The sequence below is a fragment of the Pelodiscus sinensis genome, chromosome 22 (genome assembly GCF_052426305.1).
Source record: "Pelodiscus sinensis isolate ZL-2025 chromosome 22, ASM5242630v1, whole genome shotgun sequence".
Lineage (NCBI taxonomy): Eukaryota > Metazoa > Chordata > Testudines > Trionychidae > Pelodiscus > Pelodiscus sinensis.
The window spans coordinates 6,690,126-6,807,452 of record NC_143073.1 but is presented as its reverse complement, the minus strand read 5'-3'; the positions used below and the strand labels follow the sequence as shown (position 1 = coordinate 6,807,452).

Sequence of the window (117,327 nt, the reverse complement as noted above, 5' to 3'; positions counted from 1 at the left end):
TAAACCGAGGGAAGTTTTCAGATCAGAGAGGGGGATTTTCCAAGGCAGCAGGCAACTCGCTCCGCAGACTCAACTGATTTTCAATAGGTGCCCAACAGCCCAGAGTGTCTTTGGCACGTCACCTCCAAGGTCACTTGCCACATGTCGGCTTTTCACTTTTCTTTTGCCTTTGACTTTGGTTGAGGCAGATAGTCAGTACTGGGCACTTTCACTTTCTGGTGGGTGCTGCTGAGTTTAGGTTCCCAATATGGCAAGAGGGGGTCGAATTGTCCCGTACATCTAAGGGTCGTCAAGTGCCTTAGAGCTGGAGCCTCAAAGGTGCTTCGGTGCCTAACTCACACACATGTCACTGGGAGTCAGGCACCTAAATATGTCTGAGACGCTGGTCCTTAGGGGTATAGATCTCACTGAAAGGCAATGGGATTTGGGCTCCTGTCACTTAGCTGCTTTTGGAAATTTGACCCCAAGTCCCATTTTCAAAACTGACCTAGGCAAGATTTTCAAAAGGGGCTAGTGAATGGAAGTGGGGAGTGATTTAAGGATGTTACATATCAGTTAATTGACTAGTCGAGTAGTCAATGGAATTTTCATTGACTAGTCGATAGGCATTTCCGCATTCCTCCTTTGAAATGTACAAGAGCCCCCGGAGGGGCTCTTGTACATTTCAAAGGAGGAATGCAGAACCCCCTGTGCAGCCTGGGGCCAGAGGGAAGTCCTGCTGATTCTGGGCTGCACAGGGTGTGCCAGCTTTGAAAGGTACAAGAGTCTGCCTCAGGCTCTTGTGCATTTCAAAGCCACAGCACAGCATGGAGCCTGGGGTCCGCGCGGCGTTGCGGTTTTAAAATGCCACATGGAGCCGGGGTCAGATAGAGGACTAGTCCTTAACATCCTTAGAGCAATTGAGGGGGGCCTGACTTTCTGAGGGTGGGTGTTTGGCGCTTTATGAAGATCGGGGCTGTAAGGTGTCTCACGCTGTCTTTCTCCGCTCCCCCCAACAAGGCACCCAAAATCACCAGTCATGTTTCAAAAATCCCATCCTAAATTGCAGATAAAGCCCCTGAGATTTAGCCTCCTAAGTCCCTTAGTCTCTTTTGAAAATGGAGTTTGAGATTTTTAAAGGTACTTGGGGTGCCTAGATGTCTAATGCCCATGGGTGTGGAGTTAAGACACCTAGCTGCTTTTGAAACTCCCTTTAGGTGCCTAGCAGCACCGTTAGGCACCTAAATACCTTTGAAAATGCAGCCAGTGGCTCCTAAGTCACTTAGGAACTTTTGAAAATGTTACCCTTCATCTAAACCCCAGCTGTGTTCTTTGATGTAAATAGAGCCGCTGCTGGAACTATGCCTTAGACTGGAAGCTCTTTGGGGCAGGGACTTTTTGTTCTGTTTCGCAGCGCCTAGCACCATGGGATTCCAGGCCATGACTGGGACTACTAGGCCCAACCATGGACACAGCATAACAATGGCATCAAGGCTGACCTGAAGGGAGAAAAGGGGGCACAGGGGAACCCCCAAAACATCTGTAACTGAGGTGAAATGGGAAGGGATAGGACCTCAGCAAACATTATGGCTATGTCTAGACTGGCATGATTTTCTGCAAATGCTTTTAATGGAAACGTTTTTCCGTTAAAAGCATTTGCGGAAAAGAGCGTCGAGATTGGCACGGACGCTTTTCCACAAAAGCTCTTTTTGCGGATAAGCGTCCGTGCCAATCTAGACGCGGTTTTGCGCAAGAAACTCCCGATCGCCATTTTCGTGATCGGGGCTTTTTTCCGCAAAACAATACCGTGTTGTCTACACTGGCCCTCTTCTGCAAAAGCATTTGCGCAAGAGGGCTTTTGCCCGAACGGGAGCAGCATAGTATTTCCGCAAAAACACTGACAATCTTACATGAGATCGTCAGTGTTCTTGCGGAAATTCAAGTGGCCAGTGTAGACAGCTGGCAAGCTTTTGTGGAAAAACTTGCCAGTCTAGGGCAGCCCCTGTGGCCCCGTGGAAACTATTGTGAAGTAAGGCCATTGCACAGTTTGGTGCTTGCACCTTTTGCACATTCACACGCTGACGTGTTTCAGTGCTGATTTATGGTATTTACTGTATGGAGTTTACAGAAAGGAAATAAAGTGACTGGACACACGTCTGGCTCCTTGGCCCAGTGTCTCTGTTAACAACAGTGGCCAGGTGGTATTTGCAACGCGCTGGGCCACGGGCAGAAATGATCAGTCTGTGCAAACCAACTCCTTGGAGTCAGAGTCCGGAAAGAAGGCCACAGAAACGGGACTTTTATGATGCCTGGCCACTGGCTACCTCTTCTGAACACTCTGTTACTCCACAAGATCAAAAGTGCAGCACTCAGGCACCCTGGCTCCTCTGTTCCAATCCCACAGCTTAATGCCAATGCATCTTCCCTGCAGTCACCGTCATGGATGAGACCGGCAATTGGTGCAAGTGCTGAGCTGTGTTCATTAGTGTTTGTAAGACAGAAGCCTTAGCTATCAGCTCTGCTCTAAGCTCCGTGCGGCACTGTGTGGTCTGTTTCTGCAGAGGTCATGGTGGGGACGGGGACGGTCAGCTTTGTACAGATCGGTGGTTCTCAAACTTTTTGGCCCGCAGACCTTTCCGCAGACTGCCAGCCAACCACCCGTGATGACAAAATGGGTGCAGGAAGGGGTGGGGATGTGGATCTGGCCAGGAGGCAGGGTGCAGGAGCGGACTACGGGTGGGGAGGGAGGGTGCAGGAGCGCAGTGGGAGGTGGGGTTGAGGTGTCGGCTAGAGATGGGTGCAGGAGGGGGGTGGAGGTGTGGAGTCTGGGCATGAGTGGGGAGGGGGAGCAGCAGCCACTTCCCCACCCCCTTTAGCGAGCTGGATCCAGCCAGCGAGTCTCACCCATGTCCCCTCCCTGCTGTGGGAAGCCGGTGCTGGAGCTCCGTCCTTACGGGGCAAGGGATGAACTGAAGTGCTAGCTCAGACTCCCTGCGGCAGGGGACGGCCAGCCCCAAACCCGCAGCCCACTTGCAAGATGGCCGTGGTCCGCAGACCACACTTTGAGAACCATTGAGAAACATAAGGGCTGTGTCAGACTGCATCCCTTTTCCGTAAAAGGGATGCAAATTAGACACATCGCAATTGCAAATGAAGTGGGGATTTAAATCCCCCCCACTTCATTTGCATAAACATGGCTGCCGCTCTTTTCCGGCTAGGAGCTTTGCTGGAAAAAAGCACCAGACTAGATGCGGATCTTTCGGAAAATAAAGCCTTTTCCAAAAGATCCTTTATTCCTTATTTTAAGAGCCGGTGTGACAGCGCGTTGGGGGTCCCCCGTCTCCTGCACCCCGAAATGGCACAAACAGACTGCACCAGACGGTGGAATAGAGGAAGTTTATTGCCTCTCCAGGATACAGCACAGCACAGATGGAATCTGGTCACAGAGCTGGGCTAGGATGCCTCAGGCCCCCTTGAGATGGGGGAGACTGGGCCCCTAAACTCCAGCCCCTTTCCCTAGGCTGTCTCCTCCATGCTCCCAGCCAGCAACTAACCCACACTCTTCCAGCCCTGCCCCCCAGCCAGGGCAGCATTCCACCTTCCTTTGTTCCTCTCCATGGGGGGGTGTCTGGCCATACCGGTTGAGAGGTCCCTTTGCATAGTGACTCATCCTGTTTTGCTGGGTCGTGGTACCCACGGCAGCCAGTGGGGGTTACCCCAGAGCCAGCAGCATAGAAACCAGCCAGATACCCCCACTACGTCACAGCTGGAAAAAAGCGGCAGCCATGTTTATGCAAATGAAGCGGGGGGGGGGGGATTTAAATCCCCGCTTCATTTCCAATTGTGATGTGTCTAATTTGCATCCCTTTACAGAAAAGGGATGCAGTCTAGACACAGCCAGGTTGTAAGGCTTTAACACTCCCAGAAGAGGGCTTGTTTACTCCACAAAGGCTTTGCTGGCGTACAGCTATGCGCACCAGTTCCCTCCTGGGGATACAGGATAAACGTCCAGCTGGCGCTCTGCTGGACTAGCTTCCCTCCACATTAGCTAACCTCCCCAAAGCATTCTTTGGTCAGCATCATTGTGTCTACACAGGGATAGCTACCGGAACAGCCATGTCACCTGGGGCTGCATGTGGTATTTTTCACACTCCTGGCCATACCAGAAAAATCTGTAGTGCAGCTGAGTGCTTGGGTGGAGAGATTCAAAGCCTGCCCAGATGATTAGCAGAGCGCCCACAGCCGGCAGCCTGTGTTTCTATTGGTGGTGCACATCCACCCATGCCATGGGCATAGGACAAAATGTATTCTGTACATGGATGGAAAAAATTAGAGGGAACATTGGCTCTAGCTACACTACAGCGTATGTCAGCCTAATTTATGTAGCATAAGGGGTGGGTGTAAACCACGCCAAGTAACAAATTATGCTGGCATACGCTCTCGTGTGCACAGTGTTGTGTCAGCGGGACAGCATCTCCTTCTGACAGTTTCTGCTGCCTGAGGAGTAGAGATGCGACCGGTTAACCAGTTAACTGGTAAGCGTCACCCTTGATAGGTGAGTCTTATTGGGCACAATTAATCATTGGGGGGCTGGAGCAGTGCCCCAAGGGCAGGGGGCTGTTTCAGCACCATGGGGCCCACTGCATGTGGGGGGGGGCAGGGGCGGATATAGGGCAGGGCGAACGGGGCGGCTGCCCCAGGTCCCGCGCTTCAGAAAGCCCTGCGCATGCGCCGTGGCAAAGGGGGGGCCCCGCGGAATTATGCTGCCCGGGGTCCCGCAAAACGGTCATCTGCCCCTGGGGAGGGCACTCCAGTCTGGCTGGAACAGCTCCCATCCATGTCATGGGGGGGCCGTTCCAAACTGGAGGGGCTCTACTCCAGCCCCGTTTAATCGGTTAACCATAATGTTTAACCAGTTAACTAATGATACAGGATTTTACATCCCGATCACGGCGGTGATTTTAGTATGCCGGTGGCCTGGAAGAGCTCTCGCTCCCGTTGGCACAGAGCTTTTCACCCTGCCGCGCCGCAGTCACGCAGCTGCACCATCACAGTGCTGCATGAGTAGCCATGGCCTACGCTGGAGATACAGCAGTCTGGGGGTGCAGTTGGAGCAGGGAAACACAGGGCTTGACTACACTTGGAACACCACAGTGGCACATCTGGAGCGCTTCAGTGTAGACAAAAACTACAGCGACAGGAGGCGTTTTCCTGTTGGAGCAGTGAACCTCCCCCCCCCCAATCCCTGAGAGGAGGTAACTAGGTCAATGGAAGATTTTTTTTCTTGCCCTAACACTGTCTACTGCGGGGGCTAGGGCGGTTTCCCTATGCCACTCCGGGAGGGGGGCTTTTTCACATTCCTGAGCGATGGAGCAGGGGGCGACTTAAATTTGTGTGTATAGACCAGGCCTCATTCCTGTGCAGGAAGTGCAATGAGCTATCCCGGGATAAGGCAGCTTTCTACTAGTACAAAGGGGTTGTACTGGGATGATGACAGCAGTGAACAGTTACACCCCTGGGCTGTGTCTAGACTGGCCAGTTTTTCCAGAAAATCAGCCACTTTTCGGGAAAAACTTGCCAGCTGTCCACACTGGCCGCTTGAATTTCCGCAAAAGCACTGACTTCCTACTGTAAGAAATCAGTGCTTCTTGCGGAAATACTATGCTGCTCCCGTTCGGGCAAAGGTCCCTTTTGCGCAAAAGGGCCAGTGTAGACAGCTGAGATTTGTTGTGTGCAAAAAAGCCCCGATCGCGAAAATGGCCATTGGGGCTTTTTTGCTCAAAAGCGCGTCTAGATTGGCCACGGACGCTTTTCCGCAAAAAGTGCTTTTGCGGAAAGGAGTCCGTGCCAATCTAGACGCTCTGTTCCAAAAATGCTTTTAACGGAAAACTTTTCCGTGATAAGCATTTCTGGAAAATCATGCCAGTCTAGACGTAGCCCTGATGTAATGCTATGATCAGCGCCAAAGCTATGTGTACAGGAATGTGTTGGATTGCAAGCACTAGGGCCAAGAGACCTGCCTCTTACTGCACTGGGTACATAATAGACAGCCTTCCTCTCCATGCGGGGGTTTCACTGTTTGCTTCCTGCCCCCCCCTTTACCTCCTGCTCCTCTCATGCTCCCGAAGCTCTTTTTATGGGGTGTCTGCTGTGCCCATGATGTCTTTTGAAGAACCCACTGAGGTCTGGGTTTTTCTCTCTCACCCCCCCCCCCCGCCACCATTCAGGAAACTAATATGCAGGACGCATACAGATGCAGACACTGCTGGGCTCCCCCAAGAACTGCTGCACATCTGCTCCCCCCCCCCCGCCGCAATCCACAACACCTTTCCGGGGCCCCTGAAAACCCACAACGTCCCAGTCCTCCCTCCTGCTCCAAGTCACCCTGGGGCAGGGCATGCACCCTGCCGGTGCAGCAGGCTAAGGGTGCGCTATGCTCCCCCCCCCCCCCCCGGGTGCTGCCCTGCAAACGTGCAACCCGCCCCCACGCCCTGGTGCCATGCACAGCAGCGACTCCACCATGCAACACCCCCCCCCCCCTCCGCAAACCCCGTGTAAGAGCCCTTATACCGGCTCCCAGCCCACCCTCCCTCGGGGTGGGGTGGGGGGGGGGGAGCTCTGCCGGCTGCACCGCGGCTCGCGCCTCTCTGCTGCAGGCTCGCGCCCCCTCAACGACCCCCCCACTTGGCCCCTCCCCCCGTTCGAACGACGCTCGGCAGCCGGGGGAAAGCCACGCCCCCTCCCTCAGCAACAGCTTGTGGGAACCCCCCCCCCAGAAAGACTCACCCCCCCCCCCAGCCTGGGGCCACCCCCCGAGAGATTTTGCTCCCCCATAGCCTGGGGTCTCCCCTCAGCCCCCCCAGAGCCTCTGCCCCCCTGGGGATCCCTAGCACCGAAGCCCCCAGGTATCTGGGGGGCCCCCTCTGCCTGAACCCCCCTGAGTGATATTCTCCCCCCCCCCACTGCTCCCAAGACCTGGGGATCCCCCCAGCCTCCCCACCTGCCTGAGCTCTTTCAGAGCATCTCTGCCCCCCCCCCCCATCTGCTGTGAGATATTTGTGGACCTCCCAGAGCAGCCTGTGGAACAAGGGGGGGTCGCCCCCCTCGCTTGATGATGGGGCTGCTCCCCGGTGCCCTGCTCCTGCTCCTAGCCCTGCAGGGGACCCTAGCCCTGGACCTAGGCCCAGAGGGGCGTGACGAACCCACCGACCAGCCCCAAGCGACCAGCACCGTATCTTCCACCGTGATCAGCGGCACGACCGTCCCGAGAGTCATGGCTACGCTCGTCGACGCCTTGGCTAGGGCCACCATGCCTGAAGTTGGTGGGCACAACCTGGCGGAGGCAAGCCACCACGTGGGCGCCTCGGGCAATGGGGAGGTATACGTTGTCACCACAAGCGACGGTGGAGGGTCTGAGATCACCACCAGCAGCCACAGAGGACATGAAGCCACCACCAGCAACAATGTCCTGGGCAGAACCACAGGCACTGGAGAAGTGATCATGGTGGGAGACCCTCACTACAAGTGGCTGGCGTGGAGCAAGTGGTATTGCAATTGTAAGATGGGCAGCATGTCCCGGGTGCGGGACATCACCTACACGGTGCCTGGCCTGCAGCTGAACCCAGACGACTACAACGCCATGCGCTTCCAGCGCACAGCCTGCAGCTACCGCCACTGCAAGTGCAGCCGCAAGCACCACGAGTGCGACCACGCCACAGTGATCTGCGATGCCCCCAGCCCCTACCTATGTGCTGTCAGGGACATCCGGCGAGCCCGGTATTTCCAGGCGCAGCACTTCTGGAGACGGGTGCGGACGGAACTCAGAGGGCTATGGAAGAGCATCAAAAAGGCCTTCTCCCAGCTCAAGGAGGTGAGGATGGGCGGGTGCTGCTACATGCCCACCAGACAGGTGTGGAATGGAGGGCCATGGACCAGCTATCCAGGCTGCATGGTCTGGGGATGCATGGAAGCGTGGGCAGGATATCCTGGGAAAATGTGCTGGCAGTCTGGGTGTGCACAGCCTCAGAGTCTAGGATAGTGTTTCTTAAACTTTATAAGACCAAGGAACACCAAACAATATTTTTTTTTTTAAAAAGGACTTTTTGTTGAGAAAAAAAAAAAGTCAGGGGAAAAAGGGCTGAGGGGAAGTTATTGAGCAAAAAAAAAAAAAAAAAGGTCACTTGCCCCTTTAAGGGCAGACATTTTGAATTCTGTTGTTCTCCGTTGCACATCTCTGACTGCCTCGCAGTACACCAGTGTGCCGCGGGCATTAGAGAAAGCATCTTTTAATCAACCTACTAAAATATTTCCACCTTTGAGTTTTCCAGTGCAGCCCGTCATCTCTGAATATTTTATATTCTAAGTGTAAATGACCCTACTCCCCCCCAGGGGTCATTAGCACTTCAGCATAGATCTGTAGGAGATAACCCATTAGCTAGTAGCAGTAGGCGACTGTTATGCTCTAGGGCAGTGTTTCTCAACCTTTTTTATGACGTACCCTTTTTCAAGAAACAAACAAACCTATAAGTACCCCCAGTACCTACAGTTTTCAGACACACAATATTTTTTCTACCATTGCAAGGCATTTGTTTAAATAACTTAATCATAGCTGGGCGGCGATGAAATTTTTGGGTGTAAAAAGTACAAAAATAATAAAGCGCTGTAAAACTTAAAACAAAAATTCAGTTTTCTCCCAATTTCAGTTGTGTTGACGTACCCCCCCCCCACTTCTCTCGCGTACCCCTAAGGGTACTCATACCGCTGGTTGAGAAACACTGCTCTAGGGAATTGTCCACTAGAGGGAGGTATGACTTGTTGATCTTGCCAGCATGTTACGCAAGCACTTCCAAGCAAGAGGTGCTGAACCATTGACACAGGAGGTGGGTCTGGCCCATGAAAGCTCATCGCCTAATAAACCATCTTGTTAGTCTCTAAAGTGCTGCATAGTCCTGTCTTTTGTTTCAGCAAGACCAGACTAACATGGCTACAGCTCTATTACTATTCTACAGAATTACTGCGACACACTTAAAATAGAGGGGAAAAGACAAACAAGAATTTGTAGCAGGTCCAATGGTGGGATTCAATCACTTTAACCAGACAGATCACCAGACCTGCTTTTCTAGAATAACTGTCATCACATTCTGTACAAGCAATTGGTGGAATCAATAATCTTGGAGCTGTTAATAGTAATGTGCCAGATTGAAGGGGGTTAATCAGTCTTCAGTTGCCTTACTATTCCTAGTTTTCACCACCAATTATTGAAGCTACTTGTAATGGGTGTACATTTCTGCAAGTTGCATTTCTGAGATGCTACATGGCTGATCCTAAAAGCACTATGCTTTTGTTTAATGGTACTATCAGCATGAATGTTTGCAGGATCAGGGTCTAAATATTTATTTTTAAGTGTATGAATTTGGCCATTACAAAATCTCGGAACAATTTTTTTTTTATTAACACTCTTCAAATTTGCTGCCCTTGGTCATGTATGTCTGTGTTCCACCTCCTGGGCAGTTGTAGGCATGCAAACTTGAAGCTATTTAGGGAGGATATAATCTAATATTGTTATTGTGTAATGTGAAAGGGACACCAGATGGTGTGGATATGACCACACACTTGGGGCTTGATATACATTTACACTGCAGTCCTGCTGGCAACATAAAGGGGCCTTAAAGAAGTGGCATTTACAACCCCTTTAAAGCACATTCACACTACCAGAGGGGTACAAAGAGACCTTAGTTAAATGAGACTCAAGTCTTTCAATATTTTTTATATGAACATGCATCTGTGATGGGCAGAGATGATTTTGTGAATTAAATATTGGTGTCAGGGGTTGGCAAAAGCATAACTTGGTTCTAAAAATAATTAACCATAGATGCACCTATCCTCCAAGAATTTAGTTATGGTCAGGGATGAAACCCCATGCTCCACATGTCCCTAAACATCCATCTGCCACAAGCTGGCATGCAACAGCAAGGAGTGGATCACTCAAAGTTGCCCTCGTCTGTTCATTGTCTCTGAAACATTTGGCACCAGCACTGTCAGAAGACAGGATACTGTGTGTGCTAGATTGGCCACTGGTCTAATCCAGAGTGTCATTCACGTTCTTGTAATCTTATGACCGTAAAACATACAGAGTTTTGTCCTTTAGCACCCTGAGTTAATGCTGGTTGATTTGCTTTCTTCTCTAGGAGCACAGTTGAAGATGAACTCCATATTCAAGGTGAACCAGCTCGTTTCCATTATCAGCAATTGGCAGTAGCATCACTAGTGCCGCCAACGAAATTTATAGTAAATGCTCTTTACAAATCTGTCTCTGCTCCTGTGCTTTTTAAGGAAAGTGTGTTGTTTCTAAAGGAGAGTGTCATTTCAGCCCCTGTTCTGAGGCACCCTTGAACGAGAGAACCTATGATAAGAACATAAGAATGGCCATACTGGGTCAGACCAAAGGTCCATTCAGCCCAATACCCTGTCTGCTGACAGTGGCCAATGCCAGGTGCCCCAGAGGGAGTAAATGGAACAGGTAATGATCAAGCTTTCTCTCTCCTGCCATCCATCTCCACCCTCTGACAAACAGGCTAGGGCCACCATTACTTAACCTAGCCATTAATTGACTTAACCTCCATGAATTTATCTAGTTCTCTTTTAAACCCTGTTATAGTCCTAGCCTTCATTACCTCCTCAGGCAAGGAGTTCCACAGATTGACTATGCACTCTGTGAAGAATAACTTCATTTTGTTTTAAACCTACTGCACATTAATTTCATTTGGTGGCCCTTAGTACTTATATTATGGGAACAAGTAAATAACTTTTCCTTATTCACTTTCTCCACACCATTCATGATTTTATATACCTCTATCATATCCCCCCTTAGTCCCATGATGACATGCAAAGAGGGAAGGTGCTTTCTTCACCCACCAACAGAGAACTCAGATGGCGCAGTGCGTAGGGTCCTAAGCTGGGACTTAGAAGACTAAGTTTCAAATCCCACCCTTGCCATAGATTCCATGTACTTAGTCACATCCCTTAGCCTCTCTGTGTTCCAGTCCCTCAGTTCTACAGGGGGAGGAGGGGTCACCTACCTCCAAGGGTGTTGTGATACATTAAACAGTGTGAGGTGCTCAGATAGTGTAGCTAAGGTGGAACAAAGGTGAACATAGGCACCGCATTTCAAGAAAGATGTGGAGAAATTGGAGGGGGTCCAGAGAAGAGCAACAAGAATGATTAAAGGTCTAGAGAACATGACCTATGAAGGAAGGCTGAAAGAATTGGGTTTGTTTAGTTTAGAGATGATTGAGGGGGGATATGATAGCCGTTTTCAGGTATCTAAAAGGGTGTCATGAGGAGGAGGGAGAAAACTTGCTCATCTTGGCCTGAGGCTAGAACAAGAAGCAATGGGCTTAAACTGCAGCAAGGGAGGCTTAGGTTGGACATCAGGAAGAAGTTCCTAACTGTCAGAGTAGTCAAACACTGGAATAAATTGCCCAGGGAGGTTGTGGAATCCCCATCTCTGGAGATATTTAAGAGTAGGTTAGATAAATGTCTATCAGGGATGGTCTAGACAGTATTTGGTCCTGCCATGAGGGCAGGGCAGGGGACTGGACTCGACGACCTCTCGAGGACCCTTCCAGTTCTATGGTTTTGAAGGAGCCCGTTGTTAGAGATCAAAATTTCCAGCAGGTAATCATGAAAGCACTTTTAGACACAGGTAGCCTGTTCCACTGCCCAAATGAAATTGAATTTGCCTATAATGAACATAACTATTAATAGACTTCTCAACTTTTATAAAACTTTAAAAAGAAAGGATTGTTACTTAAACACAGTGGAGTTACTTGCCAATTGCCCTAACACAAGCACCACCAGCGCAAGTGTTATAGAATCATAGAATAATAGGACTGGAAGGGACCTCGAGAGGTCATCGAGTCCAGCCCCCCGCCCTCAAGGCAGGACCAAGCTCCGTCTACACCATCCCTGACAGATGTCTATCTAACCTGTTCTTAAATATCTCCAGAGAGGGAGATTCCACCACCTCCAATATTTGACCACCCTGACAGTTAGGAATTTTTTCCTAATGTCCAATCTAAACCTCCCCTGCTGCACTTTAAGCCCATTACTCCTTGTCCTGTCCTCAGAAACCAAGAGGGTTGCTTGGTAGGGTTGCTTCTGAGTTTGTGATAACCCCTCTTAAAGGATCAAGGGCCTAATTCAGACTTCACCTGATTTTACTCAAGATTTTAGCTGGCGTAAGCAAGAGTTTAGGGAATCAATTAACTGCATGCAGTTAGGTGAGGAAGAAATCAACTCCAGTAATTCACAGCCAACGGCATTAGATTTTTCAAAGCAGTTTTTAAAAAAAAAGCATTACGTGAGAATATGGACTTTTTGACTGATAAGAACTTTCAAAAATCCAAAAGTGGAAGTGGATGCTAGTATGATAAAGAGGAAAATGTTTACGGCCAAGGAGAAAACAAAATGAGCCAAAGGTTTAGAGGTTATTTTATGGCATTTATAAGGTAGGTAGAGAATCAGATTAAATAAATATGTCTCATGCAACTGCTTTAGGCAGAAAGTCAAGGCAGGAAATGGAGCAGCATGGTGCTGATTCATCATCTTAAGAAATCTCATTCTGTAGCAGCCTAGAAATAAGTTGCATATTTTTAACACTGTGGGCAATTCACTATGGTTGTGTCTACACTGGGCCACTTATTCTGGAAAATCAGCTGCTTTTCCGGAATAAGCTGCGAGCTGTCTACACTGGCCCTTGAATTTCCGGAAAAGCAACAACACTCTACTGTACAAAATCAGCCGCTATTCCGGAAAAGCTACGCTGCTCCCGCTCAGGCATAAGTCCTTATTCCGGAACACTGTTCCGGAAAAGGGCCAGTGTAGACAGCCCAGTAGTCTTTTCCGGAAAAAAGCCCCGATCGCGAAAATGACGATCTGGGCTCTTTTCCGGAAAAGCGCGTCTACATTGGCCACAGATGCTTTTCCGGAAAAAGGGCTTTTCCAGAAAAGCAGCCTGCCAATGTAGACGCTTTTTTCCGGAAATACTTATAACAAAAACTATTCTGTTTTAAGCATTTCTGGAAATCCATGCCAGTGTAGACACAGCCTATTGGAACAAGTCACTTAGGTACAGCTGGGCTGCTACTCTGGGACAGGACTTTGAACCTTTTTGTTGACAGAAATTCTAGTTTTATAGTATTAATGGGTTCCACTATTAAACTAATCCCAGGCAATGACCAGAGGGGTACTCTTCAAGATCTTTATACAGTTTAACCTCAAGAGTTATAAACACCAGAGTTACAAACAGAGCAGTCACCTCATTTGGAACTGGAAGTATGCAATCAGGAAGCAACAGAGAAGCAGCAAATACAGTACTGTATTGTGTTACATGTAAACTACTAAAAATGAGTTTCAAAGCTATATTAAGTCAAATGTTGAGTTGTATTTTTGAAAACACCCGTAACATTTTGTTCGGGTACTACTGTATTTGCTCTGGTCTAGAAGACAACTCTGTTTAGCATTCTCCCTATTATAGCTTTTATTCCTTCTGCGAAGGCTATGACAGCCCTAAGCACAGTCCTTGATTTAATTTAGATTTACCAGACAAATTTGTTTGTGGATCTGTCTGCATTGGGTAAAATGCGGGGAAGCACGATGAATCTTTTATGAATGAGAATGCCACCTTTTTCATACACTTGGGCATCTTATGTTCTGTATAAATATTTCATAGTAGCAACTGAAGATTATGGAACAGAGTTAGAGTTTATTTATAAAGGGTGGGGGGGGGGGTGAGACAGAAGGGCATTTCAACCTTCGACTTCACAAAACAGGACTGTCAATACAAACAGACATCTTTTAATTTTTATTTTCAAACACATACTTTGTAGGAAAAGTTAAGGTGTGTAAAAGAGAAAGAAGGATATTTCTGTACAACTGTTCCACAAACACTCCCCAACCCCCATAAAACCTTTTTGCACAGCAGAACATCATTGTAAATTCTCTACAACAGTGCCTCAGTACAGCAGATATTAGGATAAATACATTTCAGTGTATTTGGATTTATTGTAAGAGGGATCCACCGAATAGCTATTGCTATGGCTTCCCAGTGCTAAACGTCTTTAGTAGAGTGATACCTTTTTATATGCAATGCATTTCTTGGTTTAAAAAAACTATTTCTAGCTACTAACATCAGAATAGCCCAGCTATTCTATCAGAGTGATTGTTTTCAACAGTCCAGCTGTGAAATCCATAGTTTGTGCAGGAGCTAGAATTTTACATCAAAATACTTATTAAAAAAATCAAGTTATTGGAAAACTGAGCCAGATTCTTTTGATAAGTCCTGTGCTTTTTCTTCCTCTGCCAATAGTCAAGCTTTTTAAAATACATGATAGTTCAGCATGTTCATTTGGCAAAGCTTCTGAGCAAATTTCCTCCTCCTTAGCCATCTTGTCATGTTTTGTTTGTGACAAAAAAACAAAACAAAAATCCACACATCCTCCATTACTTGCACACTCCAAAGTTCCGTGGGAATTTGGGGTGTTCTAGTAATGGAGGTCCAGGACCCAGTTCTCCTAAAAAGTGAGAAAGTAAGAGACATTGTCTTTGCCAGAACTGTTCCAGCAAAGGAAGTATGTGGCAGAGCAGCAAAAGCCATCAGACTTCTAGAACATTGGTTGAGATGGTTGGTTGGATTATTTTATCCATAGGAATTGTGGTCTCTGGCTCAAGACCTTCCAGGTCTCTCTCTTGCAATTTCCTCTACTCCTTGGGAAACTCTTGAGGATAAATAAATGCGTAAGTAAAGGATTCCTTGCTGCCTCCTCCTCACATAGGACACAATAACATCATTCTCCGTCATTCTGCACTATGTACAGTCATTTACACCAGAGCAAAGCATACATAGGTCACTGCTGCTCTGTTTGGCAACATTTGTACTCTTGTAAATAAATACACAACATGCAGGACAACAGAGAATCAGGCCCCTCCTGTGTACCCCTCTCATAGCTTCAGGCTTTTAATGCTAAAGCTTGTTCCCAGGGGAAACAATGGACCCCCTCCCCCCTTCCTCCCATTGATTTCAAAGGAGGAGAATGTGGACCTTAAAATGAGCACATTCCATTTGGCCCTTGACTCCAGTAAGAGCATGGTGCTTGTTAACCTCAGTGGGAAATTTGTCTCAATTAAAGACTGTAGAAACATTGGTCATTTGTTTCTCAGTGCAAACAGACATGCATAACATGGTTAGAAAGGTTTTGCATTGTTACTAGGTTCCGGAGAGTTTGGTAGGAAGGGGATAATTTTCAATCAGTGGTGTGCTGGCAGGTCAAACTGGGGTGCAGAATCCAGGTTTGGTTTAAAAACAAGCTTTGATAAACCAAGATTCATGCATAGCTAGAAAATAAAATTGAAAACATTGAAAACAACACACAAAAACCACCACACAAACATTATATTGCCCTGCCATATTTGGGTTGCAAAACACTGCAGCATTCCACTTGTGGTGGTGAACATAAACCTAAAACTGATTACAGATCAAAAGGGGGAACAATGGTCTATTTTCAGTGTGGAGAGAAACATACAAAGTAATCAAGACTGCATAAATAGTGAAACATGAACTGGACTTAAATGTTTTTCCAGTTACAATAATCTAATACAGAAATCCATTTGATGAGGTTTATAATATGATTTAGCCTAACTGAATATTTTTAAAAGCCCACAGAGTGAGATTTGATTTTTATCCATTGGGTATATCTGGAGAGACTTTTGTGGAGTCCACATCAGATCGGCACCTGTGTGATTGAGATCAGGTTGCTCCTAGCATTTAAAGTCTTCTGAAAGTTTGCAAAAAATAGATGTGCATTTTGCAACAAAATTGTATCAGAGGGGTATCAACATTGTGCGTTTCCTACACTGTTGTGTGAAATGCCACTAATTCTAGGCGAGGTTCTGCCTTCATTTCAACTAGTGTAAATCCAGAATTGCCATCAATAGTACTCTGGCTTTATGGAGGCACTCTGAATTTCCACTGAGCTAAGAGAGGAAGGCATGTTCATCTGACTGGAACCTGACTGTAGGAATGCTAGATGGCAAGCAAGATGCTTTTGCATCAGGCTTTCAGAGCCTCAGCTAAATTTTCTTTTATGTAAATTTCTAGCTTTCCAATGTACAAACAGGACTAAAAAAAATAAAAATAAAAAATGCAGAGACTGTCACTGTTCAAACAGACTCCACTTCAGGGCGAACCATCCCCCCAGCACCCCCATTTCGACAAATGTTCCATGGCAACAAATGGGTTTGGCAGTTCGAAAGACACTCTCCCTCAGGCTAGCACAAACATTTTAGTTTTAGGTTTGGGGAAAACTGAATCGGCACCTGCAGTTTGTTTATAAAATACCACAGAAAGCAGCGCGGGGAGGAGGGAAGAAATCAGTGAAAAAGCCTGGACTAGTTTTCTGCAGAAGAATCAATTTATCTTGTGCGTCAGCTTTTGCAGCTTCATCCAGAATATCTTCTGCTTTCAATGCAAACTAGGCCTAAAACCTTTCATAAGCTGGCAAAAGAGAGTCTAGCACATCAAGCAAAAACACCTTTGACTAGAGTGTGCATGTGTATAGCGAAGCCATGATACTCAAAGGGGTGTGGTTGCAATTTACTAACCCACAAGCATGTTGGGACAGCGAAAAAGTGCCTCCGTCAACTGAGAGTTCCTGATCCAGGCTATTTTTCCTAAATTAGGGGCAAATGTAATGCTGATAAAAGGCACCAGACTGTTGGAGAACATCTTCCCCCCCACAGGGACTGCAGCAGGACAAGCTTCCTACAATATGCAGCCAAGCTAGGGTCTTTCACTCTGTTCCAGAGGGGAATCCAATTGTCATAGCGCATCCAAACACAGGCCTAGCCGGAAAGACCATCAGCAGCATGTGTCACTGGGGCAGACACTCACCAAACAGCTGGCAGAATTTGCAGGAGGAGCCTAGAATTTGAGCAGCTCCGTACCAGGATCCTCAAGCCGTCTGGCCCTTCACAAAACAAGGCTGTTGAAAGGAGAGGCTAGCAAGCTCCACAGAACTCGGGTACTCCTCAGGAGTCGTGCTCTCAATCCAAGCCATTTGGTAGACCACCCTGATGCTTTTACTGTTATTCACCACAGCAGCTCTTGTCCATGGTAGCAATAACAGACTACCCTCCTCCTTGACCGGAAGCCTGAAGTACAGCTGTAGCGACACAGAGGCATATCCGATGAGGTGCCACGGATTTCTTTGCTGTTCCAAGATTTAACCCTTCCCCCTTAGGGCAGCTCTCTTCCTTTGGACAGCTATGGACCGAATGCTCTGCCAGCTGACACCTGGGCAGCTCCCAGGAACCGGCTCTCCTGCTCACAGTCATAAATCAAAAGTCATGGCACTGAACTCCACGGGAATCAATCCAGTGAAGAGGTGACTTGGGCAGATTCCCTGTAAGCCGGGGTAAAGGAGAGCACTGCGCCCCATAGACGAAAGGCAAATCATCTGCTTGCTCTTGTGCCAGGGGACTAGAGTCAAGGGTGGATGTAGGGAAGAGATCCAGAGATGAACACTTTGAAGAAAATTTGCAAACTTAGAGCTGCCAAAGCCCTCTTATTCCCCTTGGAATCGTCACAGCCGGCGCCATGTGCCTTACACCTTCTGCCCCCTCAGAGAATAGCTAAGACTATCTCCAGTGACCTTGGGTGTGACCAGTTTCTGCTGGCAGGGTCACACTTCATTCAATCATATCTCAGTATGCTTTCTTTGAAGACCAACACTCCCACCTGGAAGACACCTCAGTCAGAAAGAGGCAGTAACTGCAGTTCTGCAGACATGTTTGTGCGGTGATGCTGAATCATTGCTAGGCAGATCACCTTTAGCAATCTGTCTCCAGGGCCTCTGTCTGTTTCCACAGCGTTAGGACAGTCTTGCAGACATGTAGTGGAAAGCTCTTTTAAATTCGCTCTCGATCTTAAAAGCAAAAGCAAAAACCAAAACCCCATGCATGTTTGTGTTTGTGCCCCGCTGGCATCTGTAAAACAAAAATTCCATAACTGTAGGGCTATGTACCACTTCTTACAGGCCTGATCTCTTCACAGACAACTCTCCCAGACAGGTTTGAAGGCCACAGGCTGAAAAGTGATGTGGGTTTTTGGAGGCACACCACGAGACCTTAGGAAGGCTGGTTTTTCAGTGGTGCACCACACTTTTTGAAAATCGAGGCACCTGAAGACCACCACTGAAGATCTCGTCCATTAACATGTCTCTCTAAGTACGCCCATGGAGTTGCTGATGGCTGCGTTGTAACTTTCACTGTGCACCTAAAGAAGCATCAAGGCCGCTGGGTAAATCCATCCCTTCTAATAGTCCTGTTACATATCACAAACAGCAATTTGCAGAACGCTAATCCTCACAACAGCCCTGGGAGGTAGGAATGTAGTTACACACGGGGGAAACTGAGGCAGAGAGCTAGCCTATTAATTCTGGGTGCTCCGTTTGCAACACCAAGAGCCTGATTTTCAGTGGGACTGAGCCTTCAAACTCCAGAACCTTGGCATCTGTGAAAAATCAGACCCCAACCCGCCTCAAGTTGGGAGCCAAAATTACAGGAGACCTTTTAAATTATAGGCGTAAGGCCTTGAATTCAGAAACTCTTAAGACCGATCTGCCAAAGAAATGTGTGTCACAAGCAGGACTAGCATTCCAGAGTTCCACTCTCTACCAACTATGCCCTCCATCGCCCATGAATATTCCCACCTTAAAGCTCGGCTAACTAAGCTGTATAGAGCCATGGACATGAATATTTGCCGGAACTACTGAAGACCAGTTAAGTCTAACACATTGGTGGTCAGGGAGTGATTTGCTCTTACAGGGATTCTGATCATCTGCCCTTGGATTGGATCCGATTCCAAAGATCTTATAACTTGAAGGCCTGCGCATGTTTTCGCTGTGTCCTTTCCCCACCCTGCCAAGGTGGAGCCAAGCAGTGCTCTGAGAGTTTCACGGTTCCATATTTCCATTCTTCACTGCAGTGTTGAAAGATTGTTGACTAGACCGGCGCTTGGCTGTTATTTTTGTGCTTATAAGTATGAATAAAGTTAGAAGACTCTGGGGAAAAAAAAAAAAAAAAAAAAAAACAACCACCCAACTGCAACAAAACACAAGTTGTTGGGATTCACACGGGGGAGCCATTAGGACAGGAGCTTTCAGTATTTAAAAAAAAAAAAGAAAAAAAAATAACCCACATTGCACTTTTGGTGAAACTTATTAGATGCTGAGGAAACACGTAAAAAAAAAATCATGACGTTTGGGATCAGTTTGCATAAGTTATCGAGTGAATAAAGCGCTAAATATTTGTATTTCCGCCTGACTGGCACGCAGGCAATTCAAGTGTGGGCTCTGACATAGCCTGAGACCTGCAAAGTGGAAGAGATTAAAGCACAGGTTAAAACTTGCTCTGCATGGCACCGAGGCACAGTGACTTGCTAGAAGTAGGCGAATTTCCTTCCGGTGCAGAAGGTCAGCACAAGGGCTTGTGTGTCACTTAACCCAATCTTGTCCGGAGTCTGAGCTACTTTGGCAGTGGGTGCAAATGGGCAGGACTAGCCAGGGGCCATGGACAGTCATCCGGGACAGTGTCAGCTTTTAAAGACGTATTCGGGATGTAAAATCCCAGTTCATTGGTTAAACGGTGAAATATTATGTTTAACCAATCGGGGGGGGGGGGGACAAATGGGAGGGGGCTGCTCCAGCCCAGCCCCCTGCTGCTGCCTATGATGGGCCCCGAGGGGACGGAGCAGCCCCCTGCCTGTGGCTGGTGGGGAGCGTCTTCAGCCCCTACTGGTTAACCGGAGCCGGTAAGTCTCATCTGTTAAGGGTGAGGCTTCCTGGTTAAGTGGTTTAACATCCCCAAGACGTACATCTCTAGCACTTTCGCGTGGGAAGCCGACCTTCAAAAGGGGACCAGACTCTCTGTCTGCCTGAGTTGGCAAAGAGCCTGGAAGGGGTTGCCCAGAAGTGCAAGCTGCCTAATTTGTCTGAGCTGGTGCTAACTCAGATGCCAAGGAAAAGTCTCCAGATGGCACTGTCATTCACTATTTCACTGCTCAAAGCATGTAAGAAAGGAGAGGGAGCATGAGAGACTAGACTGGCACGGATGTCTGTGGGCAGGCTGGCACAGATGTCTAAGATAGATCTGCCTGTAATGCCATTGGAAGGTGGAGCGCAGATGGGGGAGAAGGGCGTGCGATTGATTCAGTTTCCAAGGGGGGGGGGGGGGGGGCGAGATTTCTTCTTCCAAAATTTGTTCCTGGGCGAAGGATGTAAAAATGCGGTGATCTGATACAAATTGTATCGGCGACACGATTAGTCGATAGTCGATAGCCGTACTGCGGCTCTGCATTTTAAATGTAGTAAGGGCTGCCAGGCTCTTACTATATTTAAAATGCAGAGGTGCAGCATCCCGGACCGGCTCGTGCCGGGTCCAGCAGCCCCCGTGCCAGCGCAGCCCCTATCTGTGGCCAGCCCAGCCTGGCACAAACAGGGGCTGCTTGGTGGTAGCAGCCCCTGTCTGGGAGTGGGGACAGGATGGGAGAAGAAGGGTGGAGAAGCCTCCCCTATTTCCCCCCCCCCCCGCATCTGATAGAGGCACGGGAGAGGGGGGGAAGGGAAGGGGACAGGTGGTACTGCAGAGACAGTACTGGGGGGGGGAGGGAGAGAAACCATCTTTTAAGCCGCCTCCCCCCAGCACCAGCTCCTGTTTCCCCCCTCCCCCTTGCTGCCTCTCATACAGAGGCAGCAAGCGGGGAGAGGGAGAGGGGGAGGGAATGAATAGTTGAGTACTCCACTCGACTACTCGCTTCCATCTCTAGCCTGGGCCTTGTGGTGATTTTCAGCAGCGGGATGAATTTCACCCCCCGTGAGAAAGGGGCTCAGAAGGTGGCAAAGAGTTCAGTGTTTTGTTTTCCCCGCAGCTTTCTATTACGATCAGAGTGATTTGTAGGGCTGGGTTCTCTCTGTTCAGCTGCAGATCGAGTTGCTGGGGCAACCACATGAAGTGATCAGGTGCAGACATGGGAGGGGAGAGGGGAAAGATCCTGATTTGGGTCAGCAAGCACACAGGGCCAGGTCCTAGGACTCTGGGTTAGAGCCAGAGCCCCACTGGGACTCAGGTCGCAGCCCGGTCGCTGTGCAGCGTGGGCACAGCTCAGACAGCGGACCTGCGAGACGCAGTATGGACAAGGGAGCATGTCTGCAAGACCTGGGTCCAATTGTAAGCCTAGATTTATAATGCAGTGTGGACACTCCATCTCAGGCTTGGAAGCGATGAGTTCACAAGCCCGGGTCCCATGGACCAGGGCACCAGACATCCCCACAGACTGCCTTCAATAGGACAGCCAACAATTAAGGTGCCGAAGATCTCGGGACTCTTTGGAAAGTCTTGACCCAAGAGTTTCCAAGGCTGGGATTTCCATGAGATTCAGGACTCACCCACACCCCTCATGTGACTCTCCCCAGATCCCTGCGTCAAGCCTCCCAGCAGCAAACTGAGCAGGGAACTGTCCGATTTGACTCCTGGACCCAATCAGATGAACTGACGGAGACAGAATGTTCTGTGCAGTATCCCGCCGGAGGGGAAATTTCCTCTTCCGAAGTTCACAAAGAGACCCAGGTACTCACACTCTGTGCGTAGAGCTACAAGACTCTGGAGCTACTCCACTGCCTCTCCCGTCCGCCTTTGGATCTCATCTCTTGAACAGCACCTGTCTGCAGAGAGAGAGCGAGAGAGAGCATGCACACGTTAAAAAGGGTCATTGAACGCTGCTCCTCTAGGGTATTTTTGGGTGTTAGCAATGGCCGAGCGACGAGCTGTTCCCAAGCTGCACCACACATTGATTAGAAAAGCTGCCCAGAAATCAAGCAGCATCGACTGAAAACGTGCTGTCGGTCACCTGTCAAAGCTGCTCTGGAGCGGATTCAGCCAAGTTCTGCAAGGCAGAATCCCTGATTCCTTCCTCCAGGCTTGAGCAGGGCACATGGGAGTAGATGGGAGGAAGGAGCTTAGAGTATCATATCCAGCGCACCAAGGATAGTGTTGTCCAGTGGTTAGAGCAAGGGGGCATTGGGAGTCTGGACTCTCAGGCTACATCTACACTGCCTTTTTTGCGGCAGAAAATATGCAAATTGTGCTTTCATTTGCATATCTTCCACCAAACCTTTTTGCAGAAGAGGTTTTGCTGCTAAAAAGCCCTGTGTAGATGGGGCCATTTGTTGTTTAAAAAAAAAAAAAAAAAAAAAAAACTTTTTGTGTGAGAGCCTGTAAACCTCATTTTTTGAGGAATAAGGGGTCTTGCGCAGAAGGGTTTTTTCTAACAAATAGCCCCGTCTACACGTGGCTTTTTAGCAGCAAAACCTCTTCCGCAAAACGGATCGGCAGAAGATATGTGTAGTAAGAGGAGAGCAATGTCTCATGCCCTCATCCTACTACAATATGCAAATGAGAGCGTGATTTGCATATCTTCTGCTGCAAAAAAAAAAAAAAAAAAAAAAAAAAGGCAGCATAGGCATAGCCTCACGTGCTAGCCTCAGTTTTGCCACCAGTTTCCTGTGTGATCTTGGCAAAGTAATTTTTCCCCAGCAATAAGCCATTGCTGGCTTTCTGCAGAGGGATTCTATGGGATCTTAGATCTTCTCTCTCTGGTTCCTACCCGCCCCCACAAGCTAAGCAGCTTCTCTGCTCGGTAGCGTGTGTCATTTTCCACCCTGTCACCGGATCTGGCAGCCACACTAATGCACGGCTCGCCACAAGCGCTGAGGCTGTCTGCTCCGTCAGAGGGAGATGTTTTGCTCCTGAGCTGGGGGGGAGGGGGGCGGGGGAACAGACTCTTGCTCCTGAGCTGGGGGGGGAGGAGGGGGGGAAAACAGACTCTGGCTGTTGGTTTGCTGCTTCTTGCGTGCTCAGCACCTGGTCGACTTACTAGCTGGCTTTTCCTGTCCCCCATGACAGGGCCCTCTGCCACGCCACCTGGGTGCTACCGAGACCAGCGAGTGTTTCTGCAGAGCAGCCATTAAATCAGGTTTGAGGGTGGAAGGGGAGATGGTCCATCACAAGGACGTGTTTTTAAAGCTCAATATCCCAAGCCGATTGCACCCATCTCTTGTGAGTCTAATGGGAACCAGCGAGAATGCTAAGGAGGCAGGTTCTCCTTAGCCTCACCTAGGTCATCGGTTCTCAAAACTTTTGCCCATGGACCACCAGGCTCAATGCAAATCTTTCCGAGGACCACCAGTTGCTAATGGAAAGTGACCGTTAATTACATAATTATGCCTGAGCCATTTTGCTAGTGCTGCAGCTAGGGAGAATGGTTTAGTTTAAATTATTAAACAGATGAACTGTCTCATGTTAGTTTATCAATCTTCATTTTAATTAAGTAAACTATTAATTTATGTCCAACAAAAAAGGATCTAATGTTTCCTTTATTTGTGGCAGGGGCAGGGGACCTTTTTGAGCGGGGGCTGGTCTCAAACCACAGATCACCTGGGAGGTGGCCATGGACTACTAGTGGTCCAGGGACCGCACTTTGAGAACCACTAACCTAGGTGAAGGTGTCTGCTCCCTTTGAGCACAGCAGGTCCGTCAGGCGAGATGCTGACTCTTTCACGCCAGTAGATAAGTGCTGAAGAAGGAGATGCCACCTGACTTACTGCGGCTCCTTCCAGAGCTTCAAAAATCTACCTGCGGGCTCGGTTTCTTCCGCCGCAAGGGAGCCCGAGGAGTGCCAGTCACCGCGAGCCACGGTCTGAGACTCCAACGAGATGGTAAGGAGGCTAACCAGCTTTGTTCGGTATTAACATTTCTGGGGAACCCATGGCCACAGCAGATAGGACTGAACATCAGGGCACCTGGGTTTCAAGGCCTGGAGGAGCAACATCAGAGTTGTTGGGCCTGGGGATGGAACCCAGAACTCCTGGCTCCCACCTCTCCGAACATGGCAAGTCGCTTCCACTCTGGGGCCCAGCGGGGGCAGGAAGAGACCACCCCAGACCCTGCTCACCACGGAGAGGGGCTTGGCGGCCGTTGCTCAGCCTGCTTGTACAGCGTGTTGAGATGCTCAGATAGGGAAGGCTCCCGTAAAGGCAAGTGATCGGGGCAAAGCCATCAAGTGAAGTTAGTTCCACGAGTGAAAAAGCCCAGACCGTGTTCTGCTACAGGTTGTATCTCCCTGGTCTGGCACCCTCAGGATCTGGCTCCTTCCGAATGAGGGAATGTGCCAGATCAGGGAGGTCCCCTGCCATTGGCCGTCCCGCCTGATGCTCCTCCCAGTGGCTGGCTCTACTCAAGCCCAACTGCTATGGGGCTGCAGCCCCGCTGCGGTCGGGCTTGGGTGCAGCGGGCTGGCAGGAGTTCCTCAAAGATAGAGCCACCCAGCCACCACAGCTGTGCAGAGATCCTTGGGGATGGGGCTTGCCCACTGCTGCCGTGCCCTGCTGGGGCTCCCCAGGGACGGGGCTCGCTGGTCCCCCTGCTGCCCCAGTTAGCCAGGGTTCCTCCCGGCTGCCAGTGGGACTCCCCGCTGCTGGACTCGTGCCTGGATCGCACCCCCCCACTGGGTCATTCCAGACCACAGATGTTGCTGGGCTAGAGAGTCCCAGATGTAGGAGGTTTAACATCTAGAAGGAAGCACCAGTATAAAGGTCGCTGCAAAAAGGCTCTGGGGTTTCTACAGCGCCAGTGCCACCCCCCCGGCGGTCTGAGGGAGCTCGTCGCCAGCATTTGCTGCCCCTTTTCGGTGCTCCGTGCATCTACATGCCTGGCTCTGGCAGGCTGGGGAACCCCAGGAGAGTTACTCCTGGGCTTGTGCTTTCTCCGGCAAGGCGGCCAGGCCCCACCTGTGGAGGTAAGCGGGTGTAACGAAGTGGGCAGGAGCAACCTGGCAAAGTACAACTTGTCCTCAGAGTGACCCGACGTTCGCAAGTGGAAAAAGGAGTTGTGTAACCGCGGCCCCCGACCAAGCCTCTTCCCTTCTCACGAGAGCAGAGGGCAGGCACCAAGCATCTGGCAGGAGCAAAGCCCAGCAGCGCTCCAGAAAGCACGGCAGCCAGGCAGCTCCCTAAAACTCCACGCGCCGATCTGCTGCCTTAACCATGTTTGCAGCACGTCTCCACCTCCCTGCCAGACAAGATTACACCAGCTGTAGGGCTTGTTCGGTGCACTTGGGCCTTGCAAGCCCAGTTCCCACAGCTCCAAAAGCCCCTCTGCACACCTGGGAATAAAAGCCAGGCCCTGTCGTCCTTTGGCCAATGCAGCTTCCTTAGCACAGTCCACACCTAATGCGCCCAGCCTGTGGATTCTGCCTTCCCAGCATCTTGCAGAAACAGCCACTAAGGAACTTGAACCGTTGCAGCCTAGGGCCCAAAGTCTCCTATTCGCTCTCTACTCGCTCCCCAGAGAAGAGCAGTTGGACCAGGCTAGTCCATGACCCAGAGCACACTGACAAGATGGGGGCTGTATGAAATCAGGAGATACCTTCTTTAACATCGTCTTTCAGTGATCTGAGAGGGGAAGTCCCCCTTGCCCCGAGTGCGGATCGGAGACAGTGGACTAGGGGAGTGTTTGTGAAGGGGCTGTCAAAATAGTTGTCTGGCCATAAAAATCTGTGACGTGGCAAGAGAGGAGTGGAATTAATTCAGGGCCGGCCTGTGGCCTGTGCCATGCAGGAGGTCCAACGAGACAATCGCCGGGTCCCTGCTGGGTTCAGAATCCAGGGCTTTCTTTCCTTGCTCCCCTGGGACGGACAGGTTGGACAGACACCTGGGCCCATAAAGCAGTAGAAGCTCAGTGACGGGCCGGCGTTGGCAGCCCCTTGTCACAGGTCCCACCAGATGAGATTCCAGGGCAATTTTCCTGCCTCGGAAAGATCACGGTCCCATTGAACTCTCTCTGCCAGGTCTGACTGCCATGACGCCCAAGCTGCTTCGGAAGAGCAGATGTTACGGCCTTGCAACCTGCCAGCTTGCAGCAGACCCGGTTAAGGACACTCACTCCAGCAGGGTCCTCGAGATTTCCTACAGCAGCCATGGGCAACCCAGGCTAGCGAGCCGCGTGACCTTCCTTCAGCTCAGTGGGGCCGCAAGATTGTCGTAACCAAGACGCTCTCCAACAGGGCGGTTTTGCTCGCTGCACTTGGGTACCTAGAACGTGCGGGCGGTGCCGGCGGAACCGTAGCTGCGCCGTGATTGGCTGCACACTGGGTGCAATCCATCTGCACCTCCCTCCATGTGCCCTTGCTTTATGGGCATGTCACTTGCGTAATACCGGTAGGAAAAAAGCCACCTAGATGGAAGCCAGCGGAATCTGGAAGCCCCGCATGAGTGGGCAACAGGAAACAAAACGTCTCATGGGCCGCACACAGAACCCCAACGGGCCGCATGCAGCCAGTGGACCACAGATGCCCACACTATCCTACAGGGTCTTTACTGGGCCCAGCTGTTACCTCGTTCCCATCTCAAAACCACGCTGCGATCTGCTATGATCCAGGGGAAAAGCCCTTCCTACCAGCTTGTCAGCCCAGTCCCGCGGCTCTCTTCTCTGGCGGTGGTTCCCCGGAAGTGGCTTTGTCGAAGACAGTGGCAGCCATGTGAAGAGAACCCAGGGCTACGTCTAGACTGGCATGATTTTCCGCAAATGCTTTTAACGGAAAAGTTTTTCCGTTAAAAGCATTTGCGGAAAAGAGCGTCGAGATTGGCACGGTCGCTTTTCCGCAAAAGCACTTTTTGCGGAAAAGCGTCCGTGCCAATCTAGACGCGGTTTTGCACAAGAAAGCCCCGATCGCCATTGGGGCTTTTTTGCGCAAAACAATACCGCGTTGTCTACACTGGCCCTCTTGCGCAAAAGCATTTGTGCAAGAGAGCTTTTGCCGGAACGGGAGCAGCATAGCATTTCTGCAAGAACACTGACAATCTTACATGAGGTCGTCAGTGTTCTTGCGCAAATTCAAGCGGCCAGTGTAGACAGCTGGCAAGTTTTTCCGCAAAAACAGGTGCTTTTGCGGAAAAACTTGCCAGTCTAGATGCAGCCCTGGAGTCCAGACTCCCAGGCCATACCCTGAATGGCTTCGAGAATGGGAACAGCATGATCCAGAGCCGCAAAAAGGAGTGATCAGCCATTCAGAGAGTGCTCCAAGTGCATTTAGAGGAGACAAACCCAGCACAGCCCTCCAGCTGCCCCATCCGATTACCTTTGTTGTGAAATTCCCTCGCCTTCACTCCGCCAAAATTAAACACCCTGCTGCTAGGACTTGCAAGTCACAGTCAAGAGCAATTTCACAGAGGCTGTGAGCAATTTCCTGCCAGCTGCAAGGAGCACAGCCAACGGGTCACAAGAGATAGCTCCTGACACGCGCCTCCTCCAGCCAGCCAGCCAACCTTTGCAGCTGGCAGGCGAAGGAGATGTCCCCTCCTCCTCCATCACAGGCTCAACACTACCCTGCCAGCAACGTAGCAGCCATGACAACTGTCGGCAGCCCTCAGTGCACCGTTAGCACCTGTCCCCGGGAACCGCTCCTCTATCCCTACCGCAGACAGTGCCCACCCTAAGGGAACACCACTCTGGCAGGTTGAAGCCTATTTATCCACATTGACGGCTTCCTCCTCCATCACCTTGATTTAGTCATCAGCTGCGAGGCTTGGAATTCAGAGGCCGTTCAGTCCGTGGCCCTTGCTGCCATCAGCACGAGCGAGGCTGGATTTTGCAATCAGGATGCTCCAAGAGCAGACCCCAGCGCCACCAGCTCCCTCCACATTGGAGCGCCCTGAGGCCAGCCCCCAGGACTGGATTTGAACCAACGATCCAGTTGGGAGAAGCTGCCTCCCGCTTCATTTCCTTAAACCCCCCAGGATGTAAAGGACACACCCGCGAAATCTCCTAGGTGCAGCTCCTGTGACTGGTTCTATTCAAACAGTTAGTGCAACACGCCCAGAGTACAGAGCCTGGGGCGGGGTGGGGCAAAGCCACGGCTGTCCTCAGTGCAGTCACCATTCCAAAGCAAACATGCCCATGCGAGGACAAGCCAGGAATAGGACTAAGACATGGCATGGGGATACGGGCCACCTCTTTGGGAAAGGCCCTGTAGCGTTCCCTGCTGAGCAGATAGTTTGCAGCTTGAGTGTGATCCCCATTTTACAGATAGGAAAACAAAGGCCCGGAAAGGTGGCAAGTCAAGCCAGCAGAAGGCCTCAGGCTCCCCGGACTCCCAACACCTACTCCTGTGCCTACTCCATTCGAGTACAGAGCCTCCTTGCCAAAGCAGCGGCTCGTGCAGCATGTGGTTTTATGCTGTGGGGAAGCCTGTGACCACGGAGAAGTCTCTGAAGGACGTGTGAAAATCTGTTCCTGGCGCAAATTGTACTGCAGATGCCAGAGCCACCTCTTAGTGACGTGCAAGCTTCTGCCCTGGCTAAGGCACATGCCCTGCTGCGGGGAGGGAACGTTCTCTAGATGGTGGAGGGGTGCTCTTCATGAAGGGTCTTCAACCCTGGAAATTCCTCCCTGTTGGTCCAGTGGAAGAGACCGGAGGTGGACCAAAGAGGTTGCGCTGGGTGTCTTAGAGCTCAGGAGCATTGCAGGCAGCCTGCCTCCCGGAGGTGTGTCCCACACAGCACTACACGTGCACCAGACGTGTCCGGTAGCTCAGCTGGAGCGCTAAAGTCCTGATCCTACTGGCAGGACTCACTCTGCTCTCCGGGGGACCCGGGGTTAGCCCTGAACCACCACCTCAGATGCCTGAAAGTCTGAAAAACGGCCAAAGAGCCAACTCTCTTCATTTGCACCTCTCCCCAGGTCCCACATCTCCTCCTGCTGCTGCTCGGCTCAGGCCACTGAGCCTCAAAGTCCAAATTCCTGCAGCATTTCTCAAGTCTCACCCTCCCATAGGGACAGGACCAGATCTGGCTGCAATCCCTGAGGCCACCTCCTGTGGACGCCTCAGTGCCGCAGGCTTTAGGAAATCGGGGTAGGATAGACTGGAGTCCTTCCCTATGAAAAGGGGCATCCTATTGGGCTTGGACCCCCCAAACAGAGCTGCTGAGTCAAACAGACCCTGGTGTGTGTGAGTGATCTAGCAGAAGGCAGGCAGCAGCAAGCCAGGGCGTGTCGGGTCACAAGGAGGCCTTTCCATGCACTCTGTGTCTTGAAAGTTACATATGTAAAGAGGCCAGTAAAAATCCATTTGGCACGGTGTATCTTCTGGGCTATGTCGACACTGAGTTTTCAGGGCACAAAAATATGCTAATGAGGGGCTCATTTGCATGAGTCACGATCTCATTTGCATATATTCTGCCACTCCGTTTTTGTGCTGGCTTTTTTGTGGAAAAACAAGCTGTGTGTACATTTTCTTTTTGTGCAAAACCCTCTTTTTCCGATCTTGCGGAAAAGGGGGTTTTGCGCAAAAAGAAAACATCCACATTGCTTGTTTTTGCGCAAAAACCTCAGCGCCAAAATGGATCGGCAACGAATATGCAAATAAGATCGCGACTCATGCAAATGAGTCCCTCATTAGCATATTTTTTGCTGAGAACTCGTGAGTAGACATTGCCCTAGGCTACATCTACACTGGCAGCTTCTCGCGCAAGAACTCTTTTGCGGAAGAGTTCTTGTGCAAAAAACTTCCAGAAGAAAGCGTCTGCACTGGCCTGTGCTTTTGCGCAAGGGCATCCACGCCAGTGTAAACGCTCTCTTGCGCAAGAAAGCTCCGATGGCCATTTTAACCATAGAGCTTCTTGTGCAAGAAATTCATGTTGCCCGTCTACACTGGCCTCTTCTGGAAGAGCTCTTGCGCAAAAGGGCTTCTTCCTGAGCGGGAGCGTCAGAGTTCTCATGCAAGAAGCCCTGATTTTATACATTAGAACGCCAGTTGACTTGCGCAAGAACACGCGGCCAGTGTAGACAGGCAGCAAGTTTTTGCACAAGAGCGGCTGCTTTTGCGCGAGATCGCGCCAGTGTAGACACAGCTCTAGCATTTAATAAGAGGGTGAGTCGGCAAAAGCCGCATGAAGTTCACAGACAGACCAACAGAGGGGGCTCGGGCGCAGTAACGGCTATATCTTCCCTTTGGTGGCAAGAGGCCTCCTAGCAGCTAGTTTCAGGGCTTGTCTACATGGGGACACCCAGGAGTATTAATCCGCATTAACTAAAGTGGTGAATTGGATGCGGATGACTAAATTCCCGTAAGACCACTGTTGTTCAAAAGCTTTAATATGGTTTAGTGCAATTCGCTTTGGAAAGGAGTTTAGCTACACTGAATTAAGGCCACTTTAATGCTCAGCGAGGGTGTTCACACAGGGATTTAATGCAGTTTAACCAATCCACTTCCAATTCACGCCTTTAGTTAATTTGGATCAATATTCTTGGGCCTTCCCGTGTAGACAAGATCTCAGACTAACCCACCAGCTGGAGAGGGTAAGAGTCACACCAGCGGTTTGGGAGCTCCGTGGTAGATACCACAATCCAAGCTTCTGTTGCTTTGTCGTAGTCCCCTTCTACAGATCCCCTTCATTTTAAATTTAGCTTTATCATCCTAACCCTTGGCCCTTTCCCCCCTGGAACTCAGGGCACATTACACTAGAGGATTCAATGGCCCCATTGGCTCAGTAACTCTCTTCATCCCAGTACAGATGGTAGCGAAGGCAAAGGGAGGTGACTTACTAGGGTCACAAAGTGAACCAGTGGCAAAGGTAGGAATTGCATGTTGGTGGCCAGACATCCAGCCCTGTTCCTTAAACACAAGGGTTTCCTTTCGTCCAGGTGCCCAGATGCTATTAATTATCCCTATTATGTAGACCCCAATCAGTCAGTCAGGACCCAATTGTAGTAGGCACTGTATGAAGAGAGCCATTTTCCACTGTACGAAGAGAGCCACTTCCGAATGTGGTTTCCCACCTTTTCCACCCTGAGATCCCCTGCCGGGACTGTCCTCTTCCCCATTCCACAGAATTAGAAGGGCAGTTGTAACTCCCACGTTAAGAACTCAGGCACTGGATCATGTTTTCTTCCCATTTTGTTCTAGCACCCACTAGCGTTTTACTCAAAGGCTCAGTGCTTATCCAAGGGCGAAGTTCCCCGCCACCGAGTTTTTAGCCACACGAACAGCACGTTAATTTTAAGGTGGGGAAAAAATGATCACAACAGCAGCTTCTCAGCTCTGACTTGAGTTCATTTCCCATCCGGGGTAATAACATAATACCAATCCATCAACAGCATTAAAGTCGGTCTGGCAAATGGGTCATGACAATTTACCAGCCCGGCAAGCATGAGATGCTGTCTTGCAAGGCTGATGTAGAGGTGGCCAGAAGGGACAGCTCTAGGCAGGAATGAGAGAGGGCGGTTTTGTTTCAGTGGCATCCAGTCATTGGGGTGGAATGACTCTGCAAGGCTTGTCTAAACAGGGACATGCAAGAAAGTTAATCTGAATTAACTAATAATGTGAATTTGAAATAGATTAGTTAAACCACAGAAAGACCCCTGTACCGAATACCTTCATTCAGAATTAACATTGCCTTTATTTGGTTTCTGAATGAAGATGTTCCCACAGGGGTTTAATGTAGTTAAACTAAGCCAATTCCAATTCACAGTTAATTCGGATTACATTTCCCTGCATGTCCCTGTGTAGACAAGCCCTCCGTTTCCTCCTTGCAGTTGCAGTGGGGTATTGTTGCTCTACAGATTGTCCCATGCCCCAAATGAAGGATTAAAATGATACGGTACCATAGGAAGGCCCTCGTTAGCTGCCATATCACCCGATCCGATGTGCGTCAGGTGTACAAAATTCATTGGCTCCCCTATCATGGTGCGGTCAATTCGCCTCCTCTTCTTTTTCTGCAGAGAGGACAAAAAGAAAGAAGATTTAACAGGCGCGTAAATTAACATTAATGTCTTGCTGGCAAAGAGAGACAACACTGACAGGCAGTTATGGCATGGACTGTACCCAGGGGCTTCGTGGCAAGGACAGCTAGCAGGCTGAACATGTGTTGCCCCTTCGGGTGGTTTTTAGGGGCTGGCAAAGTGCTTTATACACGAGGGAGTGTTTCATCACGCCCGAATTGCACATGGGGAAACTGAGGCACAGATGGGGCAGGGATTTGGCATCTCTTGAGAAGAAAAAGGAACTCGGTGCTGCCTCAATTTGACTCTCCTAGGTGCTGCTGGCCCCTGTAATACAGTTCGAGCAGCCCTGGGGATCGGAGCTGCATTGCCGCAATTTCCCAGAACACAAAGCACTCTGGGTCCTCCCATGTAGGTCAGGGGGCAGCACCACGTACCTCGCCCTGTGCTGCTCCCGCTCTGGGGGAAGGTTTCCCTGGGCCTTGAGCTACCTCCCCAAAAGGCCTTTGCACTGCTGGAGCGGCATTCAGGAGGTTAGAGAGAAGCCCTGCGAGCCAAATTCTGCTGTCAGGGCCTCTGCTAGAGTTGGCAACTCCACCGAAGTCTACAGAGCCAGCGTGGAATCTAGCCCGGAGCCCGTGACAAGGAAGGAGGCTGCCGGGCAGGGGAAAGGGGTGACCGAGTCATATCAGGCTTGAGTCATTAGGAGACCCAGAAAGCAGACGCTGAGCCAGCCCCCAGGCGTTTGCCCTCCGAGAGCATCCGAGGAGAGGGATCCTCAGAGAAAGTGATCGCCTGCCTGATCCTTGGGGCTAATCTTTCTCCACGTCCAGGATAAACCCATCCTGGTGAAGAGCCCAGGGGATGTTCTCCAGCCAGAACGTTTCTTCCTGACCCCCACACCTGGGGCCGGGGTGAATGAGTGTAGAGAGGCAGTGAATCTTGGAGATCCCACCCCTGTGCATGCCGCCAATTTACAACCTGGTGCCCACCCGCCAGGTGCCTTCCAAAGGGTTTGCTCTTGGCTGGTGCCCAAGGCAGGCCAGCGAGGCCATGGGTCTGCATACTTCAGGGGTGGGCAATATTTTTTGCCTGGGGGCCACTTCAAAAATCACCTGGAAGGGGCAGGGCCTAAACAGGAAGGGGCGGGGCTACCTGACCCCCAGACCACGATTGGTCTGGGGGTGGGGGAGCCCCTTTGCCCCCCCTTCCCACTAGGCACCCTCCTCTACCCCCAGGCCAATCACGGTCTGGGGGCAGGGGAGTGCGGGAAGCCTCCTCCCGCCCTGCAAGGAGCATGTGGCACTTTGAAGTGCCGCGGGCTCCTTGCAGGGCGGGGCAGGGCGAAGGAAGCTTCACACAGCTCCCCCTTCCCCCAGGCCGATTGGCCTTGGGGCAGGGGAGCGGCAGGACCTCTGCAGGCTGGATCCTTCAGATTGGGGGCGAGCCCAAGGAAAGGGAGACGCCACCCATCCCAGCTGGGAAGGCAGAGTCAGAACCTCATCCGAGAATGCCTGCCGGGGGGTAAGACAGCAGCAGCGAACAAGCCCGTCTACCCTGCTGGGAACCTAGCAGTGGCTGCTGCTGCCGAACTTCCCAACCCACCACACGGGGAAAGGGTTGAGATCACGTCTCCTGTGGAACGAAGTGGGGAGGCGGACGTACCCCCACCATTCAAATAGGGGTCGCAAAGCCTTAGAGAGGGAGGACAACTCCCTCGTGATGGGGGAGACACAGATCTGATCACAGCTGGTGAACACAACGGGGGCACTGCTCCTCCTGCAGCTAACCGCGGTCAGCGGCCAACGGATCTCCTCTGGCCAGCAGCTTTCACGTCTCCGCCTCGCTGAGGCTGCAAACGGTGACTTGAAACACACCCAAGGGAGGGAAGGTAAACAGGATGCCGGGCTCTGACGCCCTCCCGCTAGCTGCGGAGCCCAGGGCTTTGAAGCCGAGTGCCCAGGCTGTGACAGGGAGGAAATATTTCAAAAGACGTTGTCATTGCAACAGGAAGCGGGAGGATGGGTGCCGTGCACAGAAAGGCTCCAACGGCGGCAGCGTTGGGATGCGCAGGTCGGAAGCAGCCTGTTCCTGGTCTATCCAAATTGCATAAGACCAGGCCCGAGTCTTTTCGGGGTATTAGCGTTGCTTGCTGTGACGTAGTGGGGGGTGAACTTGCTGGTTTCTATGGGGCTGTGGTAACCCCACTGGCTGCTGCCGGTTCCACAGCCCAGAAGGACAGGGATGGGTCATTATGCAAAGGGATCTCTCAACCGGTCAGACCAGCTAACCCCCATGGAGAGGAATAAAGGAAGGTGAATGCTGCCCTGGCTGGGGGGCAGGGCTGGAGGAGAGGGAGTTAGTTTCTGTCTGGGAGCATGGAGGAAGCAGCCTCAGCAACAGGCTGGGGGGTTTAGAAGCCGAGACCCCCCCCCCCATATCAAGGGGGGCTGAGGCATCCTAGGCCTGTCCTGTAACCTGATGACATCTGTGCTGTATCCTGAAGAAGCAATAAACCACCTCTATTCTACCGGCTGGTGGAGTCTGTTCATGCCATTTCGGGGGTGCAGGAGGCGGGGGACCCCAACGCGCCGTCACACTTGCATTATGGGCATTTTACATCCTGATCTGCAATGGAACTGGACGGACTGAACCACTGTTCTGCCTTGCTCCTGGCTGGCTCCTCAACCAGACTAAACCGCAGAGCTAGGCAACGAAAAAGTTTCCCGCCGAATGGTTTGCCATCAGAAAAAGGCCAAAAGCAACCCAAGTTCGCAGGAACGTATCGCAAATGGACGGGAAGTCACAGAATCCGAGAATCCTAGGGCTGGAAGAGAACTCAGGAGGTCACTGCGTCCAGTCCTCTGCCCACAGCAGGACCAACCCCAACTAAGTCGTTGAAACGTTTCATTTCAACTGAAGAGACGTGTCGGCACAGGACACGGCCAGCAGGCTTTTTAGAGGTTTCTGGAACGGCGGCTTCGTGGGGTCGCTGGGCAGCCAGGGGGACGCTTTGTTCCCACTTGGGGCAAAAGGAAGTTTCTTAAAAGCCAAACTTGCCCATTTCCTGACTCGCTGGAACAAACAGCCTGTGCCCCCCTCACGTCGATGGGATGGGGATGCAGCCCACAGTAGCCACAGACAAGAGGCCGATTAAGTCACCTGCGAGACGGGCCAGGGTTAAACAGCGGGACGGCCAGTCCTCTCAAGCCACGAAGCTGAGCGCGGAACGGGGCCAACTGGACAATCCGTGCAACGGGGATAAAGCGAGAATTTCTCAGTTACAGACCAAGCTGGTCAGTGATGGGAAAGAGGTGTCAAATCGCTCTCATTTTAACAATGGGATGGACCACTGGGAAGCACCATCGGTTAATGCTCATTAAGCCCCGCGCAGGTGCTCACGGCTGCAACGGGAAGAGATCTCAGCCCTGAAACTGCCAGGGATGTGGGAAGGAGCCACTCTCCACCTGCCCCAGCACCAAGCTGTAGTGGCCAGGGGTCCCTCTTTCCCCCTCCTGCACTCCAACCGCCAGTTGAGCCCCTTACAAAACCTAGTGCCCTCCCTACACCTCCCCCCAGAGCCTGAATCCTTAGCCAGCACCCTTGCACCCCAACCTCTGTCCCAGCATTCAGCCCCTCAACCCAAGCTCTGTCCTAGAGCCTGCCCCCCAAGCTGGAGCCCTCACATTCCTGCACCCCAACCCTGAGTCCCTTAGCCCCCTCCCACACTCAGAACCCCTCAGGCCCCACTCTCGCCCTATGAGTTTTGTTATGTGCACCACTATAAAGGTGATGTGTCGTACAGCACCTCATCGCACGGCACCTCCGCACTGGTGCACGTAAGAAAACGTGTTCAGTCCAGGGGTGGGAGAAACCAGAGGCACCCCTGACCATCAGCCCACTCCTATTTAAGACTGGGCTAGAGCGCGTCACGATAAAGAAGAGTGACACTAGCCCCAGCCCTTATTTTCAGAGCAAGATGAATGAATTAGGAGCAGGAATACAGGGGAGGCTGAAAAGAGACTCAACAAAGCACCAAGAGACATTTGAACCTGGAGAAACATATGGGGGTTCAAGTTCTCGGCTGTGAAACAAAAGGATTGTTCTTCTCAAAAGGGGAAGCTACATAGGAATGTGCCTTATGTCTGTAGGAGATAAGCCCTCTAGACAGAGATAAAAGGGTTTGATTTCTAGGGGTATGTTTAATACCGGATAACTGTGGAAAGATCACACAGACAGTGAAAGATAAAAGCAAAGGAAGGATCAACCTGCTTCAAAAGTCTAGGTGGGACTAATTTGGGGATGGATACGAAAACACAGCTGAACGCACACCGTGCTTTAAACAGGCCAATTATCGATCAATTATGAGGGTTGGGAACCTTTTTTGGATCGGGGCCACTGCCCCACCGAAAAAATCAGTCAGTGGCCACACACAAGTGAGAAGCAAACCCCCCCCCCCCCCAAAGAAAAGCCCCTCATTGGTGTGGCCCCAACTGAGAAGCAGAACACCCCCGTGCACATCAGAGCCGGGGGGGGGGGGGGAGTGGCTGGGCTAGTCAATTTTCTGGCCCCCACTAGGCTCTGGGGTCAGACAAAAAGTGAGGGGTTCAGTGTGTGGGAGGGGGCTGCTGGGAAGCGGGTTTGGGGTGAGGGTGCAGAAGCGAGTTGGGGGGTCTGGGAGGGTGCAGGAGTGGGCTGGGGGTTCTGGGTAGGAAGTAGGGTGCTGCTGCTCCAGTCCTGCGGGGGAGGTTCACGGGGACGGAGAGGGGGACGGGGACGGGGACGCAAAGCCTGAACACCAGAGCGGGCTACCCTGATACTGGGAGAAGCCTCGAGCCTCAGGAACCGGATCCAGGCAAGATAGGGGCCCGATCCAGCACCTGGGCCTTAGGTTTTCCATCCCTGAACTATGGCTTTGGGGTCGGCATTGAAAGCAGGACTTCATCCATTTGCTTTAATGCAAGCACAGACTCCATGAGCTGCGCAGGGTGCATTTATTGCTACACCCATGGGATGCTACAAGGCTAGGGACGTTAAAGATCCGCTAACTGAACAGTCGATTAACCTCATGAATTCTTAGCAGTCGACTACTCTATAGTCCCCGGGGACAGGGCTGGCAGCTGGCAGCCTCACCCCTGAGGAGCCCCCTGCTACCCCACACTGCTGTGTGTCTAATCAGCCCCTGTCCAGGGTGTGTGTGTCTGAGTCCCAGACCCGGTGCGAGCTGGAACGGAGCCGGGCTGCCTGCCTGGCTCCTAACACTTTAAATGCAGAGCCACAGCGGCGGTAGGTCCTGGACCCAGTGCAAGCTGGGACCCTCACAGTTAGGAAGTTTTTCCTACTGTCCCTAAACCTCCCTTGCTGCAGTTTAAGCTCATGGCTTCTTGTACTAGCATAAGAGGCCAAGGAGAACAATATTCCCCCCTCTTCCCTAGGACACCCTTTTAGATACCTGAAAACTGCTATCTTATCCCCTCGGTCTTCTCTTTTCAAACTAAACCAGCCAATTCCTTCAGTTTTCCCTCATAGCTCATGTTTTCTGGACCGTTAATCATGCTTCTTGCTCTTCTCTGGACCTTCTCTAATTTTCTCCACATCTTTCCTGCAATGTGGTGCCCAGAACTGGACACAATACTCCAACTGAGGCCTAATCAGCGCAGAGCAGAGCGGAAGAAGGACTCCTCGTGTCTTGCTCACAACATTCCTGTTCATGCCTCCCAGAATCACATTTGCTTTTTTTGCAACAGCGTCACACTGTTGACTCCTATTTAGCTTGTGGTCCACTATGCCCCCTAGATCCCTTTCTGCAGGACTCCTTCCCAAACAGTCTCTTCCCATTCTGTGTGTGTGAAATGGATTGTTCCTTCCTACGTGGAGCACTTTGCATTTGCCCTTATTAAACTTCATCCTGTTTACCTTAGATGATTTCTCCAGTGTCCCCAGATCATTGTGACCCTCTCCTCCAAAGCACTTGCAACCCCTCCCAGCTTGGTAACATCTGCTAATTTAATAAGCATCCTCTCTATGCCATCATTTAAATCACCGATGAAGATACAGAACAGAACCAGTCCCAGAACAGATCCCTGCGGCACCCCACTTGTTATGCCCTTTCAGCGTGACTGTGAACCGTGAATAATTACTCTGAGAACGGTTGTCCAGCCAGTTATGCACCCACCTTACAGTAGCCCCATTGTATTTTCCTAATTCAGTGGTCCCCAACCTTTCGGGGCTGCTGGGCTGCTCACGTGCCAGGTGTCCGGGGGTGGGGCCACGCATGCGCCCGGAGGCAGGGCTGCCCATGTGCCCGAGGCCGGCACCACGCATGTGCCACATGCCCAGGGCAGGGGCCGCCCATGCGCCCTGTGCCTAGGGCCAGCACCATGCACGTGCCATGTGCCCGGGGGCAAGAGCCGCCCATGCGCCCTGCGCCGACACCGCACATGTGCCACGTGCTGGGGGGAGGAGAGGGCAGCCCAGAGGATTCTGCGGGCGTTCATGGATGCCCTGGTGGGTGCTATGGCGCCTGTGGGCACCGTGTTGGGGACCACTGTCCTAATTTATTGATAAGATCATGTAAGACTGTGTCACATGCCTTACTAAAGTCTAGGTATGCCACGTTCACTGCTTCTCCCTTATTCTCAAGGCTTGTTATCCTATCAAACAAAGCTGTGATTGGTTTGATGTGATTTGTTCTGTGTGTCATGATAGGTGTCAGTGGTGCTGTGTTTGGGTGAGTGAGGGTGGCTTAGGGGTGCACAGTATGTAGGTGTGCAAGGCCTGGATGGCAGTGGGTGGGGTGTGCAACGGCATGAGGCATGTCCAAGGTCAGGAATCAGTACATCTAAAACAGCAGCCACTATAAAACCGGCTATGCCAGCCCACATGTTAGCAGCAATGCTGGCATTAAGCTGGATCTGTGATGGACAGCCCGCAGCGGCCGCCACTAATTTTCTTCCAATTCAATATCAAGCCTTACTGCAATTTAAAAAAGGGGGGTGTCTCCCTATGTCAGAGTGATTTCATCAATGTCGGGACACTTCTCATCACAGATCTAGAAAAGCGTAGCTTGAATCCCAGTGCATGAAATGGCGGACAAAGTAGCTAAAAGCACTGTTAGGAACGGATACAGAAAAGCCCCGGAGTGTGTCTGAGCAGTGCCTGGTTATTAGGGAGAACAGGTAAGTGAGGGAAGATCTTTTATTTTGGAGAGAGAGAGAGAGAGAGAGAGAGAAGCCTTCCAGCCAAACAGAACCCTTCAACAGAAGTGGCTCCAATACAAGATTTGACCTCCCCTTGTCTCATGAGTCAATTGCAAGTCAAAAAGCCTCACGCTGCAAAAATTTCAAAGGAACGCAAAATAGGTAATCAATGGCAGGGGGGGGGGAGGAGGGGAAAAAAAGAGTTTTTGGTTTGTGCCCTAGAATGGAGGATGATGACAAACCTTAGGGCCCCGCTGGGAAAAGCAAAGTGATTTTGTGCAGCGTATGAATTGGTCCCTGTGGCTTGAATCAGTAAACACAAAAGTGGACTCTACATATACACACTGTGAGGCAGGAGAAACAATTGATCACCTTGCAGAGGTATGTAAGCGCCTTGATAACAAGGGAAAAGCTCGGAGGAATGTAAACAGCTTCATGTAACACGTTACATTAGGTTATTCAGGGAAAACAGAGGAGAAAGGAGGCAGTTACAGAATGGTCTTGAGACCGACACAGAAGGAGAGAACAAACCTCTGGGTATTTAAACAGGGGAGGTGGGGGGGACAACACATTAACCAGTCCACCTTGATTTGCCATGAAAGAAAAAGACTACAAGGAATCCAGAAGGAGGGGGGAGAAAATGGGGCGGGGGAGAGGGGAGAGCTTGGAAGGTAGCAGCCCAGGGAAATAGCAAAAGGGAACCAAGTCCCTGTACACTAGGTGCTTATATGCGACTGCTCAGAAGAGATTCCCAGCTCTTTAGCAGAGCGCCCTCAGAAAGGTTTGTGTTCCTCCTGGTGGTGCACATTTGCACATGCTTTGGTGCACAAAACAAAATTTATTCTGCTCGTAGATGGGAAAGATTAGAGGGAACAGTGCTAAGGACCTGGGTGGTAGGGTCCCTGGGATGGATTCGTCTCTAGGGCTGGGCCCAGCATCAAGCTGCAGCTGAACCCTGTCCGGGGAGGCTCGGCGACAGTTGTCCTTCGTCACCCCGGAACAGGTGGCCTAAGTGATGGGTGGCTGGAGGCCAAGCGCCACATGGGGGGCTACACCAGCCCCCTCTAGGTGCCTGGGAGGTGGATGAACCTGGTTCAATCAAACCTGACCTCCTTGGAAGGGTTAATGCGGATACTCTGAGCAGGCCAGGGGCCCAGAGGGAACCAGCCTGCTAGTTTCTGTTCACATTTCAGGGCAGATTATTTTTAGCTTTCTGTGAGAACTGCCTGTGTGCGCGGTGGGGGGAGGGCACAGATGGCTGGCACCACCGCAGAAAGGGGAGGGTGATCCAGCAGCCAGGAGCCACGGGCAGTCATGCTCAGTGGTCAGAGCTCGGCGCAACCTCCATCTGCAGACAGGGAGGAGTCCAGCGGGCACGTCCCCCGCATGCCTGCGGGGCAGGGTACAGCCCCAGCCGCAACAGGGCACCAGGCTTGCCCCGGGCCAGGCACGCCAAGGGTTAAGCACATACCAGCGCAGGGAAAGAAAGGCCCAAACAAGCTAGTGAATTAATGAAGCCTTTGGAAGTTGGCAGCAAGCGCTGGTGGATTCCTGCCTCTGCGCCGCTCCGCGGGAGGGGGACATGGCTCTTCGCGCCAAGGAGCCTTCGGTGCCAGGATCCAGGCAGCTTTGCAGACTGGTATGGGGCTGGCACCGCTCACCCCTCTGATTCCGCTAAGGGGGCCGCCTGCATGTGCGTTTGTGGGCACTGGAGGCTGGGGGAGGAGAGCAAAGCGGGCTAGGTGGCAGGAGAACTAGGAGCAGATGGGGGGGGGGGGGATGGCATAGAGCAGGACTGGGCATCAGAACTCCTGGGTTTATTTCCAGATCGGCATGACTCCAGGCAAGTGCCTTTCCTTCCCACCCCTTAGAACAACACTCCACTGGCTTCTGTCTCCCTCCTCTCCACCAAGCTCTTACATCCTGCGACATACGCCAGGGCCTCCCCGCATCCCGGGGCAAAGTCTCCCTCTGCACTAACACCCCTGGGAGGACGCAGCCTTGCTCCTGCCAGAGGTTGGGCTGGCCGGGACAGGAGCAGAGGGGAGCCAATGCCCACCAAGCTCCTCCTCTAAACGACAATTCAGCACAGAAAAGGGGAGCCAGGAGAGAAGGCGCCTCAGGCCAGGGCAGGAGGGAAGGACCGAGACAGCGCTGGACACGGAGACGAGGGTGATGTGTTAGCGGGCAGAGTTGAACGGTCTGGCTGGATTCTACAGCCTGGTTCTCAGCTCCAAAGCAATTCACACAAAAGGCTCCTTCACACTCAAATCGGCCTGCCCGCTGCACGCGTCCTCGCTTAGCCCTGCAGGCCCATCCCCGGGAGAGTGAGGTATGTGCTAGCCAAGCCCATGCCTCACCACCAGGTCGGTCTCATGCTTCAAGGCTGACCAGAGCAAGGGCCAGGAAGGAATCGCTTTCCCTTCTGCACAAGCGTAAGAGGGGCTTTTCCTTTTGCCTCTTTCTGCAGGAGCAGCAGATTTCAGAGGTAGGTGGCTCAACGCTCGGCTCCAGAATGCAGGAGACAGGTGCTCTGGATGTGCAGCTGCTCTGGAATCAACACACTCTGTTGACCTGATTGTTTGGATCCAGGAATTATAGAATACTAGAACTGGAAGGGACCTTGAGAGGTCATCGAGTCCAGGCCCCTGCACTTAAATATCTTCAGGGATGGAGATCCACAACCTCCCTGGGCAATTTATTCCAGTGTTTAACCACTTGGACAGGAAGTTTTTCCTAATGTCCAACCTCAACCTCCCTTGCTGCAGTTTAAGCCCATTGCTTCTTGTCTTGTCCTCAGGAGGTCAAGGAGAACAATTTTTTCTCCCTTCTCCTTGTGACACCTGCAAACCACGATCACGTCCCCCCCCTCAATCTTCTCTAAACTAAATAAGCCCAATTCTTTCAACCTTCCCTCATAGCTCATGTTCTCTAGACCTTTCATCATTCTTGTTGCTCTTCTCTGGACCTTCTCCAATTTCTCCACATCTTTCTTCAAATGCGGTGCCCAGAACTGGACACAATACTCCAATTGAGGCCTAATCAGTGCAGAGCAGAGCGGAAGAATGACTTCTCGTGTCTTGCTCACAGCACTGCTGTGAATGCGTCCCAGAATCATGGTTATATATTGGTTTAATTCAATGTGTGTGGGGGGGGAGAGACGAGCAGGAAGCAGAGAACGCCTCTAGATAATTCTTTTTGCTGAGCAGTGGCTGTTAGCTTGATAGTTTGGACAAGGGGGACCAGAAAGAGGAGAGCTAGCTGCTTAGGGGAAGCAGACCGAAGCCAGGTCTGCACTTCTAACACTACAGCAGCAACGCGACCTACTCCAACAAGAGCGGTTCTCCTGCTGCTGCAGTTAATCCACTTCCCCAAAAGGCTGTAGCTGGAGGTTATCTTAGCTTAACTACACTTTCACACCCCGAGTGACTTAACTTTCCCCTGCAGACCAACCCTCAGACACAGGCACCCGCGGGAGGGGACTGAAGAAGCTGCACCTGCCTCGCGTACATCGGGGTCGTCTTGACGGTTTGGACCAGAAGGGCCAAAAAGAGGAGAGCCAGCCACTTAGGGGAAAGCGGACTGAGGCGAAGTCTCTTCTGCTTTGTTCCTGCTGCTAAAAATACCACCTCACTTCGGTCACAGACTTCTGCAGAGAGGATCCGCGGCTGTCCACGCCGGCCTGGCCTAAGATCTCGTTCACATGGGGACGGTCAGGAAAGTTAATCTGAATTAAAAAAACCTCACATCCCTCCGTGCTGCAGCTGTGCCGACTGAAGCCCAGTGAAGATGTGGCAAGGTCAAGGGAAGAATCACTCCCCTTCTGAGAGACGGGTTTGCCACAGGGACGGAAGCAACCCTCTTTACCACAGCTGCAGCTATGCTACTGGGGCGTTCCTAGCAGAGAGAAAGCGCAAGCGCCCTCACATAGACAAGGGGGCAGAATTGCAGAATTCCAGCCCAGGAGAGCCCAGATATTGGAGAGGTGGGACGAGGTGATGGGCCACTGGCCTCATGACAGGCCCCTCCCCCTCCGCCCAGGCCCCTCCCCCTCTGCCCAGGCCCCTCCTCTCCCTGCCCTTCCCTCGCCCTTTCTCCACCCACCTCTTCCTCTATCACCCTCCCCACCCCCCGGAGCAATGTGGCCCATAAGACCAGCAGAGCCAGGGGTCTGGTCCCCCCCATCACTGACCCAGCTCCTCCAGTGTGTGTGTGTGGGGGGGGGGGAAGAAACACTGTCCCTGCCCTCCCCCAAGCAACATACCACCTGGGTACCACCTGGGACTGTGTTGCTCTGCTCCCACCACCAATCTCAGAATGCGGGGAACAGGAAGTGGTCTAGACTCCTGCTGCTGATGCCATCCCCCCCCCCCCCCCCCCGGTTCCCTGGCTCCCCTCCTGCCCCTGGCAAGGGGGGGGGGGGGAGGAAGGAAGACACATAGCCCTCCCCCCCAACTGGGGTGGGTTTTGCACTCAGAGATGCTGTTAGAGCTAACCATGACAGCAGTATGAGCTGACAGAGGTTCTCCTCCATGGAACAGCGAACCGGCCTGGCGTGGCAAGCATCAAGGCGCCTGACTCAAGGGAGCAACAGGCTGATCGGGAGCAGCCACCCCCCCGGGTGCTACTCCCTCCCCTGCTGGCTCACGGCAGCCAGGGTGACACAGTCACGTGGGAGCAACTTACCGGCTGGGGTTTCTCTACTACGCAGCAGCCCAGCTTGTGCCAAAAGTCACTCATATTCGCAGAGGCTTCCAGTTTTTCTTTTTTGCTTCCTGATCGCTCCCGCTGCTCAATGTGGTCCCGGCTCTGCCGCCCCCGGCTTTGCTCCCACTTTCCCTGGGAGGGTGGATGGACAGACGGACGGACACACACACGAGAAACGGCAGCACAGGCCCTGCTCGGAGTCACTCCATGGAGCAGGTGGTATATTGGTCTCCGCAAGCGAATCCCAGAGGAACTGGGGGGAAGTCCCTTTCCTTTCAGTTTTCAGGATCGTAGGTCGCCGTTGGGATCCCCAGCCCAAAGCCTGTGTTGGCAGCACCTACCAAGAAAGGGGAGATTTGATTAAGAGGCATTTCACGATGCATCAGTGCACACACAGTCAATAGGACAGTGTTTCTTAAACTTTTTAAGACCGAGGAACACCAAATCATTTTTTTTTGTTTTAATGAGGAACACCAAGGATTTTTTGTTGGGGGGAGGTGGGAGGAAAAGGGATCGGGGGGAAAGTTAGAGCCAAAAAAAAGTCACATACCCCTTTAAGGGCGGCCATTTTAAATTTTGAACCCAGTTTAAGAACCGCTGCTGTACGATGAGGCTCCATTCCCACCGCACCCAACCCTGCATGCATCTCAGGGAGCCAAGGCTGGGGTACTGTTATCTCAAGCAGGCTCTTCTACCCGGGGAGCAGTGGCAGAGAAAAGGACGACTCAGTCAGCCCAAGCAGATGTAAGCTGGAAATATCCCTGTGGATGGAGGACTGCAGCCGCCACCGAGCAAAACAAAAGACCCTCGAGTTACTACGCTATGTGGCATGTGGCTTCCCCCCACCTTCCAAGGTAGCCTCCCAGCTGCACACTTTCCCAAGTCCAGAGGTCGTGCTGTTGGTCAGTCAACAGATCTCATGCTTCAGGGCATAAGCTGCAGGGGGTCAGGAAGGAAGCAACTTTCCAAAAATTGTCATATGGGGTATTTGGGATTGGTTACAGCTGCAGGAAGGATGCCACACCAGACAGACCTCTGGCAGTATCTGGCTGTGACATATGCTGCATGCTGAGCAGATGAGTGGGGGGGGGGGGGGGGCAGGACCCCCTGGATTCTGTTCTCCCGTCCCTGGGGAAGTGTGGTCTAATGGCTGGGGAAAAGGGAATGCCTGAAAGTCTCAATTCCTAGCAGGGGTATAAAATCCCATTTAATTGGTTAACCAGATTTAACCAGTTAATCAATTAAAGGGGGTGCAGGCACGGAAGATGTTTCCACTGATTAACTTAACTGGAACCGGTAAGCATCGCCCATTAAGGGTGATGCTTACAAGTTACCTTTCATATCCTTCATTTCTAAGTTCCAGTCCCAGTTCTGCTACTGACTCGCTGCAGGAGTTGAGGGTCAATCTTTTCCCCTAGTCGGGACCTCAGTTCTCCCATCTGTAAAATGGGTGCAACTCTCACTTTTCTAGCATGTTGAGTTCCCTGCACAGACACGAGTCACCATAGAAGTGTGGCATTACTAGTCTCTGAACTTTGCTCATTTCTTTTATAGTCTGGAGAGGAATCACAGCGGTTCCTTCCAGGCTTAGAAATATTAAAACACTTCAGACACACTCACAGCCGCTTCAGCTTGAGCTTCCTCTGCTTTGCAAAGACACACTAGGTTCTGCTTCTCAAGCTCAGGGTGGGGTTGCAGCACCCTCCAGACACAACCGTAACCACTTCCTGGGCGGCAGCTGCAAGCTGAAGCTCTAAACAACATGCCAGCGAGTTCCCTTGAACTTTCCCCTGGCGCTCAGCGTGGTCTATTTTAAAGCGTCCTAGAACATGCCCAAAGAATCAGAAAGATCAGCCGACGCAGCAGTGGGAAGCGCCATCAGGACGGGCCGTGCTGGCCAGGAACAGGCGGCGCTGCTTGTTCCTGGGGGTCTGGGCCGAACGGAGACAGGGGCGGGATCTAGTCGAGCCGGGAAGAATGATTCTTCCCATGTCCAAGGAAGAAATCCGAGGCACCAAGAGGGAAGCGAGTGGCTCAAGGTACCAGTAGGAGCGCCGGGAAATTACCAGCCCCATCAACTTTGGGCCACGTGGTGTGTGTGTGGGGGGGGGGGGGGGCACATGCATGGAGAGAGGAAGGAAGGGCTCACAAATACATGTACTGTATCGACAATATCTTTACAATGGGGTGTTCAGCATCACTGGCCCTGCAGGCACATGCTGTTCTCAGCCAGGTTTGCAAAGCTGCCCTCTTTCTTCTCTGTGAGCTTGGTATTCCCCACCCAGCCCCCGGCATGGAGCATACCCTTGCCCTGGCCACAGGGTGAATCAGACGCCCCTGCGCTAGCCCCCAGCTGGCTGAGTGGGTTGGGAACACGCCCTTTGTGAGTGGCGGTGGTCGAAGCCAAAAACCCAGCACCCCCATTCCCATGCCCTTGTTCCGGAGCAAGGCTGGCTTAGAAAGAGTCCCGGCTTCCCATCCCTAGAGCTCAGGGGAGACGCAGCCCTATCCCTGTGCAGATCCATGGGGAGAATCGCTCTCCACACCTCCCGCCTGCCGGGAGAGCAAAACTGGGCTTCTGTCTCCAACGGTGCCCATCCCTGTGGCTTTCGGGCACACCCCTTAGGGCAAGGGTGTGCCCAGGCATAGCAGCCCCCAGGGACCATGGCCCAGCCGCTGGGCGGTGATTGTGGAAGAGACTTGCCCCCAGGCCAGGCCGGGTCAGCAACGCTCGGCTGCAGCGCAGGAGAAGAGAAGACAGCGGCTCCACACTCCCCAGGGAAGAGTTATTCAGAGCAGAGCCTCCGGGAGCACCTGGCATCACCACTGTAACGGCTGGAAGGCCTCCCAGCGAGGCAGGCAGCCAGGTGAAAACGCTGGTTGGTATCCTCCCGCCAGGGTCACAAACCCCCAAAATGCCCCCTTCTGCACCCGCCTATAGAACACTACACAGGCTGCTCTGTGCTGAAGAACCTTGCAGCCCTCCATTCCCAGCGGCTCTCTCTGCCACATCAAGCTCCATCCAGTTCACTGCGCGTGGGCAAAACCCCACCCCCCAATCCCATCGCACGGGCTGCGAGTGTTAAAGACCCCCGAGCACTACGAAGGAATCTGCCTGGTTTTCCTTGGCCAGAATTTCTCCTCTCCCTCCAGAGCACTGAGTTTAGAGACCACCTGGACTGGAGCGGACTGGAAAAGTGGGTCTTTCCCCACCCACCCAATTTGTTTTCATCAACATTTTCCACAGACGCATTGGAATTTTTGCTGAAACAAGAAAATAGTTCAGTGCCGCCGCATTGCCTCATGGGAGTCGTAGTGCAGGATGTGTGTCCCCCCCATTGTTCTCTGTAGCCCAGGCTGTCTGGTAGAACTACATCTGCCATCATCACCATGGTGCATCATGGGAGACAGTCTGGCTGGGTCCTCCAGCCCGAAGAGGAGAATGGGGACATGAGGCCACCCAGCTGCAATGTTTTGACACTGAAGGATCTGCAGATGTGGATTGCTCCCTCCGCCCTTAAATGGCGGGGATGGGGAGAGAGAATTCTCATAGCATCATAAGGGACCACACAGGTCATCTAATCTAACCCCCTTGCCAAGACGCAGGATTTGTAGCATCCACCCTGTCGAAGACAGACGGCTAGTCAGCCTCCTTTTGAAAACCTCCAGTAAAGAAACTTCCACGACCTCCCCAGCCATGTCTGTTCCGTTGTCCTGATGTTCTTACAGGTAGGAAGTTTCTCTGGGGATTTAATCTAAAGCTGGTTGGATGTAGGTTGAACCCACAGCTTCCTGCCCTGCCTCTGTGGCAAGAGAGAACAATGTTTCTCCAACTTTTTTATGGCAGCCTTTCAAGTATTTGAAGTCCAGTATCCTGCCCACCCCCTAACCTCTTTTCCCATCTAACCATACCCAGTTCCTTCAGCCATTACTCGTAAGGCTGCATTCCAGCCCTTGGATCCTCTTTGCCACTCACCTCTGGATCCCTGCCAGTTTTTCTACATCAGTGACCAAAACTAGACTCAGCACTCCAGCGGAGGCCTAGCCAGTGCCAAAAAAGTTTTTTTACAGTCACTTCCTGTGACTTGCATGCTATGCCTGTGTTAATGCAACTCCTAATTGCATTTGCTTTTCTTGGCAATAGCATTGTACAGGTTGGACCTCTCTAGTCTGGCACTCTCAGGACTTGACCGGTGCCGTACCAGAGAAATTGCCGGACGACGGGAGGTCAATATTGTCTAGCAGCATGACCAACACATCCACTGCTTGCTGGGTTCGGAGAAGACATTTAGGGGTAAATTAGAGCTGAATAGCAGTGCAGAACATGGAGACCCAGGACTGCTGGCTGTAAACAAACTTTATTGGACTGTGGGAAACTTGTCCACCATCAGGATAAGTGGACATCAGGCTCTCTCAGACTATGCTGGATCATGGATGTTGCCGGACCAGAGCGTGCCAGACTAGAGAGGTTCAACCTGTGCTGACGTCTCCTGTTGAGGAAGAGACGCACCGTATCTCCCAGGTCCTGCTCAGCAGTGCTGCTACCAAGCCAGTTTTCCCCCAGCCTGTATTTGCACATTTGGTTTCTCTTCCCTCTGGGGAGCAGCTTACATTTGTTTTAGTTGAATTGCATTGTGTTGTCTACAGCCCAGTTTATCAAGATCTCGTTGCAATTTAGCTCTATCCGCCAAAGTGCTTGCAACCCCTCCTCCAAGCTGTGTTTCACCTGATCCGTTTGCTCTCTACTCCTTCCTCTGGGTCATTAATAAAGATGTTCAACACCAGATCCAGAACAGATCTCTGGGGAACCCTTCCAGGACACCGCCTTGTAAGCTGCTACTCTTTGTTGGTGACACTTTAACCAATAATGTATCTATATAATGCAGTTCCACTGAGTGCATGTTTCTCCAGCTTATTTAGGAGAACATCACGTGGGACCAAGTCAAAAACCTTCCTGAAGCCCAGGTAGATAGTCTCCCCCATCCATCAAACCAGTTACCTTGTCAAATAAAGAAATCAAGCTGATTTGGCATGAGTTGTTCTTGGTCTATCCATGCCGGCTGCTAGTGATCACCCTTCATCCGCCAGGTATTGTGGTCTGAACATTTGCTGTGGTGTTCTAGTAGCTTCCCTGACTGGTTGAGTTAAGCATTTTTAAAAATTAGCTAGATTTTTAAGATGGATTAAAAAAAAAAATCCTCTCGTCTCCTTTAATCAGATTTCAGCCCTCGCTGATGTCATGAGCCTGCCAGTTCACCAGTCATCTGTAATGTACTCCCAGGGCCGGGAGAAAATCAGTTTAGGCACAAAAATCCAAGCTCGCTCCACCCCCTTTGCAGGTCACCTTTCCATTTATTAAACAACTACACACATGGCCCAACCAAGCATCTTCTTCTCTGAAATAAGGTTATTCTTGTGCAAGAAAATATTCTGAAAAGGCTTTTCCCCCCCTGTGCTTCTTTCACTAGTAAGACAAACACTCACTCCCCACCCCCCGCACCGAGAAAGAGATCGGGCACAGGGACAAGGCCTCCAGCTTTGAATACGGCTGTCCGGTCAGATAACAGGAAGCTGCTTTCAGTGAAGCGGAACCAGGCTGCATTTTATTTTCTCGGTCCCTTTAATCATCAACAAAAGCATTTCCCGTGAAGTCTGCTCGGCGGGGGGAGGTTTTTCCAGGCCATCACATCTGGTTACTGTCCCTGTGGGGTTAACCTGGTTTGTCAGCCGAAGGGCTCCTGATGTGTCCTGAAACCACCCCTCCGCAGGGCAGGCCCTACAGCATCACGCTTCCTTCTACACAAAGCAGATGAGAGCTGGCGATTTCCACAGTCTAAGAGCTGGCTGGCTGAAACCCTTCCAACCTGACCACGCTGTGCTACAGAGTTAGATACATCGCAGGAGCGCCAACGGACTCCAGGCGAGAGGAAAGCCCTGTTGTGCGGGATGCTGTGCGCACACACACGACAAAGACACTCTTGCCCACAAGCTGCAGAAGAAGATGCATAAGAAGTGGGAGCAGTAAACACTGCTCCTCCCCGTCCGGCAGCAGAGACCCGGCTTGGAGGAGCAGTGGGCTGGGCTTGCACCAGATCTGGGAGCTCAGACCCACCCTAGACAGGGGATGCTGCTGCCTCTTCATCAGAGGCAGCGGCACAGGGGACAGGCAGTTGGTCGGCGAGGGAAGCTGGTTTTTAAACCGGCTCCCCTCACAGACCAGCTCCCACCTGGCACCCTGCACTGCTGCCTCGGATACAGAGGCAGCAGCATGGAGTGACAGGAGGCTCCTCGGGAGTGAGGCTGGAGCACACTGGCTGCTGGCTCCGCCCCCAGGGACTAGAGAATAGTCGACTAACCGGTAAGAACTCTTGAGGTTACTCGACTATTCAATTAACGATAGTTAACATCCCTAGAACATGATGCTCAGCAGCCAGACAGGAGCTGGTGGTCAGAACAGTGACTCAGCAGAACCGACAAACAGCCTGGGGAATATTTATGCTTCCTTGGGGACTCAATACCTCCTCCCCTTCCCCCCACGTTCTCCCTCTAGCCGCCCCCCCCAGCTCCGTGATCTGAACACGCCGAGTCTCTCGAAATGCCCAGGAGACTGGGTGATCCCCCTCACCCCACTTACCGACTGAGTCGAGGAAGGGGAACTCAAGCGGCAGAGGAAGGGTGCTTAGCTTGAAGGTTTAATGAGGGGGGGGCTTTTGGGGAGGAAGGGAGATGTGAAGTTTGCCACTCTGATCTTCACAAAAAGCTGGAACGCGAGGCTGTGCTCCGTCCGCCTCCTGCGCCCCCCTCCACTCATCACGACGCTGCTGCTGAAGCTTAGCAGCGGGTTCTGTAGAGGATGCAGGAGTCGGCACAGATTCCAGCTCCCCCCTCCGCAGCCCTAACGAGAACGAACAGGAACTAGCATGGGTTCGTCTTGCTAAGGGAAGTCAGCCCAGCTCAGAGACACAGGCGGGGGAGAGAGCGAGGGGTCGAAAGCAGCTGGAGACGAACCCCCCCTTCCTGACCCTGCTCCCTTTGGTGTCTGGGAGTTTTGCTGAGGGATTTCAATAGGAACCAAGTCTAGCCCTGCAGAATGCATCAACCTTCCTCTTACCTAGGGGATCCTCCTCCCACGCGCATTGCCGCTGGTTTCAAAAAGGGTTCCGCCTCCCCGTCTCCACCTGCCCCGCCCCAGCCGTGCTGAAGGGCGCGGTTCTGCTCAGAGCGCCAATCCCTTTGCACCGTGCATGTACGCGCCCAGCCAAATGAGCCGGGATGCAACTCTTCGAAGCACCCCTGCACGTCCGGGCAGCCCCACCTCCGTTACAGGGAGACCCAGTGCAGGGAGGGAACAGGAGGATGTGTCCAGGGAAGAAGAGCCACCCACACAGACCAAAACAAACCCAAGTATCCCTGGACACCCAGGGCTATAAATAGTCTGTCCTTTCCCAGCAGGTTATAAAGCTTAATTTCTAAAAGGAGAAGGGGGAAATGCATCTTCATTTCCAGCTGGGCTCTGACTCAGAGGCCGAAAAACAAATAAGCAGCGGGCAGGCCAGACAGCCCAAGGAAATGGGGGGTTGGGGGTTGTCACTGGCTGGGACCCAAACACTCCAATCCATAACTTGGGGGGGGGGGGGGGAAGTTCAGGAGATGTGGCAAGGACTTTCTGGATCACCCAGCCTGCCAGACTGTTCCCGCAGGCTTGGGACTGGTCTCCTACAACGTGACGCGGTCACTCTCCACGCAGCGACCCCTGGTTTACATTTATAGCGCTCAGAGGAGGATCGGGACCGGTTTCTGCAGCACTAATCTGTCCTGGTTCAAGTTGTCGCCCCCTCTTGTGCCTTGGGGAGGGTGGGGAGAAGTGGGGGCCGGTTGTCTCCTCCAAGTCATCAACTGGGGTTTTGGAACCACGCAAGGAGGAATTTCCCTCCTACCACCACCACATGCAGATGGGGCTCCAACGGATAGGACTTCAAGGTCTAGTGCAACACCCAAGTCCCAGTCAAAGCTGGATTAGCAAGTGCTGATGCCTGTAGCACGACAGTGGCCAAAGGAGATAGCCCTAGCCTGGGAGTGTGGAAATCTGGGTTCCATTCCTGGCCTTGTGTATCCGTGCCTCAGTTTCCCCGGCTGAAAAACCCAGAACGATGCTTGAACGCGGCAGGTGCTGTGATATGGGTGAACCTGAAGGGTCTTTGACCCTCAGGGCATCCTAGCCATTCTGGGCCAGGCCTTGCCGGCACACAGCGGATGTCCTGCTCTCATTTCGCCAGCGTACGTAAAGCGGTACGATATTCCAAACCAACGTGGACACAGACTGCGTAAGAGCACTTATGCTCGGATAGCTTATTCCCATACTGCCAAATCTCGCTGGGATTCAGCAGGGGGGGGGGGGGAGAGGGGCTATTCTGGCTCTGGCCTGCTGGGTGACCTTGAGCAAGTCACAGCCCCACCCTGTGCCTCAGTTTCCCCAAATCTAACAAGGATCCTGACCAGCTTTAAAAGACAATCCTTTGGCCCATTGAGATGGAGGCCACTCATCCGGCCTGCTTACTAGCCTCAGCTGCCACTCACTGAACTCGCTCATACCCAAATGCCCTTGCCCCGCCTCCTTTCCTAAGGCCCCGCCCCACCCCTTTTCCAAGGCCCCACCCTGCCCCTTGTGTAAAGATGGTGCAGAGAAGGAGGAAGTGGGGTCCACCCTGACATCAGCACCCCTTCCTCTGCCTCCCCCACCCTACACAGCAAGCAGGATGCTCCCAGGGCCAGCTGCAAGGCAGAGGTCAGGAGCAGCACAGCAGTGTGTGTGGGGGGGGGGGGGGGGGGGGGGGAGGAGAACAGAGGTGAAAGGAAGCTGGAGCTGTGCACAAGGGTGCACCCGCAAGAGCTGGCTGAGCTGCGGCAAAAGCCAGCCGGGAGCTATATAAAGAGCCGCCAGGGATCCGGGTTGCCCTAGGACAGTACCAGTAAGAAATGTAAGCGCCTTTCACCCTGGGGGGAGGGGGACAGCTGACGTGCCCGCACTTGACAGCCTCCCAGCCAAACCAGTCAGAGGCTCCGGGATCGACTAGCAGATCCCGCTCGACCAGCTGGTGACCACTGGCCAGTTCTGAGGCCCCATCGTGCGGCAAAGGAGCTCGAGAAGCGCGAGGCAGAGGGGTGGTTTCTACAGGATCGCTGCCCCAGGGAGAAGAGCAGGATATTTATACTGGTAAAACAAATCGCCCCCCAGCTTAGTTCTACTGGGGGGGAAAAAAAAAAAAAAAAACCCCGCCTGTAACCCAGGCCGTAATCAGCCAAAAGGAAAAACGTTTCCCAGTGGTGGGGGGAGGCGGGCGAGCCGTTTGCTGCGTCACACCAGCCCTCGCCGCACGCAGGTCCAGAGGGGGGGGCTGTTTTGATTACACGTTGGAAAACAGGAAAGGTCACTTCCTCTGCCCCGGCCGCGAGCGCAGCAGACTTGAAAGGGAGCCTCCGGCGGGGTTTGCCAGCACCCGGCCCAGCCTCGCTACTCGGCAAAGGGGAGACTCACCTCTCTCGGATATTTGCTGGGGGTCTTTCCTGGGGGGCCGGTGCCAGCCAAAGCATCGGCCAGTCTAACAGCTGTCGGCTTTCACAGCCAGGCTCCTCCCTGGGGGAATACAGAGCTGGCACCAGGGATACCTGCTGCCCGCCCCCGGCGCAGAGGGACGAGGGGCGTTGGGCTGGAATTCACAGCCACTGTGGCTAGTCACTGGGCCGAGTCCCTGCCCTGGCTGCTTTCAGTTACACTTGGGGGGCTGGGAAGGGCCATGCACACCCCCAGAAGAGGGGGGGGGGAGTGCCACGACTCGCCAAGCACAAGGAGTTTGACCCCCCTGCAAGAGCCCGGCGACTGCAGACGCAGTTACAAGCGGGGCCTGCTCCCCACACAGAGCACGATCTCCTTCCCCCGGCTGAAGTCTTATTAGTGTTCCACCCTTTCCCCCATAACCAGCCCCCGAGGGAGGTCGTGCTCATCCAGCTCCTGGAACCCGGGGCTGTGAAGTAAATGGCGGAGGGTGCAAAGTTCTGGCGTCCTGCCCCCAGCCCTTCGCAGGCAGGCCGGCGTTGCTCTCCCCTGGAGGTCTGGCCCCAGCAGCAGACAACCACCCAGGGCTACTCCCGTGCACAAGAGCGCAGAGGAATCCTGGGCGTTTCCACGCCCGGCCGAGGACAGAGCACGGACTGGGGCTCGTGATTCTGAGAGGGGCGCTTTAATCCTTCCTCCCCTCACGGGCGGAGAAGAGCCAAGCGACAAGGTGAGGAGATCACAAGGCGAGCAGTTCTGAGCACCTCGCCGCACGAGGGACAATACCAGCTCACAGACCCTACACATGCAGGCACACAAGTGTGAACAGGATTGCAGACGGCACCTGCTAGTGGGTGGGAGGGGGAGGGGGGCCAAGGCTTAGAACCAGTCTACTAGTGCTACCCAACAGGGAGCTTCCCCCTTTCGATCAGTTTTGCAGCAGGCAGCCTGGAGGCGACCCTTTGTACAAAACCCACTGTGATCGTGCGCACACACGCACGTGCAAACACACACACGGCACAAGCACAGCAGAGCACGTCCACGGGCAGGGGAAGAGACACCCTCGTCTGCTCGTTTCAGCCGCTGACCTTTATGTGGGAAACTAACTTCTCACTCGGATTTTACATATGCTGGAGGAGGTGCAGCATGGAAGGAAACCGGACTTTCCACAAGAGCGAGCGGCCGTGTCACGAGATCCCAGCCACAGACAATAGCTATGGAAAGTCTGTGGAGGCGGTTTTTATACCCCAGGCTTCCCCGCTTCTGCTCCCCGCCTCACTGCCCATCACGTGGGCCTTCTGGGGCAGGTTTTCAAGGCCTTGGCACCCACTGCCCGCATGGCGTTTTCATAGACTCCTGCTCTGCCAATCAAGGCCACATTTCCCAGCTAGCGCTGGACCAGATGCACCAAGCTCCTGTGCAAATCCAGACCTGGAAGCCCAGTTCAATGGGCAGGTGAACGAGGGAGCCCTCAGCCCCCAGCTGATCTTCCCTGCAGCCTGGTTCTCCCAGGCTCTGCTGTATGGAGGAAATGCTTTGAAAAGCAGCAGGGAGGGGGAGGGGGAGAGCCGGCAGGATGGAGGCGGCAGGGGAGTGGGTGGGTCTCCAAGTGCCTTCCTGCCAGTGAGCGATCAGCAGCAGGACCCAAAAGGCTGCATTCACAACGGCATAAGGAGCATGAGCAGCAAGACCAGAGCTCTGCAGGGAGGGGGGAGGCTGAGACAGCCGTTGCAACCCCGGGCGGTGTCGTTGGGGACCACGGTCTCAGGAAAGAGATCTTGGAGTTATCGTGGATGGTTCTCTGAAAACTTCCACGCGGTGTGCAGCGCCAGTCAAAGAAGCAAATAGGATGCTAGGAATTATTAAGAAAGGGATAGAAAATAAGACCCAGAATATCTTGTTGCCCCTGTATAAAACTATGGTACGCCCACATCTTGAATACTGTGTACAGATGTGGTCTCTTCACCTCAAAAAAAGATATTTTGGCCTTAGAAAGGGTTCAGAAAAGGGCAACTAAAGGTTTGAAATGGGTCCCATATGAAGAGAGGTTAAAGCAACTGGAACTTTTCAGTTTAGAAAAGAGGAGGCTAAAGGGGGATATGATAGAGGTCTTTAAAATCATGAGTGGTGTGGAGAGGGTGAATAAAGAAGAGTTATTTATTAGTTCCCATAACAGAAGAACTAGAGGACACCAAATGAAATTAATGGGTAGCAGGTTTAAAACGAATAAAAGAAAGTTCTTCTTCACACAGCATGTAGTCAACCTGTGGAACTCCTTGCCAGAGGGGGCTGTGAAGGCTAGGACTATAACAGAGTTTAAAGAGAAGCTAGATAATTTCATGGAGGTTAGGTCCATAAAAGGCTATTAGCCAGGGGATAAAATGGTGTCCCTGGCCTCTGTTTGTCAGAGGCTGAAGAGAGATGGCAGGAGACAAATCGCTTGATCATTGTCTTTGGTCCACCCCCTCTGGGGCACCTGGTGCTGGCCACTGTCGGCAGACAGGCTACTGGGCTCGATGGACCTTGGTCTGACCCAGTACGGCTGTTCTTATGTACGGTGTTACACATGGTTTACCTGTGGCTATGTTGTACTGCCCCTCCCCTGAGCTCCTTCCGGAAATAACCGGTGTGTGCTGGGGGGGTGACCGGAGATTATAGACAGCTCCAGAGAATTTCCACCCCATGGGGGGGGGGGGGGGGGTTTGCAGAGCCTCGTTAAACCGGGCTTCCCAGCCACTCAACCAACAAAAGGGCCTTGGATTTAAAACATGGAGCTTGACCCCGCCCGAGGGTGGTTTCTTTTGGATGCAGCCAAACAGACAGGCAGCCCCAATCCTCGTGGAAGAGCTGGAGGGACGCTGGCCGACACAGCCCCATACATAAGACTGAGGGGCACGTCACCCGTGCGGAGCGACAGCTCTTGGTTTCCATGCAATTGCTCCAGAATTGCTTTTACCTTAAGAATAAAGGTGCTTGCTTACACGGCGCCAGAGGGTAACTCACTGCCCCAGCCTGTGCGTTGCCCTCAGAGAGCAGGTGACGCACAGCGGCAGGCAGGCTGGGGTACCGGGGACACTTGCAGAGCGAGGGGTGGGACAGCACAGAGGGAGGTAACCAGCTAAGCCTCGTGAGAACGGTCCCACGCCTAGGACTGCCAGGCAAGACAAGGAGGCAGCTGGGATGCATGTTAACTTAGCACTACCTAGCCGCTAAACGGGGAGATGTGAGCCAGGGTACTTGGTTCTGGTTAGGGATACTAGTTTAAATAGTTAGCTGGTTAAATGACTAACTGTTGGCGGGTAGGCAGGGTCCTGCCGACCCAAGTAGGAGCAGCCAGGCCTGTGGCATGGCCAGAGCCAAAGCCTTGCTGGCTTGGCCTTGCTGGCCCGCCTGGGCCAAATCAGAGCCACGAGAGCCGACGGCCCACATGCACAGCCTGCATGGCTGGGGTCCAAGTCCCACCAGTCTACAGGGGCCAAGTCAGAGTGGCCAGGGCCTGCCACCCCCACACGGCCAGCTGGACTCAGCTAAACATTCTGGTAAGCATTCTGGTAAGCCTAACACCTACCATGTGACTGGTTAACCTTTTACATCCCTCATCCTCGTCCCACTTTGGAGGGAGTGAAGTCTAATGGTTAGAGCAGGGGAATCGAGAGTCAAGGTGCCTGGGTTCTAGTCCCACTTCAGCACCGATTTACAGGCGGAAGGCTGCCAAGTCACCTTCCTTCTCCAAGCCCTTATTTCCCCCACCTGTACAAGTAGGATCCCAGCTCACTTCCTGGAGAGGTTATGAGAGCCTAATTCACTCTTTGCCAAGAGCTTAGAGATCCTCCCCAAGGAAGGGGTGATAGCAGAGCCTGGCTGAAAAGAGAAGGGCTCAGGACAGTCAGTCTCTTCACTCAGTGCACAACCTGTGGAACTCCTTGCCAGAGGATGTGGTGAAGGCCAGGACTTTAACAAGGTTCAAAAAAGAGCTAGATAGATTCATGGAGCTTAGGTCCATCAATGGCTATTAGCCAGGATGGGCAGGGATGGGGTCCCTAGCCTCTGTGTCTGGAAATGGGCAACAGGGGAGGGATCATTGGATGATTCCCTGTTCTGTTCACTCCCTCTGGAGCATCTGGCATTGGCCACTGTCGTCAGACAGGACACTGGGCTAGATGGACGGTTGGTCTGACCCAAGCTGGCCGTTCTTATGACAGAATCTGTGAAAGTAAGAGAAACCTCTAGTGGTGCAAAAGCTGCTCTTTCCCCAAACAGAGCAGGCATTTTTAAGGCAGCATGAATGGGCAGAGCCAAAATTAAACCCATGAAGTTAGCCCGCGTGACTAGCCGAGGGCAAAGCTGACCTCTTTGTCCCAGACTTTCGGCTCGCCCAGCTGCCCACAGAGTTATAAGGAATCCCCGACTTGGTCCGGCAAATGCACAAATTGATGTTTATCAGCCAGCTTCCACCGGCCAGGAAAGATGACTCAGCAGAAAAGTCAGGGGGGAGGGAAGGGAAAGAGGATCTGGAGTTTCCCAGATTACTGATCACACCAATATTTCCCCAACTACCCGCCAGCATTTAAACATCCAGCCAGCTGTGTCTACACTGGCCCATGTTACACCAGGGCTGACAATAGTTTAAGGGCTAGTGTAGACAGGACTGTGCTCATCTGAACGGCAGGCTGAGAGCATCCTGGCTCTGCATGGACTTCTCACATTCAGGATTTCCATTCAGTCACCGCAGGAGCTGCTGGCTGTCAAGACGCGGGCAGATTTTCCTCAACAGTGTTTGGAATTGCTTGGAGTAGAACTGGGAAAAGTTTTCCAGTTGGAAACTTTTTGGGGGGAGGTGGCGGAAGGGGAGAGAAGATGTGGACAAAAACATTTGGCAAATCTGTGTCTAATTCACCAAATCGTTTGGGTCAACCACAACAAATTCAGAAAAAAAAATGAAAAATATGTTTTGTTTCTGAACAATGTTTCCTTTCAAAGATTAATCTCAATTTTATTCTAGTTATTTATTTAAAAATGGCTTAAAGTAGCCTGGAACACAAACTGAAATGTTTTGATTTGAATTCAAAGTTTCAAGCTCTCCCCCCAAAAACTATTTTCTTAAGGTTCAGCCAGCAAAGTAGAAAAACGATTATCTACCGACGAGAGCCGGAACGGACCACCAGGACCATCTCATCTGCCCGCCTGTGTAACACAAGCCCGTCGGACCTCCCCAAAACAATTCCAGCTTGAGTTAGGGCAGAGCTTTCCGAAAGAAGGTTTTGTAGCTCTAGTTCTAAGTTTGGGGAGACACACGAGCCCCCTCTATGCTGCACCACCTGCCTTTGCTAGACAGTGGTGGAGCAGTAGCAAGTGGGAAGCGACGGGCCCTGATTTTGCCAGAATTGGCAACGCAAAAGGGATTTGCAGCTGAAGACGTTCCTTACCCCAGAACGAGCTGATACCCAGCTATTGCAGTGATGGGAGCAGGCCAAAGGCCTAGATTTGCTAGGCACAAATGGGCTGATGTGGAAGAGAATCAGTCACCTCTAGAGAGGCTCCGAGAGGGTTTGGGGGGGGGGGGGGCCCTTTCTGGCAGGGGACCATGTTAGAAGATTCTCCCCGACCAAGAACCTCTGCCCGCCCTCACCAAGGACAGTGGCCCACAGTGGCCCACTGCCCTGGTCCAAAGGGCAGCCCCTAGTCCGATGGGACAGTCTGGACGGCACTGGGACTCGCTTCATCACCGTGCCCAGACATGCTCCCCGCTTTAACACAGCATAAGCGGGGGCTCTGGGGTGACCCCACTTAATGCTGGCATAGAGGGAAGTATCAGATATGGGCAGCACCTTTCCAAGCATGGAGGCTGGCCCGGCACCCGCTCGGGTGAGGCGTGTCTTCCACTCACTCCCAAAGTCAGTCTGCTCACAGGGATGGTGCCAGAGATTCCATGGGAGGGCAAACGGGGAACACACAGTGCTCCTGTCATGGCCTCATTAGCCAGCTCATTACTCTGAGGTCTCAATCTACATCCAGCACAGGCCACGCAGGGACCAGGCCTGACCGTGGCCTAGGGCTCATGTTCTGCCACTTAGGAACCCACCCCACCTCCTGAGGGTCTTTCATCCTGTGTTGGCTGTCCCGCAACTCCCAGGGTGGGTGGGGCTTGAACCCCCCACCCTGCACTCCCCAGGCAAGGGCCCTATCCCCTAAGCCACTCAGGAATGCCAATAGCACTCAAGGATGGAGCTTCGGGAGGGACACTAGCAGCACTGCCAGGCACGAGGGACAGGCAGGAATGGCCTAACTCCACCAGGCCTTCAACCTGCTCAGAGCGCTAGGAGAAAAGACCGACACAAGGGGCATTCCGGGCTGTAGGAGAAGGGCTCCGATGCAGAGCACGTGGGAGCAGAAACAGGTCAGAGCAGGCCAAAAGCCAGAGCTGCTTGACTGGGTCAGACCTGGACACATGTTGACATGTGTCTGTTGTATGTACCGTATTTATCCTCACGCCCCTGTGAGGCAAGGCAGGGCTATTTTCCTTTATGTACAGAAGGGAAACTGAGGCACGAAATGGCTAAGTGACAAGGAATCCGAAGCAGAGCGGAGAACCGGGCCTCCCAAACTGGGACTATGCGACTTCTCCAGAGCGCCGTTACAGGCCGGCATGTACGGCCCTGCACATGCATGGAGCACGCTTAGCTTGCAGATGCGCACAGAACGTTCGTGCAAAGGCGTGCCAATGCGGGCATGCTTGCCCAGACAGCCATGCCTGCCAACACACGTGTGCAAATACAAGCATCCCTGTGTACAGACCCTCCGAGGCTGCAGTGCACAAACCCATGTAAACCCACGGCATGTGCACATGGGAGACACATGGGGGTGCAGGACAACGTTGGGAACCTCCCACCCACATCGGACTTGGGAACAAACAGCCCCCCCTTATCCCTTCAAATGGCACCATGAGAAGGCCCATCACCTCTCAGCCAGCAGAGCAACCAGGATCCAGGGGAGATGGTGTCCTAAGAGCTCTTAGGATGAGATGTGGATCAGGCTCCAGGGTGCTCCATCCAGCAGCCCCCTGCCGGGCCACGCAGATTCCCCCCGCACCCCGACCCCGCCGGGCCAACAGCCGCATGCCTGGACAGACACCGTTCACCAGCCTGCTTCCCTGCGGGTGCCCACACGGCTCAGCTTCCCGCTGGGCACGCAAAAGGGGGCGTGGATGGCGCGGGATGAGGACTTGCACATAAGCCAAATGCTCTCGACCACGGGACTTCTCACGCAGCCGTCACCATGGGATCAGGGCGCAAGGCGCTTCGAGTTGGAGGCACGCGAGCCCACCGCATGAGCGTACAGCTTTGTCTACACTGGGACGTTAATTCAGATTAAGGCAAGTCAATGCGAATTCCAAGTGGAATAACTACTGTGGAATAACACCACGGGAGGGGAGGGGGCTGCGTTTATTCCGGAGTCAGAGCCCCTTAATTGTGAATTAAGCCTGGTTGCCACAGTAGCTTAAAGAGAGTGGATTCATTAGACGGTGCTAAACTCCTGTGTAGATGCTCTTGTTTAGAATTACAGTGGCCTTAATTTGAATAAGTCAAAGGTGCCAATGGAAGCAGGAGTGGTGCATGATTCAGGCGGGAGCCGGGGGGGGGGGGGGGGGCTGCAGAGGGGTGCAGGCGGGAGCCGGGGGGCCGCGGAGGGGTGCCCCACTGGAAGCAGAGGTGGAAGGAGCTGGGCAGGAATGAGCACATCTCTGTTAGTCTCTCCCAAGCAGACCTTCCGCTAACCCGGCGAACTTCCCAGCATCAGCGTGCGGCGCAGAGAAAAATCCCCCTCCACACGCCCTTCCCTTTTCCCCAACTGTTGGTGCGAGCAGCCAGCCCCGACCTGCCCGGGCCCCGCGGCCACGGCTGCTGCGCAGGAACACGCCTCAGGCTGGGCCTGACTGGAATTGCCCTTCCTGCCCCAACCTGCTCAGGTCGGATGAATCTTCCGCCTGGAGCAGGGAGGAATCCGCCACTTGCAACGGCAGGGGTGTCCCTGCTAGGGCCCGTCTCTGGGCTCCATTTCCACGGAGAACGCCCTTGGGCGGCAAGAGCAGCTGACTCAGGCAGCTTGAGCCCAGACTCCCCGGAGCTCGTTTCTCTTTTCACTTGCCCTGGTACACATCAGGCCCGACACTCCTGGGGTCAGCGCGGGGGAGCAGCGAGGAGTCGTTGCGCGTTGGAGGAGGTTTGGGGGCACCGGGGCCCAGCTCCGGGGATTGGATACAGGCCGGGGCCAGGGAGCAGGGAACAGCCGGCTCGGGGTTGCCTCGCACTCGGAACGAGGCCAGGGAGTAACAAGTGCAAGCTCCTGTCCCTGCTGGGATTCCAGCTTCTGGATCCAATTCCTCTCCCACCTGGGCAGCTTTGGGGCGAGTATAAATCCATCCGTTTCAACGGAGCAGCTCCGGATTGACACCCATTGAGTGTCAGGCCCAGCTAGCAGCTTCTCCCGGAAGAGGATTCACCCGAACGTGCGCACACAGGTCTGATTGCACAGCGGCAGATCATATGCACCAGTGCTTAGAGCAGGGGACTTGAGGGGAGGGAAGGCTCCCTGCTTTTATCCCTGACTCTGGAAGGGCAGTGAGCCCTAGTAGTTAGAACACACACTGCTTTTATCCTGACTCTGGGTTCTAGCCCTGATGTTGGGAGAGGTGTGTCTCTTCAGATTGGTCTCCGCTGCACACTCTGGGTGCACACACACCAGCCTGACTCAGCAGTGACTCAGGGCTTGGGCGCTGCTGTTGGCTTTCGGGCAGACCCTTCGCCTTTCCGTGCCTCAGTTAGCCCACCTGCGAAGTGGGGAGAACCCTGACCTGTGTCAGAGTCGGGGGACAGAGGCTCCGTCGCGCAAGGAGACCAGAACTGACCAGAGCAGCCTGCAAATTGACTCCTCTTCTGGTCCTATGACCCTCTCTCCCTGCCTAACCAGGAAAGTCCGGATCATGGCTTGGCCAGCCCCAAATTCACTGGGAATGAAACTAACAGAGCACACACACACACACACACACACACACACACACACACACACACTGACCTCAGCGCGCGCGCGCGTGTGTGTGTAATAGCTCCCCAGGCCCACGACGGAGCCCGGTAGGCGAGAGGCCCTGGCCTGAATCCAGCTCTGAATAAATTGTGGATTGGTGGGTCAGGGCCGGCTGCAGTGGGGGTCAGGTGGAGAAGAGCGTGTGGGAGGGACCACCGCCCCCCTTTCCACGCACATCCCCAGGCGGGGGAGGGCCGCTGTGACTCACACGCCTTGATCAGCCAGTGAGGATGTCGCCCCAGTTCTCCATTCGCAAACCGAAAAGGGGAAAGACGCCGACCAGCAGGACAGACCACCGAGTGACTCAGCAGGCCCGGGAACAGCACAGCCCTGCCTCCCCCACATCCCGGTGCCAGACGTGGGGGGGGGGGGGGGGGGGCGCCGTTCCGATTCCAATCCGGGCTGGGCCTCTGCTTACGAAAGCGGAGTCGCTCCCAATTTACACCAGAGCCCGGCAGAGGAGAGCCAGGCCGGGGGCCGATGTGGAAATGGCTCCTTCCTACACCCCATGTCTGCCCTAGGCCAATGTCACAAGTGGAGGCAGCTCAGAGAAGGGGAGTCATCAGCTTCTGCGCCGTCCCGTTAGCCCCGCAAGCGGGCAACGAAGCCGATACAGCGGTGGCGTGAGGGCTGGAATCTGCTCTCTCTCATGGCAGGGCCAATCCAGGGCCCGTTTACACAACAATGCAGGTCCAGCGTAAGCAGAACTGGAGTTAGCCACCTGAGTTGGGTAACCTCCGGCTTGAGCGTCCACACTCATTTGTAACCCCAGGGGAAGGGTCCCAACCTGTGGCTCCAGCATCTACACAGCATGACGCAGGCCTAACACCCACCCCCTGTACCTCAGCATCCCTGCCACACCCTCCTACCAGGGCCTTTTCTTACAGCCCAGCCCTGCCAAAAGTGAAGCCAATCCGGGCCCACCCAACCCACCGAGCCAGTAATCCTGGTGCCAGCCCATCTGCCAGCCAGGCCAGCAAAGAACAGGCGGTGGTGACACAGTCGGCATTGTGCAAGGCCCTATTTATTTAACCACTGCCGTCGCCTAGCAACTGCGGGGCTGGTCCGAAGAGAAGGGCAGTGCCAATGGATGGGTTTGTACTAACCGAGCCGCCAGGGCAACGCACCAGGGATGCTTCTAGTGGCCTCCTCGGTACCTACTCACTGAAGACAAATTCTGGTCACGAGAGTCAAAGGTGCATCAGGCATGTTAGTTTCATGCTAATCTAGGGCTTGTCTACACAGAGTGATTCCTGATTCCCTCTGTGTGGATGCACTTCTGGAAAGAGGGCTTGTCTACACAGAGACATTGAGGTAAATGAATCCAAATTACCTGAAGGTGTGAATTTGAAGCACACTTAAAAAAAAAAAAATCACATTTGATTCCTGTGTGGATGCTGCAATTTAGAATTAAAGCAGTCTTAATGCAGTTTAGTTTAATCCAGTTTGGAAGTGAATTAAGATCAGCCAAAGGAAGGCCACTTTAGTTTCAAACGAGGGCATTCACACAGGGGTTTAATGTGGCGTAGTGAATCCTGTTTAATGTCACATCCTGACCCTACTCCAAATTAATTTCCTCATGTAGACAAGCAGATTTTGGCCTGATTTGCCCTCTTCTGCTCACCCTGCTGCAGCTCTCACGAGCGCAATAGAAATACAGGCCTGTTATGTAGCATGACCGGATCCATACAACAAACCGGAACGCTGCTTGGCTTGCGTACAACATCCCCAATGTGGCTGTGTTGGTAGCACAAACCGGACCCCTGCATGGCGCTAGACCTGCTGATTTATAGCGGTAACACCTAGAAACACCATCCCTAATCCAGGCCTACTGGACCAGGCACTGCACACACACTCAGGGACAGTCACTGCCCCAAAGAGCTTACAATCTAAACAGACCAGACAGCTAAAGGATGGAAGGGGAAACTGAGGCACAGAACAGGAAGGTGGCCAGGTCTCACAGCAGGTTTAGAGCCAGGAACAGAACCCAGGATGCCAGAGACCCCAACCACTAGGCCACATTGCCCCTGCAACACCATCCTGAAGATCATCACACTCAGGCTGCCGGGTCCAGGGGGAAGGCGGGTGAAGCAAAGCTGTGGGGTGGGACTGAGAACTCTTCCCCCAGACATGGCAGTCCAGGAACTCCAAGCTCTGGCCCTGCCCCAGACCCCCGCTCTGCAGAGGTATCTGGACATCTCCTGCTTCAGATCCATCTCCCCCTCCTTGCTCCGTCTCTGAGAGGGAGCAGCTCTGGGGAGAGACTCCCTGCACCACCCACTCCTACCAGAGACATAAGCGATTAGACGCCGAGTCGTTTCTCCCCATTGCTAGCTTTATCAGAGCGAAGGCGGAAGCGCCCTTATCGACTAATCGATAGAAATCCCATCGACTACTCAATGAGTTAAATTTCGATGAATTAACACCCCTCCTCCACACTATTTCCTGAGCCATTATCAATTTAGTTCCCTTCTGTCACTGCCGCAGACTAGTGAAATCACAAGTGTTTCCTCTGTACCAAGATCAGCTGGGGGGCGGCAGAGGAAAGCACATGCCCGGTTCTTGGGCTGGTTTCGCTGAGATGTAGGGTCCCTGTTCCGGGTTATCTAGACTTGAAGCAGGGGGTGGAATAGGAGACATGGGACAAGACCGACAATAATACTGAGCGCTTCTGCCGTACAGTCAGTCTCGGAGCACGTCACACCTACTAAGGAGGAGGAATCATCTTCTTGGATTTGCTCCTCTACTTTAGAAGGGGAAACTGAGGCACACCGCTACTCAGCAACAGAAGCCAGGAGTCCTGTCCCCTGGTGACTAGACCAGATGTCAGTTTCCACCCGCCCCTCGAGAGATGGGATAATACACAGCAGGAAGAGAGCGGTTGGTTCACAACACCAGGGCCCTCGGCCAAGCCCACTGACAGGGGGTAGGGCTGGGAACAAAGCGAGCAGTTGCCTTGTGGCCTGGCAATTCAAGGGATCCTAGGGCTCACAGCCACCGATACCGTGTCAGCAGTCAGAGCCCTGGCCCTCTTTGAATTGCCGCCGGAGTGCCGCTCTGTGCGGCTGTGAGGACTGTCTGCTCCTGGCCCCACCCCTTCTGCCTGAGGCCCCGCCCCTTCCAGGGGCACTGAGCCAGGGAGCCCCCCATATCTTGCCCTGGGCCCTGCACAGTGGCTGTTGGCCTCACTGCCCTTGGCACCGAGATGATGGGAGAATATAGATTTAAGGAGGAGGTGAACGGCACAGCTGGTAGATTCCCTCGCATCAGTGCAAAGAGGCTGCCACCCCAACTGGGTAGCAACTATGCCTCGCTAGCCCTGGCACAGAGCAGCTGAAGTGACTGAGAAGCCACCTGCCCGCAGTCCCTCACAGCCAGTATTCCCTCTCATTATTCCCATCCGTGCAGAATACATTTTGTTCTGCGCACCCAGGCATGTGCACCACCAGAAACGCATGCGAGCGGTTGTGGGCACTCCGCGAATCAGTCGGGCGGCATTTCCGTGGCTGCCCAGGAGAGAGTCAAGTGCTCCGCGAACAGGGAGCGCTGCCCGTGGTCCAAAACTACTGAGTGCCAGGAAGCCGCTGTGGGCAGCGCCTCTGCTCTGGGCGAGAGGGGGAGGGGAACAGAGGCATATGCAGAAGCAGCTTTGATTTTCGCCAGTCACGGAAACAGAACAGAAATGAATAGAAAGGAAACTCCCCCCTTGACTCCCCCCCCAACCGGGTTTGAATGCAGCTGTGCTCCAGCCGTCTGCCCCGGGTGACCTGTCTGCGCACAGAGCGACAATACAGACCCAGCCAGTCCCCTCAAACGGCCGCTCTGTTCCCTGCAGCAGGGCCGCGGCCGAGCTCGGGCCCAGGGAACTGCTCAACCGGGCAGCCTCTCAGAAGAATGCTCCCAATTCATGCCAGCCTTGGAAACGCCAGCTCCGAGCTGCCAGCGCAATTCAGCGCCGCTGGGCCATCCCCCCAGCTGGTGTAAAACGGGGCCGGCTTGCCGACCTCAAGGGAGCAACACGGATTCACACCCACAGGGGAGTCTGATCCAAGAGAGCCTGCCCGATTTTACTGCCCAGGAATCTGGCCCCCAGGGAGCAACATCCATTTACACTGTCAAAGGCCAGTAGTGGCCAGGCATTATCCATCCCAATGGCATCTCTTTAGGGATCTAAGTAATCTGATTACAAAGTGAAAATCCCAGCCACCGAGGGAGAGGCCGCCAGACCCGATGAAGGGGTGGCAGCAAAAGAAAAAAAAAAGATTCCAGGCATCCAAAGCAGAGAGACAGGGAGGTTGCTCCAAACAGCAGGTGCTGCACAAAGGACAGTGGAAAGGGTGAACAGGGAAGCCAGCATCATGGACTGGACAGCTCTGATGAGCAGGGCACGGGAGAGATGCCGGCGGCAGGCACAGAGGAGAACGCTCCGCTAAGCCAGGCAGAAGGAGCAGAGAGGGGCCAAGCTGAGGGGCAGCTGCAGCAAGTCCATGGAGAATTTCAGACGCAGGGGAGGAGATTCCAAACCGGAGGGGCAGAAGTAGCTATTCTCAGGGGCCATGGTGGAATGGGCATCTGAGCTCTAGCAGCCGGACCTGGCACCAGCGGGCCCTAAGGATATTAAAGACTAGTCGACTATCCAATAAGCATTTGCTTATGGGACAGTTTTTTGACTAGTCCATGGGCACTTCCACATTCCTCCTTTGAAATGTACAAGAGCCCCAGCTGGGCTCTTGTACATTTCAAAGGAGGAATGCAGACGTGCCTATGGACTCGTCAATTAACTGCATTTTAACATCCTTAGTGTGCCCTCTATTTTCCCTCCCAACCATGTACAGAATAAATGTTGTAGGCACCAAGGCATGTGCGGATGTGCACCACCTGTAGAATACCTGCTGCTGGCTGTGGGCTCCCTGCTAAGCTGCCGGGTGGCACGTGAATCTCTCCTGGGTGGGCACCCAAGCACTCAGCTTACAAGGAACACTGCCCAGCATGTCCTCAGCTCAGGGCAAGGAGCTCGAAGGCTCTTTGGAGCCCGATTCGGATTTCCTAGCCGCTGCGTCAGGCGTAACCCACTGGAGTCACTCCTGAGGGGTACAGGGATCGGTGAGAAGAGAATGAGGCTCTGGTGTCTGTGCCACATTGGGCGGAGACAGAACTCAAGTCTGGGAAACTATGTCCAGATAATCCCCGCAAGCTCAACGTGGGTTCTCTTTGCTTTGTGTCTGTACAGCCCCTAGCGTATGGAGGGGAAGGGCAGTATTGCCAACTGAGGCTGCCTACTGCAGCGCTATGACAGTAATCCCTGAATCTGCTTGGAGAAAGGGGGGTGCATGTGTCTCCCAAACCCACCCACAGGCTCCCCAACTCCCGTTGGGAAACGAACAGGGCTGTTCCCGATGCAGCCCTCCCACAACTGCGGAATGAGACGAAACCAGCCGTCCAGAAAGAAAGCTCCCCCTCCCCGCCCCCCACCGCCCTTGTTAGAGAATATAAAATCTGCTCAGCCCCAAAGACAGAGCATTCCTCAGCCTGCCAAAGGCTCATTGTGCCCCGGCCCGGCCGCTGGCATTTGCAGAGCTCGGCTAAATTCCCTTAACCCCCTGCACGCCGCTTGGGCAGCGCTAAATCCGGCATGGCTCCCGCCACCAGCCCACGCATCGGCCCTGTGCTAAGTGCCTAGCGGGGCTGGAGGGATCAGGGCATCTTTTCTGCCCCCAGACTTCCAGCGAGCCCTACTAAGTTGGATGCCTTTTGTGGGCTAGTCCGGTTTTTACCCCGTGGACACGGCAGCATGACACGGCACGGCGTGGGACAGCCCTGTGCCACGGGCAGGGAAGACAGCGAGATGCGATGCTTTGTCCCATCCCCAGATCTTCTCGGAGTCCAACCCCCCTTCAGAAGAAAGCCAGCCAGCGGCATACGTAACCCACACATCTACTGGGTGTGACTCACTATCCCATGCAGCGGCCCTTAGCCCAATTACAGAGAGAAAGAAGGAGTTTCCTCTACAGCCTTTTGCTCCAGCTGTAGAAGCTCATGCACAAAGCTCCAGGAATCCCAGGTTCAGTTCCGTCTGTCTATGATATACAGGAGGGCATCGTGGTCACATTCACGTGTCACCTCTGCTCTGGACCGGTCATTCCCTTCCACCCCTCCTCTGTCCTTTATCATTAGGCTCCTACCAAATTTGCAGCCCTGGCAAACATCTCGAATAGTGAAATCTGGCCACAGATGCGCTTTACCCTACACTAGACAGATTTCATGCAGGGGAGGAAGGGCAGCATTTCTCAGAAATAAAGGGATCAGTCCCATGCCAACCCATCCTTACTTCTATGCTGCCACTGGAGATAGCTCTGCCATCCAAGCTGGGCTCCCAGCCAGAAGCCGCTGCTCCCCGGCTCTGAAGGTAGCACCACCACCCACAGCAGCGCAGAAGTAAGGGTAGCAGTGCTGCAACACACACACCCTGCAATAATCTTGTGACCTCCACACAACCCTTTTCGGGTCAGGACACCTCCAATTACACCACCGGGACACTGCCGATTTAAATCCCTGAACTTGAAGTTTACCAGTTTAAAAACCCCACGTCCGTGAAATTGACCAAAATGGACCATGAGTTTGGCAACCCACTTGTTCTGTGGGCTAGTTAGTCGTGCTCGGACTCAGGAGATTTGAGGTCTCTGATTGGCTGCTCCAACGAGAAACCTGCAGGACCAAACCTCAGGGCCCAGATCGGCTAAAATCTGCAGCAGAGACATTTTGGCTTGGGCTGGTGTCAGAGCTGTGACACCCTCTCCCGCCCCATCTGAGCGCCTACACTACAATTCGCAGCCCTGGGAGCCTGAGTCAGCTGACTTGCAGATCTTGGACTGCAGTGTAGATATACCCTCTGCAACTCCATTTCCCCTCCTCCCCCGTCTAGTGAGACCGAGCGCTCTCGCTCCGTGTCCACGCAACATGCACCTGTCGATCCTCGAGACCGTCTTTTCGTTCTGGTTTGTACCACCCCCAGCCCCAGGGGGTGCTGATCCACGGGCGGGCTCCTACGTACTACGGGAGCACAAATGCAATATCATTTAGTATTATAACAGAGGCAAACATGCCCCAAATCAGGGGTGAGGGAATTGCAGGTATTAGAATAATAGAATCCTAGGACTGGAAGGGTCATCAAGTCCAGTCCCCTGCCTTCGTGGCAGAACCAAGTACTGCCTAGACCACCCCTGATAGACATTTATCTAACCTAGTCTGAAGTATCTCCAGAGATGGGGATTCCACAACCTCCCTGGGCAATTTATTCCAGTGTTTGACCATCCTGACAGGTAGGAACTTTTTCTTAATGTCCAACCTAAACCACCTTTCCTGCAGTTTAAGCCCATTGCTTCTTGTCCTGTCCTCAGAGGCCAAGTTGAACAAGTTTTCTCCCTCCTCCTTATGACACCCTTTTAGATTCCTGAAAACTGCTCTCCTGTTCCCCCTCAATCTTCTCTTTTTTAAACTTGGCTCAGCTCACCACAGCAATCATGGCCAGAGAGGAAATTCCTATCTGGGTGCCCTTTAAAAAAAAAAAAAAAAAAACCCCACACAACATGTGTGTTTCCCATGGCTAGATCTGGACTCACCGCTAAGGCAAGTGCACACAGCCTCTCTCTCCAGCAGCAAATGAGTCAAATGCTCAGCCAGGGCATGGTAGTTTTGCCCCACTGACATCAATGGAGTAAAGATTTACACCAGCCACAGATCTAGCCCCGGCTTTTTCAGAGATGAGCCAGCCATAAGATATTCAGTGAAGGATCAAATCTTGCTCTGACACCTGCCTACCCTCTTTGGTTCACCTCAGGTAGAACTGACCCTGCTCTTCTGACGCTCGCTTACCCTCACTGAGAATCTAGCCCTTGGGCATCTGAGCTTTGCACAACCGCAGCTGAGACGGAGGCTGCGCCTTTGTGGGCCTGAAAAACCAGGCGAGAGATGGCAAGATTTCAGACCCTCCTCGGCCCCCAGCCAAGAATACTGTGACAATGAGCCCTAAGCATTTCTCCTGCTGGCCTCCTGGGAACAGTGAAAGCAGCTTGAAATATTTGGTATTTAATCAAGATCCTTTCTTGCTACTGTGTGGAACAGCGGGTGCCCAACACGCAAGGCAGAGTAGCAAAACTAAACCCCGCTGCGGGAAAACGCAACACAGTTTAATTTTTCTCTCTCTCTCCCAAGTCCTTGGGAAGCCGTGAGAGCCACAAAGAGGCCCGAAGGCTGGTGAGTCACGGCGCTTGAGGAGTTTCTTTAGAGAGCCACAGTTCTAAGACCAGATGGGACCCACTTTGCCCGCCTAATCCCCTCGTCTCGCCCTGGCCAGAGAACATCTGCAGAATCACGCCCGTTTCAGCGAAAGCCTCTCTTCCAGAAGAGAAGGCTTGATTTCAAAATCCCCAGTGAGGATAGAAACCTCTCAGGGAACAGGTCCCCTGCCTGCCCGCCCCCGAGCTCAAGTGTCTCATTCAAACACACGCCAGAAAAATCAATCCATCCACCCTTGATCCAGGGGAGAGACTGCTTTAGCAAAGCAAAGGACCTTCCAAGTAACTCACACTAAGGGAGTTTTCACCCTCGAGGCCAGAGGCCAGACAGGTTTGACTCTCCACACCAGCAGCCACGTTCTGTTCTTGCTTCCAGAGGCACATGCCCATGGAACAAGGTCAGAATCTGCCCCGATGGGGTTGGGGTTATAGGTAAGTTCTTCCCCCCCATCCTCGGTGGGAATTTACAGATGGGCAACCCACGCTCTTTGCTGACAGGGGAAGACTCGATGGGCCCAATCCAATGCCACAGGGAGCAGGACCGGGCCTGCTGGTCCCTAAAGCCCTTTGAAAGGGAAAGGGAGCCAGCTGGTTCTCAGCTCAGCAGGCCAGACAGCTAGGCTGCGTCTCCTACACGCACACAAAATGACTTCTCTTGCAGCCTCGCCTCCCCGCCTGGCTGTTGAGAAATCCTGCAGCAGCAGGCGGCACGTCACGGGCGTGGGATCCTGCCTGGGCAGGGGTGCCCCTGCTGTCCTGGACTCAGCAGGGGGTCAGCGTGAAGCAATCGCGTAGCTATAATCAGGGCTCTGATGCAGACTGGGGGGGTCTCCAATTTCTTACTCACCAATGAATCAGCACAGCAAAGGGATCGCAGAGGGAAGACCAAAAAAAAAAAAGTTCCCCAAAGGCTTTTCGGCAGCCTAAACTTTAAGCAGCCAGGGCTGTTTTTTCCATTCCTCTGCATTATTTGTTTTAAAGTGACCTTTAAAGACCTTTATTGGCAGTTTGGCCACCGAGGCAGAGGTCCAGGGCCTGGACATTAGGGTCACAAGGTGGGGGTGTCACATTGAAGGGAACGAACCGCTCAGGCTCCAGGTTGCTGTAACCAAGCCCCCGCTGCAAGCCAGCCCAGACCCAAACCCACCTCAAGAGAGGGAGAAAAGAGCCGTTTCCCATCCTCTACAGCCAGTTTCACCCTAAGGAAGGGAGCCAAGGGCGTGACTCTTCAAACACTCCCTCCAGAGCGGCCCTGTTACTCGCAGGAGTGAAGAGCCGGCTCTGTGGGAAAGGTTCCCACCGTCCTCAGCAAAGGGGACTCACTCCGGATTCACTCCGGCCTCGCTCCTCTTTGCCTTCCAGCCACTAGGAGCCTTGCAAGCCTGTGCCTCTAACCGCCCTGGCCCATGGCTCACGCCCTGCCTCTCCGGTTTAAATTCAAACACACGTTTGAAAAAGAGGAGACTTCCGGCTCGATTTCTCCCCAACCTCCTGGGGGGGTGGGTTGAACCTTGCAAGCCCCGGGAAAGCATTTCACCTACCTGCTTCACCCCCCCCCCCCCAGCTGTTCCAGGAAAGGGCCCGGAGGGGGTTTCCCACAAGCCCCACTCCAAACCTGAATCAATGGGCCGCATTCAAACCAGGCTCTGGAATGGTGCAGCCAGTTCCAGACGCTGCAACCGAGTTTCTCTTCCGAGAAAGCCACCCCCCAAAAATGGCCCAGCTCCTCTGCGCCCAGCGCACGGGCAGCGGGACTTTCCCACCCTCTCTCGTCCCACAGCCGGGGGTCAAGGAATCAAGCCAGGCTGCTGCCCCAGTGAAGGCGATTAAGCCCCTTTTCTCTGCGCCACCAGACCCCCGCCTGGAGTCCAGCTGCCTCGGCTCTGGGTCCCTGAAATTGACCAGCGTGGAGATGCGGATTTGGAAAAGGATCCAGCCGCCCCCTTACCTTCCCCTCTGAGCGCGCCGGGCTCGGGCGCCTTCTCTGGGTCGAGGAGGAGGAAAGTTTCCTTGGGAACTTCAGCCCCTGGCCGAGGTGTGGTTCGGGGAGAGGAGTGAGGAAATGCTCGCGTTTCAACACGCCGGGCGCTAAATACACAGCCGGCTCGCCGGGCGCGCAGCACCGACCCTGGACACCCGCTGCATTGCAACTCGCAGGAAGGAGTGGAGCAAAGCGGCCCTACCCCCTTCCCCGCCTGCGGGCCATATTAACTCTTAGCGGCCTGAGCCGGAGTGGAGACCCAGGCGTGGTGGAGTAGTTAATTAGGGCCAGAGATGTGTTGGGGTTTTTTTAAAGGCTTCTTTTTTGTAGGGGCCTGACTCCCTTTCCCCCCAGCCGCCTCATGGTGTTGAGCTGTGAGTGTCGGGTCCACCCCAGCAGGTGGGTTGCCCAGAGCTGGAATTGAAAGGCCAGGTTTTGAAAATGAAACTGGGCTCTTTCCCAAGAGCTGGAAGCTAAGGTGTTCTGGGAATAGTCCCAGGCAGAGCCGGGGAAAGAGGCCTGGGATTTAGGATACAGGGTTCTACCCCTGATGGCCTGTTTGTGCCTCAGTTTCCCCCCCTGGGATTGTGAGATTTACGCTCTGCAAACACTTCAGGGCTGCTTCATTAATGGGCTACTCGCTGGGGGTTAAGAGTTGTGGGTAAGAACAGGCCTTAAGGTCACTGTTGGGTTCTCAGGCTATGTTCTTTAATGGGTGTAAAGCACTTGGAGATTGCCAGCCCAGAGGAGTCAAGAGGGAATGAGACCTGGTGCATCTCTCCAGCTGGGCACTCGCCTCCCTGCCCAGGTTGACAGACACACCCGCCAGGCTCCGTTGAGGAGGAGAGCTCCAGGACGGAAGATGGGCCGGGTGAAGTGAAGTGAGGAGAAAGTTCTGGGGCTGCCCACAGCCTGCTGTGGCTGACTTTCACATGTGAAGACTCCCGAGCTGCCTTGGTGAAAGTTCTGGTGCTGGGAGAACAGGCCAGCAGCTCTGAGCTGCAGGAACCAGCTGGTAGCTCTGCAGGGTTGATTCTGTAACTACCCTGCGTTAGCTCAGTTCTCCCTGGAGACGAACCCGGCTTTACCCCAGGAGAATACGTGCCGCGGCCTTTCAGGCTTTCATGAACAATCTTGAGGCTCTGTCTCCCACACACCCGCACCCCCCTATTTGGGCCTTGGTAGCTTGGGAGTTTTGTTGCAAAGCAGAATGTATCATTACTGCCTCTGTGGACCGCTGCAGACCTTGGGCCCTCGCTGTTGCTGGGCGTGAGAAACCCAATCTTATTCCACAAAGGGAACTTTGTGGCAAAGTGACTGGTACACCAGGAACTGTCGTGCGCCTTCCAGAGCTGCGCTCGCACCCGGGGGGGGTTGAGCTAAAAGTGTTTTACCAGTCTGGGGGCTGGTACAGATCCTCTGGCCACATGGGAACTGCAGCTTATGGCGCTGCGCTGGCATAAGGATAGTGCTAAGTGGGCCTACGGCACATCTCTGAACTGGTCCCAGAGCAACCTCCTCCTGTGATTTTTGTTTCCATCTCTGAAGCTGTTTCCGCTCCTCGTTAATTTCATTAAATTTTCAATGGCAAAATGCTTTTTGGGAATGAATTATAGAGCAGCACTGGGTTTAGCTTACATAACACTTTGCAAACTTTCTTCCTTCGCCTCTTTTCTCTCTTCCTCCTCCTGATTTATTTTTTCAACAACATAAAAAAGGCCACTCGGGGTCAGACCAAAGGTCCATCTAACCCAGAATCCTGTCTTCTGAAAGTGGCCAATGCCAGGTGTCCCAGAGAGAATGAACAGAACAGGGAACCATCAAATGATCCATCTCCTTTTGCCCAATCCCAGCTTCTGACAAACAGAGGCTCGGGACCCCATTCCTGCCCATCCTGGCTAATAGCCATCGATGGACCTAACCTCCATGAATCTATCTAGCTCTTTTCTGAACCCTGCTAAAGTCCTGACCGTCACAACATCCTTTGGCAAGGAGTTCTACAGGTTGCCTGTGCGTTGCATGAAGAAAAACTTCCTTTTGTTTGTTTTAAACCTTTTAATTTCATTTGGTGACCCCCTAGTTCTTGTGTTATGGGAACAAGTACATAATTTTTCCTTATTCACTTTCTCCACACCAGTCAGGATTTTCTAGACCTCTATCATATTCCCCCCCTTAGTTTCCTCCTTTCCAAGCTGAAAAGTCCCAGTTGTATTAATCTCTCCTCACATGGCAGCCGTTCCATACCCCTCGTCATTTTTGTTGTCCTTTTCTGAACTTTCGCCAATGCCAATATATCTTTTTAGAGACGAGGTGACCACATCTGCACACACTATTCAAGATCTGGACGTACCATGGAGTTATGCAGAGGCAATACGGTACAGGGATTCCTCATTTAGCACTATAGGTATGTTTCAGAAAATGATCGTGTTAAGTGAAAACGTGCTATGTGGGGTCAATTTTCCCACTGAAAATAATGGGAAAGGTGGGGGTTGCGTTTCAAGTGGTGGTGTCTGTTGGGACCAGGACATAAGGTTGGGGGAGAAAGGGGACTGGGTTACAGTAGGGAGGGGAGGTGTTTGGCTCTGGTAATGGAAGGGGGGGAGAGGAGAGGGGGACTGGGTTGGGAGTATACCCCTGTGGCAGATCTGCCAGAACCCGCACTGTGTCCGGAGAGGGGGGGTTGCCGGGGAACAGCGCGGCGAGCGGCGAACCCTCCACCGCTTTGCAGGGAAGCAAGGGAAGCCCCGTGCAGCCGCTGGCAACGGGCCAGCTGGGGAAATCGTGTTATTCCAGGGACTGTCGTGTAATTCAAAAAACGTTCCCTAAAAAAAAATCGTGCTATCGTGACAACGTGTTAAGCGGGCACGTGTTAAATGAGGAATTACTGTATTCTCTGTCTTATTCTCCTTTCTTAATGATTCCCAACATTCTGTTTGCTTTTTTGGCTGCTCAGCACATTGAAGGGATGTTTTCAGAGAACTCTTCACAATGACTCCAAGGTCTCTCTTGAGTGCTTATAGCTAACCACGATATGATGAGTCCCCATCGTTTTGTACGTATGTGGGTTACTGACTGGGCAGCTCAGGAGGCTGTAGTCCTTCTATGGGAGCAGCAGTGCCAGGAGACTCAGGCGCGGAGAGGGGGCGGATGGAGAAAACTGCGTGTGATAGCGCCCCATAAATCTGTGGGGGCAGATCCCTTTGTCGTGCCGAGCTGTTGCTTCAGCTGTACACGGCAACAGGCTGAATGCTAAAAGTAAGATTGCTACCACATCTTTCACAGAACTTCAGTCTGCGGATGACACTGCAGTTTTTGCTCACTCTGGGAAAGATCTTCAAACTAGCTTGAAGGTGTTTGCTGATGCTTACATATGTTTTAGTCTCACCCTCAACATCAAGAGGGCCAAAGTGCTCCATCAGCTCTCTCCAAATGAGGTACCATACGCCCGCATCTATTAAAATCAATGGCGAGGCACTGGAGAAAGTCGATCATTTTCTCTACCTCGGAAGCGTCAGAGGGTAGCCATGTTAGTCTGTACAAGATAAACTTAAAAAACAACAAATGGTCTGGTAGCACTTTATAGACTAACAAAACATGTAGATGGGATCATGAGCTTTTGTGGGCACAGCCCACTTCTTCAGATGACAGGAGTTTTGGCAAGTTATCTTTTATCCAAGACGGATATTGCTGTAGAAATACAACATCATCTGAGCTGGGGCTGTGCGGCCTTTGCTAGTTTATGACACAGGGTTTTTGAAGATCATGCCATTCGAACAGACACTCAACTTCTTGTCTATCCAGCCATCATTCTCCCAGCACTATTGTATGGGTCTGAAACCTGGGCAACCTACAGATATCACTTGGAAAAGTCCTGGAGAGGTATCACCAATGCTGCCTGTGCAAGATCTCGCAGATCAAATGGGAAAACAGGAGCACTAACAGCAGGGTTCTGGAAGGGGCAAAGACCACCAGTATCAAGGCAGCGATCATCCGTCAGCAACTTTGCTGGACTGGTCACTTTGTTTGGAGTCCGGACCATCGCCTCCCTGTTTTCTCAGCTGAAAGGACACCGTAACGTGGGAGGACAACGGAAGCGTTCGAAGGACTTGCTAAAGGGTAACTTACAGAAATGCAACATTGACGTTGACACTTGGGAGACACTCGCCCAGGATCGCTCAAAATGGAGAGAAGTCCCACGCGATGGCTCCCTGCATTTTGAATTTGCCCGCCAACAAGCTAAGGAGGAGGAGAGGTGCAGGAGGGAGGGCGACTGGCCCCAGCACTTACCTCTTGGAGCTGGGCACGGCTCTCTGTCAGGCTTCAACAGCTGAGCAGGAAGCAGCTCCTCTATGTGACTCCAGCTGCTGCTCTTCCCGCCTCCTAGGGGCAGAGGCTGGTTAGTGTAGCCGACTGGACTTTTTAGCATCCACTCAATGGTGCGGACTAGCGATGTTACGTTTAGATTAATAAGCGAATCGAATAGTCGATGCAATTTGAGTCGATGCAATTTGCGTCAACTATTCAAAGGGAGCCTCGCCTTTGACATGTAGCAACAGCCCCAATGTTGTTGCTACATTTCAAAGGCAAAAGCGATGTGGAGAGAATGGGGCCAGTGAGGGACTGATTGAATCCCCTGCTGGCCCCCTACTCCTGTTTCAAAGCAGCAGCACCACATGGAGCTAGGGGCTATCTGGGGATTCCCCTGCTGACCCTGGCTCTATGTGGCATTGCTTTTTTTTGTTTGTTTGTTTTAATTAATGGAGATTGCCTATCTCCTAGGACTGGAAGGGACCTTGAAAGGTCATCGAGTCCAGTCCCCTGCCTTCACAGTAGGACAAAGTACCACCCCTGACAAATTTTGCCCCAAATGGCCTCCACAAGGATTGAACTCACAACCCTGGGTTTACTAGGCCAATTCTCAAACCACTGAGCTGTCCCTCTGATGCCTCTTCACGTCTCCCTCCCCCCTTGCTGCCTCTTACAGCAAGGGCAGGGGGGAAGTGGCTAGTCAACTAGTTTTTTGCATCCCAAGTGCGGACTGGACATTGTCAAGTTCCCTCTTTGACCCAACGTTCCAGTCCAAAACTGGACATCCAGTCACCCTAATTTCATTGGAGTCCTGCTGAGAAACTGATTGCTGTTCAGGTAGGCATGCCAGAGCTATTTGCACCCACCCTGGCCTGGCTGATCATAGCTGGGTAGACGCAGTGCTGGTGACCTGGTATGCAGCATCCCAGGCCCACGCCGCTGCATCTGCACTGCCATTTTTAGCCCTGCTAACATAAGTATGTGTACCCAAGCGGCAGTCACCCCAATGTGTAGGTACACCTGGAATGGGGAATCAGACCCAGTGGTTCTTTATCTTAGCTTCCCCTTGGGCACATTCCATCCCAACCAACACCACCACCAGGCCAGCAGGAAATCATAGCACAGGAATAGAAAAGTTATTCTATATCTTATTGGAGCCCGGTGAGATTCCAGTCTGGACTAGTCTGGCTGGGTGCTACATGGACACAGAGTAAAAGCCAGTACCTGTCCCCAAAGAGCTTCCATCTAAAAAGACAGAGGAGGGGAGGGGAAACTAAGGCATGGAGTGGGGAAGTGACTGACTCAAGATCACCCAGCAGGTCTATGGTGGAGTTGGGAAGAGACCCAAGGTCTCGTGGTCTAAGTTCAGTGTTCCAGCTAGTACCCCACGTTGCGTCTCTGATGGATGGGAGGGGTACTACCCTTTTCCCAGCATTCAGTATCTAAAGGGTTAAACCCAGATATCCAGGAAGTGTTGGCAGGGAGCCAGGAGAACCAATGGGAAGAAAGCATTGAGATTTGAACGGAAAGGAAATCCGCCTGCTGCTGTATTTTTATGAGTCCAAGCCAGGAGCTGGGGGTGGGGAAGATGAAGTGAACTGGGCAGGGATACCCATGCCTAGAAAAGGACTGAACCTGGGAACTATGGATGTGTGAGTAGACAGGGAATGTTTAGGGTATTTTCTTTGTTTTGTTGTTTGGTTAAATGCCTCAGTGCTGAGACCATGTGCCCCCCACCCCACTGTAACTGAAATTTAATCCCCGAGAAGCAATTCTCTGTGTTTTAATCTGTTTTCTCAGTTGCTCTGTAGCACCTGGCAACTGAGTTTGCTTTATCAAGTTCGTGGCTTTTGTTTTTGTTAATAAAACCACCTTTTTTAAGGTTCTGATTGGATTCCTGTGTCCTACAAAGCGGGAAGTTCTGTGTGCACATGCCTGAGACTGTGGGCCCGTTATCAGAAATGATATTTTGTTTTCAAGCTCTCTCCCGAGGGCCGGTAAAAGAGCTTGGGGGTACTCCAGGAGAAGAGGTTCCCAAGTGAATCTTCCTAGGTTCAAAAAGGAAGGGGTTTTGCACTTGGGTGGTGGCAGCATACTATCCAAAGTCAGGGAATCTGTGACCTTGGGGATTTTCTAAGCAGAAGCCTAGAGAGACAAGTCTTTTGAGGGCCCCCAATTTCTGCCCTCAAAGTGCCAGAGTGGGGAACAGCCTTGATAGCCTCTCTCTAAGTCGACCTTCAATTCTTTTCTTTTTCTTCTCTGCGGCATGAGGCTGACATTTTCATTTCCTGTTCCTTGCCCCTTGGTAAATAACAAGGTCGCTTTCTAAAGCACAGACTTCATCCGTGCCGTGATCCCCCACCAGGCGAGAGACCCCCTCTGAGGATGTGGCAGCTGACTAGCAGCATACCACCAAGACAGCAGCTGAAGACAGGATGTGAAGGGATCCAGTGGGGAGCAAGGGTGGCCGGGAGGACTCACCAACCCTTTTAAGAAGCACTGTGACATTTTTCACTGATCACAAGCCGGTGGAAGGTGATGTGGGTCCACTGGCTGCAAATCAATGGGAGTTAGGTGCCTAAATCCCTTTGAAGACCTCTATGGGAGTGGAGGAAAAGGTGGCACAAAACCTCCCCACCGTACTTCCTTCTTGCCAGGCCCCCACATGACGGCGAATTGGGGGTTCCCCCGATCCTGCAGCCCCGTAGCAGCACGAACAGACTCCACCAGCCAGTAGAACAGAGGGGGTTTATTGCACCTTCCGGGTACAACACAGAATAGATGTGATCTGGTTACAGGAATTAGGGCTAGGATGCCTCAGGCCCCTTTGAGATGGGGGTGACTGGGCCCCTACAACTCCAGCCCCCTCCTCAGTCTCTCTCCTTCGTGGCTCCAGCTTAGCTTGTCTTCCCCCAGCTTCCCAGACAGCCACTGCCCCTTCACCTGAACCCTCCTGTTGGTCTCTCTCCCTGGGAGGCTGAGATTATGTATCTGGGTTAATACACATTTGGGAGAGTCCGTGAGAATCTCCCATCACAGCGGGTGACAAAGCAGACAGCCCCCCCCGCTACGCCACACCCCTCTGACAGGGAGCAGCTGGCACCAGAGCCACCTCTGCCAGCCTCCTGCCAGCTGGCGCTCCCCTCCCTCCTGGGGATTCCTAGCTGGTTGCTTAGACAGGCCGTGCAAAGATTTGGGCCGAGTGGCCCCAAGGGGCAGGACCTCAGAGAATCTGGCCCAGAGCATGCTGGGAAACGGCGCCTGCCCAGACGCTCATCTCTGGTTTCAGCCTGAGGGGAGGATTTTGGGAATGCGTCCCAGGTGGCGCATTGGGAGGGCCGGGTTGCCCCCCAGGCCTGGCAGCTCTGGCGCATCAGGAGACCCTAACACCCTCTGTTGGGGTTTGCATGTGGGAAAACCCCTCCTTTGTCAATTGCCAGCACTGCCAAAGGCCAGCCCGGCTCCCAGGCTATCCGAGGCGTATCCAGAATAGCCCCTTCCAGCTCTCCATGCACCCCTGCACTCCGATGAAGAGAAGCAATTCTCCTACTCCCCCGTCAGTCCGAAAAGCCCCCACAACAAGGCAGCTACTGTCCGCGGCTCCATCTGGTCTCTGTCCCGCCGCTATAATTCATTGCTGCTGAGCCCTGGCGGATAATAGAGCAAGTGTTACCATGTTGGCTGCCCTTGGGCCAAGGCTCCTTTCAGAAGAAACCTTCTTCTTCTTCTTGCATGGCAGGATCACATCGCCCCCTGATGACGATGGGGGGACGCCCGCCCTGCTGATGAATTGCTTGTGAGGAGGGGCACTGCCAAGGGCGGAGGAGACAGCCTGGCAGCGGCTGTGTTAGATGGAGAGCCCCCAAAGGAGTGGTGACACTTGTCAAAAGGCATCGCCTCACGTGTCAGAACACGAGTCCCTCCAAGAAGCTAATTAGGTCGTGTGTGTGCGTGACAGACAGACCTAGTGCACGGGCAGAGGGGAGGGATTCTGTCTGCAGTCACAATAATCCCTAGCTCTTCTGCTCAGTTTGGGTTCAAAGTGCTTTACAAAGATTAGGATAATCCCTCTTTTACAGATGGGGAAACTGAGGCACCAGGCAGCAAAGTGACTTGCCAAAGGTCCCTCAGCAGCCCAGTTATCCCTCCGATCTCCCGCCACCCTGTGCCCTATCCACTGGGGAACACTGCCTCGGCAGCATGGCACCTCCATAGTGCATACAGGTAGCATGGTGTCAGGGCTGAGTGGCTGCTGCAGGTAGCGAGGTCGGGAGGTGCCATTGCCTGATCCTCCCCTTTGAGAGCAGCTAGCCGGGGGTGTCTCCTGGCCTGCCCTTGGATGTGGAGCCAAGTGGATGGGGGAGGCTGAACAGGAAGCAGCGTGGGCCTTGCTGCAGTGATGAAGGATCCAAGTCATTCCATGGCACTAGCCAGTGATGTCCTGGAAGAGTGGCAGAAATTCCCTAAAAATGCGGTGGCCCCACCCCCTTCACTGCCAACTTCTTCTGAGGCCCCACCCCTTCCCCAGAAGCCCCACCCACTCCACCCCTTCTCCCCAAGCCTCCCACCTTAGCACTGCCCATTCCCCCCAAATGATGGGGCCATGGCTCTCTGTTCCCATCCCCTGGCTGGAAGGGTAGCGTGGTGCCATGTAACGGCCTCTGGTATGCAGAAGCTCAGAGTAGACCATTTAATGTCCCCTTCTGGCTATGGATCTGCCAGGGATCTCCTGACCGCTCTAGCTGCCCACTTGACCCCTTGCAGAGTGTCTGTTTGGAAGGACTAAATGCTGCTCGGGATTTTCCTCCTCCTCCTGGGTCGATCCCATCGGATCTGTGTGCCCTGATCAGGTTCCCTCCGGCTCCATCATTCAGCCTCTGTCGCCAGAGATGCGAAGGAGAAGGAAGCGTCTGGACCTGTTTGGAAAACACCAGAGAGAAGAATTTCGGGAGTTTCCACGGCAGAGTTCCCACACCTGCTTGGCTAGGCAGCCCCCCTCCTCCACCCCGACCATGGCTGGGAGAACACGTCAGCACAAAAAGTGTGTCTATTTAGGGAACGGAAAAGTAGCCTGTTCAGGCTCCGAGATAAGTGGATCTGAAAGCAAAAACGCAGAGGCAGAAATGGTCTGAAAACCGAATGCAGAGGGGGCTTGTCTCGGCCAGGAATGATGTGCCAACAGCAAGAGGAGAACAGCTCCTGTGGAGGATTTAAGATCATGGTACCCCTCTGCTGAAAACACAAGGGCTAGGATATTAGAATTGGGTTTCTATCCTCAGTCATTTGATAGGAGCTGCACTGATGCAGCCTTATTCCGTGTGTGTCTTGAGAACATCTTAGGGAGTTAACGAATTGCTCCCGCCTGCAGCGGGAGCAGATTTTAAAGGGATTTATGGGCTCAGTTTCCCCTTTGGAGCAGAAATTAGTAGTGCAGAGTCCAGTATGTGCTTCGTGTCATTTGTTTCTTTGCAAAATAAACCATTTGGGGGCCCCACTGTAGAGGACAAATTGGAGAGAGTCCAGTGGAGGACAATGAAAATGATTAGGGGGCTGGGATGCCTGGCTTATGAAGAGAGATGGGGGGTTTGAGGTTTGTTTAGTCTGCAGAAGAGAAGAGGGAGAGGGGATTTGAGAGCAGCCTGCTACTACCTAAAGGAGGAGTTCTGAAAAGGATGGAGAGAGGCTGTTCTCAGTGGTGGCAGATGGCAGAACGAGGAGCAATGGTCTCATGTTGCAGTGGGGGAGGTTTAGGTTGGATATTAGGAAAACTATCCCCCTAGGAGGGTGGGGAAGCACTGGGATGGATTCCCTAGGGAGGGGGTGGAATCTCCATCCCTAGAGGTGTTTAAGTCTCGGCTAGACAAAGCCCTGGCTGGGATGATTTCGTTGGGGTTGCTCCTGCTTTGAGCAGCGGGCTGGACTCGACGTCTTGAGGTTTCTTCTGCGATTCTGTGAAATGGTCCCCAGCTCCCGTTCCTTTGAGCAGAGGTGGGAAGGGCCTGGAGCCCTCAGTCTCCTCGTTGCTTCCAAGGCCCCCCTGAGGTCATCTTGTCTGGCTTGCTGCATAGCGCGGGCCAGAGACCTGCTCCGAACCAAGTCCCGGTGCAGAGTTTGAGCAAAACGGCCCATCTTGATTTCAAAATGGCCACAGTTGGCCCGAGCCATTCGTGCACCCCTGGCTCCGGGAGCGTGGCGTCACCCTTGGGAGTGCGGCGCATGCGTGGCTCCACCCCTGGGTGCGCGGCTCCCCCGGGTGCCCAATGCATGCACGGCAGCCCTGCACGGTGCCCCATTGTCGGTAGCCCGGTCAGCCCATATTGGCTCTTAATACATTTAAAAAGCAGAGGCGCATCTGGGACTAGGTGCAAGCCGGGAACCAGTCCCCAGTCTCCCGCTGCCCTCCTAACCCCCGTGGAGATGGAGATGGGGAGAACCAGCTCTTAAGCCAGCTCCCCCCAGCACCGGCTCTTGCTCCCCTCCTTTCTGCCTCTGATGGGGGGAAGCAACTAGTCGAGGGACTAGTCGACTATCCGATAAGCTTTTGCTTATTGGATAGTCGACTAGTCACTTACATCCGTCTCTCTGACCCCTCTCCAGGTTAGCCTCATCCTTCCTGACCAGTTGAGGCCAGAACTGGACCCAGGGCCGCTGCGGCCTCACCCGGGCCAAACGCAGGGGGAAAATCGCCTCCCTGCACCTACTCGGCATCCCTTGATAGATGCCTCCCAGGATCTCCTTTTTGGCAACGCTGGGAGCTGGATGAGATGCAGATGACCTCCTGAGATCTCTTCCAACCCCAGCCTTCTATGAAAATGTCCCTGCTCCCGTTCATCTGATTATCCACCACGACCCCCCAATCTTTTTCAGTCCCCGCTTCCCAGGAAAGAGGCCCCCCATCCTCTAAGTACATCCGGCAGGGGTCATGTGTTGAGGGACATGGCCACGTTCTCCCCCCCACAATGCCATGGGGGGAGGGGCAAGGGGCCAGCAGCTGGTGTGCTGCGCCCTCCCATTCCTTAGACGGTGTGGGGCAACACTCTTTGGGGGGCACTGCAAGGCGGGCAGGGGGATTCGCACAGCCGGCAGCAGGGGTCACTCAGCCCCAGCTTGCTCTGCTCCTCCAGCCAAGTTGCTCCATTTCCTGCAGCCACCGGTGAATGCAGGGGTGCTGCTGATCCCTATTGTGGGTACCAGGCGCCCGCTAGTCCCCCAGGCTACATCGTTCGGAGGAGTGGGCTTGGGGGAGAGGGTGGGAGTGGGGGCGGGAAGAGGCAGGGCCTGGGACAGAGGGGGGGTTGTCCTGGGCCCCACATCTTCCTAGGGATAGTCCTCCCCTGGACTAGGGGTGGTGCAGGGAGGAGTTGTGGAGGGGGACAGCCACATGGCTGGTGTCCCCCACCAGCTGTCTCCTCGGTTGGCCAGCGTTCTGTGTTCCCAGCTGGATATCTTCTTTAGCGCCAGTATCACACACACCGTTTGTCTGGGCCCGGCTTCCCCAGCGCTCCGGCTTGCTTGGAGCCAAGGAGCCTGTTTCACTGACGGGCTCTGCAGAACGGAGCGGAGGCAGGTAGAAAGGCAAAGCCCTGGGCGGCTCAGCCCCCCGCCCCTCAGCGTGCCGCCGAGGAGGGACCAGACCGTTTCATCTTCCCATTCTATGGCCGTGGGTTTTCCGCAACGCGATACCACCTCCCGCTGCCATCGTGCGTGGGGATGGAGCTTTCAAGCCCAGCCCCCGGCCCCATCTATAATAAAACCGGGGGGGCGAGCCGCTTGCATAGCAGAGCGCTCATCCCGCTGAATCATCGGCCGACCAGCCCTGGGAGGAGGGGTAATTCATCTGCCTATATAGGAGGGGCTGCATTGCGGAGACAGACACACACACAGACAAAAGGCAGGCAGAAAATCCTCGCCAGCGTGCCTGACGCCCAGCTGCAGCAGAAGTCGCTTTCCGCACAAAGAAGACCCCCCCGTCAGCTGGCTGAGCAGCCTCCAGATCCAGCCCTTTCTTAAAACAGGTAACAAAAATAACCCAAAACATTAGTCTTTAAAAAGGAAGTGGATTCTCTTTGGGGGTGGGGGTCGCTGAAGGTCTGGGATGCTGGTCTGTCAGCTCCAGGAGGCTTTCCAGGAAAGGAGAAGAAATGAAACATATTTACTGAGTTTAGCACAGGGCTGTCACGACAGATGCCCCATCAGAATGGCCAGACTGGGTCAGATCAAAGGTCCACCCAGCCCAGTAGCCCATCTGCCGACCCTGGCCAGTACCAGGTGCCCTAGAGGGAATGAACAGAACAAGACACCATCAAATTATCTCACCCCTCCAGACTAGCTGATGGCACCTTATGATTCCACCTGGAAAGGCGACCAACTTAGATCTGAGGATAGCCGGCAAAGGATTCTCCAAAATGTGATTGCCTTTTTTAATACCTGCCTCTTCATATATAGGTAATTACCCACCCACCCCCCGCCCCACGCCCGCCACGGCTTTGAGTGCATTTCCAAACGAAGCCGATTGCTCAGTGCTCATGCAGGGTCTAATTTTAATCATCTGCTGTCCTCTGGCAAAAGAGAGAGCCGGAAATATACCCATGAGCGGAGCGCTATTTCAAACCCCACAGTTGTTCGTTTGAGGGAAGGGGATGACGTTGGGACTTTCATAGCCTGCCTGGGACGTTTTGGATTTTTTTTTAATTTGGAAGCAAACGGATCCCTGTACAATTTGAGGAGGATGTGGAGGTGCAGGGGATGGGGAAGCCCATTGGAATTAAGCCTCGGCAGGCACGAACGGAGAGTCAGCGGAAAGTGAGGGATACATCATTGACGGTACCATCTAAGAAATCAGCTCTGTGGCCAGAGACGGCGAGGAGCAAAGGAGACAGTCCTGCCGGGGAAACGCACCGGGCGCGTTGGATTCACTTGGCCTGGGCTAGGCCGGGTCTTTGGGGAGAACGGCATAGGAGCAAGTGTGGGGGGAGGGGCTCTGCAGCAAATTCGGCAGGGTGGGGCCATTGCAGGAGCTGCAGGCTGGGCACACAATGGATGGGTGTTTGGGGATGGGCCGAGCTGCCGGAGGTGGGAGAGGCGTTTCCGGTGGGAAAAGGGGTGTGATGGGGAGAGGGGGGGGCAGGGCAGAAATCCCCAAGCAGAGCTTTGTCTCGGCCGATTTGGTCTCGATTCTGCTCTCGCCTCCGGGGGGAGGGGGCTGGAGTCAAGACAGTAGCTTTCCTGCTGATTCAAGCAGGGGCGTGGCGGAGAGAGGAGGATGCCCTTTCTTTTTAAGGGCAGGTGTGTGGTGTGGGTGTGCACGCGCACACACACACACACACACACACACACCACAGATTGACATGTATGGCCACACAAGTATACGCGTGCACAATAGTAATGCCTCTTGCACGCTCCTCATCAGAAGAGCTCCAAGTGTTTCGAAAAGGAGGTCAAGACACGTTTTGGGAAATGAGTCATTCCCCCACCCCCACCCCCACTCCCTGGTAAAGATGGGGAAACTGAGGCACAGAGCTGTGATGTGAAATACCCAGCAGGCCAGCAGCCAAGGAAGGAATAAAGCCCAAGTCTTCAGAGTTCCAGTCCAGGGCACTACCCACTTGGCAACACTCTCTCTCTCTCTCTCTCTCTCTCTCACACACACACACACACACACATAGTTTACACGCAGAGTTACAGTCACAGGCCAGCAAGAATGTGCTGTGAATCCTACTCACCCGAATTCGACGTCAATCCCTGTTTTATTCCCATTGCCTGCCCCTAGTTCTGTTCTCAGTCCTGTTTGGCCACAAATTCTCTCCTCCACCCTCGAAACAATCTCCCGGGGATATTACTTCCCAGCCCCTTCGGGATTAATTCCCTACCCTGCAAGCAGTCGGGCGGCTCCTCCCGAGAAGGTAGCTACTTACCCAAGGGAAATGCTTCTGAGAAGCCAATCAAGAGCTGGGCATAACGACTGTTGAGGTTCCCGGCCCTAGCTCTGACCTAGCACTTTATAATGGAGGCCAGTGTCACCGCCCCCATTTTACAGATGGGGAAATTGAGGCACAGAACGGGTAGGTGACTTGCCTGAGGTCGCCAGGAGACCAGTGGCAGAGCTCCATCCCCAGTGCACTAGCCACTAGGCCGCACTGCCTCAACGCACAGCTTTTCATCGCTTGTCACAACAGGATGAAATGCTTGTCGGGGAGTGATGCTAGGCAGCGGGGGTAGAAGGTGGCTGTCCGAACAGCCCTTGGCAGCGGGAAGGGCTTGGAGGACTCAGGGCCTCTGATGTGTTCCAAGATTTCAGGGACGTCCCCATCCCATAATCTCATTCTCAGGTGTGTGGCGATACCACCTGGAGGCCCCTTTGTGCTGTCCAAGCCCAGCGCATGAGGCAATCCCAGCCCGGAAGACCTAGGCCTCTACCTAGGCCAACAGAGGAAGGAGCATTAGTGCCAATTTTCAGACGGGGAGCCGAGGTCTAGAGCCTTCAAGGTTCTGAAGTACCAGGCCACACAAGATCACAGAGAACATAAGAATGGCTGTACTGGGTCAGCCCAAAGGTCCATCTAGCCCAGTATCCTGTCTGCTGATAGTGGCCAATGTCAGATGCCGCAGAGGGAGTGAACAGATCAGGGAATCATCAAGTGATCCCTCTTCTGTCGCCCATTCCCAGCCTCGGACAAACAAAGGCCAGGGTCACCATCCCTGCTCATCCTAGCTAATATGTATTGATGCACCTAACCTCCATGAATGTATCTAGCTCTTTTTTGAATCCTGTTAAAGTCCTGGTCTTCACAACATCCTCTGGCAAGGAGTTCCACAGGTTGTGCGCTGCATGAAGGAACACTTCCTTCTGTTTGTTTGAAACCTGCTCCCTATTAATTTCATTTGGTGACCCCCTCATTCTTATGTTACGGGTCACGGTGATGGAGCCAGGATGAGACCCAGCGTGCCTGAGCCCTCATCCGCAGCCTTAGCCACTCGCCCACAAGCAATGCTATTGCACAGCTGGGGGAGGAGACAGTTGGGAACCTCGATGGGGAACGTCAAAGGGCCTGTAATGGTGGTGAAAGAGATGAGGCATGGCCCACACTCATGAGGTACCAAAGGCCCAGTTTTCTCTCAAGGGGCCTGTTCACAAATGGGACCTAGACAAAGCTCCCTCACGAAACGGGCGATTTAGATCATGCATGAGCCAGAGCAGCTAGGATTCTGGTGATCTGCGGCTCTGATAGTCTTCCCTACCCTCTTCCTTCTAGCTGGAGATGCTGGACACGGCGAACAGCCAGTTCGACTCCTTCCTGTACTGGAGGATGCCCATCCCGGAGCTCGACCTGACGGAGCTGGAGGGGCTGGGTTTGACCGACATGGCGCTCTACAAACCCAAAGGAGGTTTGGGCAAGCGGTCCGGAGACTGGCCGCAGCTCGGGCAGGACGAAGACTCTCTCCTGCCGTTCAACAGCTTCAATTTCTGGCGCGCGCCAATCGCCAGCATTAGCGTATTCGATTTTGATCTGGTTTGATGCTCGCCCCTCCCTCCCCCGTCCCTGTCAATCAGGCCCATGACCGGTCGTTTTGGTTAGGTCTCTGTGTTGTCCTTTGCTTTTTAAGTGGTTGTTGACGATGCTAATTAAGTCACTGCCCCCTGATGATGCCTCCAAGACTCACAGTCTGTTTGCTCCCCGCCCCCACACACACACTTGCCTTCTATCTTCCTAAGGGTGTGTCTACACAGCAAACTCAGGTGTGGGCACACCTGAGCTGTGACTCTAGCTAGCAGGGGAACAGTAGCAGGGAAGATGCTGCAGGCAGGCCATTTCTCCAGATTTAGGGCAGGCAGTCCTGGTTTTCTGTGGCTGGGCACCTCCCCAGCTCTGGTATAAAACCAGACCGGGCTTTGTCCAGTCCCATGCACAGAGGATGCCATGTTGAAGAGTGCACTCCTCCACCCCAGCCTATGGGTTAGGGGCTGTGGAGCCTCCCCAAAAGTGGAGGGCCTAAGGGTCCCCACCTTACTCCAAATCCCCCCACCCCCCTGAAGCCCAGATCCCGCCACTTGCCTGGGGTGGGAGACCCCAAGAGCAGTCCCTGGTTCATGCTCCCACCCCCCAGGCAAGTGGAGGGTTTGTGGCTCCCCACAGCTGCCCAGGTGATAGGACTCAGAGCCACCGCCCCAGGCCTCTACCGTCTGAGTGACTTTTCTTTGGCCAGTATAGGGTCTATGATGCACAGTGGAGCAGCTCTGATTCCATCCACCAGAGAGCAGCCGCACAGCTGTACGCTTCCCTGGGCTCCAGCTGCCAACCTGGCCAGGGGGAGGAGCCTGGGGAAGGACGTGGAGAGGGAGGGACAGGGCCCCGCCTGTTCTGGCACCTCAGCTGGGGTCTTTTCAACGTGGCATCCCATGCGGACACACCCAGGGGGGCAGGGTCACACAGCTGGGGTCAGCCCCACAGTGTTCCCAGAAGTACTAGAATGTCGGGGATTTCTGGGGATGCGGCAGTCGCCCCCTTAATACGTGGTGGCCGAAGCTAGCTACCAGAATCCCTGGGTATGTTCTCAGGGTGTCAGCCTACCCTGTCTACACTGCTCTTGTGACTCACGGTGCGGAGACCAAATCTGGCAGGGCCTTGCCGAGCCGGGCTGCCGTTGCTTCTTCCTGGGCAGGGTGGATGTGCCTGGGCTGAGCTCGGACATGTCGGAAGCCACGCTGGCTGTGTCTTGGCGTGAGCAGGCATCGTGCGACAGCTCTGGCCGGGCCTGTGCGAGGACGTGCCAGAGAACCGGGAAGGAGCAGTAGGACCTGAGCTCACGCCTCTTGTGCTTTATTACGAAACGTGCATGCAAACAAGAGAGACCCTCGCCTCTCCCAGTGCCCCTATTAGCTGGAGTCTGCGTTCGGGTTGTAAAATCCCGTTTAATTGGTTAACTGGTTAAACATGATGGCTGCGTCTAGACTGGCAAGTTTTTCCACAAAAGCAGCCACTTTTGCGGAAAAACTTGCCAGCTGTCTACACTGGCCGCTTGATTTTGCGCAAAAGCACTGACGTTCTACTATCCGAAACCAGTGCTTCTTGCGCAAATGCTTTGACGTTCCCGTTCAGGCAAAAGCCCTTTTCTGGAAATGCTTTTGCACAAGAGGGCCAGTGTAGACAGCTGAAAACTGTTTTGTGCAAAAAAGCCCAGATGGTGAAAATGGTGATCGGGGCTTTCTTGCGCAAAAGCGCGTCTAGATTGGCACGGACGCTTTTCCGCAAAAAATGCTTTTGCGGAAAAGCGTCCGTGCCAATCTGGACGCTCTTTTCCGCAAATGCTTTTAACGGAAAAACTTTTCCGTTAAAAGCATTTGTGGAAAATCATGCCAGTCTAGACGTAGCCGATGTGTAACGGGTTCACTGATGAAAGGGGGGGGCAGAGGCGCTGCAGAGTTCCCCTACCCCCCGCCACAGGCAGGAGCTGCCCAGAATGCAGGGAACTGACTGAGCAGAGCCTCCAAAGATGGCGAGGAAACGTCTTTCTGCCGACCGTCAATCCGGCCTACCACCAAACAGAGCCACCCCCAGCCAACGCCACTTTTGCCTTGGGGTTCCATTTTGCTTGGGCTCCCACCACTGGGGATCGCTGCTACACAGGACGTGCCTCGCATGTGGACTCTGAGGGCCCGACCCTGGTCTCCTCAGAGAGCTGCACGCCATGGGCCAGTGGCCTTCCCAAGCCAGGGAGCCCCCCGCTACCGAGTGTGAGGACAGCTATCGGAACCGGGCCCTGAGAGCCGGCTCTTGCTACCCCGCATCATGCTGCTAATCATCGCATCCACCCCACTGAAATATTTTCGGGCTACTTGTAGGAGTAGCTTCTCCCCGAGGGGGTGGGGTGGGGGGGCTAAGGCCTTAGAAACCCGCTCGCTAAGCAGCAGCTAGCTCTGCCTATTACTCAGGGGGCTGAGTGAGTCTGGTGCAAGCGGCACCCTGCCTGAAGGCGGTAAATGCTGTTTCCTGACTGCGGGCCTAGCTTTGACCTGCCCAGCACCTCGAATGAACCTGACCGCAGCTGCCTCGCTCCCATTGATTTCAGTGGGGGCTAGACACCTATCTACCCATGAGGGCCGGGGAATAAGGGGCAACTCGGAATGAGTCACCCTCAGGGGAAGGGGTTAAAAAAATCACTAAATTGTTTTTCTTCCCCCAAAAGAAGTGTCTGAGAATAAGTCACGGGAAACCTGCTTTTTTTTTTTAATGTCCTCATATATAAAACAAGGCCCATTGGCTGGCTGTGTCTAGGAAGGAGCATGGCGGAAAGGGATCTAGGGGTCATAGTGGACCACAAGTTGAATATGAGTCAACAGTGTGATGCTGTTGCAAAAAAAGCAAATATGATTCTAGGTTGTATCAACAGGTGTGTTGTAAGCAAAACTCGTGAAGTCATTCTGCCGCTCTACTCTGCACTAGTTAGGCCTCAGCTGGAGTACTGTGTCCAGTTCTGGGCGCCACATTTCAAGAAAGATGTGGAGAAATTGGAAAGGGTACAGAGAAGAGCGACAAGAATGATTAAAGGTCTAGAGAACATGACCTATGAAGCCAGGCTTCATGAACTGGGCTTGTTTAGTTTGGAAAAAAGAAGATTAAGGGGGGACATGATAGCGGTTTTCAAATATCTAAAAGGGTGTCACAAGGAGGAAGGAGAAAATTTGTTCCTCTTGGTTACTGAGGACAGGACAAGGAGTAATGGGCTTAAATTGCAGCAAGGGAGGTTTAGATTAGACATTAGGAAAAAATTCCTAACTGTCAGGGTGGTCAAATATTGGAATAAATTGCCAAGGGAGGTGGTGGAATCTCCCTCTCTGGAGATATTTAAGAACAGGTTAAATAGACATCTGTCAGGGATGGTGTAGACGGAGCTTGGTCCTGCCTTGAGGGCGGGGGGCTGGACTCGATGACCTCTCGAGGTCCCTTCCAGTCCTATTATTCTATGATTCTATGATTCTAAGTATGAGCCATGTTAGCCCAAAAGGCAACCGGGCCAGAGGGATGTCAGAGACTGAAGAGGAGGGTTTGTGCTTGACCTTCATGGTAGCCCTGCTCAAGTACAGCTGCTGTATGTGAAGCACAGTGCGGCGAGGGAGGGAGGAATGTATCTCTCCCAAGACTGATTGTAACACATCTAGGGCTACCTAGGACTTCATAGATGCCACCAGGCTGCATCAGGCTGTTGTTTGGAATTTCAGGGTGCTAGACCACAGAGGCGCTGCTCCCGGCCTCTCCCGTTTGAGCACCGAATGAATTTCCTTTAGCTGCTACCAGTATAGGGTCTATGATGCACAGTGGCGCAGTTCTGATTCCATCCACTAGAGGGCAGAGGTGATGCTGCATGCGAGCTGGTTCTTTGCAGTGACTCAAAGCTTTCCCACGCGCTAGCGGCGTGTGTGACACGTAGGAGGAAACGAGGCAAGCTGTGGTACTAAACAGCGAGGGAAAATGTAAATTCGGCATCGAAAGCACAGCTATTTCACCGTCCAAAAATAGCCAGGCTGCTGACTTTCAGCTGCCACTTTTAAACGGGAGGGGAAGAATGTAAACTTTCTTCCACCGGGCTGTATGGTTTTGTGCCCAAAGCCAAGATGCCAGGGAAACCCTGGGAGAAGTATTTATAATGAAACTTTACATCAAATCAATTTTTTTTAAAGTACACATTCCCGAGGATGCTTGAAATCCATACAAGCTGGAACAAAACGCTCTTACTAGCTGCTATTCCTCAACCGCCTTTGCCCTGTTTAAAGTTCACTATACACGGAAAGTGGAAGTGCTAAACCATGGGCGTGCCTTGTCTGAAACGCCTGCCTTCTTGCTTGGGGTACTGAAAACTGAGGGGGCTTCTAAAACAAAGGGGCCACTGCTTCTTATCCCCCGCACCATGGTCCGTTATTTACCCCAGCACCAACTCAGCATAAGGGAGCCCTGGGCGGGAAGTACGTTCTGTTCCATGAAAACTCCTGCCATTTTTTATTCCCCCTCCCCATTCCAGAACAAAACCAAAACAAGTCAAAACATTCCCATGAAACAAAATTCAGCCGGGGGATGGGAAAGAGGTGGCGGGAAGACATTTTGGGCTGATCCCAACATGTCACTGAGTTCAGCTTTTTTCAAAATGTTACCGACACGTTGAACAATGATTTTGTAATGGAACACAGACTCACAGAACTCTAGAACCGGAAGGGACCTCGAGAGGACATCATGACCAGTCCCCTGCCCTCATGGCACGGCTAAGCCCTGTCTAGATCATCCCATTGGGACAATCGGTTCTAGAAAGTGTGACGCGGCCCATTGCGAAGTTAGGGGATGGTGCCATTCTGCTTGGCTACGTCTACACTGGCACCCTTTTCCGGAAATGCTTAAAACAGAACAGTTTTCCGTTATAAGTATTTCCAGAAAAAGAGCATCTACATTGGCAGGATGCTTTTCCGGAAAAGCCTCTTTTCCGGAAAAGCGTCCGTGGCCAATGTAGATGTGCTTTTCTGAAAAAAAGCCCCGATCATCATTTTCACGATCGGGTTTTTTTTTTCCGGAAAACACTACTGTGCTGTCTACACTGGCCCTTTTCCGGATCAGTTTTCCGGAAAAAGGACTTTTGCCCGAGCAGGAGCAGCATAGTTTTTCTGGAAAAGCAGCTGATTTCTTACAGTAGATCATCCCTCTCTGGAGATATTTAAGAACAGGTTAGATAGACATCTGTCAGGGATGGTGTAGGTGGAGCTTGGTCCTGCCTTGAGGGCGGGGGGCTGGACTCGATGACCTCTCGAGGTCCCTTCCAGTCCTATGATTCTATGATTCTATGATCAGTGCTTTTCTGGAAATTCAAGGGGCCAGTGTAGACAGCTCGCAGCTTATTCCGGAAAAGCGGCTGCTTTTCCGGAATAAGTGGCCCAGTGTAGACACAGCCCTTTTGTTTCTGAAATGATCAAAACTGATGCATTTCTGAGACACCTTTTGCTCTGGATGAAACAGCATTTTCCGATGGAAAAACACTCCACTCAGAAACATCCCAGGAGCTCTAATGTCAGACGCTTCATTTCTGAGCAGCTAGCACTTTGTAGCACTTGGTGTGGGGGTAAGTGCCATACAAAGGTGCAGGGTACTAAAGAATTGGGCCCAAAGTCTCCAAGACCGACATGCTTAGTGTCCAGTGTGCCTTACAGAGAGCAAGAAAGCAGCGAATGAATAGGAGAAACCTACTCAATTAAACCCAGTGCATTTTCCTTTCACCCATCTCTGCTGGTTTGCAACCAATGCTGATATTAAAGGCCTAGGAACCGATTCCAGAAATCTGCCTTCAACCTGGTTTCCATGTGAAATCTGAGGCCATGTTTTGATGCCTCCTGAGATTTTCCTACATCCTGAATTTAGAACAGGCTTGCTTTCGGGGGCTCTATATATTCTTCTGATTCCTTGTAGAAACACAGGTGTCCTGATCAAGACAATAGAGTCAAAGGGAGTGGAAAATGCATCTGTGGTCAGTAGGAAACTAGGCACCTGTGGTTGATTTTGCGGGCAGTAAGCGGAATGTATTGATACTGTACTTTCTCCTAATGCAAGCACAACTGATGACAGTGGTATATAGCTGTTTGGTAGTCCTCTGATGTACAGAGTATATGTAACCACCACCAGGCAGACTTGAACCTGGGCACCTCAGTGCTAAGCAGTTAGCTAGCACTCAGCTTAGGCTGTAGAGCTCCCGTCTTAGCGGTCAGGGTAAGTGGTCTCAGTGCCACTACACAGGACAATGATGCACACAATCATCTGATTTTGCAGAAAAACTTGCCAGCTGTCTACACTGGCCGCTTGAATTTCTGGAAAAGCACTGACGATCTCCTGTAAAATCATCAGTGCTTTTCCGGAAATACTATGCTGCTCCCGTTCGGGCAAAAGTCTTTTTCTGAAAGACTTTTGCACAAAAGGGCCAGCGTAGACAGCATAGTACTGTTTTCCGCAAAAAAGCCCCGATCGCGAAAATGGCGATCGGGGCTTTTTTGCGGAAAACTGCGTCTAGATTGGCCACGGACGCTTTTCCGCAAAAAGAGCTTTTGCAGAAAAGCATCCTGCCAATCTAGGCGTGCTTTTCCAAAAATGCTTTTAACGGAAAACTTTTCCGTTAAAAGCATTTCCGGAAAATCATGCCAGTGTAGACGTAGCCTAGGAGTGTGGGTTACATATACACACACCAGCCCAGTGTACACCTTAAACACCACGTTGCAAAAGGCTCCTGTGTCAGTTTGTGCTAGCGGCGAGTCTTTGTTTTGTCCCCCTTTTTATAAAGACAGATACCTCGTTTGCCTTCACAAATTATTCAGTCTTCCCCCTGTTGTCTCGCATTTCCATTGCCTCTTTGCGTTCTCCAGGGCAGAGTGAACTAAGCTGACGCCGGAGATGTTTTCTGAAACCTTAAAGTGTAATGGTCCCAAATTGTAACCGTGTGCTTCACCTGGCAGTCTGTTATTGCTGCTTAACTGTGCTGCCTCCTAACAAATATTAAGGATGTATTTCACCCCTGAACCACTCTCAATATTTGCGGTGTGACTATTACCCCTTGATTGGTATGATTGGAAATAAAATGTTTATTGCAGCAAAAGATTCACCCGACAGTCACTTTGCTGCTTTTACTGTCTATTGCTTTTGCGGTGCATTTCTAAGTCTGGCATTTCACAAAGATTTCAGTTTCTTCACCACTTTGTGCTCCATAATATCATCTTCCACCTCTTGCATTTCATAGAAATAAAAGAGGATTGAACTAAGAGGCTTTGCCTGTCATTTCTGGGGCCCCCTCTCCTGTTACTGGTTGTAACTCTGCATTTCAAGTGTGCGGATGCATGAAAACAAAGATCTATTGGTTTTCCTTCTGCGTATTTTCTAGCTGTATACTTTGCCTCTGGGTGGGTCCAACCTCACAATCTGTGGGAGGTGTATTTCCATCATTTCTCATATCATTATGACTAACCCTGGCTGCCAAAAGGAATTTTCATCCTGCTGAAGATGCCACCATTTAGGGAAATTTTTCATCCTAACATGGAGTGAAACAACCTCAAAAATGTTCCTGGGAGAGAAAGTCTAAAAAAAGTTTTTTTTAAGGGATTTATTTATTTTTTGACTTGCTGGTGGCCCTCCTGAAAGGCTGTCATTGTCACTGTCTGCCTGCAGGGGACATGTGAAATTGACAAAACTCTTCGCCGTGAGCTTTCAGGGTTCCAGCATGTTGATTTTTCCAATGGAAAAAATGAAAATTTTCAGCAAAATTGAAAGTTCCCTCCAGACGATTTTGATTTTTGCACGAGGGGCCGGTTCTTTCGGAAAAGAGAGTGCCTCTCTGTGTGTCTGTCTGTGAGTCTGTTCGAGAACTCCTCCTAAACGGTAAGAGCGGGGGCCACCAAATTTGGGATGGCGCGTCCTCTTCTCCTAACTTAAGGCAAGGTCAGGGGTTGGTTGTGCCAGGCCATGGAAGCCCCGGGAGAAGGACTGTTTTCCATAACGTGCGAAGGGAGGGGCTGCTTTTGGAGGGACACAATATGAGATTGTCCACTGAGGGGACAACCAGCAGGGCTGGGGCTTCGCTATCTTGCCTGCCAGCGCACTGGTAAGTAGCCCCCTCCGGCCCAAACCCTTCCCCTCCTCTTCCCACTCTTGGCCACAGTGCTGGGGGGCAGGGGGAGAGAGCAGGTCCTGGGTGGGCTGGTGGGGAGGAGAACAAGCTCATGGCAGGCTGGCCGGGGTGGCCTGCAGGGGAAAGAAATGGCCTATGACCCCCATCCTCCTTCCCCTGCATCCCCAAGACCCTGCCCTGAAGGACCCAGGCAACGCTGGATAAGTCTGCTAGTGGATTTACATGAGCGGTCTCCAGCCTTTTTAAGCACGAGATCACTTTTTGAATTTAAGCACAATCCAGAATCCACCTCAAACCCAAATACTCTGGCCCCGCCTCCTTCCTGCCCCTTCTCCGACGCCCTGTCCCTGCTCACTCCGTCCTCCCTCCCCCATCCTCCCTCACGTTTATCAGGCTGGGTGCAGCAGTTTGGGGCGCAGGAGGGGTTCAGGACTGGGGCTGGAGTTTGGCATGCGAGCTCTAGCTGGGCACCACTTACCACAGGTGGCTTCTGGGTGGTGGTGCAGGGGGCTAAGGCAGGCTCACCACTACCCTGGCCCTGCACCCCTCCCAAAGCAGCCAGCAAACTCTGTCCATCCCTGCCCCCCCTGCTCTGTGGAGATGGGGTACAGGGTGGAGGGAGGGGCACTCTGACATCAGCACATCCCCTTCCTCTTCTTCCTGTGCCTTGCTCAGCAAGCAGGAGGCTCCCTGGGTTAGGGGCACTTCCAAGGCAGAGGGCGGGAGCAGCTCGGCAGTGCTGAGAGGGGCAGATGAAGTGCCGGCACTTGACAGCCTCCTGGCCAAACAGGTCAGGATCACCTGTCAGAGGTTCCAAGATCTACCAGTCGATCCCGATTGACTGCTTGGTGACCACTAATTTACATAGTGTCTTTGCCTTTGAAGTATACTCAGTGAATGGCTGTAAAGTGGTTTGAAGGTATAAACGCCTCGATTCTACATCACCCTGCACCTTCTGCAGTAGTGGACACAGGCACAAGGTGGAGGCAAAGGGCCGGGAGCGTTTTACACTTTGCTCTGGAGTAAATGGCAAGATAACAGAGAGCCAGGCCCACAAAGCGTTAACCCTAAAAGTGTCAGTAATTATTCGTTTAACATGTGCCTGCTTAACATGTTTTCGCAATAGCACGATTTTTGTTTAGGGAATGTTTTTTGAATAACACGACCATCCCCGAAATAACATGAAAATAATCAAGTGGTGGACTACTTTGCACAGCAGTATAAGTTGGTGAAAACAGTGGTAATACACATGAGCGGATGAATACACGTGGTCACAGCGCTCCTCCGCTCACTCATGTGTTTATCTGTGGGTATGTCTAGACTACATGCCTCCGTCGGCAGAGACATGTAAAACAGGCTACCCGACATAGTCAATGAAGTGGGGATTTAAATATCTCCAAGCTTTGTTAAAATAAAAATGGCTGCCGCGCTGTGCCGGCTCAGCTGATCGTCGGCACAGCACGCAAGTCAAGATGTGGATCGGTCGACAGGGGAAGCCTTCATCGACCGATCCCTTATGCCTCATGAAACGAGGTTTACAGGAGTGGTCGACAAAGGCTTCCCCTGTCGACTGATCCGCGTCTTGACTCACACGCTGTGCCGACGATCAGCTGAGCCGCCACAGCGTGGCAGCCATTTTTATTTTAATGAAGCTGGGGATATTTAAATCCCCGCTTCATTGACAATGTCGGGTCATGCCGACAGAGGCATGTAGTCTAGACACATCCTTTGACTTCGTCTAGACTGGCATGATTTTCCGCAAATGCTTTTAACGGAAAAGTTTTCCATTAAAAGCATTTGAGGAAAAGAGCATCTAGATTGGCACGGACGCTTTTCCGCAAAAGCACTTTTTGCGGAAAAGAGTCCGTGCCAAACTAGACGTTCTTTTGTGCAAAAAAGCCCCGATCGCCATTTTAGCCAGCGGGGCTTTTTTGCGCAAAACAATACTGTGCTGTCTACACTGGCCCTCTTGCGCAAATGATTTGTGCAAAAGGGCTTTTGCCCAAATGGGAGCAGCATAGTATTTCTGCAAGAAGCACTGATTTCAGACAGTAGGAAGTCAGTGTTCTTGTGGAAGTTCAAGCGGCCAGTGTAGACAGCTGGTAAGTTTTTCCGCAAAAGCAGCTGATTTTGCGGAAAAACTTGCCAGTCTAGACACAGCCTTTGTGTTTTAACAAACCGTGGCGACTTGTGTTGCTAGTTATCTTGTGTGGCTCGATATCGAATGGTGACATTGACAACCCAACACCAACAAAAAATTGACTTTGCTGCCACCACCACCTGAAACACAACCCCCACCTTTTCCATTATTTTTAATGGGAAAATTGACTCTGCATGGAATGTTTTCGCTTAGTACGAACATTTTCAGAAATGCATCTATAGTTTTAAATGAGGAATTACTGTAACCTCTTGGTCTAGATGGAGGCCTTAAAGGTCAGCGTCTGTCCCGGGGTTTTCGCTAGCCCTGTTGCAGGCCTTCTCCTCAGGGGTCTGCAAGTTATAACGGCCCAGGGCTGTGTTCTGAGCAGAGATGTTAAATTTAGATTAACTGGGTAATTGGATAGTCGGTGCAATTTGCATCAATGATTTGATTAGTTGATAAGGGCACCTCCGACTTTGAAGTGTAGCTTCAAAGGCAAAAGTGTCGCGGCATTTCAAAGCAGCAGAGCTGCATGGAGCCCGGGGTCAGCAAAAGAGTCCTCAGCTGACCCTGGGCTCCATGTGGCGCTGCTGCTTTGAAATGCCACGTGCTGCCCTCAGCTGGCCCCGGGCTCCACACGGCACTGCCGCTTTGAAGCACCCCGTCCTCTTCCCCCCACTTGCTGCCTCTTTCTGTCAGAGGCAGTAAGGGGGAGGGGGAAGTGACTAGTAGACTAGTGTGTCGACTATCCGATAAACATTTGCTTACCAGATAGCCGACTAGTCATTCACATCCCTAGTTCTGAGCTGGTGTCCACCGGCTTAGCGCCTCTGAAACCAGCAGAGCAACCAGCCCTGCCCCATCAGGCCAGCTTCTCTCCGGAGTGCCATGATGGCATGACAGCCGAGGATGGAGGCTCCGTATCAGGGTTCACGCACCACAAGAGCCCCTATTCCCAGGCCTGGCAAAGCTACCAGCTCCCCTGGCTGGTACTCAGGGTTTTTTCCTTACCCTGCCTTCTTCCCACACAACTATGGGACTGACCCTTCTTCCAGGGCTAGGATCCCATGGCTAATCTCATATCTATCTATCTAATCTACCTATCTATATATATGGCCAGGATTGGGGGGTGGGACTTGGACTCTTTCTGGCCACCATGAAAGGGGGATTGTTTTCACTCTGTTCACTTTATGTTGCATATAATTTCTCCTGTCCTGTCGTAACTCCATGTGCGTGCCTCAGTTTCCCTGGGCACAGCCCCACTATCTAGACGGGGATGGGAGTTTCAGCAGTGACTCTCCCTGAGAGAGGCTGCTCCAGTCCCAGTGTGAACAGCCCAGGCTTCCTGTAACCAGAGCCCGGGAGGAGGGTGTAACTAGGTGACACCTTATGCCGAGTAAGATGGACAAAGGAGGAGCTGGCGCTGCCTGCCGGGCTGGGACCTGTTGCTGGGTGAGTGAGTTAGTCTGGGCTGGCTTAGGATGCGGGGATGGGGCCCTGGCTCTGTTTTACCTGCCGGCTGAGAGTCTCGTCTGGCTGTCGATGCGGGGCAGGGCCCGGAGATCCCCCGCTCCTCAGTGGCGCCCATCACGGGAGCAGATTGCACATAGAATGTTCCCGTCGCCTGCGGGAAAATGGCGCCCTGGGAAAACTTCTGTTTTGGTGCCCCCACCCCTGTGAACCTAGCACCACCCATTTCCCTGGTACCCAGGGGCTCCCCCATCCTGTGCCCCCTTTAACCTCTGCACAGGGCACCCTTCATCCTAACCCCTACACTCTCCTCCCACCTGTGCCCTGAACCCCGGCCCTGCGCTTCCAGCCCTGCTGCCTGGCTCCCTCCATCCCTGCGCCCGGCAACAGCCATGCCCAGTTCTCCCTCCTGCTCTGGCTATGGCGCCTTGGGCATGGGCCCAGTTTGCCCAGCCTTAAGGCCAGTCCTGCTTCCGTCACTCCGGTACTCTGGGGCTTCTCTGCCCAATTGCAGCTCCAGCCAGGCTCCCAGCAACTGACCCTCCAAGAACGGAGGCTGCCGTCCTGCCGCCCGCCCGGCTGATGCTCCGTGTCAGAGAACTTGCGGGGGTCAGGGGGTGAGTGCAGGGGACTTACGACCTACGCATGAATGGGGAGCAAGCTGGTGGATTTGCCAAGGGTCCAGTTAGATTTTCAGCGGGAATCAAAAGCAAGCGTGGCCAGGCGGGTAAGTGCTGTAGCCACTGCTGCGATGGGATTGAAATAGGATCTCGCCTTGTAACCGAGCCCAGGGCAGGCCAGGCTATAATTGTAGTGCTGGAACCAAGGAACGCAGGTACCGCTTAGCCCTTCTGGGATTGGGAAGCTGATTCACGGGGCCCGTCAACTCCCCGGCCCCACGTGGTGGCTCCAGATTTATAAATCCTGTTTCTGGATTTGTTGGAGGAGGTCAAATCTCTGATTTCGTTTGGGCCCAGGCCAGCATCCACATTCAGATTTCAGTTCCCACACTGGGGCAGATCCAAGGTCCATCTAGCCCCGTGTCCTGTCTGCCGACAGTGCCAGAGGGAGTGAACAGAGCAGGGAATCATCCAGTGATCCCTCCCCTGTTTCCCATTCTCAGTTTCTGGCAAACAGAGGCGAGGGACTCCATTCCTACCCGTCCTGGCTAATAGCCAGGGCTCGCCAAATCCGTTTATCGCCTCACCCATGGCGAGTAGATTTCAGCTGGTGGCCCCATTCACCGGCGGTGCACGCATGCGCAGTGCAGGTCGGTGCATGCGCGGTGCGGGGCTGGTGAGTGGATTTCACCGCGGTTTATCGAGCCTGCTAATAGCCATCGATGGATCCCATGAATTTATCTCATTCTTTTTCGAACCCTGTTATAATCTTGGACTTTACAACATCCTCTGGTGAGGAGTTCCACAGATTGACTGTGCACTGTGTGAAGAAGCACTCCCTTTTGTATATTTTACACCTCCTCCTCATCATCATCATCATCAACCACCATGGGCTCAACGCCCATTGGTGTCTGATGCCTCCCTCACTATTTTCTTCCATCTTTCCCTGTCCAGTACAGAGTGGCTTAGTTTCTGTAGACTAGCTCTGCTCCAATCTACTATATCATCTACCCCTTCTCTGTGGGGTCTGCCTCTCCTATTCAGACCATCCATTATGACGGATACCAGGGTCTTAACTTTTCGCTTGTTGTTCATTCTGCAGATATGCCCGAATAGCTGTAACTTCCATTGTATAACCTTCTGCAGTAGGTTCTCTTTCGGCTGTATCTTCCTATATAATTCCTCATTGGTGACCTTCTGCATCCATCCTGTTCTCAGGATCTTTCTATAACAACTCCTCTCGACCGCCAATATCCTTCTCTTCGAATCCTATTAATTTCATTGGGTGACCCCCTAATTCTCGTGTTATGGGAACAAGTAAATAACTTCCTTATTCAATTTCTCCACACCACTCATGAGTTTATAGAGCTCTATCCTATCCTCCTCTTAGTCGTCTCTTTTCCAAGCAGAAATGTCCCAGTCGTATTAATCTCTCCTCATACGGTGGCTGTTCCACACCCCTCATCATTTTCTTTGCCATTTTCTGAACTTTTTCTAAAGCCAAGCTATCCTGTTTGAGGTGAGGTGACCACATCTGCACACAAGCTGTAAGCACACCATGGATTTCTATAGAGGAATTTGAAGCAAAATGCAGGACAATGTAGCAATTTAAAGACTAACAAGATGGTTTATTAGGTGATGAGCTTTCGTGGGCCAGACCCACTTCCTCAGATCAAATAGTGGAAGAAAATAGTCACAGCCATATATACCAAAGGATACAATTAAAAAAAATGAACACATATGAAAAGGACAAATCACATTTCAGAACAGGAGGGGGATGCGGGGGGGGGGGGGAGGAAGGAAGGTAAGTGTCTGTGAATTGATGATATAGAGGAATTTGTTTCTCTGCTGCTTTTGTCTGTAGCCACTAGATGGCATCAGGTGTAGGACAAAGTGCTACCAGACCAGAGTTTCTCAACCATTTTTTATAAAGTACCCCTTTTCTAAAAAAAACCCATTAGAAGTACCCCCAGTACTTACAGTTTTCAGACACACACATATTTTGTCTACCCTTGCAACACATCTGTTTAAACAACTTCATCGTAGCCAGGCGGGCGATGAAGGCTTGGGGTGTAATAAGTACAAAAATCAGAAAGCGGTTGTAAAAATAAAGACAAAAACTTCAGTTTTCTCCCAACGTCGGTGGTGTTGACGTACCCCCCAGATGTCTCTCGGGTCCCCCTAAGGCAGTGTTTCCCAATTTTATTTGGCCACAGAACCCCTAGAGTTACCTTAAAAAAAAAAAAAGCCCTCGCCATGGCTCTGTCTCTTTAACAAGAGGTGGGGGAGGGGAACCCTTGCTTTCACTTCCTGGATCCCCAGGAGCACCAATTGGGAAACACGGCCCTAAGGATACAGACTATTTTCTTCCATTATTTGATCTGAGGCAGTGGGTCTGGCCCACGAAAGCTCATCCCCTAATAAACCATCTTGTTAGTCTTTAAAGTGCTACATAGTCCTGTATTTTGTTAAGGATACAGAAACACTGCACCAAGCATTTGTGGGCTTTGACATTGATCCACTAGATGGCACTGGTGTCGTACAAATCCACTCGATGGCCTCCCTGCAGGATCTTTCGCAAAAACTTTTTGCGCAAAAGTACGTCTACACTGCACGGCCGCTCTCCCGCAAGAAGGGCCACCCGGAAGCATTTCAGGCGGGGCAGAAGGTCGCCAGCTGCTTCCGAGGGCTGGCACCGGAGGCCTGCAGAGAGACATCCTGAAAGGGACGGCTCTGCTCAGCTGTATCTCTGCTGCTGCTGCTGCCTGCTTGCTACCTCTGCCAGGGGCAGCAAAGCTCTCGCAGTCCCTGCTGGGTTGCCCTGTGCTGGTTGGGCCGCTGCTGCTTTTCCATGGAGCCGGAGCGGCCCTTGGCCACGTCCTGGCCCCACACGGCCTTGCTGCAGTGCATGCAGCACTTGATGCAGGCCACCGCCCTGCTCATGCAGGAACTCGACCCTGACGAAACTCTGGAGTCCCTCTCCCGGGAGGCGGCCGCTGCCCTCCGGCTGCTGCAGCCCACGCTGGGGAGGCCGCTCAGGAGGCCGGACTCCACCTCCGGCTGGAGCGACTGGTGGGACGACCAGCAGTGGCTCCAGAACTTCCGCATGAGGAAGGAGACGTTCCTGGAGCTGTGCACCTGGCTGGCCCCCACCTTCCAGCAACGCAACGCCCCCCTGCGGCCCGCCATCCCCCTGGAGAAGAAGGTCGCCATCGCCCTCCGGAAGCTGGCCAGCACGGACAGTTACCGCGTGGTGGGCGACCAGTTCGGCGTGAAGAAGTCCAGCGTCGGGGTCATCCTCATGCAGGTTTGGCCCTCTGGGGCTGTAGTCCCTGCGCGGGAAACGGAGAGAGTCCTAGCTGTGGGGGTGGGGGTTGTGCCACCCCACCCTTGCACAGCCCTGCTGATGGGGGGGCAGTCTCATAGGGCACTTGGGGGAAGAAGAGATGGGAGGGGGAGTGGGCTCCTCCTCTTTCTCATCCTCTGTGTTTTCGGTGCTTCTCTGTGTCCTTCTGCAGGTGGTGAGGGCCATCAACTCCATCTTGCTTTACAGAGTCATCCGGCTGGGAGACCAGGATGCCACCATGGCCGGATTTGCTGCCCTGGGGTTCCCCAACTGCGGGGGCGCCATAGATGGGACCCACATCCCGATACCAGCACCTAACATTCTAGGGCCCTGCTACCTGAATCGAAAGGGCTACTCTTCGATGGTGCTGCAGGCCCTGGTCGACCACCGGGGACAATTCCTGGATGTGTATACGGGGTGGTTGGGCAAGGCAGACGACGCCCGCATCTTTAGAAGCTCCGGCCTGTACAAAAAGCTGAAGAAGGGCCTGTACTTCTCCCCCCGGGAATTTGCGGTGGGGGACGTGCAGATGCCACTGTGCATTGTGGGAGATGAGGCCTACCCCCTCCTGCCCTGGCTCATGAAGCCGTACACCGGGCACCTAGACCCCAGCAGGGAACAATTTAATACCCGCCTGAACCGGGCCAGGAACCCGGTGGAGCGGGCCTTCGGCCGTCTCAAGGCACGCTTCCGGTGCCTGCGGACCCGCCTCACCGTGGGGCAGAAGAGCATGGCCGAGCTGATCGCGGCATGTTGTGTCCTCCACAACATTGTGGAGAAGAAGGGGGAGGCCTTCCTCCCAGCCTGGGAGGCAGACACCAGCCAAGTGGGCCGTGTGTTCGAGCAGCCCCAGACAGTCGCCATCCGGCAGGCCCACCAGGATGGGGTGCGCATCCGGGAGGCCCTGCGGGAGCAGTTCTCGCAAGCACCCCAGTAATTGTCTCCAGGGCCTCCTACCAAGGGGCCTCTGCCTTGCAGCCGCATCCCTTCCCCACCACAAGCCCTCCCTTGCCCCCAGCCCTGACGTCCCAATAAACAAACCTCGTTGCTTTTCCACCAAACATGAACTGTATTTCTTTAACATCCGCGAAAGGTGGGCAGGGGGAGGGGGCTGTAAACTGGGAGGAGGAGGGGGCTCATGATTGTTAGGGGCGTGGGGGGAGGCTCTCTGTGTTACCTCAGGTGCAGAAGCCTCGTCAGGTTTGTGGTCAGGTGGGTGTGGGGAGTACAGGGACGTGGCCAGGATGGCGGGGGCAGGAGCAGGGTCAGAGTTGGCGGGGGCAGCAGGAAGAGGGGGTGTGGGCCTGTCAGAGGGGCAGGAGGAGGGGGCATGGGCATGGCGGGGGGCAGGAGGAGGGGGCGTGGGCCTGGCAGGGGGCAGGAGGAGGGGGCATGGGCATGGTGGGGGGCAGGAGGAGGGGGCGTGGGCCTGGCAGGGGGGCAGGAGCAGGGTCAGGGTTGGCAGGGGGCAGGAGGAGGGGGCATGGGCCTGGCAAAGGGGCAGGAGGAGGGGGCATGGGCATGGTGGGGGGCAGGAGGAGGGGGCATGGGCCTGGCAGGGGGGCAGGAGCAGGGTCAGGGTTGGCAGGGGGCAGGAGGAGGGGGCGTGGGCCTGGCAAAGGGGCAGGAGGAGGGGGCATGGGCCTGGCAAAGGGGCAGGAGAAGGGGGCATGGGCCTGGCAGGGGAGCAGGAGGAGGGGGCATGGGCCTGGCAGGGGAGCAGGAGGAGGGGGCATGGGCCTGGCAAAGGGGCAGGAGGAGGGGGCATGGTCCTGGCAAAGGGGCAGGAGGAGGGGGCATGGGCCTGGCAGGGGGGCAGGAGGAGGGGGCATGGGCCTGGCAGGGGGGCAGGAGGAGGGGGCATGGGCCTGGCAAAGGGGCAGGAGAAGGGGGCATGGGCCTGGCAGGGGAGCAGGAGGAGGGGGCATGGGCCTGGCAAAGGGGCAGGAGGAGGGGGCATGGGCCTGGCAGGGGGGCAGGAGGAGGGGGCATGGGCCTGGCAAAGGGGCAGGAGGAGGGGGCATGGGCCTGGCAGGGGGGCAGGAGGAGGGGGCATGGGCCTGGCAAAGGGGCAGGAGGAGGGGGCATGGGCCTGGCAGGGGGGCAGGAGGAGGGGGCATGGGCCTGGCAGGGGGGCAGGAGGAGGGGGCATGGGCCTGGCAGGGGGGCAGGAGGAGGGGGCATGGGCCTGGCAGGGGGGCAGGAGGAGGGGGCATGGGCCTGGCAAAGGGGCAGGAGAAGGGGGCATGGGCCTGGCAGGGGGGCAGGAGGAGGGGGCATGGGCCTGGCAAAGGGGCAGGAGAAGGGGGCATGGGCCTGGCAAAGGGGCAGGAGGAGGGGGCATGGGCCTGGCAGGGGGGCAGGAGGAGGGGGCATGGGCCTGGCAGGGGGGCAGGAGGAGGGGGCATGGGCCTGGCAAAGGGGCAGGAGGAGGGGGCATGGGCCTGGCAAAGGGGCAGGAGGAGGGGGAGTGGGCCTGGCAAAGGGGCAGGAGGAGGGGGAGTGGGCCTGGCAGGGGGGCAGGAGGAGGGGGAGTGGGCCTGGCAAAGGGGCAGGAGGAGGGGGAGTGGGCCTGGCAAAGGGGCAGGAGGAGGGGGAGTGGGCATGACGGGGGGGGCAGGAGGGGGGGAGCCAGGAGGAGCAACATGGGCCACGTGTGCTGCCATGCTGGCCATAATTTTGCCAAAGTGATCGCAGCGCCCCAGGAACTGGCCCCAGGCATGTTGCTGCCACTTGTGGTCAGAGAGGACCCCAGCGTCCGCTCCATCCTTTCGACCGCAGGGGCTGGTCCCGGACCCTGGCGGCCTGCGTGGTCCCTGGGCTGTGGCCTGGCCGGCCCTTCACTCCGTGTGTGGAGAACACACAGCGGGCGAGGCGGTCACTCATCCCTGCAGACCCTGTCCCCGAGTCCGTGCCCTCGTCTGTGAGCAGCGACCAACCGTCCGCGGTCCGAGGACCGGGCTGCCTGCTCGCCTGCACCAGCCCACAGCCCAGCAAAGTGTCCAGCCACAGAGGGATCCCCTTAGAGGCAGCAGAGGAGCTGGGAGCAGCCTGGGCTTCCCTGGGGGCTGCCGTCTCGCTCGTGCAGGCATGGCCGCGTACCGAGTGCGGCACTCCTGGGGGGGGGGGGCTGCGCCCCTGTGGCTACCCTGCTTCCAGCCGGCGGCCACCTCCCCCGCCCCTGGCAGGACATGTGTGGCCAGCAGGATCCCAGGAGTGCTCAGGGGCTGCCGGTTGCGTCCACGTGCCACACGCTAATGCTGCATGAGGTCACACGTGGCACGGTATCCGAGCAACACGGGTCCCCCGCCGCCCTCTGTGTGAGTGACAAAGAGACCACTCACCTGAGGATCCCGCCCAGGTCTCTGAGGAGGCCTGGGGGATTTCCTGGCTGATAGGCACCAGCTCCAGGGAGAAGGTCACGGTGCCCCTCGGCTCCTCCCTCCTCTCCCGTGGCTGCCTGGCCCTCACCCTCCTGTTCCTCCTCCGGCTGGGTGACGACGGGGGTCAGCAGCCCAGAGTCTGCGAATGTGGCTGGGGAATCGTCCTCCCCACTCCCCAGGATGTGGTGCAGCTCCCTGGAGTGGGGGCCGGTGTGGGGTCCTGCCCCGAGCGCTCGGTGGCACGGACATATGCCGGGTGGAGTTCCTTGACCCTACTCCAGGCCTGGTCAGAGGTCCGTGGTGGGTGTCCAGTCTCCGCCAGGGCCTGCGTCATCCGGCCATAATTGTCCACGTTTCTCCTCTTGGCCTGGGGATCCTGGAGCATCTCCTCCTGGCCCCACAGCTCCGGGAAGGACTCGATCGCCAGACCCAACCAGGAGGGTGCGCGCCTCTTGCTCCCCCTGGGTGGGGCCTGGGTCTGCTCCTGGTGAGGGCCACGGGGGGTCACAGGATGCTTCAGGGCCTGGCAAGGCCCGTGGCAGGGAGAGCCATGCGGTGAGGTGCTGCTCTCTGGCCGGCTTCCTGCCACGTGGCTTGCCCAGGGGGCCTGCAGCTTTAAAAGGGGCTAAGAGACAGGAATGATAGAGCTGTGATGAGTTTTATGGAGCGTCCACCTGTTTTTTATCCTGGAGGCCAGTTCTTACGCAAAACCCCCCTCCTTCCTGTCCACACTTAATTCGAACTAGTGGGAGGCTAGCCCTCCCCAGCTTGCCCTAAGTGGCCACTCTGGGCACCACCAGGGAAACTCGTCTGCCCCACTCCCGGCCCCGGAGTCCTTAAAGGGGCACGGTCTGGCTACGGTGCCCGTGCCAGGTGCAAGCCTGCCAGCACCCAGCCAGCAGACCCTGCACCTGGCATGGCACGAGCCAGCCACCCGCTGCCACCCAGTCCTCCGCCTCTTCCCGGGACCACGCTGGTGGCTCCCAGGAGCCTGCCCGGGGGCCGCAAGAGGCGGGCGCCCGCCTGGTCTAGTGCGGACATCGTGGACCTCATTGCGGTTTGGGGGGAAGCCTCCAACGTCCACGACCTCCGCACTAGGCACAGGAAAGTGGCCGTCTAGGGCAGGAGAGCTGCCAGCCTGGCCACCCAGGAGCAGGTTTGCATGAAAATCAAGATGGTCGAGTGAGACCCCGACCCTGAGCTTAGAACATAAGAACATAAGAATGGCCAGACTGGGTCAGACCAAAGGTCCATCTAGCCCAGTAGCCTGTCTGCCGATAGCGGCCAACACTAGGTACCCTGCGCAAGAGCCTCTTCTGAAACAAATGGTGGCTCATTAGGTATGCAAATGAGGCTCGGCGATATTCCACGCTTAGCCTCATTTGCATATTACTCACGCAAGAAGCCGTGAGTGTAGACATAGCTCTAGTGTGGTTCACTGTCCCATGTAGTGGCACTTAGACCACTTATAGCAAGCACTAAGGATAAAAGAGCTCTGCAGCCTAAGCTGAGTACCAGCTGGCTTTTATCTCAAGCTGAAGAGGCTTCTAAAGTATGCTTCTGAGGTCCCAGGTTCAAATCTGCCCGGTGGCAGTCACATGAGGTTTATGAATTCTTGTTATTTATTATTAAAAGAGTTATCCAGCATTCCTCAGGTCCTTAACTCAAATGTGTTTTGTTTTTCTTCATTTAAATCATTGCTATGGGGTGGGAGTGGGGGTGAGGGGGTCAGTATGCCGGCCGCCCTGGGGAGAGAGGACAACCCCAGCCCTCTCTCACTGCAGCAGCTTGGGGCCAGATGAGTAGCGCTATTCCATGGCCCTGCAGCCAGGGAAAGGGTGCAGGGGAGGGGTGCATGTCCCCCCAACGGGAGGACAGACAGACACACAGAAACAGACACACAAACAAACTCTCAAACGTGTAGCAGAGAGCTGTCCCTTTCTCTACTCCTGCCCCCTGCTGGCCCAATGGGGTTATAGCTGTCCCTGTCCCCATCTATGGCCCCTTGCTTCCTCCCTGTGATTATTCCACTTCAGTGTTTCTTAAACTTTTTAAGACCAAGGAACACCAAACAATAATTTTTTTTGGCAACACCAAGGATTTTTTGTTGAGGAAAAAAAAGAGCAGTTGGGGGGAGTTATTGAGCAAAAAAAAAAAAGTTGCCTGCCCCTTTAAGGGCGGCCACTTTGAACTCTGTTGTTCTCCGCGGCATACCTCCAATTGCCTCATGGCACACCGGTGTACCGTGGAACACAGTTTAAGAAACACTGTTCTACAGTATAATTCCCTCCTACCAGACCCCTCCCTTTCCATTTTATGAGAAAATATTGAATTCCAGGCACATCCCACTGTCCTGGCATAACCAAATCCTGACCTTGCTTTAAGTTATGATATGAGGAAGCTTCCTATCAAATGTGGTGGTCCAAGCTCTTACTGTTTATGAGAAGACCTTGAACAAACAGACTCACAAATGGACAGACAGATACATATTTCTAAACTATATAGTAAGATTACAGCACCTAAAAGCGAGATGGAGCTCTGACAAGCAGAGTCAAATAGTGTGACACAGGCAATTGGGCCCGGGCCGCAGAACTAGCCCTCCATCTCAGTGGGTTGTACGACTGTTGTAAACAAAAGGAAAAGCTATGTTGCACTTTAAAGACTAACAAGATGGTTTAATAGGTGATGAGCTTTCGTGGGCCAGACCCACTTCCTCAGATCATATTCTGGAAGAGAATTGGCATGACCATATATACCAAAGGAATACAATGAAAAAAGTGAACACGTTATTGAACTGACAAATCAGATTTGGTACAGAGGATGGGGTGAGGGAGAGGAAGGGAGGGAATAGCTATTTGAGTCAATGAATGGCTAATCAGGGGTGATAAGTAGGGAAGCTATCTTTGTAATGGGTAAGGTAATTAGCATCTTTGTTAAGGTCCATTCGTAAAGTGTCAAATTCGTAACCAAGACGCTCTCCCAGGTGAGAGTGGTTTTGCTCACGGGCTGTGTCTAGACTGGCCAGTTTTTCTGGAAAATCAGCCGCTTTTCTGGAAAAACTTGCCAGCTGTCTACACTGGCTGCTTGAATTTCCGCAAAAGCACTGACTGTAAGAAATCAGTGCTTCTTGCTGAAATACCATTCTGCTCCCGTTCAGGCAAAAGTCCCTTTTGCGCAAAAGGGCCAGTGTAGACAGCTCAGATTTGTTTTCCGCAAAAAAGCCCCAATTGCGAAAATGGCGATCGGGGCTTTTTTGCGGAAAAGCACGTCTAGATTGGTACGGACGCTTTTCCGCAAAAAGTGCTTTTGTGTAAAAGCGTCCGTGCCAATCTAGACGGTCTGTTCCGAAAATGCTTTTAACAGAAAGCTTTTCCGTTAAAAGCATTTCCGGAAGATCATGCCAATCTAGACGCAGCCACGGTGTTGGCGTACCTAGAATTGCAGGCTTGCGAGTTGCTACCTGCCTTAATTTTACATACAACATCTGTATCCCTGACCGTAAAATCATATTTTGGAGCCTGTATTATGTGACTTAGTAAATCCCTGGACAGGAGAAGGAATTTAAGTAGTGTGAGGTGCTAATTGGCAACAGAAGGTGTCACCCCCTCCCCAGCAGGAAAGGTCAGTCGACATCTGCCGGACTATTGTGGGACAGCAACTTCACACTGATTAGGCCTTGATTGGAACATTGTGTCCATTTCTGGGTGCCAGATTCCAGGGATGATGAAGACAAATTGGAGAAAGTCCAGAAAAAAGCCACAAAAAGGTTGAAAGGTCTGGAAAACATGGCCTATGAGGGAAAATTGAAAAAAGTGGGTTTGTTTAGTTTGGAGGAGACAAGACCGAGTGAGAACATGACAACCATTTCCAAAGAGATAAAAATTTGTTACAAGGAGAAAGGTGGGAAAATTCTACTTATTGTCTAAGGCGAGGACAAGAAGCAAGGGGCTTAAATGGCAGCAAGGGAGGTTTAGGTTGGACATTAGGAAAAACTTCCTGTCAGGGTGAGTAAACACGGGAATAAATTGCCTAGGGAGGTTGTGGAATCTCCATCTTTGGAGACTGTTAAGAGCAGGTTAGATAAACACCTGACAGGAGGCTCTAGATCAGTGGTTCCCAAACTTTCGGCATCACGCCCCCTTTTTGATTTTTGAGAAACCCTCCCGCCACCCCCACCCGCCAACAGCAGCAAAACTTGTTGAGCAAAAAAAAAAAAAAAGGAACTGACCGGGACAGAAAAACAAAAATAACAGCAAAACTTGGGGGGGAGGGGCTTACTGAGGAGGGGACTGTGTCACCTTGCGGCCCCCCCCTGGAATTTCTTTATGCCACCCCCCCAGTTTGGGAACCCATGATCTAGATGGTGCTTGGTCCTGTCGTGAGTGCAGGGGACTGGACTAGTTGACCTCTCAAGATCCCTTCCAGTCTTACATTCCTGATTCAAGCGGATAAAAGACGTCCTTGCTCTGCTCTTCCCCTCTTGCCTCTCATAAAGATGAGTCATGCGAGTGGATTCCTCCCATCAACTGAGTTTGCTGCTTAGAGCACATGGGAGGAAAGAGATAAAAACCCCAACGAAAAGGAACAGGAGCTTTCGCTGATGATTGGACTCTGAAGCGACGTCGACGCTGCAGAGTTTTAAAAACTCATGGAGCGTCCACACCTCAAGTGTGTTTTTGCGCCAGAAAATTTACAGTGAATCGACAGAACAGAGGGGTCTTTGCGATATAGGTATTCCTCTGTCTACAAGGAATAACTCCTTTTTCCGCCAGAGTTATTGTGCAAAAAGGTGTGTGTGGATGGGAAATGGGTTTTTTTGCTTAAAAACAACCTGTCAAAATAAGCACAGGTGCCCTGGTGGCCATTCTGTGAACAGCAATCAGAGCTTTTTTGCGAGAGAGCGGCCATGCAGGCGTAAGAAGCCTGCAGTGTAGACGTAGCTTAAGCGGCAAAGAGTTTTTAGGCATAAGTGAGAGATCCCCAGCTACGTGGCCTGGGTTAGCCCTTCAGGATATATTGCATTTGCTTGTTAGAGAAGCTTCTACTACTTTTTAAAGTTTAAGATTGTAACTCATTTGGAGTGGTATATTTGCCCGATTTAACCTTGTAAATAACACGCTGGTTTCCTTATCTTATATAAATATAATAGGATTGGCCAAAAGCATGTCTTAGGTGTGGGAGTGAAGGTGCAATTGACCTGGGGTAGGTAACTGGTTCTTTGGGATTGGGAGTCAGCTGAAAATTGCTGTGATTCTTGATGTGAAGGACAATCCATCAGAAAGGTTCAGTGGCAAGACAGACCAGAGGATTAGCCATGACTCCCTGCTTAGTCTGTTACTCTCAGTACGTGGTTGGTGAAATCAAAGTATAAACCTCACAGCCAATTTGGGGGCAGCACTACAAATTGGTCATCACAAGGTGTGTACAGCATTAGAGGGGGAGTGTGTGTGTGGGGGGAGGGTGTACAGATAGAGAGATTCCTATTTACACATCAGTAAACTGAGGCATACGGAGGTTAAGGGATCAGGCCAATCAAGTGATTCATCCTAAGATTTATTAGCTAACGGGATAGTCTCCCATGGGTGTGAGATGGCTTTAACATCACCCAAGATAAAGCAATAAGAGTCTCCAGGAGATGCTAATGGGGGATGGGTTGGCCTAGCCCTCCAGAGAGCTTTTCTGGGTCTCCGGACAGTGTCAGCAGAATCAAAGCTCCAGCTGCTGGACTCCTGTGATTATGGGAGACTCTCAGGTCTCGGTGTTTGAAAAAAAACCTTATCAACCTTTCTGGCTCTCTGGCTGCAGAGGAAAGCTAGGAACATGCTATAGGCTCAGAAACCAGACAATGACGGGAAAGGATCCACACTGATTAGTTTTGAACTCTTGTGTTTTGAGCTACAACCTCAGGGTGTTTGAAGGCTTGGCGAGGCTGCAGGATCCCCAGAAGTTGTTTCCTCAGGCCTTCCCTTCTGGGGCTTAGTGGGTCCTGCAGGGCCCGCACTATGCAGCATGCCAAACTTCTTATGAGCTACCACGCTGGGGCTGCTCCTTGGGGACCAGCAAAGGTGACTACAGCTTGGCTTCCTGGGGGTGCCGGGGACGAGAGCTGGCTCAGATCTCCCAGCCAGCCCTAGCTCTGCTTGGATTTCCAGCTTCCTTCTACCCTGGGCTTGGGCCAGCTGGGTTCTTGCATGGGGGTCTGTGTCACTAGAACCCCCAGGGAACAGCCCAGGCATCCCCAGATCACCTTCCAGCCAAGGAGCTAATTCTGCCTCCGTAGCTGCCTTCTTTCTTCCAGAGGAGCCAAACGTTATTGCCTTAGGACTGTAGGGAGGCAGGGGAGGCCTTGCCAGGGTCAGGGGGGGTCTAATACACTGCTGCCATCACAGAGAGGGACCCAGAACAGGTGTGCTGTTCTAACTGCCAACACAGACACCTGGGGGGCAGAGCGAGGGCTGGGGTGGACTGCCAGAATGGAACAGCATCTCTTCCCTCTGCTGTGTGGACCACAAGCAGCAGGGGAGGGGCACGTCCTACAGGGAAAAGGTGGGGGGGATGCTTATGAGTTTGTATGAAGATGTGTGTGTGTGAAAGAGCATGTACATCTCTTTGTAGATGTATATTGGTACATCCATAGACCTATGTACACGGCACCCAAAAAACCCCACCTAGAGTACAAGGGATGGGGGATTTCACCTCGCCCACCTGGGCTCTCTAGTATAACATTGTGGCAGGCTTTAATTGTAGGGTCACAGATTATTTCCCCAGATTTGTTCTCGGAAATGACTGGACCATTTTAGTTACAACTTCCCAGCGGAATTCATCCAGAGGCAGGAGCTTATCACAGGAAATTTAAGTTCACACAGTTAAAGGTTGGCAAAGTTATAAGTAACTGAGAACATGCTCTTCCAATGGGCAACTTTGTGCGACCCTGCTCATCTCCCCTCCCACCCGTGGAAGTCAGAGCAGCTTCGGGTCGGCTCTCACTTTTGCTCTGCCCACGATGCGCCCCACAAAGATAACAAAGTGCAGTGGGCTCTGGCCACACCCCGATCCGCTCCCAGAGGCCAGTGTGCTATGACGCTGTCCCCATAGGCCCTGGGGAGCAGAGATCCCATCGGGCCGGAATAAGATCTTTAGAGGCCCTAAGCACTGAAGAGATTACGGTGCCCCTCCCATATATAAATCAAAATAAAAACACCATAAAATCTCTTTTTTTTTGGTGCCCCTGCTTTGCTGGTGCCCTAAGCACGTACTTAGTCTGCCTACTGGGTAATCCAGCCCTGGATCCCATAATACAATGTGCTCTGTCCTGTCCCTGTGACGGATCAGGCCGGGTCTGGGCACAGCAGAAGGCATCTGTTCAGAGCGAATTGCTCAAAACTCAGGGCTCCGTACAGCCCCAGACTGGAGACCTTCCAAACAGGCCACACACCAGTCACACCGAGCGCTTCAGCAGCCAATCTGGCCAGCCAGAAGCCTCATGAGCAAAACTCCTCTGACACCCCAGCTCTTCCTGTGTCCCAATCAGCCCCAGGCCTAACACGCAGGTGAGGGGTTATAGAACCCAGTCTCACCTACCCCCAACGGGTTCTTCTGGCCCCAAGAAACCAGCCACAAGTCCCGATCAATTTACACTTTGGATCTTACCCACAAGACCACGCTGAGCCAATCCTTTAGAATCTAAAATCTAAAGGTTTATTACTAAAAGAAACCTGGACTTTGTGCTCAAAACAAGAGCAGAGGCTCAACACATTTCATATGCGCTGCCTTAGGCGTATACTCGGTATCTCATGGCAGGACAAGATCCCCAATAGCGCAGTGCTTGAGAGGGCGGGCACCGTCTCCATGTTCACCCTTCTCAAACAGAGGCGTATGCACTGGCTTGGCCACGTCTCACGTATGTTGGATGATCGAATACCGAAGGACCTTCTCTTTGGCGAACTGGTGTCTGGAAAGAGGCCGAAAGGGCGACCTAAATTGCGCTATAAGGACACGTGCAAGCATGACCTCAGCGCTCCATCAGTGCGAACACCTGGCATTCGCTCGCCTTAGACAAGTATGCCTGGAAACGGAGTGAAGGAAGCTCTTGCTATGTATGAAACTACCTCGGTGCAGGAAGCGGAAGACAAGAGAGCCCTCAGGAAGATCTGTGCCCGTGATACCAGAGCGACATCTGCCTACTACTGCTCACAGTGCGGAAAGGACTGCCATTCCCGGATTGGATTGCACAGCCACAGAAGATGCTGCTCGAATCAGTCCAACAGGAGTGCAAACCCATGATCCTTAGGGATCAAAGGATGCCTACGATTGCCTACGATTACTAAAAGAAAGAAAAGCACGAGAGTAAGGTTGTTGAGAATACATTACATGCATCGAATCACCCAGTTCTCGATGCAGGCTCGTAGGAGAGATGTTGTAAACTGCTATTAGTCTCTGGTCTACATTCTATGTCAGGATGGGTCCACGGTCCTTTCTGGCTTGTTGTTCCCTGTGAGGCAGCATCTGGGATCAGGAGCTGAACTGAAGACAAAATGGAGTCTGCCACATGGCATTTTATATCCATCCCTGGTCTCTTCCAAGCTGGAGCGGGTCACAAGGCCCAGGGACCTATCCTTGTGTCCCAAGCCAGCAACCATTATTCTGGCTGCTCTGCAGGCATCCAGATTCATTCCTCAGGTGTGTCTTTGGCACCCACAGATCTATTGTCCCTGGAGCCTTGCTAATTAGCATGGCCATTGAACGAACATTCCTGGCACACTGCTCTGCTTCAGACAGAGAATTTTCCAGCGTCGACCCAGTGTACTTATTTGTAACTCCACATCCAGATATTATACAAGTACAGGAATAGCAGATACAGAATAGCAGAATGATCTTTAGAATCCAAGAATGTGATAATCCCCATGGGCCCTGAAGTGTAGAGATCTTGCCCCTCTCTTCCTCAACGCCCCCTGAAGGGCCCTTAGGAGCAGAGATCTTGCCCCTCTCCCCCCTTCACTCCCGAAGGGCCCTGGGGAGCAGCGAGCAGCCATAGTGCAGGAGGGGTTCAAGCCAACCAGGCACCTGTGTAGAGAGATTTTCAGAGGCCATTTCTACCTGCTGCAAAGCCCCTTTACACTGCGACAGTGCCAGTGAGCATCGGGGCTACACGAGTCTAGTCCAGGGCTGATGCGGAGTGTCCCAAAGCTGGGGGTGAAGGGGTTGGGCTCCCGTGGAACTAGCCCGAACCATTTCTCCCTCGCCCAGGCAGGGCGCGCTGAATCCGCCCCGTGTGACCAGCATTTGGGGGAAGGCTCAGCAAGACTCTACCTGCAGGGAAATCACGTTCCAGCCTCCCTGGGGCGGAGCCCTCCCTGCCCAGCCAGGCAGGGAAGTCTTGCTCAGCAGCTGGGGGAGAAAGCCGGCTGGTTCTGAGCTCAGGTGTAGCCCAGCTGTCCCCGGGAAAGCGGCTGAACTGGTAGTTGCAGCAACGGGATGCCCTTGTTTCTCTGCAGGGGCACATTAGCTGCTGGGCACTGCTCATCTCCTGAGCCTTATGGGAAGCTACCACCATGTCTGGGATGAAAGGGCTGTGGGACAACCCACAGCTCCGGCCTACACCTTGAGAGAGCTACCGGAGATCACCCTGGGGTGTGCGGAACGGCTCGATCTCATCACTGCAGCACCAGAGCCAGCTGACTACACTTCCCAGCCACCGGGGAAGACTGGAGTCACAGCGTGGCAGCCCAGCTCCCCAGC

General features: G+C 53.1%; 3 protein-coding genes across 3 annotated transcripts; 2 read left to right on the top strand and 1 right to left on the bottom strand.

Annotated features, from left to right (window-relative positions):
- The first annotated feature begins 6,986 nt into the window (after positions 1 to 6,986).
- Positions 6,987 to 10,288, top strand: C22H1orf56 (chromosome 22 C1orf56 homolog). Its single transcript, XM_089772771.1, has 2 exons — positions 6,987 to 7,849; positions 10,167 to 10,288. The coding sequence occupies exons 1-2, from the start codon at positions 7,091 to 7,093 to the stop codon at positions 10,176 to 10,178; spliced, it is 771 nt and encodes a 256-aa protein (XP_089628897.1). The 5' UTR covers positions 6,987 to 7,090; the 3' UTR covers positions 10,179 to 10,288.
- A 3,526-nt stretch (positions 10,289 to 13,814) lies between these two features.
- CDC42SE1 (CDC42 small effector 1) lies at positions 13,815 to 72,835 on the bottom strand. The gene is made up of 5 exons (XM_075907982.2): positions 72,649 to 72,835; positions 43,752 to 44,109; positions 31,750 to 31,860; positions 21,669 to 21,755; positions 13,815 to 19,405 (listed from the first exon to the last, which is right to left on the bottom strand). The coding sequence occupies exons 2-4, from the start codon at positions 43,803 to 43,805 to the stop codon at positions 21,684 to 21,686; spliced, it is 237 nt and encodes a 78-aa protein (XP_075764097.1). The 5' UTR covers positions 43,806 to 44,109; positions 72,649 to 72,835; the 3' UTR covers positions 13,815 to 19,405; positions 21,669 to 21,683.
- An 11,807-nt stretch (positions 72,836 to 84,642) lies between these two features.
- On the top strand, positions 84,643 to 94,166 carry MLLT11 (MLLT11 transcription factor 7 cofactor). The gene is made up of 2 exons (XM_075907265.2): positions 84,643 to 85,004; positions 88,242 to 94,166. The coding sequence occupies exon 2, from the start codon at positions 88,248 to 88,250 to the stop codon at positions 88,503 to 88,505; it is 258 nt and encodes an 85-aa protein (XP_075763380.2). The 5' UTR covers positions 84,643 to 85,004; positions 88,242 to 88,247; the 3' UTR covers positions 88,506 to 94,166.
- The last annotated feature ends 23,161 nt before the right edge of the window (positions 94,167 to 117,327 follow it).

Bases quoted from the DNA above. Each gene is read 5' to 3' on its own strand.
- C22H1orf56 (XM_089772771.1), top strand. From the start codon at position 7,091: ATGATGGGGCTGCTCCCCGGTGCCCTGCTCCTGCTCCTAGCCCTGCAG.
- CDC42SE1 (XM_075907982.2), bottom strand. From the start codon at position 43,805: ATGAGTGACTTTTGGCACAAGCTGGGCTGCTGCGTAGTAGAGAAACCC. The intron at 31,861-43,751 runs GTAAGTTGCTCC...TCCTCTCTGCAG, and splicing joins TAGTAGAGAAACCCCAGCCG to AAAAAGAAGAGGAGGCGAAT. The intron at 21,756-31,749 runs GTACCGTATCAT...CTCTCTCTGCAG, and splicing joins CTAACGAGGGCCTTCCTATG to ACAGGTGCTGTTCAAGAGAT.
- MLLT11 (XM_075907265.2), top strand. From the start codon at position 88,248: ATGCTGGACACGGCGAACAGCCAGTTCGACTCCTTCCTGTACTGGAGG.